At 37.5% G+C, this 108,121-nt stretch overlaps 6 protein-coding genes across 13 annotated transcripts; 3 read left to right on the top strand and 3 right to left on the bottom strand.

Annotated features, from left to right (window-relative positions):
* Positions 1-255: 255 nt before the first annotated feature.
* syn1 (synapsin I) lies at positions 256-17,944 on the bottom strand. 2 transcript variants are annotated; one of them, XM_067413549.1, is made up of 14 exons: positions 17,640-17,944; positions 16,998-17,349; positions 15,704-15,761; positions 14,893-14,984; positions 14,001-14,157; positions 13,015-13,104; positions 10,968-11,030; positions 10,624-10,766; positions 10,437-10,511; positions 8,544-8,646; positions 8,324-8,452; positions 7,035-7,107; positions 4,829-5,423; positions 256-3,158 (listed from the first exon to the last, which is right to left on the bottom strand). In XM_067413549.1, exons 2-14 carry the CDS (start codon positions 17,303-17,305, stop codon positions 3,017-3,019), a joined length of 2,028 nt encoding a protein of 675 aa, XP_067269650.1. In that variant the 5' UTR covers positions 17,306-17,349; positions 17,640-17,944; the 3' UTR covers positions 256-3,016. The 2 variants fall into 2 exon arrangements, with proteins under 2 accessions (XP_067269650.1, XP_067269651.1); XM_067413550.1 differs by having other exon boundaries at positions 256-3,120; positions 17,640-17,943.
* Positions 17,945-24,136: 6,192 nt separating this feature from the next.
* vgll4l (vestigial like 4 like) lies at positions 24,137-29,933 on the top strand. Its single transcript, XM_067413551.1, has 5 exons — positions 24,137-24,420; positions 26,506-26,629; positions 26,745-26,982; positions 28,592-28,667; positions 28,783-29,933. The coding sequence occupies exons 1-5, from the start codon at positions 24,354-24,356 to the stop codon at positions 29,070-29,072; spliced, it is 795 nt and encodes a 264-aa protein (XP_067269652.1). The 5' UTR covers positions 24,137-24,353; the 3' UTR covers positions 29,073-29,933.
* Positions 29,934-48,169: 18,236 nt separating this feature from the next.
* On the top strand, positions 48,170-57,386 carry slc20a1a (solute carrier family 20 member 1a). Of its 2 annotated transcripts, XM_067413553.1 has the most exons (12): positions 48,213-48,304; positions 49,089-49,133; positions 49,492-50,119; positions 50,479-50,619; positions 51,028-51,113; positions 51,256-51,352; positions 52,531-52,650; positions 53,693-53,908; positions 54,077-54,572; positions 56,197-56,382; positions 56,736-56,820; positions 56,919-57,386. In XM_067413553.1, exons 3-12 carry the CDS (start codon positions 49,771-49,773, stop codon positions 57,081-57,083), a joined length of 1,941 nt encoding a protein of 646 aa, XP_067269654.1. In that variant the 5' UTR covers positions 48,213-48,304; positions 49,089-49,133; positions 49,492-49,770; the 3' UTR covers positions 57,084-57,386. The 2 variants fall into 2 exon arrangements, with proteins under 2 accessions (XP_067269653.1, XP_067269654.1); XM_067413552.1 differs by lacking the exon at positions 49,089-49,133 and having other exon boundaries at positions 48,170-48,304.
* A 1,375-nt stretch (positions 57,387-58,761) lies between these two features.
* On the top strand, positions 58,762-83,109 carry snrnp200 (small nuclear ribonucleoprotein 200 (U5)). The gene is made up of 45 exons (XM_067413554.1): positions 58,762-59,075; positions 59,419-59,582; positions 59,673-59,844; positions 61,694-61,886; positions 61,971-62,026; positions 62,115-62,210; positions 62,332-62,484; positions 62,573-62,672; positions 62,816-62,952; positions 63,064-63,141; positions 64,055-64,228; positions 64,596-64,733; positions 64,913-65,068; positions 65,270-65,440; positions 65,518-65,711; positions 65,804-65,927; positions 66,012-66,161; positions 67,891-68,001; positions 68,092-68,223; positions 68,314-68,502; positions 71,913-72,110; positions 72,282-72,434; positions 72,558-72,638; positions 72,723-72,806; positions 72,905-73,011; positions 73,101-73,219; positions 73,321-73,475; positions 74,692-74,881; positions 75,100-75,270; positions 75,351-75,511; positions 75,650-75,877; positions 75,994-76,185; positions 77,564-77,742; positions 77,833-77,984; positions 78,726-78,834; positions 78,941-79,049; positions 79,161-79,350; positions 79,441-79,605; positions 79,925-80,046; positions 80,144-80,287; positions 81,789-81,965; positions 82,051-82,211; positions 82,335-82,416; positions 82,653-82,745; positions 82,845-83,109. The coding sequence occupies exons 1-45, from the start codon at positions 59,031-59,033 to the stop codon at positions 82,992-82,994; spliced, it is 6,405 nt and encodes a 2,134-aa protein (XP_067269655.1). The 5' UTR covers positions 58,762-59,030; the 3' UTR covers positions 82,995-83,109.
* A 30-nt stretch (positions 83,110-83,139) lies between these two features.
* Positions 83,140-97,439, bottom strand: odf2b (outer dense fiber of sperm tails 2b). Of its 6 annotated transcripts, none has more exons than XM_067413561.1 (19): positions 97,074-97,439; positions 96,680-96,777; positions 96,490-96,588; positions 92,746-92,916; positions 92,474-92,661; positions 92,119-92,248; positions 91,902-92,033; positions 91,732-91,806; positions 88,330-88,401; positions 88,041-88,157; positions 87,767-87,952; positions 87,463-87,572; positions 86,958-87,093; positions 86,758-86,868; positions 86,410-86,673; positions 85,394-85,494; positions 84,850-85,012; positions 84,640-84,765; positions 83,140-83,687 (listed from the first exon to the last, which is right to left on the bottom strand). In XM_067413561.1, the coding sequence occupies exons 2-19, from the start codon at positions 96,773-96,775 to the stop codon at positions 83,523-83,525; spliced, it is 2,442 nt and encodes an 813-aa protein (XP_067269662.1). In that variant the 5' UTR covers positions 96,776-96,777; positions 97,074-97,439; the 3' UTR covers positions 83,140-83,522. The 6 variants fall into 6 exon arrangements, with proteins under 6 accessions (XP_067269662.1, XP_067269660.1, XP_067269658.1 ...); XM_067413559.1 differs by having other exon boundaries at positions 96,490-96,591; XM_067413557.1 differs by having other exon boundaries at positions 96,490-96,591; positions 96,680-96,811.
* Positions 97,440-97,555: 116 nt separating this feature from the next.
* On the bottom strand, positions 97,556-103,098 carry ptgesl (prostaglandin E synthase 2-like). Its single transcript, XM_067413562.1, has 7 exons — positions 102,757-103,098; positions 102,439-102,633; positions 102,291-102,346; positions 101,595-101,747; positions 101,260-101,460; positions 101,045-101,162; positions 97,556-98,424 (listed from the first exon to the last, which is right to left on the bottom strand). The coding sequence occupies exons 1-7, from the start codon at positions 103,048-103,050 to the stop codon at positions 98,305-98,307; spliced, it is 1,137 nt and encodes a 378-aa protein (XP_067269663.1). The 5' UTR covers positions 103,051-103,098; the 3' UTR covers positions 97,556-98,304.
* Between the last annotated feature and the right edge of the window lie 5,023 nt (positions 103,099-108,121).

Here is a 108,121-nt window from a genome sequence, read left to right on the forward strand (position 1 = left end):
TGTGCAGCAGATGTGATGTCCTTGACAGGCAACGCATGGACATTACCTGGTTAAAATAGCTGATTTCTAACAATGTTCTAGTTTTTGGATATTTTAATCTATACATCTTACATATTGTGCCTTTAATGGAACTCTAACAAGTCTCTGTATAAGCTATTCTGTTATGTTACCCCGTTAAAATCAGTTTAATGCACTGCCTCCCTAATTTATTGCTTTATGATTATCATTCAAAAAAGCCATTACCAGAGAAATGGAGACATATTTATTTGATAGACTTTATTGATTATGTGCACATTTTAGCATAGTAATTTGACACCATTATTAAGCTACATTGAAGATCACATCAAAGTTGCATCTGTTTGTGTAATTCTACACCAATTTTTAACAATATTTCTCATTTTTAATAGGACTTAAGACTATAATTCTATATATTTGTGACTTTAATTTTATATCTTCCTTTCTTTATACAATTGGCAGGCATGAACAGACAATAAAATTCACTAAGATTTAAACAGTCCGAACAGGATAAACCTATTTATAAATTATGAGCCATTTGAATACATTTTCTTTAAAAGGAGATAATTCCTCTGTATATATTTATAATAAAAAAAATTACACAAATGTAAATATGTTGAAAAACTAAAACCAAAAGTACAAACCTCAGGCATGGGTTCCATACTGCAACATTCAAATAAAGTACTGAAATTCCATTTGCCTCCAAACGTGATTGCATCAGTGATACAGTTATTCATTAGACATTCAGTAAAGCCATCATTTAACATACATATCTATCCTAATTTGTAAAAACATGAACCACATAGAAGAGCACTGCGAATTTGCCTGAGCCACAATAATAACATGGTGGACTATCTAGATTACCACATATAAACCAGTCAAGCCACTTACAATCATATCAATGGACACACTGAAGATGGCTTTAACAACTGCAATTGTCACAAAATGGGTCAAATAAAGAACACACACCTGTTAGGTTTAGTTAACAGTAGAGATATTGCACAACCTAAATCACATCTGATTGAAGTAAAATCCTGTCATACACAAGACCCACAACGATCATCTTTTGAGGATCAAATCAAATACAGGATGTTTGCATCATTTGAGTTTAAGATCTGTACAACACTTCTATTTGGTTTAGACAGTTTACGGTACAACATTACATTATACATTTATATATATACACACATTAACGCACCATTTGTCACAAAAGGATCACTGTGAATACACAACAGGCTGGTGAGCGGGAAGCAGAGGCGGTTTCGGGATGGGTCGGGACTCAGGACTCCTGGAATGGCCTTGACTTAATATATTGCCTAAAACACACCAGTGTTGGGATGTTTTATCCTCACTTGTGGAAGACACTGCCGGTTCAGCTCTAAACTCCTCGGGTGAGTTTCAAGAGTAGTTGGTTTAAGTATCCACGTTGTGTAACTGGGATCACACTGGGACATACTATATATGCATTTTAGTCTTAAACCCAACATGTGACGAGTATCTCCCTAAAGGTGATCTATGTGAAGTGGTTTGCTGCTGATGGCATCCTTGGCTTTGTATTTTGGCTTTGCGTTTTCATAGGGCCCAAGTGTGATGAACAAGCAGCTCCAAACACCTACATGCTTTCTTTTACTCATCCAGGCATGCAAAATATACCTTCTCTTAATGCAACAAACCTTCCTGAGCTTTCACTCACCTAATATGTTCTCTAGTGTTTCAGTATTAGTGTGCAAACATTTTTATGTAGCAAACAAATACATTCGACGGATTCCTCCCGTTACTGGCCTTCACGATCAGTAACTCTCTACAGTAATGGGTTGGAAGACCGGATCAATGACACTAGGTCATTGCGTCTTTCTCTTCAGGACATCCCTGAGACATATGTGATTGCACAAAACCAGTCTCTTTACTTATTCCTATCTAGCTAAGGCATATTAAACATTGAAGGGTGTACCATTGTGTGTTTTTTTGTTTTTTTTTGGTCAGGAAGAGGGACATAGGGAAAGCAGCGACAGCTTGCTCACAAGAATGAAACACCGTTTTCACTACAACTACCTTATCTAGGTGCAACGACACGACACAAAGCAAGAACACCCACATTGTGCGACTACGTTCTCCTTAAGTGACATGCAGTTTCAAAGTAGCGCTAACAGCCGTGGGGGGTTAAGTTTCGACGATGGAAGCCTGTGCAAAATTTTAACAACATCACAATGGGTCATCATTGCAAAATCCAAATCTGCTCAAGCATGTAAATTACGGAACGATTAACCATTCGGTTGCATTACAATGTGGCGCACGGGTTAAAATCATAAAAATGGTCCCCCTTATTGTAACAGAACATGCTTCAGACAATTAGCAGACATGATTCAGATATCGTATATCCGAGAGAGAGAGGTGGTGGATGATTTTGCAACCAAATGTCCACCAAAACATTTCATTTTCAAAAGAATCTATTGATTATCAGTAATAAGTTAATCATAGGCGACTGGAATAAGTAGGCAAGTATTAGCACGTGTAGGTCCAGTCACTGCGTAGGTAGTGTAAAAGGGTGTGTGCAAGTGTTTCTGTGTGCGTGCGTGCTTGCGTGTGTGTGTGTGTGTGTGTGTGTGTGTGTGTGTGTGTGTGTGTGTGTGTGTGTGTGTGTGTGTGTGTGTGTGTGTGTGTGTGTGTGTGTGTGCGCGCGTGCGTTTTTATTTTCACACCTCCCTCCATCAGTTGGACTCAAAAACTGGGAATGTGTCTAAAGAATTCAGTTGTGTTAAAAGATTTAACTGCAATGATGCTGTGATATCTCACTTCATATTGCAGTCTTTAGCAGTGCAGGCAGTGTTTGATCAATGTCGCATTGCAAATTGACGTGCGCAGATCTCATGTGCACTGCAAAGTGCGATATAATTGGTCCTTTCTGTGTATATTTGACAGGAGTGTCTGTGTTTGTATGTTTTTCAGAAAGACTGTGTTACCTCTCTGTCTGTGCATGTGTGTTTTGTGTATGTGTGTGTGTTTATTCCACGGAGAAGAGGCTTGCAAAGGATTTCCGAAGGTTGCGGATGGTCTCAGCCTTGGCTTCGTCCTGACTAGGACTTTGGTGCTGGGCGGCCGGCGTTTCTGGAATGTTGAATGTATTGGTAAGAGACTGGGATTTGCTACAAAGAGAAGAAGTGGCAATAAAGGAGAGGAAGAGGCTATTAAAGTCATGCAGCAAACCCATGGAGATGGCTTTATAGAGGTATGACAGAGAAAAAATAAATAAGCTGTGAGAGAAAGAGAGAGAATGAAATTCATGTGCTTTCTTTTGTGTCATTCATTTAAGCAATCACGACTCCAGTGCAATGTTTACATCAGCCCTTGGACTTATGGGAAATGGCACCTAAGGATGTAGAGACATGCACTTTTCATTCTGCATCATTGTTTTTACTGGGCCACTATTCCTAAATAAAGAACCAGGTGCAGAGGCACATCTCAGTAATATAATATTTTGGAAGAATCTGGATTATAATGTATTAGTCACCTTAGAACTTAATTGAGGAATAGTGGGAATAAGATGATCACATTCATACTTGCTGACAACCGCTTGACAGTGAAAATAGATCAAATGCACATTTCCATTCAGAAAAATGCAATTTCCACAATCAAGTGCATGAATGGTTTGGGGGTAAGACTGAAGGAAGCCATCTTTTTTGGCATGCAAAATACCAGATCGTCTAGAGTGCATACTTCTGTATCTCCATTGTTTTAATTATGCGTCTGCCTATATGTATAAGCCACATTCATCATTATTGTCAAATGTCATTTTCATTATTATCATCACTATTATCAAACTCCAAATATTTAAAGTCATCATAGTATGCTTTGCAGAATCTGTTCAGGAGCTTTTGGACATGTGTATCCATTCATTTGATGCTCATCTGAGTTGCAGCCGTGATAGTAGCCATTCACCAATGGCCAACATGAAATATATACAACAAAATGCTTTGGCTAAATAAAGCTAATTATATATAACATTTTGGCTGTGTGAATTAGTTAAAGGAAGTGTATGTAAGATTGTGGCCAAAACTGGTACTGCAATCACTTTCAAATCACTGTAGAGCGGTATATCCCCCCCCCCCCTCCCCCCTGACTCGAGGTTGCCAGATAGGCTGCAGGATCAGCAGGAACGTTTGTAGCTGCAGCTGTGCTAACTAGAGAAAAGTTTGCAATCCGGATGCCGAAAAACTACTGACTTCGTGATTGGTCGATAGTTGGAGGGCAGAGCTTCAGGCCAAAACACAACATGTCAACATCAACATCAGTTGAGGGCTGCAAAAACAACTTTTACATGACAATATCCTGGCCGGCTACTGTTGTCAGTGATATAAGTATTTCAAATTAACAAGATTTCTTAATGTCTAGTGACATATCAGGGCCATTTTATGATTAATTGAAATACATTACTTACATACAGTTCCTTTGAGACCAATAATCTGTGACGTGTAAAGATGAATAAAAAACTTAATTTGAATACCACATGAAAATCTACAATGCTTCCAGTCCTGCAGGTGACACTGAGTTCTAACTAACTGCATAGTTTGGGGCCTGGTTTGGTTGAGACCCACTGCTTTACCTTAATTCACACAATTATTGTCAGTCATGCCATCATTACCATGAATTTGTCATGCGATTTGTGAATCACCATCTGCTGTAGTCACATTCATTGGTGATGAACATCATCAGTAAATGGAAAAACAAGTCCAGATGCTTATGAATAATCAAACCTTTCACATTTAGTCAGATTAACTTTTCAAGCACATATGACAGAGGACAAAAAACATCTTACTTAAGCTGCGGTGATCCACTCAGGGCCGGGTGATCAGGACTTGGTTTCTGCGGAGGTTGAGGCTTCTGCTGCAAAGGAGGTCGTGTGCCTCCTGGGCCTCCCTGGCCCTGTGCGGTAGGCCGTGGTTGCTGAGTGGTAGGAGGGCGAGGACCACCCTGCTGTTGCGGGGCAGGTTGTGTGGCGTCCTGGGTTGGCTGCGGACCACCCTGGGTGGGCTGCCTGGTTGGCTGGCCTTGTCTTGGCTGCTGTGGCCTCTGTTGGGGCTGGCCAGCTGGCTTGGGACCCTGGCCACCAGTTTGAGGCCTCTGCGTCTGCTGTTGGGGGCCACCTTGCTGAGGCCTCGGTGACTGAGGAGAACCACCCGAGCCTCGTTGGGCAGGACCCTGCGTGGGCCTCTGCTGACCTGCAGACCCTTGACTGGCTTGTCGCTGTGGGGGCTGATTGGGCCGGGTTTGTTGAGCAGGGGGGTTCTGAGTGTTAGGGCTGGTCACAGACTGGGTTTGGGCAGGGGGCTGGCCCTGGGGAGAGGGCCGCTGCTGCGGTGGGGCTCCTTGACGGGCAGGAGTAGTGCTAGCAGCTGCTTGTTGTGGACCTCCTAAAAACAGAACTCATTTTTACAGTGTAAACATAGTTGGAACATCCACCTTATTTTGCAATGCAGAAGTAAGCATACATTTATAATGTTACAAAAGATATCTGTTTGTGTGTAGCTACATATATGATAATGAATGAAATAAAATATGATAATATCAAATACCAGAATGAAGTTTTGCTGGTTTTGTACAGGGTCAGCGCACGGTGATCGTGACGTGAATTCCATCATCAGAAGAGTACCCGCACCGCCGGATTTTTGTAACCATGCATACTTTACATGGAGGTCGCACATGCGCGTTACATTTTTTTGCAGTATTTACATGGGTTATAACTCTAAGATTGCTCAAAACTGTGCATGCGTTGAACGTCTATGTACAAGTCAAATGAAGTATACTTTTTGCAAGGCTGCATGTTGACTATGCACGTACACTCGCGTATAAATAAAAAAGGAACAACGAATTCCTTAATAAGGAAGCTTATTAAGGAAGCATGTCATAAAAATTCAGCATGATGAACATTTTAATTATATTTTTTAATTTCCTTATATTTACGGAAATGTGTTTAATCTCTTTTCCATCGCACTATGAAGAAAATTGGCCAAGCAGTTTTGCACTTCTGGTCAGATGCGCATAGTCAATTTTGGTAAATAAAACTTTATCAAAGTATTTTGCAGACAAACATTGAATAGTAGAGATTAATATATTGAGCAGCTCTTATATTTTGGTGTTGTTTGATAAATGCCATGTAATACAATTTTTATTTTTATTTTTTATTTTGCATATAAAGAAAATTTACCTATCAAAAAAGCAATTTACTTTATTGCTGCACATTACTTGTCTTGTGGTGAAAAATTAATTCCAGTTTATCTTCATATTTAGTATAGATCTGAATTTTTGCTTCCCTTCTGGAATTGTGTACCTTCTCTGACATCCTTAAGCATTTCCCTCCAACTCTATTGTCTACTGTCATCTTATGTAAAACTGCAGCTTTTCTCAACTCAAAATGTATCCTTATATGTTTGCTCTGTGATTATACATGGCCTACCGACTCGTGGCTTAATTTCTGTTTTTCCCAATTGCTTACACTTTGTTATAATACCACTTAGAGTTCAACGTGGAATATTTAGTAATGAGGAAATTTCACACATGGATGTATTGCACAGCTGGCAACCTATCACGGTACCACACTTCAGTTCAGTCTGAAAGTGACCCTATCTTTCACAAATGTTTGTAGAAGCAGTCTGCATGTCTAGGTGCTTGATTTTATACACCTGTGACCATGGAAGTGGTCTGAATTCACTGATTTGGAGGAGTGTCCCAATATGTTTAGCAATATAGTATAAGTGATGATGCACTTATGACCATTTTTAAGTTTTGTAGTAAAAAGCACTGTCTACTTTCATCTTATGTAAAACTGCAGCTTTTCTCAACTCAAAATGTATCCTTATATGTTTAACGTAAGAAAGGAAGTCATACAGCTTTTGAACGACACAAAGGTATGTAAATGATGACTGAATTTTCATTCATTGGTAAACTGTCCCTGTAAGGTTCATTATTGCCTCATTATTATTATTCATTAAGTGCCTCATTATTGCAATATTGTAATCCCTTACCCTGTGGAGGAGGGCGCTGTTGTGCCTGTGGGACATTAGACGGAGATACGGGTTGAGGTGAAACAGCTGGGACCTTGGAAAGGAGATAAAAGTGTATATCAGATTTTACCATTCGAAACACACAGAAACAGAATGCTGGCCCCCACAAGTTCAGTGCAAGTTTTAGTATTTTTAGAAACACTTTTAGCCACTCTTATTAAAAGTGTTCTGTCTCAAGTAAGACCTTTAAACAGCTATAACGTCCAAATTTGCTGAACACCACTCTCGAAACATAAATAAATGGCTGATGCAGACAAAAACATAATCATTAATCTTCAGGCAATTAGTTTAGCAACAAATGTGGAGGGAATTAAAACAACGACAGAGCGGTGATGAGATATGTTGTCTGAGTCCCTAGCTTATGCATTAAAGGCATTTCTCACTCTTATTCTCTGCCATCTGTGTGACTATGAATCAATACAATCACATCTTTAGGAATAACGGACAAAAGCAGTCTCTGCACTGCAATCAAAAAGGATCTCAAAATCATGCTGAGACATGTTTTGCATCATATTTTTTTCTGCTGAACATCTCAATTAAAAAATAGTCTGTGGAAACTATTTGCACTGCTGTATGCTGCATAACCAAAAATTGAAGCTTTTTGTAAGCATGTTCATAGGTCAGAAATGCTATTAAGTAATATCAATATTTTGAGCCATCAACCTGATTTTGTATGGAGCAAAGCTTTTTCAAATTCTCACATGAGAACATACAAATTTTATTCCATTTCCCGCAAATGATGATTACATGGGCAGATTGATCTGTTCTTTGCACAATAATGCTATATAGTGCATTTGTAAACTAATACAATTTGATGTTTTCTGATGTTGTAAACTTGCTCAGTAGCTGACCTAGTACAGCCACGATAAAAGAGACAAAAGACTTGTTGAAGCAAGCTAAAATAGCATGGTTGCACATTTTTTTAATCTCACATTTGCTTTAAAGACTATGATTTATGTTTATGGAAGGGTATAGTGTACATTATATATTCAAATGCATTAAAGCATTAAACTTTTAGCACCACTCACCAGATATTTTATTTCCAAACTCCTGCATTATGTACAACAACCAATGTAATAACGTTGCCAGATTCACATTCATCTGTTTTGTGTAACTGAACACACTTTCAGTGCCACTCACTGGATTTTTCACTTTGAGAGTGTCACTTACCATGCATGAAGCAACGTAATATCATTTTGCAGGAATCATTTTTTTCCAATGAGCCTGGGTTTTGAAGCGAGTGTGCTAACCTGAGAACGGACTGGAGCGGGAGATGTGTGTAGCATGGTCTGGTTCATTTTAGCCACAACAAGATCAGCCATCAGAGCCCTGTCCTCATCCTGTTGGTCTCCTATGAGAGGCATTGAGCAACCCACCACCTAATAGACACATACACACACACACACACAATTGGTTGTACGTGGCACTGTGTGTGTGTTGAAAGCTGCCTGTTTTTGCAGTTGTTGTTACCTCTATGATGTAATCTCGACCATCTTTACCATGCAGTGCTTCTACAGCGCATATATCAAGACCCCCGAAAACCTCAGAGCATACGTCCACCCACATACGATACCTGCAGGTGAAAAAGTGCAAATGATGACCCCGTGCATTCCACAAAAAGCATCCACCCACACTAACAACACACTGCCCAGAGCAAACAAGGCATTCGGGATTACTGCAGTGCAAGACATTAATATTTGGCATCGACTGTTTTTATTGAAAAGCCTCTTACAGCAAACTAACACAGTTTTTTTTTTTTTTAAGTCAGTTTCAAGAAGAATGTGATACATGTTCAGTTCAAGCTTTTGAAAAAACAAACCCCTAATAATTTTGCATGTAAATAGTTGTTACTTCACTATGATGATGATTATTATCTCGCAAAGGTGCAGTGTGTTTTTTTACACACAAACAACTCATGATCTGGTGTTTTCAGTGTCTCCGAGAGGCTCGGTTTGCAGTAAATGCTGCTCTACATGAACTCATCTTTGCATTTGTATTCACTCTGGGCTTTTGTTGCTTATAACAATTGAAAATAAATGTTTGACGGTGAATCGTTTGAAAATAAAATTAAGACATTAAATATTGGTATTGTCTAGTGTTTTTATTTTACAGTGAAATAATTTAGTTTAATATTTTTATATAATAATAATAATAATAATAATAATAATAATATAGTAATATTTATACATAATCACAAGTTTTGGGAAAATTGTGCAGCCCTGCAAACAACCATGGAGCAAACAAAGAGTTTTATTATTATTAATATTATCATTATTATTATTATTATTATTATTATTATTATTATTATTATTATTATTATTATTATTATTATTATTACATTTTATTGGCCAGATTTACTAAACAGGGCAAATTAGCGTGAAAGCGCAACTTCAAAAAAGCACAAATGGGATTGGAAACTTCAGCACGTGATCTTTTGACAACATGCAAATTAAACATAGACTCAACCGGATATTTTTCATAATAACCAACGCAATCCATCAAGAGCAGCGCAAATTAGCGTCTGGTTTAAGAAATGCTTTTTTGGGGGCTGTAAATAATGATGCAAAAAAAAAGTTAATTGACGAACGCAAATCTTAATAGATCACCTTTCATGATCCAATCAAAATACTCTCCTCTCATACATTTTGCACCTGAAAGGGGAACTCCTACAAATTCATATGCAATAGGGTCAGCTGCAAAAAAATATCCCTGTCCACGCCTTTTCACTAATTTAACACTTTTTGCACATTAGTGTCTTTAGTAAATCCTGACAGTAGTTTTTAAACACCAAAAGAGGATTTGCGCTGATGCAAGCTGTTAGTAAATCTGGATTTTCCCAAATCGTACAGCCCTAATGATAAAACAATTCTGGTCCAAATCCTATTGAATTGCATTGCTGCCTACACAGACAACTGCGTTCTGCATCCTAACTAAAATGGAAAATCAGTAGTGGCTTATTTGGGACATTTTACATAGGAAGCGACTAGTGTAAAAAGCACAGGAGACACCGACGTACAATTGATTTCAATAAAGGCGACGTAATGTTCAAGACTGAATGGAATATTAATAAATTCATGAGTACATTATTATATTCTAAATTTCTATTGCTTCATCCACCATGTTGAATGAAAATGTGATGCTGCCTAAAATGACCATTACCATTTAATGTCTCATAATGCTGTCTACGGAGGCAGCTGATGAGCTATTAGCATGATATGCATAATACATAATATGTTAAATTATGCAAAATATGTCATTTTTAGACAAGCAAACATCTAATAAGGTTATCTGATGTCATATTATAGGAGCTGTATAATATGCCTTGTATCATTGCAGAAAGAACATCCTGTAAGACTTGCGTACCTGTCAGACATAGCCACCTGCTCTAACATGGCTGATCCTGTGTTGGTCTTCCAGTTGCCAGATATAGATGTCCTCCTGTCCAACCACACAACAGCAGATATGTTACAGTGTTTTAAAACCATGATATTACCAAAGCCATATATGTCATCATGTCACTGAGAACAATAATGTAGCTGTAATCTCTTACATGTAGGCCTTGTAATTGTCACCAATTTTCTGGATTCGGATGTCATACTTGGCGTCGATGAAAGGTTCAGATGTGGCATATGTCTTTGTCAAAGCCACAACACTAGCAATGTCTTGGAAATCATATTGATTGTCCACTTTGACCTGTACAGAGAATTTTAATTGCACTGATACTGCTATAACCACAACAACAACAACAACAACAAAAACAAGCCATACAATAATATAGATAGTTTTGGGTTTCTAAGTAATTTAAGTACAGATACAATTTAGTGAATACATTTTTATCATATATTTTAAAAATAGCAATTAACATGAACGTATAGGAAAGGGTTTCAGTCATACCTTTCCCATACCAGAGTGAGCATGACCCATCTTCACTACCACAGGAAAGCCAGGTGTAGTAATCTAATGATAAGAGAGATATATTAATATATATTTTTAAGAAAATAATACTTTTATTGTTCAGAGATGCATTAAATGATTGACTCATATTGTTTCTATTTTTTTTTAAACTGTTCTTTGGAGTTTTCTCTCCATCAAAGAATCCTGAAATTTTTTTATCACTATTTCAGCAAAAATGTTAAGCAGCTGTTTTCAACATTAATAATAATAATAAGTAGGGGTGTAACGATACACTCGTTACACGAAACAGTATATCACGATTCGATATACTGTATATCACAATACTGAACTCACCATACAATATGTATCACAATATTTTAAGCCAACATAATAAGGTTTTTTGTACTTATTATTATTAAAATAATAATAATAATAATAATAATAATAATAGGACTGCAAATATTCCCCTATTGCATCATTATACATTATATTCAACATTATATATAGTAATATATAATGAAACTCCCCCGTAAACTTTAATTTTTTCACCTCACGCATTACTTGCGCTTTAAATGCAGGCAGCATTCTCTCCCAGTGCGTCCTGCCTCTCCTGCTAAAGCACTATACATATAAGAATAAACCATATAAAATGCTTTGAACAATCATACTACTAAAACTAAATGTGTTCTGGTGATGTTTGCGCTTTGACTTCGACGAGTGCCACCTTAAATGATGTGTTTGCGCTTTTGAAGAGTGCCATACAGGTGTTGTGCCGAATTCCGAACCCCGCCAAAATTATTACCCCGGGGAGGGGTTAGGATTAGGGGAGGGGTTAGGATTAGGGGAGGGGTTAGGATTAGGGAAGGGGTTAGGATTAGGAAAGGGGTTAGGATTAGGGAAGGGGTTAGGATTAGGAAAGGGGTTAGGATTAGGCAATCAGGTAGTGACTTCAACGAGAGGGGTAATAATTTGGCAGGGAGTCGAAATTCACAAACACCCATAGCGTGTACACTTCATCAATGCAATCCGTCACATCTCTAATTCCAAGAAATCTCTCAAAATGACTGCTCTAAAACTGTAAATGTTTAGTGCATAAAAGAACTCTGCATTTACTCACTCTCATGTTGTTTACGCCCATCATGCAATAATATGAACGTCCGCGTTTACTAGTGTGTGCATCGTTGTAAATCTGTTCATTATAAACCATCATTCTGTTCAGAAGACTTGGATTTGAAAAATCAGCTTTGCCATCACAGGAATAAATTAAATTTGAAAAGATATTAAATTATGAAAAATGTTACTGGTTTTACTGTATTTTTGGTCAAATAAATGGTGAACATAAGAATTTATTGAATTCTATATATTGCATTACTCAACCATGTTCTTATTTCAAATGTTAATACCCAATACTGGGATGATATTTTTATTATCCGAGTGAAAAATGTAGGAGAAAATGACCCCAACAACAAGTTGGTTTACTTTGAACTATTTATTAATATGAGAACGTGTTGTATTGGCAGTCTCAGTGGTACTTGATAGGCATCTTCTCTATATTGCTGCAGCTGGAGAAATGCGAGAGCAAAATCTTCCTGCTCAGGCACAAAATGAGTCCACAAAATTACGTCTAAGTCTGCTCTGCTTTATCTTAGAAAAAAGCTGGTGAGAGAGGAAAACATTCTGGCAGAGAGCGTGTCTGGGATCATTTGTGTGTAAAGATGCCTGCAGTGCAGGAATAGGAGGAGGTGGTGGCACTGCAGCAAGCCTCTGTCTCCTTTTAAACCCTGAACTATGTCTATAAGAACCATTATGTACCCCACACATATTGTACTAGTCTGAGGTTTATGAAATGTCTAGTCTAGACAGGGATAAGTTGAGTGGAGCAATGCTGAACTGGGGCACTGAATATTCATGAGCCCTGTATATTTGTCTATTTACTGCATCCAGGCACCGCTGTCTCTGCCACAGATGGGAGATTTGGGACCGTCTACAGCCCTATAGCTCAGGGTTTACTGGTGAAAAGGAAAGGGACAGATGGTTAAACACTCACCATCTCCTTGTGGTTGGGGTAATAAACCTGGTCGATCAGTGGGAACTCCTCTGGACCCAACTGCTTGTACAATCTGGACAACTGAGCGAACTAATAGATCCATGGCGACCCGCATACAGACATACATACATACACAGAGACAAATATTATGTAGCAGAAATGAAGGACATTCAATTGTAAAATTGTATAAATGCCATTTTGATGATGTTCTATTTCTAACTGGAAACATGATGGATATTAGTGACCCTACATGGACCATGAGTCATAAGTCACTGGTATATTTGTAGTAAAGCCAACGACACATTGTATGGATCAAATTATTTTTCTTTCGTGCCAAAAATCATTAGGATATTAAGTAAAGATCATGTTCCATTATTTTGTAAATTTCCTACCATAAATATATAAAACATTTAGTAGTAATTTGATTTTCTCAATATTTAGATTTTGTTTGCACCGTAAGATTCCAGATGTTCAAATATTGTCCTGTTCTAACAAACCATACATCAATGGAAAGTTTATATTTATTGAGATTTTATATGTATAAATCTCAGTTACATAAAATAAAAAAACTTTTTTTTGACCAATTTTTTCCCCATGACCTTTATAGTTCTTAAAAAATAAACTCGATTCAGAACTAGCTTGAACCAATTAATTAATTAAATAACTGACTAAAGAAAATCTTTTATATATTTATCTATATACAAGAGCAGTATAAAGCCAGTGAACCTTTAAGAGCAGAGCATCCAGTCAAAGAAATGTATATTCACTATAGAAGTTTACAGAACTTTAAGGATTTTATTTATTTACATAGTTTTTTACAGGCCCGGAAAACACTATTTTGTATCACTGTGGGAATCCCATATACGGAAATGTTTAATTTTCTAATGAATGGTGACATGTTCAAAATACATGAATATTTTCTATTTTGGATTCATAAGAACATCCTTAATCGCATGATCAGTGTGGAAAGATGGGTGTATGCTCACCACCCATGGTTTGTCACAGAAGTTGTAGACAGAATGAAGGGAATTGACACTGGGCAGACCAGCATACTGAAGTCCAATCACAATGTTCCTGTGGTCGCCATTCTTGGCCATGCTGAAAGCGTGCTGTCGCACCAGCACAAAATCTGGCTTGAAACACCTAAATGACCACAGAAATGTTGGTATTTATTATCAGTCAAATACTGTGATCTATCTATCTATCTATCTATCTATCTATCTATCTATCTATCTATCTATCTATCTATCTATCTATCTATCTATCTATCTATCTATCTATCTATCTATCTATCTATCTATCTATCTATCTATCTATCTATCTATCTATCTATCTATCTACACTCTAAAAAATGCTGGGTTAAAAACAACCCAAGTTGGGTTGAAAATGCACCGACCCAACAATTGGGTTGTTTTAACCCAATGGTTGAGTTGTTCTTACCCAGCAATTGGGTTGTCTTAAGCAACATTTAACCCAACCACTGGGTTAAAACAACTCAACCACTGGGTTAAAACAACTCAACCATTGGGTTAAAACAACTCAATTGTTGGGTCGGTGCATTTTCAACCCAAGTTGGGTTGTTTTTAACCCAGCATTTTTTAGAGTGTATCTATCTATCTATCTATCTATCTATCTACCTATCTAGTTATGCAGTGTCTATATATACAGTAGAATGTACAGTAAATGTAGCTTATTCAACTAATCATCTCGAATGGTGCTCTAAATTCCTAACATACATTAATTAATCTCAAACATTTGTTATATTTATATAATTGTATGCAAACTAAATTAGACAACAAAGTAAAACCCACTGAATTACATTGTTTTCCTGTGCAATAAATAAAAAATAGAGGAAGAGCTTTAAAATCTGAAACCTACTTTGTGATTTTGTTGCCATTACGGATGGCCTCGATGTCCACGCTATAGCTTCCCGTTGCGTGAGCCACCAGATTAACCTCAGAAAAATCAGCCTTGAAAATCAATGAAAATCACCAGATGAAATGAATGGATCAATGCATGTGATCAATAACGTGAAGTTTTCAATACACTAAAACAGCACCTGAGGGCCTGTGATGGGTTGCGAGTGTGGTTATTTGAACTACAAAAAGGGCTTTTAAAGCATAGTAAGTGGTACTATTATGGTATAACAAAAGGTTTTTTCAACTGACATATCATTAAAAATTCAAAACACTAATGTGAAATTGTTAAAAAGGCATTTTGTATTTCTGTCTGGTGTTCCAGATTGCTGCCAAAGTCTTACATAATCACTAGATTAATTAATATTATTGCATATAAAACTCTAACCAAACATAAATGCAAGCAGTTCAATAAAAATATTTCTTCTGGTAGAAATTACTTTTGGCTTATTGTAAAGCTGTTACCAAATCTTCCTCGGCCGTGACTAATTATTTAAAGGATATTATTTGTTGACAGAACAGATTAATTTTCTTTTATCCTCCTCTAGAATTGATTAAATCTTGCATTTCATTACTAGGGACTGTTGATGTATTTTCCTGACGCATTTCAAAAACACGAAAAAATGCCACTGTCGAAATGACAAAGGCCCTGTATTGCAATTTCCTCTCAGATTGATAACAATAAGCAATGCGTTTTGGCAACATCAAATTCATTACACAAGCACATTGTTGAGTTGTACTGCTCTGGTAGAATAAAAAGAAAAACTTCCCACCTGTTCTACTTTGATGTCAAATTCTCCATGAACCTTCTTGCCTCTGAACACCTTTGCCCTAAAGGAAGAAAGATCAAAAAAGACGGAACAATTCTCACAATACTCTTGTGAGTCATAGTTAACAAAAACACTTAAACTGTGTCCAAACTGGATTATGCAACCGTGAAATGGTGTGAAAATTATGTTTCAAACAACACATAATGGGGGGTGGAGAGTTTTGTTTCAATGTCAGTAACTACGTGATTCTGTGCTATGCGTCTCAAACTGTCATACTATTCCTAAACGTATATACTATTATACTTTTTAACCACAAAACAGATTATTATCCTGTAAATTCTGTATGTTTTACACATACAATTTCACTTCAGTATAGTGGTGGTAACAAGTTTCTATTACCCTGTGTTCAAATATTCCATTCAGCATTAGTTTCAGTCACTAAATAAACAAATAAATGGATGGATGGATGGAAATGTTGTTTTCACTAAAAAGTTTCCAAAATGCATATGAAATTAAGTTTTTGATGATGTTGGTTTTAATATTCTAGTAAATGTGTCAGCAGCCCTCATAGGGAAACAGCGAGAGAAACATCACACACATTAAAATTGTAAAGATACTTGAGGCACCATGTGGGATTCCTTAGATCACCATACGAGAAGAAACCTCTCGAGAACCTTCAGGATAAAATAAGAACAGTTCTCCGAGGAACCCATAAATTCGTACAAGAACTCTAAATACTGCCAATCCATTAACCTCGTTATAAAGGAATGCATATTTCTTGAAATACATTTAGTTCCTTGAGTATAAAACAAGACATTTGATCCACCCTGGCAAGGGTTCCTATAAGTTCCCCAGAGGGTTTAATATGTGATAACTTCAAAAGTGCCACAATTACCAGGTCATTTTCAAATGCTTTGTTTCTTTACGAGCAGAACCAGTCTACTCTGAAACCCAACAAGACAACAACACAGGACCTTTTAATCTGGACTCCACAGCTAATGTAATTTACTGTACCGTGAGGTCTCGCTGCTTCTCCATTAACAGGACTCTGAAATGCGCACAAACACACGCGCGGACACACCCACTAATTCACGGGCGCGCGTGCCAGAAAGGCCCATAGATTAATGAGTCACGACATTTGGATAGTGACTCTTTTTGGCCTGTATTAGCACGAGCTACACCTCAGGTGCAAGTATGAAACGAACACCTCTGATACTCTCAAATATTCTGTTCATACACTCCAAGCCATTATGTTATATACAAAACGCTGAGATTTCCTTAGGATCACGCGTCTTACCAGTCTGTCTGCTGGTCATCAATGACCAGGAGGGTCTTGGCGTTGCTCGAGCCGATTCCTCTCTCGGTGGCCTCGTTAAAGGTGGCGGCGGCAGCGGCGGTGGTCTGTTTGACTGCGTTGGAAATGGAGGAAAAGAAACCGGCGCCCGAAGACTGGCTGGGGGGTTGACGCCTCTCCTGAGAGCCGGGCGAGAGCACTGGGGCTGGGCTCTGCTGCGGCGGATCGGGCCGCTGTAGATCGCCCATGTAGCCGTTGGGCAAGTTGGACATGAAATTACTGTCCGAGAGTCGACGTCGCAGGTAATTCATGGTGAAGATGAAAAGGGATGCGACGGTGAATTGCCCTGTAGGTTCTGCGCGTAAAAAAAAAAAAAAAAAAAAAAAAAAATATCAAGGCGAAAGGAAACCCGTCTAAATTATATATCTGATATCTGGGATGCAACCGAGCGTTTCAGCATAACACGAGACGCGAAAATAAGTCGATACGCAATTCTCCAGGGTGCACCTTTAAAGCAAAGGTCGTGCTTCACAACATGCAAAGCAGCACTGCAACAAATGAAAGAAACCAAATCAACGCTTTATTGAGATCACGATTAAATATGCATAAAGAAATACTCGTGAGTATTGTGGTTGATTGACTTACATCACTGAGAAGCTTGTTCAACAATTGGCATAACGATATTAAGCTTCTTCCATTTATGTTGATGATGTTTAGATCCTAATCCACGGGCGTGGAGAAAAACAATCCTAACGAAGAGGCACTTGTTAAAAGTGTGCTCGCTCGGTGACGCTGAAGGTAGTAATTGTCATAAATGAAACTCGGTGAGGCAAAATCTCCGGCCAGATTCTCTGTGACCCGGTTGGGGCTTCGGAGGATGCAGGGATTGCATCACTCGTGCCATCCAATCCTTGTAATCCGCCCAGTGTTTTCCCCTCGTCGTTTTGACGTCGACCCATCATCGCTTTCTCCCGTTGCGCACGTTCTTTACGCACGGGACGGGTCCGGGATGTAATTTAGATGCGTATAGATGCATGGGAAGGAAAGACGTGTTTGGCGTGTGTTTGTATTGATTTGAAGGAAGCGAGAGATTGAACATCATTGGCAGTGGGTGGTGCTGCCAGGTGATTAAACAGCTCCTAACAAAAAGGTTTCAACTCTGCAGGTGACGATCCTTGAACTGTCACCATGGTGCCCTTGAGCAACACACCTAAACCCAGGCTGTTCCCCCAGGAGTCAGGACTGCTCTTGCACATAGGGCTGCTGCAAGTGGCTTTAAAGAGAAAAGCCTCAGATACTAAATTACAATTAATTAAAGACTGCTGTCTTGAATATATTTTACAAGGATTAACTTATGCAAAATAATGTACTTAAAGGATGATGTTGGAGCAGTGTCAGAAATTAACTTTTTATTTATTTATTAAAGTGCACTTTTTGCACCATGAAATTATTATTATTATTATTATTATTATTATTATTATTATTATTATTATTATTATTATTATTATTATTATTTTCACTTTCTGCTGCATTTTTGTTCTGAACCCTTAATTTCTGACCCTTATGCCAGTTTATTATTTAATAGCTGGAGACTCAATGCAATTTTTTTTGAAAAATATACCTAGGTGTATTTTTAATATACTTTTTAATAAGCACAGCATTAAAAACATAGATTCACTGTCCGTGGTGCTGAAATCACAGACAGGAAGGAAGGGATATTTCCACAAGAGCTGTCCAGAGTACTGAAAACCCATCCTTGCTTTACAAAGATGAAAATTCCTACAATAAAATAAAAGTATACTAAACAATTATGGTATAATAATAAGAGAGACCGGGGCTAGTCGTCACACTTTTTGCTCTAGGAAATATTTCATGTTGCAAGTCAATTTCTGTATACCATGCTTTAAAAAAATTGTAAATGCATAAGTAAAATAAGTAAAGTAAATTTGATTTATATAGCACATTTAACCATAGCAAAGCTATCCAAAGTGCTGTACAGAGTAAAGAAAAAATACAGACTAAAACAATAGAATAAAAATACACAATAAAGTAAAACAACAAGAAAAACAATAAATCAATCAATCAAACAAACAGTCAGACAGAAATATAATACTATTCAAATGCTAGGCAAAAAAGATTTTGCATGTTATAGCTCTTATTGTTTACTTTTTATGACCTTGTAATGTGTCATCAAAATGTCATAACTTGATTTCTGGTGACGTCTGCCGGATTTCTCCGGTCATGGTCTGCCCCTTTCTTACAACTGACTAACAGCACGCATTCAGAACTGCCTTCAGCCAATCATTAACTGATGGGCAGATCCAAGTCCTCATCCTGTTTTTCCAATATGGGAGAAAAGATCTGTTGCTAATTATTTCATCACTACTTTAAAGTAAAAAAGTTAAATAAAAAAAACTGTATACGCCATTGTCCAGAAATAATGTATTTAACAAACTGTTTTGTAGCAACATGCACCAAAATTGAAATAAAGTGAAACTGAAACAGTTATAAAGAATTAAAAATTTAGAACAAAATAAATAAAGAAAAATAAAGAAAAAAAATATAAAATCAAAATTTGACGGACTGATAATGAAATTGCGTGCATGAACTGACATTTATGAAAACTAAATGAAACTGATATTGGATAGTATAGGATAGAATTCACAAACATATGTTACTCTGTGTTGAACTATAAGTGTTTGAAGCAATAGCACATATAGCAGGGAGGGGGGAAATCATGTGTACAAAATTTGATATTTTATTCAAAAAGTTACTAAAGTAGACTGACTTTCAAATAGAAAAACACAGGCTCCACCCATTGCAACACAATGCATTAACAACACATTTACTGCCTCTGTGTTCATGTTATTCTAAAAGGTTTGTGTGCTCCATTTTAATTGTCTACCATTTCATATTCATATTATTTGTCGCAGGTTTTTAAACATAGCCTTTGATCTTTAACCATGTCTGTTTTATAATGAAATAGGACCTTACATAGACAGTCAGACCCTCAATAAACAAAGCATTGTTTACATGTTTTACTTGAGTAGTGAATCAGTCACACCCACATTAGCACAAAATGGAGGTGTAGGCAGCAGCAGACACCTTCAGGCACACAATGCAACCTGAGATGGGACTTCACAAGCGCTATTTTACACCATCTATAATTACTATAGGTCTTTCACCCTCCCATCTGATCAAGTTATATGTCTATAAGGAAAAGCTCTATAAGGAAAAATTGTTTACTGTTTTTTTCCCACACATAGTCTAATGAAAACTATAACAAATGAATAGAGGGAAAACCTATATAAGTTGTTATAGCTCTCTCTCTCTCTCTCTCTCTCTCTCTCTCTCTCTCTCTCTCTCTCTCTCTCTCTCTCTCTCTCTCTCTCTCTCTCTCTCTATATATATATATATATATATATATATATATATATATATATATATATATATTATACTGTATATAAAACAGTAGACATGCAAGATGCAAGCATTTCTTAAATATATGCATGTATGTGTGTGTGTATTCAAATATAGACAATAATTACACACACAAACTTTAATTTTGGATGCGATCATCCTGATGAATCGATTTGACGCCACTAAAATATTATTTTGTATTTTCAGCATCATTACTCCAGTCTTCAGTGTTACACGATCCTTCAGAAATCATTCTTATATGCTGATTTGCTGCTCAAGAAACATTAATTATTATTATCAATGTTGAAAACAGATGTGTGCTGCTTAATAAGCAGCCTTTAAAGAACAGCAATTGTTTGAAATATAATGTTTTGTGGCAATGGTAAAGCCTTTGCTGTCACTTTTGATCTATTTAATGCATCCTTGCTGAACAAGAAGGGATCGAATCAATATTGTATTAGTTTCTTTGAAAAGGACAAATCTAACTGACCCCAAATTAAAGTGTACATAATTTACTGTTTTAATATCATTACCGCTCATTGAGCTAGTTGTAGAACATATGTACATTGCGTTTTGATTATTTTATTTTTTCTCAGGCTAGTTTTTAGAGCAGCTCTAAAACATACACACACACTGTGATGCTCAGTTATTTTACACCACATCCTCTTCCCCATTGTTAGTGGATTCACAAAGATTTGTTTTTAAAGGTAAAATGGTCCCTTTCCCCTTGAGTTATTATCCGGATTCTGGAACCAGTTGCTCAAGTCTCTCCATACAGTGCACATATGCATGACATGAATTGAAGTGAATTGTCACTTCTGGTGTTGACACTAATTCTGAGCAATTACATTAACAAAAGGAGATTACACCCACCTTCACAAAGCTGTTCCATTAATGAATGAGCAAAAGTATTCATAAACAACACCTGAATGGTTCAGACAGTCTGTGCCATTCAAAACAACAGATGCCATTTACACCTATACACTTATACATATGGAAAACAGCCGTCAAGCAGCAAATATTTGACTATTTGTTGAAACAATGCTTGAAAAAAATATTTTGCAAAGGCTGTGTGGGTTAGTTTTAAAAAATAACCTAAAGGTAAAAAATAAATAAAAAAAGAACTACACAAAATTAACTATAGCCTACACTGTAAACAATTAAATGTCAATAAACAACATAAAACCCATTCATAATGGAAAAAATAATAATAATCATGCTGCATGTTTATTAACTTAAAATTATGATCAAACAGAGCCATGCAAATATACAGTACATCATAAAAGAATGATAATAATTTGCCATCGTTTTATATATAAGATAAGATAGATATTTACTGTGATCAAATAAATAGGCATATCGTTGGATGTAATGCATCTTTGCAACTGCTAAGAACAATCATATTGCATTGTGTCTTCAAAATAGCCTCAAGCCTCAAAAAAACTTTTTTATCCTTTCTGTGGGCATTTCTTCTTTTCTGCACAAACAACATGTGGTGCGTGCGTGCGTGTGTGTGCGTGTGTGTGTGTGTGTGTGTGTGTGTGTGTGTGTGTGTGTGTGTGTGTGTGTGTGTGTGTGTGTGTGTGTGTGTGTGTGTGGATGGATGGATGGATGGATGGATGGATGAGACGGGATGAATTCAAGAGTTGCTTCCCTGCCGTCGTGGTGACATAAAATGATTGCTATTCTTGATTTCTACCGCGAGAGGCCACTGCTTCCCACATGATGCGCCATTAGCCACCAGAGAAATCGTGCTCTGTAAAGATTGTCAAAAAATGTAACCTTCGTCCGTAAGTATAGCCCCATGTTTAGAAATATACACAACCTTTCTCAAAACATGTCAACAATATCATGTTTAACCAAACTGGACATTTCAGCGCTTGAATAATTGTGAGAAACTTTTCTCACTGGTCTGTGGAGAATAGATGCATTGGCCTATCTGTGTGTGGCATCCTGGGAAAAAGTGGTTATAAAATAGGTGGCAATCCAATAATAATAGGGAGTAAGTAGAGTAAATATTTACAGTAGTTCGTTACAGTGTTAATTCGCAGGTACTGTGAGAGGCAATCATTCACAGTAGGCTAGTCATAGAGGATGTTACAAAATAAATTACCTATGAGTAAGAGTTTTGAGAAAGTATATTGCGCTGTTCAAATGGGGTTTTTTCGGGAAGTGTATTACCGGTATAACCTCTTTAAAAGGTTAAAAAAGGTTTAAAAAATTTAAAATGAAAAAAACAGTTATGTTTAAAGGCTATCCTTATGTAGAGCAGCAGCACAATGATGGCTCTCTTGTAATGCAAATGGGGTTAACTGTGTGTCCAGAGGGAGTGTGTTTCAGTCATGTATGTAAGCATTTGTGGCTTTAGCATGCTCAGGCAGGATTGTGCTGTACAAAGCTTTCTTCAGCACTCTGAAGTCTTTGTCTTTCTGCCAAAAAAAGAAATGTGAGAAACAGATCTGTGGAAAGAAAAGGCCCAGTGCATAAAGGTTGGGAACTCACAACATAACTGCATGTATGGGCAAGATGGTGGAATGGCTGCAGCTCAGCTCAGGTGGGCTAAACACTCTGAAAAATGCAGTCGGGTGAGATTTTAGATTAGGGCCAGGGGAGGGGCTGTCGACAGGTGCTGACTCCGAGAGAGGAAACAAAAGACAGAGCAAGACTTGTTTGTGGATTCTAAAAAGATCCAGGGAAGGAAAAGTGGGATGGTGAAGTTCCAAAAGAAATTACCCCACAGTTGGGTTCAAAAGTCTAAGAGCATCTTAAAATTCAATGGAGAAAAAAAGATCACTGTCATAAATGTGCTTTCATTTTGATTTCATTAATTACATTTAAAATGTTTCGGTTTTCCTTGTGTTAGACTTAAACCATTCAAAATATTTTCAAAATCTAAAAAAAGTGAAATTTTTGATTAAAATATGATACCAAAATAAATACTTTTGGGGTTGGTGAGTTTAGCAAGGAAGGATAAAGTCAAATCAGCATATTAGAAGGATTGGATCATGTGACACTATAAAGACTGGAGTAATTATGCTGAAAATTCCACTTTTCAGAAATAAATGTATTCATAATAATAATAATAATAATAATACATTCATATTATTATTCATATTAATTTAAAAAGATATTAAAATAAAAAACTGTTAAATTGTAGTAATATGTCACAGCTTTACTGTATTTTTATCACAAATGCAGCATTCAAAAGTTAATCATTTTCGGTACCCATATAGGAGTCTTTCTGTATGTAAATGTAGTCTAATAAAGTAACTTATTTTAGCATAGAAGCAATTTTAAGTTTATAACGGCAGGAAATGTGTTTCTCAAGAACAGTGATGTGATAGCATAACAAGGAAGCCATTCATCTGTCTGCCCGGCTGCACTGGCGTGTTGATACATGGAGCGGAGGGTAGATCCACATATGACTTGATTGTTTTATTTTGAGCGGCCTTCCTGCCAGAGTAATTCAATTAAACCACAAGTCGCTATAATACACATCTTTGTGAAATCTGAACGCCTCATGCAAGCTTATGTTTTTTTTTTCCTCACCTTTATTGTTGTGTTTCACCATAAATGGTGTTCAACTAATGTACGTTTTTAATCATTTTTCTTGCTATTTGATTTCAACCGTCAGTTTTAGCCCATGTTGAGGGTGTTATGGTGGGGTGGGGGTGATAGACAGGAGGCAATTCACAGCTTTTGGTTTGTCTCTCCTCCCATAGGGCACCTGTGGTGGTAGGTTGCCTCATGCAGACAAAGGCAGAGAGAGGTTGGCCTTCAACCAGCCAATAAGAAGGAAGAGAGGCATGTTCATGGAAAACACAGATCACTTGAGCTCAGTGACAATTCAAAGCTGAGTGAGGAACAATTCTGGCGCTCACAACTCAACTTGTTAAGGAGCATTGAAGCATTGAGCTTAGAAAACGCTGAAGATTAGGAATGGCGGTCACTAATTTCCACTACATTACCCGGATGAGCAGTGGCTTCAAAGTGTACATCTTAGAGGGTAATTATCACATTTGATCTCTTAATATGAGTTTAAACTAAGAATTGCATGATGTGTGCATGTTATCTGCATTTAAAACAGTAGTGATCAGTAGAAGAAAATGTATTGTGCAACTGGAATTTATAATTTCTTGAGCTGTCAAGTAATTTAAATGTGCACTCATAAAAATAAAGGTTACAAAAGGGGGTTTTCACTATATATATAGAAGCACCATTTCTGGTGCTTCTATATATATATATATAGAAGCACCATTTCTGGCTCCCAAGAGAACCTTTCAGAGACATTTCTAAAAAATAAACCATTCTTTCTCACTGTAAAGAACATTTGAATGATTAAAAGAACCAAGAAACATTTGTGCAATGGAAAGGTTCAATGGAGGTTAAAAGTTCTAAATGGAAACTTTTAACAAGAACCTTTCTTTTTAATTCTTTGGTGATATTTATACATGTTCATTTTATTCCTGTAGCTTAAATGTATTTAAAAATTAACATACACATGTATAAAAGGTTTCAAATAAGAGGCTGGAAACCCCCTTACTGACAAAAAGGATGATGCTCTTTTATTTTTGAAGGTTAGTTAAGATGAAGACATGCTTGATTCGTGTTTTAGGCTGCTATAAGAAAAGGGATGTGGGTCTGTTATTTTGTCTTTAATCTCCCCTAGAAAAATATCCCTCCCTGAGGCACTGAAAATCAGTCATCAGTCAAGGTTTAAGGTGTGGTTTACACCCAGTCCCCCATCCACTGTCATGTAGAGTCAACCTGCCTTGTCACAGTCCACTGCTTAGGAGATTTTTGAGTGTGTGCAAGTGCAAGAGGTATTCTGCCAACAATGCCCCCTCATCATCCAAGCCATTTGAGCATTTAGTGAACGCTATCCGCTTGAAGTCTGATAGCGCCTAACGCTACACTTCATTCATGCCGTGGTAAAATGCCTCAGATGTTAATCGACACAGGTCCCGACTGGTCTAATATGTGGTTGGTTTGATATCCACAGCCCATGATCTTGGTTTTACTACTTCCTAAAATATTTAGCAGTTTAAGCGTCTAATGATTGACGTGTAGCAAACATTCAAGTGTAAAACTTAACTAAATGTGGTAATGATTCATTAGAGTTACTTTAAGTCGTAAGTTGCAGGGAATCTCTAACCTTTCTGGAGGATGATGTGAAAGCCAATATTAATGGTCAAAAGTAGTTTCAAATTTTCCATGCAATGCTAGGCAGGTCTTAACTAGTTCAAAACAAGATCTCAAAACATACATTTTATTATGCATTATCAAAATTGTGATAATTATGCATTAAGTATTTTATTACCTAGGATTTGTGTTTTGTTTGTTTGTTTTGGAGATGCACATGCATTCATTCCATACTCTTAGAAAAGTCTTAAGTTGTTTTGCTGTTTATCAAAAAAATAAAAAATAAAATAATCCCAGCAAAGCATAATTTTGAGACTATGAATTGTTAAATTAATGGGCTCTTAATGAGCATTGAATCATTATCAGTTGTAGCATGTATCAGATTGTGTCTATAATGTCAATATCTTTGCATGACACTGTTGCAGATATTAGCATGTGAATGGTGATGTGTATTTCAGTTTGGATTAGTCTGTTACTATCGTTATGTTGGGTAAACATTCAGTGAGCCACATGCTTTAACCTACAAAGCCTGTTTTGCCCCTGAAAGCATTATGAACAACAAGTCAGTGAGATATTCATTTGTTCACTGATGTCGTTTTTTTTTTTTTTTTTTTTTGGCTCGTGTTTTCCAACATTTGAATGACATTTACCGTTAGTGGTGAATCAGCTGGGTAGTTCTACAGTAGTAATACTCACAGAGCCAGTTGATCTTGCTCTGCCACTTAACGGAGTTTACATTTAACGGTGGCCCAACAACGTTTTTTCCCACAATTAAGATACACACAGAGTGATGCAATTCCTTGGATTAAGAGTCAGTTGTTTACTTGTTTGCCACACCTTTTCACAAGTAAGGGAATCTGTGACTGGCAATGACCGTGTGAGCACCCTGCAGCGATGTCATTTATCATATCTGAAGTCACATCATGGGCCTGCGTTCATCTCTTCACAGGACAGCCCAATCTAAGGAGTGAAGACAGATTTCGTCACATGACCAGCGACAGGGTGCGGATGCGCCCTACACATCCGATAAAGCGCAAACACAGTTCAGAGAGAGGACGGACACTTGAAGAGAGGTAGGCCTAATCAACCGTGTGTGAACCTTCCAACATGGAAGCAATAACCAGTATAATAAGAGCTACTGAAGAGGAGTTAGTTTGGTCATTTCATTTTTGTAACTTTCTTTTTTAGAAGAGAGAGGGCGCTTAGCAAGAGCCTGGGCAACAATGCCCGCAGATCATCTGGGTTCAGTATTCCTGAAAGCCCCACATCCACATGGAGCCCAACGGCCAGCCCCACTCACCTGATCCCCAGCCCAGTGTACTCCACCCCGGTCATGGACGAGCCTCTAGCCCTAATCAAGAAACCACGCCCAGAACCAGAGAAGGCAGAAAGCCTAAACAAAGCCACTACACTCAGACAAATACAGGTGATTATTACTACTATTAAATGATTATGGGATGTTTTATATTAAAAATGTAATGTTTTTTTTTATTATGTTTTTTTTTTACTTACTAATTTATTTATTATTAAACAAGAACATAATTACTACTTATTACAAAATATATACATAACGATACAATTTCTAATATTTTTTAATAATATAACATTTTTAAGTAATATAAACTATAATATTAACATGATTAAATCATGCATATCAGTATCTTAATAGCATTAAAATGATTTGTGAAATAATATTGTACCATTTAAGTATAATTATTAATAAACATAATTAATAAAAATGGTAATAAAATGTGTTAATAATAAATAACAATATATGACATTAATATAAGCAACAATATTTATTAATTTTTATATATGTGTAGATCCTATATATTAACATCAACATTATCTGTGAAATAATACTGCAGCATTTAAAAATATCTATTAAGAAACATAATTGATTAAAACACACACACACACACACACACACACACACACACACACACACACACACACACACACACACACACACACACACACACACACACACACACACACACACACACACACACACACACACATATATATATATATATATATATATAATGCATATTATTTGAATAATATTGAACAAATTGAATATTTTAATTGAATTAACTATTTAATTTTGTTAATTTTATGTGTATGTATGTATTTATGTATATATATATATATATATATATATATATATATGTGTGTGTGTATAGAGAGAGAGAGAGAGAGAGAGAGAGAGAGAGAGAGAGAGAGAGAGAGAGAGAGAGAGAGAGAGAGACAGACAGAGAGTACCATTTAAATGTAATTATTAATAAACATAATTGATTTAAAAAAAAATAATAATAATAATAATAATAATACAAATTGTTAACATTCATTGAAATATAAGTAATAATACATATTATTTTTTAATAAAATAATATTGAAATATATGATATAATATGTGTAGATCCTGTATATCACTACATTATCTGTGTAATAACATTGTACCAAAGTCTTTAAATATTACCATCCCTAAGTACTGTGGATACCAGACATTAGCTAAACTGCATTCAAAGCTACTTCTTAATACATAATTAAAATGTGTGCCTGTTCCGTCCTCTCATCCCCTCCTTTAGCAGTATGTGCTGACTGAACACGTTCAGTGTATTATACCATCCACCTCTTAGAGTCTATCCTGCGGCCACCGCAGTCTGTTCATCCGCACTCACTCACTCTCTCTCTATGAGACACAACAGAATGCAGGAAGGCACTTTTGTGTTCCTGAGAGAGTGGCTCTTTAGAGTATGGACAGGCCTCTGCCTGTCTCAGATATGCAATCCAGCCGGATTCAGGGAGAAAATGTGAGCAATGGGTGGAGGAATGTTGTCAACAAGTCTCAACACACCAGTGCTGTTGTTGACCTGCTAGTGGCATTAGGGTTGAGATAGAAACAGTCCATTTTCTTCCTTTTAGTTTCCCACCTTTTCATCAATTTTATTCATTAGCTATTCCAAAAGCTGCATTATGGGTGAAAAACTGTGCGGCTACAAGGATTTGCTGACATTTGCTGTCTTTTTCAGATACGGCCATCTGTCATCACTTGCGTTTCTTCTGCAACAAGGTCAACCAAAAAAGACTGCTGTGATCAATCCACAAGTAAGTGAAAATATGCAAATAAACTTGCCATGCTTCCTTTAACATGTCAGTACAGATATTTTTCTGAATTAATCGTTTTTAACCCTCATCATCTGATTTTACCTTGTCTCTACAGTTGTTACCCAGCACAGTTATGATCACGTTGAAGAGCATTTCCAGAGGAGTCTCGGGATGAACTACCACAGAGCCGCCTCCATCAGCGTGTCTGTAGATGACCACTTTGCCAAAGCGCTAGGTGATAAATGGCTCCAGCTCAAAGCTTCGTCCTCCTCCTGCCATTCATCCTCTTCTTCGTCTTCTTCATCTCCACCCAGCAGTCCAACCTTCATCCACTCACCCAAAAGGGCCCGCAAAGATTCAGTCAGTCCTTCCACAACCACACCCAACTTATGGTCTGAAAAATGAAGAAGAGAAAGAAATAAGATGTACATATGACAAAACGGACTTTAAGCCAAAGGGAGGCTGCTTTTGTGAGATAGCCAATTGATGTGTTGCAATGGTTGTTAACACTCAATGAGCAAACTTTAAAAGGGAGATATTCAATGTCTGACCATTTTCAGATCATTTCATGGTAGCTAAGCATTGTTGGAGTTAGCTTTTTCATTGGTTTTGTGGGTGCCACTGGTTTTTATTTGTCGACTGTGATTGCACTGATTATTGCTAATAACATTTCATTGTCTGTTGGAAGCTTTCTTCTGATAATACGTGCATATTTATATTAGACGGTGTACCAAGATCTTGTAACCTAAAAGGAGCACTGAGCAAAAATACTAGGTCAGAAAGTTTCATGTTTTAGTAGAAAACAAATGCTTGAAAAAAGAGGTGGGTAACTGTTTGGCATCTCTATGGGCTATTGCTATTCATTTCAATCCCTGTGTAGATTTCAAGCTTTTATACTATTGTACATAATTGTAATAAACACATTTTTTTAAATGCATTCATTGTAGTTTTTTAATGATAAAAAAATAATAATAATTAATAATTGGGGTCAACATTTGGGATCAGCATTTTTAATAAATTAATAATTTTATTTAGCAAGAATACCTTAAATTTGACATTGATACGAAATATTTGATGTTCCTTTGAACTTTCTATTCACCAAAAAATATTGAAAAATGCATCCACTAAATATTTAGCAGCCCAGCTGTGTTCAAAATGGATGTTTCTTGATCACCAAATCTGCAAATTAGAATGATTTCTGAAGGATCATGTGATACTGAAGACTTAAATTGTAAAATTTCACAATATGACTATTTTGACTGTATTTCTGATCTAATAAATGCATGTAAGCATAAGCTAAAAACATTAAAACATCTTGCTGACCCCAAATGTAACAGTAGTGTACATTATTCCCAAGAAAAGTAGTAATCAAACTTCTAGTAATAACTTGCTCTGCCACTTTTCACTTTTAATCACTTCATGATGGTTAAACTGCTATTTCACTACCCCACAGAAAATCATGTACACTTTTTAAATATGGTAAAAGCAACCAAAAGCAGCTATACTCTTAAAAATGTAAGTTGACAATGTTATGGATAAAACTACTGAAGTAACCAACATCAGTATTTTACTTGTAATATATATTTTGTAAGCACAGAAAAAACAGGTTAATGAAGTAGACTGACTTTCAGTCATCAAAAGGTCTTCTTATAACGCTTGGACACATGCAAAAGTCATACAGTTGTTAATTTTTTACTGCAGCAGAAACCAATAGAGCAGAATGCTGTGTGTTTATGTAAATAATCGTTATAGGAGAGTATAATTAGACATTATAAAAACCTTTGTGTCATCATTTTAGAGGCCAGATTCAAGTTGTGTTTAAGCATACCTTGCCAGAAGCTAAACTGCAAATAGATTTGACCTTCTTAGATTGTTTATGATAAATAGGAAACAGTTGGAAAACAACTTGCAAGCATGCTAAAAAAATATATATACATCAACTGCCAGTTAGATCAGATGCAAAACTTGTCAATCACAAGATCAGGTTCAAGAAGCTGAGAAACAGGTTTGAATGAAGATTGTCTGGCACAAAGGTACTGTAAAAGCCATTGAACAGAGTTCAAAGAAGTCCTGCTGCCAAAAGCCCTGCCTTACACTCTTTTGCAGGCTTGACTGGCCTCATACAGGGGAGAGTCTAGTGTTTCTCAGAGAACAAAATGACTCATGTTCAGTGGCTCAGATCTCAAGGTGTTGCAGTAACATGATGTCCTTCTGGAATGTGGACACCTCAAGGCAGCTTTAAGTCACATGAAAAGTTAGTATAGATGACATCATTGTCTAACAGAGCAGGTCCGCACAATATATAACCGGCAATATTAACAATACTATTAACATTATTTTGATTGCATTGCTTGATTTGATTGCATCGCTTCATTGTGTTATTTTATGCCATCTACTTACCAACATTAGTAAAAACACTTTGCAATAAGTTGCTCTTTTGCACTTTTTATGTCAACAGTGTAAGCGTCTGACACAGGCTAGAAGAAATTGTTGAATAAAGTTGTTATTTTGTTTTGTTTTTGCACAAAAAGTATACTGGTCGCTTCATAAAATTAACAACTGGAGTCACATGGAGGACTTTTACGATGTTTTTACCTTTCTGGGCCTTGAAAGTGCACAAAATCGGAAGTTCCGAAGATGAACGAAGGTCTTATGGGTTTGGAACGACATGAGGATGAGTAATTAAATGACAGAATTTCTCATTTTTGGGTGAACTAACCCTTTAACTATTCAATTATTGTTAACTATTTAATGATAATAATGCATTGTTAGTTCCTGTTAGCTTAGGTCCATTCAATTATATTTTGTTTGTTTTAATATTTTAATAAATGTTGAAATAACATTTTTTAAGATTAATAAATGCTATTTCTCATTGCAGTTCATGTAAACTGATGTAGTTATGTTACGGATAGAACCTTGAAGAACATTTTGTTGCTCTTTCATAGTTCTGGAGACTTAATGGAGATTGTTTATGTTTCCCTTTAGTGTCTGTGTCTCAGATGTCGCTCCTTTATAATTAATTCAGAGAAATAAAAATAGAAACTTGAAAAACCTGACAGTGAGACAATTGTTATCGAGCATTGTTACAATAGCTCAGAAAATGTGGTCTTGCATTATTTTTATGGAAAAATGACAAATATTTGAGTTGATGTAGAAATCTTTGACTTCTGATTGCACAATGTGAGACTTTATTGTCATAAAACTCTATGCATGTGACATTACTGTTAGCAGTGTGAAGTATGCCATGAGTCAAGGTATGCGAATGAGATTTAATCCCATTTTTGAGCCCCACAAAATGATGAAAGTACTATTCATTCATATTTTGAATAACTTGTCAACTCTGATGGAATATTCATCTCTTAATTATTAAATAAATGTATAAAGCTATAAGTATCATCACCCTTCCCTTTCTGCAGCTGAATATCTAAACATGTATTTGTGCAGTCACTTTTTGCTCTGTTATCATGTCAGCACTGCTGTAATTGAACCCCATCCCTCAGGCTACACATACTGTGGCTTGTCGTGGAGTGTACTTATAAGTCAAAGGGAGAGGGTCTGCGTAGGAGGCTCTGAAATCAGAATATCATCCTTCAACAATAATAACGGTTTGAATGAGCATTTAAAATGGATTTGTTTTCATGAGGTTTTTAGAGGAGAAGAACATTTTTAAAAGGCCGCACCCTATTATCCATGTCAAAGCATGTGTTGAAACAGATCCCTTCTGACATCAGTCATAGCCATACACTTTATATTCATTCCAGGACTAGGGTGGTACCCTAAACAAGAGAACTAAAATAGAAAAAATATATATATAATTCACATTTTCCATTGCAATGCAAAAACTAAAGTTAGGTTGGAGGACCCTACATCACTAGTGTTTCCATAATTTTCCAAAATAGGAATAAAATAAAGAAAGATCGCATCAAATGTTAAATTTGTTTGTGAGCCATTGGATTAGAAACACCCTTGCAACAGTGTTTACTATTCTTTTTCACTATAGCAACCTAAATTTCACATTAATAAATGCAAGTTGTCTTAAAAAACTTAAAAAAGAACGTCATGGTTTTGTTGACCGAGGTAAGGGTGCATAAGAGACTCTTTGAATAAGAACGCATTAGGCCTAAATTTGAACACTTTTGTGAGCTTTACATATTTTATGGGGATATTTTTATACCCGATTTTAGCGACTTTTAAAATACCCAATTTTATATACCCGATTTTATTCTGAGATTATGTTGTTAATCATTTTGTTTTTATTGTTCTTTTTTTGTATGCATGATTTTGTAGTGTTTATTATCTTCATGTAAAATTCTGAAGAGAATAAATGGTGAGTTCAAGTCATGTTGTAAAGATCGTATTTACGAGTTGCATGCACATGAACGCCACCACAAAGTCGTAAATACCAGTGAAAAGTTCGGGATTTTCTTTAAACCCCGATCTGAGTTGGGGGCGTGTCAGTGAGAAACATGGTAGAATCAATGGATGCAACTTCTGTAACTGGGTAATATAACTGGTATTAATGCTGCCTTCACGCGCTCTCGGAGTTTCCTAGGTAAAAATTGCACATCAACGCCTTTCGCACTTCAAAAATTTAATGCGATGAGCTCATTATCACGACTTAAGAAGTGGGAATTATCACATTTCCGATAGCACGCAAATACGGCATTAGCAGCGACAATGTCATGCTTTATCTTTTACAAAGTAAGCTAGCATTGTAATATAACAATTAGCCTAACATGTAACAATGTTTACCATGGCTTCAGATGAATTAAAAACGTACAAGATTAAAACTAACCTGATGTGCATTCTTTGTTCTTCATTTTCTATAAGCAGAGTTAACAAGTCTTGCTGTGTTTTCTTGGAATCTTGCTCCAACCAAAACAAAGAGAATTATCGAACCAAGAGTCGTAAACAGGACTTCTCCCTTCGTAAATATGAACATCCCAGTAGGGCTAGAAGGATATCTTCTAGTAAGTAACCTTCTAAAAAGTAAGTAACTTAAAATTTTGAGTTTATTAAAATAAAAAATTTGAGTTGATACAATGAAGGAAAATGGTGTAATAAGAAAGTCAAAATATCATTTTATCTGAACCACATAAAAAATTTAATAAATCATGAAAATAGCAATATTTGGCATGTTTCACTGCGTCGTCACAAATAAAACACACATTCACCCAGTATACTTACAAAACCTTTTAATAATATTTTAATAAAGGTTGTCGATTCTCAAAAATGTTCATTGTATTAACTCAAATTTTTAATTTCAATGAGCTCAACATTTTAAGGTAATCAGGTAACTTTTCATTTTTATTTTTTACAGTACATATATAATCACATCTTAGTAGTATGAGTCAACATTTGAACCATTTAATTTTTTAACTGTCTATATCAGCAGGATCAATATAGCCTATTTTTGCCATTCAAAGAGGGAAACTAAAACTAAAACTGCATATATACCGTAAACAAAGCAGCGCTTGCTTACAATTCTGAGTATCAATCACACATATCACTTTCTTCATTTCAATCAGCTCATGTTATTATGAAAATATTACTGCATTCGAATACTCAGGTAAAATTACATACAATTATAACAGACTTCTCTCTGTACCGCCTTGATTTCTTTGCTCTCTTTCATCACTTTCGTTTTTCTTCTCGTGCACTTGTTCGCTAACCTGAACATCAGAGTTCTCTCTCTCACCAATTAATTCTAGGGAAGGATCCATCTGTTGTGTGCTTTATCACATGGGGAACAAAGGATGCATTTGGAGGCAGCATTTGGAGCTTTCCAATTGGGACAGCCTTCGTCACTCAGCTGTGACGCAATCGGCCTTTGAATGCGACCTTCGAAAGATTCAGCCTCTGAATTGGGAAGCAGCAACTGAATCATTAACGCAATGATTCATTTAAGCATACTGATTCATGCTCAGAGTCAACCCGATCACACATAAATGCGTATAAATAGTACGAGTGTGCAATGTCATGGAATGTATACGCCAAAACTCATTTTGGCGTGCATATGATACGCACTTTATGGCGTATATATGACACGCTCTCTTGGGTAGGTTTAGGGTAGTGGGGCGGGGGGTTCGTATAATATGCCATAAAGTGCATATCATATGGACATGAAAAACAGCGTATCATGTGGCGTATACATTCCACGACATTGCACACTCGTACGATTTATACGTATTTTTCGTGAGATCCGGCTGTCAGAGTTGTTCAATGCTTCATGTGGCTTTATTTGAAACTCTATTCAATGACAGAGCAAAATTAATTGTTAGTATTTCATCTAAAATGTACATTACACAATATACTATTTTGTTGTTTATTTTTTGTTGTTTAAAAGCAAATCTAGCATCCTGGGGGCCATGATGGCAGTTGAACAAACTCAGGGTTACAGGATTAGTTTTGAGTTGACAAAACCAATCCAATCCAATCAGGTTTTGTTGGTACCATGATCATCAACTTCCTCTGTCAACTGATACAGAGAAACTGCGATTCCCTGAATCCTGCGAGAAACTCAGCATCATTCTCTCTTCTGCCCAAAATTAAGATATTGAAGAATTATAGAAGAATTAAAATCAATTCTGAATAATAAATGCCAAAGCATAAAATTGACTTGCGGTTACTTTTTAGACTTGCATGTCCAAACTTACCTAGCAATGCAAGCATGTCCTTGGTTATTTTTATTAACTCTTTGGACAGAAGCTTCATAGTTAGAAGCTTCTGATTGATGCAGACTTGACCTTTTTTGTGTTGTGGAGCACTCCCTGCATTATTCCAGTAATTAAGTGTTCATGCTTCTGACTCACTTCCGAAGGATTACAGTTCAAAAAGAAATTCAACCAAACCTACACATTCCCACCTTTACAGGTCTGACAGACAGGTAAGTCAGCACCAACACAGTCTGTGACACATCAACTGTCTGCTCCTCTTCTCCCTGCTCCTCAGGCTTGACTACGTTTCCAGGGAGGCCAGGCAACATCTGTGAGATTTATTCACATTAGGAGGACAAACCAGTCATTTCGCTGCTCTTTGTTTTTCGCATCACCCTTCTCACTTTCTTCCCTAAAGGCAATTAAGTCAGGGCAGCACAAGCCGAGGCTTTAGTCAGGGATTTTTTTTGAGGGGGGGGGACAAACCTTTCCATACAGGCCACAGCAAGTATTTTGGGTCTCACACACACAACATATCCACACATACACATGCAGACATTCCTCACTTCTGAGAAAATTGCTTTGAGTGATCCTACCGATCCTGTTTGGCAAGGGAATGGAGGGAGGGAAGGGGTGGATGAAGGAGTGACAGATGGAGGAAAAAATGAGGAGAGAGATATACTGATAGACAACACGTTCCTTGTGAACTACTTTTAAGGGGTTTATTTGCATGTTGAATCAGGTTTAACTGTTACAGTTCAGGGTTTTTACCATGGAAATAATTATTATGATGCTGTTCGTTATTTTGACAATCTAAGGAGGAAATAGAAGTAAAAATAAACCTGGCGAAATGCACATAAGAGGTTCACTCTTTGCTTGTGTTTAGGTGCAATATGGAATCCTTCACAATTTTTTTTTTTTTTACATGAATAAGTAAGACCTAATGTAATCTTTTTATTAATGAATGGGATTTACAAAGATATTGATCAAGTTCAGAGAGCAGGATATAAACTTTGAACATAGATTAGCTATTTATCATATTTACCTATGACTAAATGACTATGGAGTTTATGTGAATATCAGTAATTGCATCTAAGGATTATGAACAATAGTAAATGAAAGTCTCTAGTTTCTCTTTCTTTCTCCTTTGTTTAATTGATTGATTGTGTATGATTGAGTATTAAAAACATAATTAAAATGGAATATAATTCAAATAGAATATTAATCTTTTTTTTTAATATATGTGCACAATAAATGGCTTGATGATGAAATGCGTTCATCTAAATCTACTGACAAATCATCAACAAACACATTTGTTTTTCCATCATGTTGGGGACTAATTATATTTCCATAATAATAAACATCACACAAACCTTTTTTAATATTTTGATATTAAAAAAAGGACACTTGCTGATCCCCACAATATAGGTAAAAGAATGAATGATGAATTTGTGTTTTACTGGCATCTAGTGGCCATTGTTTTGTGTTTCGGTACTATCACTGAAAGTTGATAACCAAATTGGTATATTGATCAGAGAGAATTAACAGTATATCAAGTTAGTGGCATAATGGTTAAAGATCTGGTGTGGTAACCAAAAGGTTGTAGGTTCTGCATCCACAAATAATGGCCTAAATCATCACCATTTTGTCAATGCAACTAAATTAACTATGAGTAGACTAATAAATGTCTGTCACAATTAGTAAACTGTTATCAAACCATCATGATTTAAAGGGTTAGTTTACCCAAAATGAAAATTCTGTCATAAATTACTCACCCTAATGTCGTTCGACACCGACCTCCGTTAATCTTCGGAACACTAATGAAGACATTTTTGTTAAAATCTGATGGCTCAGACAGGCCTTCATTCATTGACACCAATGTCATTTCTCCTCTCAAGACCCATAAAAGGCACTAAAGACGTTGGTACAAAGCCCATCTCACTACAGTGGCTCTACAATAATTTTATGAAGCAACGAGAATAGTTTTTGTGCGCAACTTTTATCATGACCGGACGGGACTCTGTCGCGGGCGCCATTTCCACATTTCCGGTCATGAGTAAGAGCCTATGAGGTAAAGCTGCTCTGTTTATCATATTAGATACATTTAAGTGTGTTGAAAATTATGTTATGATGTTACAGAGTTACATTATGAGTTCGCTTGACGGCTGCTGTGACACTTCTTCACACTGCTAAGAGTAAAGCGTTTCTACCAAATAAAACCGGAAACCGAGGGTAACGCAGATATGACGCGTTGAATTGAATTGACAGGCAACTAACTAAGCGTTACCTCAGACGATATGCTTAGACATCCCAGTTTCTTGGTTAAAATAGCAATTTTCTAACAATTTAGAAATAGTTGGAAACATTTGGGATATTGTAAGAACTCAGCTGAACAAAATATACAACATTTTGCAGAACCAAAGTCAGCGCACTGGTGGTGGCTGATGACAGCCAGTCCCTCCTTCACAGTGCCTTAAAGGAATAGTTCACCCAAAAATTAAAACTCTGTCATAATTTACTCACCCTCAAGTTGTTTCAAACTTCTATACTTTTTTTCTGCTATGTAGAACATAAAATAAGCAAGGTTGAATCAAACCAAGCAGTTATGGGGCACCATTGACCTCCATAGTATTTTCCCCGTAATATTTTAGAAATTTTGACTGTTCAGTGACCGACATTCTTTAAAATGTCTTCTTTTGTGTTTAGCAGAAGAAGAAAAAATCATACTGGTTTGGAACACCCTGAGTGTGACTAAACAATGACAGAATGTTCAATTTTGGGTGAACTCCCTGAGTGAGAGTGAGGTGACCTGAAGGCCATGGCAACCCATATTCAGAATTTGTCATTTAACCCATTTAACCTATCCAAGTGCATAAACATAGGAGCATTGAGTAGTAAAGTAGTTATGGGTATTCTCTAGCAGTTGCGAGTATGACTGCAAGCGCACACTTCCATATATTATAGGCAAAAAAACGGTATGTGACAAAAGTATAAATTCATAGTACTCTTAAAAGAGTAGACAAAACCCGGATGACCTACTTTATCCCAGTGGTTCCCAAACCTGTCCTAGCACTGCACATTTTGCATGTTTTCCTCTTTAGACACACCTGATCCAACTCATCAGCTCATTATTAAAGATGGCAAGACCTGGGAGACATACAAAATGTCCAGTGCTGGGGGTCCTCCGGGACAGGTTTGGAAACCTCTGCCTTATGAGGCCAAGAGAGGATATGTGAAAATGCCGGTGATGCGACGCAAATGACGCTGGTTGGTCAAGCGTTAAGGGCAACATGGCGAATGTACATCCAGATGACATTGTATAACTCATTCAAAATAAGTAAAAGACGATTTCAGATGGAGCTATCATTTGTACACTCGTTATTGCGGTGCATTATGGGATTGAATGAGTTCACTTGATAAGGTCCACTATCTTGACAAAAAATGTATGTAGATAACATCAAAATATGTATTTCTGCAAAAGTCAAGAACTCTGTAAAGTCTCTTCCAGTACATCCCAAAGACGTTCAATGAATTTAAGGTCTGAATTTAAGAGGTGCCAATTCATGTGTGAAAATGATTCTTCATGCCCCCTTCCAACCAATCTTTTACAATTTGAACCTGCAGTGAATCTTGACATTGTCGTCATGGAATGTCCTAGAAACATAATAATCACTGCAATAATGGTCCAATCGTAGATTTGAAGCATTTGTCCATGTAAATCCAAACAGGAACTGTTTTTTTTTTTTTTTTTGACTGGGCAGTGTATGAACATGAAACTGAGCCGATACAGTATTTTAAATAAATAAATAAAAACGTGTTTTATTATGCCAGTCCTTCTGATGTGTTAATATCGCAGCCTTCAATGGCTCGACTGCTTTGAGTGTCCATGTTAGAAAAGGTTTCTGAATAGATTTGTTGTATAAGAGGTGTTGGCAGCAGAGACTCGAGGGAACTGGGTTGCTTTGCCTCAGGCAAGCACTGACATGTTCTTGGATTATGATTGCAAACTTGTGTAAACTATTGTTAAAATAGACTTGTTTATGTGCGGGAAAAATCTGCCCACTGTTCTTTTCACTGTTATTGTCTTATCTTAATGAAAAGATGTCTAGGCAATTCTGGCTGTTTCTGTCTTTCTTAATTGAGCGTCTCCAGATTCATGTTAACAAGATGTCAAGGTAAAAGAACACATGAAAAAACAACTAACAGTTGTCCTTGTGAAATGAAAAAGACTGAGCAATTAAACTAAACAGCACCAAGTACATAAATAAACAAAACCTTGCACTGTTCTGGGTAAATTGTCATTGTACTCTATAATAGAGATTAATTTAGAAAGACGCCAATGAGTTCTTCTCTTTGTGTTTACAGTTCAGGTCTCCCACAGCTTTTCACATGTCATTATCTGTTATTTCAAAAGTGATGTTTTCAGCAGAAGCGAAAAGTATTTCAAATAATCTCTTATTTACCCTTTCACGTGCTATTTAACATTTCTCATTCGTTTTTTAGCTACCCATTGTGCATTTTATCTATATAATTACAGTAGCAGGCTTTGTTAAATTGCATGTAATTGGTGGTTATTTTGGGTGTGGTGATTTGTTCAGTCAGTGTATCAATGTCATTTCGGGCCGTTGTATTGTGTCAATAATAATAAGGCTTCGTGAGTCACATTTAAACCTACAACAGCCTTATCACTTTACATGTGTATTTTCTTACCACATAATAAAAAATGTAAGGGATGTCATATAAGGACTTAAGCATATTTACTTAAGAAGGCCTCAGCCTAGGACAAAGAGTGATCTAATGATTATTGATGATTTAATAGATTGTTAAAGTCTACTAGAAAAATAGATATTGATTTTTATATATATATATATATATATATATATATATATATATATATATATATATATATATATATATATTTATAATCAACATCTCTTTGACCTACAGTAGCTTGCCTGTTTGATCGGACCACACAAGCCAGACTTCAATTCCCTTGTGCATCAATGAACCTTGGACACCCCTGGCAACAGGGTCATAGGTGGCCAAGGCTCATTGGTGCACATGGGGAGTGAAGTCTGGCTTAGTCTAGCTCAGATTGCTCAAGAAGTTAATGGTGGTTATGACAGAAAGGTGTCAGAATACACAGTACATCACAGTTTGTTGCTATGGGGCTGCATAGCATAGCATCCCCATGCTGACCCCTGTCCATTGCCCAAAGCACCAACAGTGGGCACGTGAGCATCAGAACTGGACCATGGAGCAATGAAAGAAGGCAGCCTGGTCCTATGAATTCACTTTTTTTTTTTTGTTGCGTTGCTTAACTGAGGAACACATGGCACCAGGATGCACTATGGGAAGAAGGCGAGCCAGCAGAGTAACTGTGATGCTTTGGGCAATTTTCCCCAGATCTCAAACTAATCGGGCATCTGTGGGATGTGCTGAACAAACAAGTCCCGTCCATGGAGGCTCTACTAGACCCCTGAAGGTGTGCTGTGGTATCTCTGGCTCCAAGATGTTAGCAGAAGATCCTTTAAGTCCTGTAAGTTGTAAGGTGGGGGCTCCATGGATCAGACTTGCTTGTTCAGCACATCCTACAGATGTTCGTTTGGATTGAGATCTGGGAAATTTGGAGGCCAAGTCAACACCTCAAATTTGTTGTTGTGCTCTTCAAACCATTCCTGGACCATTTTTGCCACAGCCACCAGGGAATACAGTTTCCCTTAAAGGGTGTACAAGATCTGCAACAATGTTTAGTGTCATGAAAGTGCTACATGAATGACAGGACCCAAGGTTTCCCAGCAGAACATTGCCCAAAGCGTCAAACAGCCTCTGCCGGCTTGCCTTCTTCCCATAGTGCATCCTGGTGCCGTGTGTTTCCCAGGTAAGCAACGCACAAACACCCTGCCATCCACATGATGTAAAGAAAATATACAGGTCCTTCTCAAAAAGTTTGCATATTGTGATAAAAGTTCATTATTTTCCATAAATTAATGATAAAAATTAAACTTTCATATATAGATTCATTGCACACCAACTAATATACATTTCAGGTCTTTTATTGTTTTAATACTGATGATTTTGGCTGATTTTGGATTCTCAGCTCATGAAAACCCAAAATTCCTATCTCAAAATTAGCATATTCCATCCGACCAATAATAGAAAAGTGTTTTTAATACAAAAAAGTCAACCTTCTAATAATAACAATATTCAGTTATGCACTCAATACTTGGTCGGGAATGCTTTTGCAGAAATTACTGCTTCAATGCGGCGTGGCATGGAGGCAATCAGCCTGTGGCACTGCTGAGGTGTTATGGAGGCCCAGGATGCTTCAGGCATTTTGGCATTTCCTTCTCCCCAGTACTCCTCCAGATTCTGGCACCTTGATTTCCGAATGCCCTGCTAAATTTGCTTTCATCCGAAAAGAGTACTTTGGACCAGTGAGCAACAGTCCAGTGCTGCTTCTCTGTAGCCCAAAAGTGTCTTGACCTGGGGAATGCGGCACCTGTAGCCCCTTTCCTGAACACACCTGTGCACGGTGGCTCTGGATGTTTCTACTCCAGACTCAGTCCACTGCTTCTGCAGGTCCCCCAAGGTCTGGAATCGGTCCTTCTCCACAATCTTCCTCAGGGTCCGGTCACCTCTTCTCGTTGTGTAGCGTTTTTTCGCCACACTTTTGCTACAGCACTCTCGGAACAGCCTATTTGTTCAGAAATTTCTTTCAGAAGGGTTCTCGCTTGAGGGTGTCAATGATGGCCTTCTGGAGAGGGTCGGGTCGGCAGTCTTACCCATGATTGCGGTTTTGAGTACTGAACCAGGCTGGGAGTTTTTAAAAGCCTCAGGAATCTTTTGCAGGTGTTTAGAGTTAATTAGTTGATTCAGATGATTAGGTTAATAGCTCGTTTAGAGAACCTTTTCATGATATGCTAATTTTTTGAGATAGGAATTTTGGGTTTTCATGAGCTGTATGCCAAAATCATCAGTATTAAAACAATAAAAGACCTGAAATATTTCAGTTGGTGTGCAATGAATCTAAAATATATGAAAGTTTCATTTTTATCACTACATTATGGAAAATAATGAACTTTTATCACAATATGCTAATTTTTTTAGAAGGACCTGTAATTCATCAGACCAGGCCACCTTCTTCCAGTTCTCCGTGGTCCAGTTCTGATGCTCAACTGCATGGACACCCTGACTGGTCTGTGGCTATGCAGCCCCATATGCAGCAAACTGATATGCACTGGGTATTCTGACACCTTTCTATCAGAACCAGCATTAACTTCTTTAGCAATCTGAGCTACAGGATCATCTGTTTGATCTAGCTACAGGATCATCTGTTTGATCTAGCTACAGGATCATCTGTTTGATCTAGCTACAGGATCATCTGTTTGATCTAGCTACAGGATCATCTGTCAGCCTTCACCCCCCACATGCATCAATGCATGGCCGCCTATGACCCTGTCGCCTGTTAACCACTATTGCTTCCTTGGATCACTTTTGATAGTTACTGACCACAGCATACAGGGAACACCCCACAAGAGCTGCAGTTTTGGAGATGCTCTGACCAGGTCATCTAGCCGTGACAGTTTTGACCTTGTCAAACTCTTTTCACTTTACTTTTTACCTCAGAAATACACAAGATCATAGCTTTTTTTAAAAGGCATATTTCAGTAAATGTTTAAACAGTGTCTTAGACACTGAGCTGCAAACATGTATCATGGTATTTACAGAGAGAGGATCTAAAATTCCATGTGTAAAAAAAAATAAGAATTGTTTTAAAGAAATATTGACAAGTTACATTACAATATATATTTTGCACATTGATGTATTGAGGATCATAATTTTTATGTTAGGGTTTTAATATGCCAATTAAACAGTTTTTCTCTTAGGTGTGCATAGGTTTTCATTCTTTACATTTTTATTGTGTAGCTCTTCCTATTCTGTTTGTTTGTGTTATTTATATTTAGATATGGTATTGCATATTTCTCCTTTTATTTTACATTAGTCTTCTGTTAGAGTTTGAATAAAGTTTTGCTAAACTGAAATTCAATTTTCCTGCCAAGTTTTTGGTATAGCATGCAGCTCATCATCATTACTCCTCTTCACTGAGCTGTACGTTTATTTCAAATCAAATTGGTTTACATATGTAGTGGCACATTTTTGTGTTTTTATACAGTGACCTATATATCTGTTTTATCAGTGAAAAAAAAATCCCTATCTTGGGATTTATGTTGATCTATGTCACAGTTCAGAGCGTTCAACAGACCAGGAAGAAAACAGCTTATTTTAGCATCTTCTGCTGTGCGTCAGTGTGCTAACCTATTAGTGGAACGACTGAGCAGCCTGCAGACACATGTGGGCGAGACGCAGAGCAAAAACCCAACTATTTAGTCTGAAGATTCTTTTCCTGTTTTCCTACGCGTCGAGTTTAAATACAGGTTTAAGCAAGCGGTTTTGGGGGAAAACAGAGCTGCCACTGTGCGCCTGATTTTTTTTTATTTTACTGTATTTTCCCAGAGAGAGTTAAAATGAGCAGGTTATCTGTTTCGTAAGACGACAGGCAAATATTATGATTGAAAACTGCTTCGTATGAGTAGGCTAAGTTCAAAATTTCAAGACTGATTTCACAAGACTAAACGCAGGTTAGATGTTTGCAACATCTGCCAGTCTCTGAATTACAAAGAAGAGTGAAAGACCTGTCATTTCAGACAAATACAACAACAGGCTTATTTAATTTTGGTCTGGCCTTGAGCCAGAACCTTCTTCTGTATTTCACAAGGAGCTGCCTGTGGTCTCGACTGAGGTCAGGGTTTGTGTGGAAGCAAAAAAATCCTGTAGGGGAAATTCCTTACTCCCCTGTGACTGAACCAACATGCACATGAAAACATGATTATAGCCTATATCCATATTCATATGATATTATATCCATAATGTTTGGGACTTTTACTCAGAAAGGTTGCATTTAATTGATCAAAAGTGACAGTAAAGACTGTTTTATTGAGTGTTATTTTGACATTCTGTTTCAAAATAATTGTAGTGTGTGCGCTTGCACGTGTGTGTGTGTGTGTGTGTGTGTGTGTGTGTGTGTGTGTGTGTGTGTGTGTGTGTGTGTGTGTGTGTGTGTGTGTGTGTGTGTGTGTGTGTGTGTGTGTGTGTGTGTGTGTGTGTGTTCTGGTGGTGACATCAACCTGAATGCACCTTGGGGACCTAAATTTGTTTGTAGTTTTGTGTGATGAGTAGGGTTAGAAGTAGGCTTTGTATAAGGGCATAGAATATACAGTTTGTACAGTATAAAAACCATTACGTCTATGAAGAGTCCCCACAATGATAGTAAACCGTGTGTGTAAATATTTTTATTTCAACAAAACTATTAGACTGCACAACTGTTTTCAACATTGGTGATAATGTTTCTTTAAAAAAAATTAATAATAATTATAAGAAGAAGAAGAAATATTATGGTTTTCATCATAATAGAATGATTTATGTAATAATGCTGAAAATTCATCTTTGCAATCACAGAAATAAATTACATTTTAAAATATATTAAAATAAAAATCAGTTGTTTTAAATTGTAATGATATTACATTATTACTGTTTTTACTGTTTTTTGATCAAATAAATGCAGCCGTGATGAGCATAAGAAACGTCCACAAAAAAAAAATCTTACAAACCCCAAACTTTTGAACAGTTCATAATAGATTAAGCACTAGATACTTATATAAAAAAATGTAACTGTTGAAACAAGAGAACACACGTCACCTTAGTCATCTTAAATCATAGCAGCAGAAAATATGTCCTCAGGTTCAGCATTATCATATCTGCACTCAGATATCTATTGTAAGTCATATTTTGAAGATGCATCACCGTGATCTCTTTTACCAATTTTTGTCACATTGAAATTCTGTTTTAAATGAGACCATTGCCAATATTAAATACTGTAATGAAGATAAATAACTCTTTAAGAAGTACTTTGTAGATTGTGGGTCACTGACATGGAAATAATCTCCATGACATTACGTGTTGACAGACCCTCAGGGCAGGCCCCTCAGGCCTTCCCAAATAGGGTTCAAAGTTTGATCCAAAAATATCTGCCTCTTTTCTTGTTTTAGCTGAGAATGCATTTTCCATATCAAACATACCATCCATCACTTTAAAACGGTAAATAATTACACGAAGGAAGTTGTCAGCAGTCTAGTGTCCATCGTAGCATTTTGGTCCTGGCAGAGTTGCTGACGGTCAAAGATGTGTCTATGATCCATGGAAAAAACGGATGTTCATTAGTCACTGATAATGGAAAAAGACATGTTCATAAGTATGGTGCACTAATAAATGATTAGAGATTGGTAATTGTATAAAGATGTATCCTGTTCTGAGTTTAAAGCTGTTTTCCATTATCTAAGTAATTATGGACTGTAGACCAGAATACGTTAGGTAAGAAAAGTTGGAAACAAAATGTTTTAAAGTTAATAAATGTAACGTTTTATTTTGTATACATACATTTTAACTGCTCTGAACTTGAAATATTTGAGTAAGCTAATTCATACATTTAACTTAAAATTATCATGTAATCGCAACTTAAATATTTTTAGTAGTGGAAACTTGCCTAATTTTTACCAGCTAATTCAATAAATGCTAACTTGTTAATTGGTAACACAATAGCTGTGTCCCAAATGACACACTATACACTATGCACTTATACACTATGTTCTTATGTACTCAACCGTGTAGTGTATGAACTTTACATGGTTATATTGTCATTCAGTGTCAGAATCTGGTAGTGACTCCCCCTCCAGTAATTAAAGCTGTGACAGTTGAGTGCATGAAGTGTTCAATATTCCACCCTTGTTTTTTTTCCATTAATTTAGTGCATCATGCAGCTATTTAAAGTGCACTTATTCTTTTTGGAATTTTCAGTGTGAATACTTACACTATTTATCCTTAAAAACATTATAGAATAGCGCACAAGTACGCATTTTGGGACACAGCTAATGCTTTGATAGCATTAGCATAGCACTTGCTAAATGAGTACATTAAACTACTAAACTAAATCTCCCACTTAAAATTAATCTTGCACACACAAAAAACAGCATTTTAGCATTTACTCTCCCTTGAGTGTCATGGCAAAACATGTTGGGAAATATAATTTTTTGTCTAATAAAAAAAAAAAACAAGTTCATAAAACTCAAAACAAAGAAGATAAACTCAAAAGAAAAAGAAAGTTATAAATACTAATAAAAGTTAATTTTATTGAACTAATTTGTTGAATTTGAGTTGGCTTTTCAAGTTTTTTGTTAAGTTGTTTTTATGGCCCCCTCAAACTTTTATAAAATCTGGTAACACTTTTTTTCAATGGTCCACTTTAAACATTCTACTAACTATAAGTAACTTTGCAACTGCACATCAACTAGTCATGAGAGTATTGGTAAATTAACACTTTATTCCGATGGTCCCCCAACAGACATTCCTTTAACTTTGCAACTAGTCTATAACATAACACCTAACTAGGGCTGTGCGATATTGGAAAAAAATGCGATATGCAATATCTTGTTAAATAATGCGATATCCGATATGCGATACGATATCGCTATTAGTGTGTAAAATCTATTTAAATTATATTAAAACAATTATTTAAAAACTGAGAATGAAACCATTGATGGGTAAAGAAACAATAAAACATTCTTTCTGGGTAAAGAAAGCATCGCTACAATTTCTGAAAGTGACCTGAAGTGTTTTAGCAAAAATTGATGTCATAAATCAGACAATATAATTTTAACATCAACGTAAACAAACAAAAAAGGTAATGCCAATATTTAAATACCAAAAACTCTTTGCTTGACTTGATAATATATAGTTATATCAACCTAAAACTGAACATCCAGATAAACAAAGAAACCTGATCTAGGGGTGGACGATTATTTTTGTTATTTTAATTTATCTTTGTTATTAAAAATGACAACTAAAAACAGAAGTCTTTACATTAATTAAATATACATTTAATAAATCCACAAAGGTTATTCAGCCAAGAGCACTGAGTGATTTTTTCTTTTTCTCGTTGTTTACTCTATTAGCAGGCTCTCACTTTAAGAGCTAATGCACGGATCTCATTGACACGCAATCGGTTTCTTTCCCCAACTGATATCCTTCACTTGAAGCATAACCGACTGGGTTTACATGAATACTCATCAAGACAGCCATTTTGACATAACTGCGTGTATATACACAATGTTAAAGTAGCCTATTAAAATCATTCAGATATTGCGTGCCGTTGCAATATGCATATTGCGATATGCACATTTGCGATATTTCAATACTTTCGTTATATTGCACATCCCTACACCTAACCCTGACCTATAACAGTCTACTACAGTCTACTAATACTCTAATGACTGCTAGTTGACAGTTACAAAGCTAGTTATAATGTCTAAAATTGAACATTTTTGTAACAATTGTCTTTCCAGACTTGGCATAAAGTCTGAATATGAGTTATTGTAAAAACAAATTGATGTAATATTTTTTTCACATCCCATTAATATTATACACAATTATGTGCATTCATATAGAGAAAACACATGCACATGTTAAGCCACCTTTATTTTATATCATTTTTTACAATGCTGAGCAGCTTCACAGTGTTAACAGGAAAGTAATGCAATAGAGTTCAATTATCATATAGTGTCATATGTCTTCATGAAGGCACACATGACGAAATATTACGTGTAATTGGTTATTTGGTGCAAACCTCTGGCTAAACATTAAAAGTCTTTGGCTTTAACAGAACTCAAAGTCTCATGATCCTCTGGAGGTGTGGTTCTCTTCACTCTCCCCTCCTTCTCTGGTAATTATATATAACAGGCCAGACTGAGCTACAGTTAGTTGAGTCGTGGAGTTTAAAAGCTTCAGGGTCATATTTACCTTGTGTTTTACCGTCAGTCAGTTCTTTGATAACACAGCCGATCAAGCAGAAGTCATACAACGCATTTGGTGAGTACTTTGTTTAGTTACTTTTATGTTACATCTGAGAGTTTTTGTCAAGGGTTGCAAAATTCAGCACTATTTATTCAACAGTGTGTTTGAACTCCATGAACTATTGAACTACATTTTCATTCATGCCCGTGACAGAATCTCACAATAGAACTGCACAATGTTGGTCATGAGACTCTTACATCAACTGTCAACTGTGTTTTCACAACCATCTGTATTTAATATCACCAAGACTTGACACTTTCATAAGTGGTTAACAAATTATGATGATTCTTGTGCATCTTGTCTGGTCATTCGTCAATATTGTCTGGTACGCAGTCAAACTAAACACCTGTTCTTGTAGAATAATAAGTCATTTAACAAATCATTCATCTACTTCACTTAAGAAGCATGTGTTCAAAAGTCTCTCTAAATCCTGTCTGAAGTCACTTATGTAATAGTCTGTGTGTTACATCAAAACTTGCTATCAAAAAGCTACATGTTGCCATCAAATTAGCAAAAGTATTTTCAGGCTCCTAATCAAATAACACGCTTAATGAAGCATTATTAAGCCTCTTTTCAAATGAATATGGCACTTTGTTTTGGAAATTCCTTACTTGGCTACTTACACTGGCCCACAGTAGATCTTAATGTTCCTTTGGGGTTGTTTTGGGGAAAAAGCAGCATAATTTTTATGGTGGATAAATAATATGCTGTACTAACAGATTCAAAAAAAGAGTTTACTAATACTAATAAATACTAATAAATAATTAAAAGCATTAAAATCCCCATCCCTTTGTCACAGCCACGTGGGTCTTTGCTGGTTAACCACCCCAGTCACGTGATTAAGGTAGAATTACTACATAAAATAGCAAGATATTGCTGCATGTTAGTGGTAGCGTGCTTTGCACTGCTTTTAAACAGAATTATTACAGTCTGAGCTGAAACATGGCATTATTTTATACTGTATGGTCAAAGTTGCATTCTCAAAACATTTGTAGGCATTGTCTGTTTTGCTTTTATAGTTACGTAGACTAGGTTAGGCTGTTTTGCACCCAAAAATCAGACTTTGTAGCAAAGTAAAATATCTAAATCAAGGCATATAAAAGCAGTGTGTGGTTTACTTTAATTGTGTGTTTCTGTTTTGTGCTTTTTAATAGTGAGATCTTAAAGTCTCTAATTTATCCAAATGGCTCTTTCTTTTACAGAATGTACCGTCGATCACTACTAAGATCTAGTCCACAATGGATGTCTCTGTCTGTGTAGCCACTCAAAGCCAATGCAAAGCTCTGACTGATTTTAGTATATGTAGCTAACAGTTGCTTTTTACTTCCTTTTCATTTGTGGAGACAGACAGGGTGTAGACTGATTTTTAACTTGTCTCCTTTACTACTTTGGATATTTATTTATTTAATAAGAAAAAAATACCTCAATAATCAGATCCAGTTTGATTCACAGTAGGCCAACAGTGCAGTTACTCTCCAGCAATGGAATCCACTACACTAGCATCCCTTGCAACCTTTACCACGCTAACGTCGGCCACACAGACAGACATGTCTAGTGTTCTCTGGCTGTTGATTCTGGGCTTCGTCATCGCTTTCATCCTGGCATTCTCTGTGGGTGCCAACGATGTGGCCAACTCCTTTGGTACAGCAGTGGGTTCTGGGGTCGTGACCTTGCGCCAGGCCTGCATCCTGGCCACCATCTTTGAGACAGTGGGTGCCATCCTTTTAGGGGCCAAGGTCAGTGAGACCATCCGATCGGGTATCATCGATGTTCACATGTACAATGGCTCGGAGGCTGTGCTGATGGCTGGTTCCACCAGCGCCATGTTTGGTGAGTGCATACTTGACACCAAGAAAGAAAATTCATTTTCTCATCCACATGTCATTCTGAACCTGTATGACTTTAGTTCTGCTGTTGTATGCAAAAGAAGATATTTGTGAATCAAATTAAAGTCAGCGGGGTCCAATGTTGTTTTGGACTCCATTGACTTCCATTGCTCTCTCTTTCACGCAAAGCCAATACATATTTTAACACCCTCAAAGTGTCCATCATAGTGTGTTACACAGTAGAATGTGATTCAGCTAAATCCAGTAAATTGCGAGCATGTCACCTAGGTGGAACTTTCTCATATTGTCATGACTTGTGATGGTCACGTCTCAAGCGTATGTTTGTTTTTTGCACTATTACAGGATCCGCTGTTTGGCAGCTCGTAGCTTCGTTCTTGAAACTCCCCATCTCTGGGACACACTGCATTGTGGGTGCTACAATCGGCTTTTCCATGGTTGCTAGGGGTTATCAGGGGGTCAAATGGCTGGAACTGCTGCGCATCGGTATGTGAAATTAAGTATTTTTGAGATTTTGCGTAAACATGCTTGGTCAGATTCAATAAAAAATTTTCCCTGAATAATGAGTAGGATAATGAAAAGAGAATATTTTCTCATGTGAACCCAGAAATAGTAAGCAGTAACACCACTCCAACATGATTTAATGCAGATCTCTTATTATTCTTTTCACATGACCCAAATGAGAACTATTTATGGAACAGAACATTTTGGACTATACAGACAGGAAACATGGTCACATGCTTACCCCTGGTGACTTACTGGGTGTTTGTTGATACTCGACGGGCAGCTCTGAGAAATCTTGGGCCATACCATTTTTAAATAACAGAGATTAGCATTGCTGTTTGGATGTTACATTATGCATGTTTGTGCAACTCATTGATATATGTGTTTCAGTTGCCTCTTGGTTTCTCTCACCTCTTCTCTCCGGCACAATGTCTGCCATTCTCTTCTACTTTGTTCGCAAGTTCATCTTGAATAAGGTAAAAAGCAAATCTAAGCTCACCTGTTTCACAATGTGCCCATGTCTGTTTTGGTACTTCGTAATCTCTTGTTGTTGTCAATAAAGAAAGAACATACTTTTTTTTGCCATGTGCTAAACAGCAATATATCAATGTGCTCTAGGAGGATCCAGTGCCCAATGGTTTAAGAGCATTACCAGTTTTCTATGCTGTTACCATGGGAATCAATCTGTTCTCCATCATGTTTACCGGAGCACCAAGTAAGTTTTTTCTACTCTAAATAAATAATTTTGCCTTTATTATTTGATTAAAAGACATATACTATATATATATATATATATATATATATATATATATATATATATATATATATATATATATACAATATTGCTTTATTTTTTATTTATTAATTGATTTTCCTATGTTTCAGTGCCACTAAAAGGGGGTTATGTCAGATTTAGCCTATTGAGGAACATTTTGTTCCTAAATTGTCACTAAGAATGTTCTTTGATACATTTTAATACACAAATACATTGACAACATGCTGAGGTCATGATCATATGTATGCATCCACTACCCCTCCCTTGTCTAATTAACTTCAATTTACATTCATAGTATGTAGTACTGTGTAGTAGTAGTACATTCATCATACAGAGGCCGGTTGGTTAAAAACAGTATTCTATATTGCTAATGAATATATGTGCTATGTAACAGTGTATAGCTGTTTGTTCGGATGATGGAATACCGAAATTATGAAGTATAATTTTGGCCCAAGTTCAACAATCTGTATTTTTAAGCAGACTTTAGGAGGATCATGATGTACTCAAGATAAAAAAGGCAGCTGTAAGCCAACTGTTGTCCTAGAGTCTGTATACTAATCAGCGGACCACAGGGCCGCCCTCTTCCTGGTTATCTACCGAGCCATGCTACACATGACCCTGTTTGATACTGGTTCTTCTCATTCAGAGGAACTGAAAAATAAATTAGCCATAAGTTATAATGATAAAAAAGACTCTTTCACTGGAAAGTTTCTTATTTCAACCTGACTTGAAACTGAAATTGTATAACCGTTTGCTTATCTCACTGTTTTGTAAGCAAACACAACAGGGTTAAAGTAATTCTGAAGGAAAAACGTAAGCTATCGTTGTTTACAAAAAAGATGTCCAGGATTCTTTCCCTTGTTAACAATTTGTCTTATATTATTCTTATTTTGTTGTATTTCAGGTTGACTTATCCACACAGTTTTGATATTAATAAGAATTTGAAGTTATGCTAATGCTAATTTGCTAATTTAGATAAACCCGGGACCTTTTTTAAGGAGGAATGGAAGTCTTGAAGTGTACTTGTTGATGTTCAAAATAAAAATTGTTGAATATGTAGCACTGTTTAACACTTACACGTGTTAGGTTTTCATCTCTTACTTCTCTTTATTCTACAGTGTTGGGATTCGATAAGGTACCATGGTGGGGCACTCTGCTGATCTCACTGGGCTGTGCCATGCTTACGGCTTTGGTGGTCTGGTTCATCGTGTGTCCACAGTTAAAGAAAAAGATCAAACGTAAATATTTATATTATCATGTCTGCAATTTTGTGACCATTCTCAGTATTCATTTTAAAATACTCAAAGTACAAAACTCTTAGAAAAAAAATGGAATGTTGTTTTTGCAGCATTATTGAATTCTTGAAGTCTTTTTTTATTCAGCAAAAAAGCATTAAAATGATCAAAAGTGACAGTAAAAAATATTATATAACTTTCCATTTATCAAAAAATACTGAAAAAGTATCAAGCAGCACAACAGTTTTAAAGGAACTGTATGTAAGAAATATATTTCAATGAATCATAAAATGACCCTGATATGTCACTAGACATTAAGAAATCTTGTTAATTTCAAATACTTATATCACTGACAACAGTAGTCCGGCCAGGATATTGTCATTTAAAAGTTGTTGTTGCAGCCCTCAACTGATGTTGATGTTGATGTTTTGGCCTGAAGCTCCACCCTCCACCTATCAACCAATCACGAAGTCAGTAGTATTTCAGCATCCGGGTTGCCAGCTCTGCTCTAGTAACCACAGCTACAGCTACAACGTGCCACTCTACAGTCATTTGAAAGTGATTGCAGTACCAGTTTTGACCACAATCTTACATACACTTCCTTTAACATTGACAAAAATAACAAATGTTTAATAAATATAAATAAAAGGCTGCTGAAAATTCACCTTTGTCACAGACATAAATTGCATTTGAAAATATATTTAAATAGAAAATATTATTATAATTTATTTCACAATATTACTGTTTTTACAGGGTTTTTTTCTGCAGATAAATGAAGCTTTGGGCATAAAGATACATTCTTTCAAAAAGATAAAAAAATCATACCACGCTCAAAATTGTGACTGGTATATCACCATTGCAACTTTATTTCTAGCAATTGTGACTATGTCTCACAGTGTGTCTTAATTTATTATTTTAAAGTCTATTTTCCAATTACTTTACCAGAAGCCTATTGTATTTCTAATAAACTGCCTCATTGACTTTGCATGCATTTGGATCCCTTCTTTTAATATAATTATTTCCCTAATTGTTTCCACCTTTTCAGGTCAGCATATTGCTGATACTAGTGGGACACAACTGATTGAGAAGAAGCCATCCCCAAATGGCCTCCTGGACCATCCCACCCAACCTCGAAGCTACTCTCCTGTTCCACAGACACCCCCTGCTGACAGCAACAAAGTGGCCTTTGACATCGGAGGCTCAGCGGAAACCGACCTGGACAACAAAGATTTTGACACCAAAGATTTGGATTGCACTCATGGTCAGCCTCTTGAAATGATACACACTCTGAATTGATTGCATTTAAGATTATGTTTTGATTAACTGATTAAGCTTTAACTTCTCTCTTTTGACTTTATTACTCTTTTGTTATTCTTTATTTATTCTTTATTTTTAATTTCTTTATTCAATTTTCGGTCATCCATTCTAGCTTTAAATGGCAATGCTGGAATTCCTGTACCAGACTTGAACGGAAGCCAGTTTCACACCGTACACAAAGATTCTGGAATCTACAAGGATCTACTGCACAAACTTCACCTGGCCAAGGTGGGCGAATGCATGGGAGAGACCGGAGAAAAACCTATCCGGCGTAACAACAGTTATACTTCTTACACCATGGCCATCTATGGAATACACGGGTCACTGAAGGAGGGCGAGGGAAGCCGGACCGGACTGGATGGAGAGAAAAGGCGCTCGCGGTACGACAGCTATAACAGTTACTGTACCGCAGTGGCTGATGGAGAAGGCGCTGAAGGAGATGGAGCTCTGGCAGTGGAGATGGTAGATGAGACCGTCAGAATAGACTCGTTGGAAGAGGAAGTAGATGAGCTTGAGATTGATAAGCCGGAGGTGTCCACGCTCTTCCAGTTCCTGCAGATCCTCACCGCCTGCTTTGGGTCATTTGCACATGGCGGAAATGACGTTAGGTATGAGAAGCATAATAAATGTGAATTCAGCATAATCTGAATTCAGGAATCACAACCTCAAAGTATACTATGAAAAATTGCTATTCATTTTGGGATTTGTTGGGGGGAGTTGTGGCCTAATGGTTAGAGTGTCAGACTTGTTACCTGAAGGTTGTTGGTTCGATTCTCAGTCCTGGCAGGCGGAGTGAATGAACAGCGCTCTCTTTCACTCTCATTACCCACAACGGATGTGCACTTGATATAACTACCATTTCCCCCATGGTTCAGCGAAAATGGATGTGTTTGTTCAATACTCACTGCTGTGTGTGTGCACTTGGATGGGTGAAATGTAGAGCACAAAAATATGCAATCTTTAACTGGAAGTGATGTGTGGCCAAATATGGTGTCCCATACTTTCACCTTCAGTTAAAGATTACATTAAACTATTACTGTTTTTAAAAACTAACTTTAAGTGGCCATTAGATGGGTTATTCTATTGCTGGCTAAAGTCTTCTATAGCTGAAAATCATGATTCCTTGTCCAAATTAGGCAATATATCTATCCATCAAAATGTTTTATTTATAACAGTCCTAAATACTTTAAATTCTTTCAAAATAACTTGTATCTTATGTGTCCATAAATTGTGCATCAATTCTTTTACCATACTATACTTTACATTTAAATTTGTGGAATTAATCCCACAACTATGTAAGATGCAGGTCACTTTCCCTCATTGATAAGATCTGAAGCACTGAAAGGTATATGTGCTCTCTCTGAGAAAAGATTTGAATCTAAAAAGAACAAGAGTTATTTTGTTAAACGTCAAGTGTTACCACAATATCAAAAGGAAAACAGATTTTATCACTGATAACACTGTGGGATGTTTAAAATACTTTTAATCATGAGTTCATTGGTGCCATATGCTCTTAGCATTATGCTAGCAAGTGGAGTTTTGGCTAAAACGTTTAAAATGGTCAAACTCTGTTACCATTACCTAATTTGTCTGTAAAAGAGTTGACAAAAAATACTATATAAAAAATTCTGTTAAAAGTAAAAAAGACAAGCATTGATTTAATAAAACTGAATATGTTTTCAATAAGATACTGCAACTGATTTCTGTTAGTGAACAGTTTTTTCCCCCTGCAAAATGTATCTCCAATTATAGAATTACTGTTCCAAAGTTTGAGTTCAGTAATATGGGGATTCATTCAATGATTGCATTTAAATTGATACAAAAAAGCGACTGCCAAGACATAGGCTAATGCTTCAAAAACATTTTTTTTTCTTCAAAATTAATGCTGTTCATTGAACTTCATATTCATCTAAGAATGAGACAAGGAAATTATTTTCAGCATTGATAATAATAAGAAACATTTCATCAAATCAGCATGATTTCTGAAAGATCATAAAAATTCAGCTTTGCATCACAGGAACCTTTTTAAAAATATATATATTTAAATAGAAAACATAAAAAACAGCTATTTTTAACAATAATATAACATTTGTTGTGCATAAGAGACTTTCAAAACATTTTAAAAATGTAAACGACCCCAAATTTTTAATGCATTTCTATTATTTTTCTCACATTGTTTTATAATGACCACAGTGTTAATGGGTTATATAACACATCATTCTTCTCTTACAGTAATGCGATTGGCCCCCTCGTTGCTCTCTGGCTGATTTATGACAGCGCTTCTGTAGCATCCAGTGCTCCTACACCAGTTTGGTTGCTCCTGTATGGTGGAGTGGGTATCTGTACAGGACTCTGGATTTGGGGTCGGAGGGTCATACAAACCATGGGCAAAGACCTGACTCCCATCACTCCCTCCAGGTAACAAGCTGCGTATGCCTTCATACATTCACTGAGCAAAAACTGATGATAAGAGCGATTATTTGTGGGATCAGACTTTATAGTTCAGTTTATCGCCGTGGTTCTCATGGGGCTTAAGGGCTGGTTCCCACTTTCTTATCTCTGTTGACTTTGCAGTGTAAACAAACAGTTTAACAACACTCATTGTCTCATGGAAATACCCTGAAGCACCAAAGCAGTAAAGAAAATTTGTCTTGTCTTTAGTGTTATGACATTTTGACAATGCCGCAGTACTTTTTCCCCGTTCAAACAGTCCTTTGCTGTGTGTAAAGATGCTTATAGTGCTTATTATAATCATCATGTCTGTCTTGCAGTGGGTTTAGCATTGAGCTCGCCTCTGCTGTAACTGTGGTTGTCGCTTCCAACATTGGACTCCCAGTCAGCACTACTCATTGCAAGGTGAGTCGCTTAATTGTAGATTAAATCCCTAACAGTTGTAATTTATAATATTAAACGTCCAATTTTATTATCTTCTTTGTTTGTGTGTGCATGGACAGGTTGGATCAGTGGTGTCAGTTGGCTGGCTCCGCTCCAGAAAGGCTGTTGATTGGCATCTGTTCCGGAATATCTTTATCGCTTGGTTTGTGACCGTGCCAATTTCTGGTCTCATCAGTGCTGCTATAATGGCACTCTTCTATTACGTTATACTGCCTATGACCTAATGTGTTACATTAAAACATTCACTCCTTGTAAATATCCTCAGTTATGGAATGCCCCTTAAACTTGTCCCATCATATGTACTGTACATAGCAAATCAAGGACTGTGTATGTTTGCACATCACACCCTTACTCTGTGATTTTTATTTTATTTTTTTAGCTGTAAAATGTGTGAGATATGTAGTATGAAAATGTTTAGGTTTACTTTGGGCCTCACTTTTTTATTATAAAAAAAGTAGTCTATTTCAACTTTTGGCAATTTCAGTAAAATTTAAATGTATTATCTGAGCTGTACGACAACATATATATATATATATATATATATATATATATATATATATATATATATATATATACTTGCATGAAATTTTAAATAAATCATGTTCCTGCTGACATGTGCATGCTTATTTCCACCTGTAAATAAACTTCAGTTTTTACAAAACATAAATTATGCTTTCTTGTCATTTTAAACTTTGAGAGACCTGTTTTTAATAAATAGTAAATCCATATTTATTAGAGTATGTTTATATAAGAAAAGTGTATTACATGGAGATTATTCTATAAATCTTTCAAAAATCCATGAATGTTTTCTTTGAAATCCAAACAAAACAAGGTAATCAGTGGACATGCACTTCTATCTTTCCCTGTTAATTTTTTAAATAAATTAAGACTGGAAGCCCATAATGGCTGTAATACTGTAGATTATAACTATTTTGTTGGTGATTGACCAAACTTTTAAATGGCTCATGCGCAATGCATTTCAATAAATGAGAAATGTATAACTCTATAGTAATCCCTTTGATAGGCTATGCTTATTGCTGAACACATTACAATTTAATGAAATATATTCTACACAAATGAAAACTTGTTTTTCATTTAGGCCTACGTCTTCTTATTTTCTTTACTTTATCCCTCATCCTCTCCTCGCATTCTGTAACAAATCCTTACCTTGCTTAATGCATTTTTTTATTTACCTTTAAATTACTAGAGTTTATCAATAAATAATATATTCGTCATATTTTTACATTCTTCACATTCTTTCAAATTAAATTCAAAATAACTCTTCAAAACATGCTTAAACCAACTCAAATTAGCTGAAATAGCTCACATTGGGTCAATTTTTGTGTCTTTGCTGACCTCTTGTGGAAAAAAACACAATTCAGTCCCCACAATTCACAAAAACCTAACGCGCGCGTGTGTGTGTGTGTGTGTGTGTGTGTGTGTGTGTGTGTGTGTGTGTGTGTGTGTGTGTGTGTGTGTGTGTGTGTGTGTGTGTGTGTGTGTGTGGACCATAGGTGTGGACATTTAGACATTAACCGGTGGCAATGCACACGGACGTAGGCCTACTCATTGAGTCTCGTGTCACTGGATATGAATTGAGGTCCCATGGCACAAAAGCTTACACCATACAGAATTATTTAAATGTAAAAGGACGTTTTGTGTGATGGCCGATGAACCCTCAATAAAAAAGGGAAGATGGATGTAAATTAATTCCAATTAATTTAATTGCTCTTCTAATTGGGAGGAATCGTTCAGTGCACATTATTATTTTCTGATATATTACCGAGGCTTATGTTGCCTTTTCAACAAAAGTGTGTGCCTTAAAAAAGTACCATTCCTATCCAGAAGAGGCAGAAAATTTCACGCACTACATCCAGAAGCGAGCAGACCCGGAAGAGGAAATTACACCAAACGGCGTTTTGAAACCGTCGTGCGTGTTTCAGACGTATGGTGCAGTTACGAATGTAAAGAAAAGAGACTTAACTTTAAAGTGTGTTGTTATTGTCGTGTGTATACTAAGCTTTTTATTGTTATTTTTTTATTTTTGCATAACTAGGGACATACATGAATGCCTTGTAGTTAATTTAGTCGCCTGTCTCTACGCTAGCACCAGGTGTGCTGGTTGATAAAGAATATTTTCATTTTGAGCGCATTTACAGTAATAAGAAGTCATGGCGGATGTTACTGCGCGTAGTTTGCAGTATGAATACAAAGCGGTAAGTATAATAAGATATTTTATATCACCTTTAAACGACTTTGATATGTTTCGTAGCTAAATTTAGTCATTTAGCGCTAATGCTGTTTGTTTTGGTTTGCGCAAGTTTTAACACACTGGCTGAGTTTTAAACCTAGTGAGCTAACTTCTATAACGTTACATAGATTTCATTTTTGGTATGCATAGTAGTAGTAGTAATGTTTATTTTAATTTTGACTTAAATGGTCTTTCAGTAGAACAATCGCATATAGCATGTGTGTGCTTCTAATGTTTACAAGTGCATCTCACTAGGATTTGATACACAGTCGTTGATCCGATCCTGATTGTTTGTTTCTCCTCTGCAGAACTCTAACTTGGTGTTGCAAGCGGACAGATCTCTGATCGACCGTACGCGCAGAGATGAGCCCACCGGAGAGGTGCTGTCTCTGGTCGGAAAACTAGAGGGGACCAAAATGGGAGACAGGAGCCAGAGGACCAAACCTCAAATGCAGGAGGAGAAGAGAACAAAGTCAGTCTGATCAGAAACTTTTAGTGTTTGCATTATTGCATTGAATTCTCGTGAAAGTCTTAAACAAATGTTGTTCATTGTATGACTCAGGAGGAGAAAGAGAGACGAGGACAGACATGACATCAACAAGATGAAGGGCTTCACATTGCTGTCTGAGGGGATTGATGAGATGGTGGGCATTGTGTACAAGCCCAAGACCAAAGAGACCAGAGAAACATATGAAATCCTTCTGAGCTTCATTCAGGCAGCCCTTGGAGATCAGGTAAGATCACAGACTCAAATGTATTGTTTATCTGCTCTATTACAGGCTACACTGGCCGTAGCCATTTTAAATTAGAGGCAACACCTGCGTTTTAATCACGATCCAAGCAAAGATGTTACTAAGGTTGCAAGATTTGGGGAATTTGTTTTTGGATGTGGGAAATAACAGGACTTAATGGGAATAAACTAGAAATGTGCAAAATTGCAATCTAGCCTATAACAGGGAACTTAAATGTAGTGGGGGGGGGGGGGGCATCTTGGTTAAAACAACCAGTTTTAATGCAAATTCAGTAGAATAAATTAAAGTCCTACTCACAAATAAGTCAAGAATGTCTTTTTTTTTTAAAGAGCTTCCCTGGTTGTGACTATACAAAATGTTTATATTTATGATTGTATATGATACAGTTTGGATTAATTACTCTCAATTTCTGATTAATTCCCATAAATTCTTACATTTCTAACTTGGAATATTTCCAAAGTTTCCTAGCTTTAATTTCTGTGGAAAGCATGGGCTGTTATTTAAAATTGATTGTATCATTTCAATATTAAAAGCATAAATAGAATGGTTTGACTTTAGATTTGTGAAATTATGCTACATAAAACATACCTGCTCAAAACAAAAACAGCATACAAACTGAATAAAAATGTAAATTCACTCTGACAGTAGGTTACGATCATGGTACAGCAGCGGTTTCTTTGGGTACCACTGTACACAAATCAGTGCTGTGCCTTATAAACACTATTTTAAAAGCATTGTACAGAGTTAAGAGAAAAATAATAGGTCATCAAAAAACAGAATAATTCCCTTAAGAGATGCATTCTTATAAATCCCCACCTCTAATTCAATATTTAGATTTTTCTTTCAGTATTTTGAGTATTGCGAACAGTGGTGTGCCTGGTACCGTATTTTTAGAATTTATTTTAAATAAATGTTTTTTTTCTATTCATTAAAGAATCAACAAAAAAGCTTTCATAAATATATTAAAAGGTTAGTTCACCCAAAAATGATATTGATGTCATTATTAACTCACCCTAATGTTGTTCCACACCTGTAAGACCTCCGTTCATCTTCGGAACACAGTTTAAGATATTTTATATTTAGTCCGAGAGCGTATCTAAGTGTATGCACAGTATACTGTCCATGTCCAGAAAGGGAATAAAAACATCATCAAAGTAGTCCATATGTGACATCAGTTAATTAGAATCTCTTGAAGCACCGAAAATACATTTTGGTCCAAAAATAGCAAAAATTACGACTTTATTCAGCATTGTCTTCCCTTCCGCGTTTGTTTTCAAACCTCAAATAAAGACTTCAACGGTCATGAATCAGCTTATTGATTCATGATTTGGATCGCGTGTCAAACTGCAAAACTGCTGAAATCACGTGACTTTGACGAGGTTTGAAAACAAACGCGGAAGAGAAGACAATGCTGAATAAAGTCTTTGTTTTTGCTATTTTTGGACCAAAATGCGTTTTCGATGCTTTAAGAAATTCTAATCAACTAACTGATGTCACATATGGACTACTTTCTGGACATGGACAGTATAGTGTGCATACACTTAGATACGCTCTCGGACTTTAAATAAAATATCTTAAACTGTGTTCTGAAGATGAACGGAGGTCTTACGTGTGTGGAACGACATTAGGGTGAGTCATTAATGACATCAATTTCATTTTTGGGTGAACTAACCCTTTAGCAGAACAACAGTCCATTTCTTGAGCACCAAATCAGTATATTAGATCATGTGAGGCTTAAGACATTTAAAAGGTAAAATTTAACCATCTTAATATTATTGAATGTAAACAGTGAATATTGTTTCATAAATTGCTGCTCTTTTTATCCACTAAGCCAAGAGATATCCTGTGTGGAGCTGCAGACGAGGTGTTGGCCGTACTGAAGAATGACAAGATGAGAGACAAAGAGAGGAGGAGGGAGGTGGAGCAGTTGCTGGGGCCTACAGATGACACGCGCTACCACGTCCTGGTCAATCTGGGCAAGAAGATCTCTGACTATGGTGGAGACAAAGAGCTCCAGAATATGGGTAAATATTTTGGGTCCAACCCGGGTCCAAATTCCTCATCAAGATGTTAAGCCAGGTCACATTTCAGCTTTTCTCTTTTTGTAGATGACAACATTGATGAAACCTATGGAGTCAATGTGCAATTTGAGTCAGATGAGGAGGTGAGCTTCTACATGCTGGTTGTTTGTGGGTAGATTGTGTTTTGGGGCTCGTGAGGTGGTATTAAATGTGCATTTTGTTCAACTGTAGGAGGGCGATGAGGATCAGTACGGAGAGGTTCGGGATGAAGGCTCTGATGACAGCGAGGGAGAGGAGGCAGATGAAAGCAGCACCCTGACTGCCAATGTAAGTGTCTCATGTGTTTCTGTACATGTTGTCATATAGCAAGGGTTCTCAACCAGAGGACCCACTAGGGAGTAAAAAATTAATATAGAGTTAAACAACCAGCATGCTCTCTTCTCCATAGCTGGGCAACACGGGTGACGTAATGATGACCAAAAAGAAAGATCTTCATCCGCGAGACATCGATGCCTTCTGGCTTCAGCGACAGCTCAGCCGCTTCTACAATGATGCCATAGTTTCTCAGAAGAAAGCAGATGAAGTCTTGGAGATCCTTAAAGTAAGAAATACTTTGGAATGATCATGTCCTTGCAGACTTTGTTTGTATGTCTTCCTGTGTGACTGATTTTTTTCTTCCCTGTGATTAGACTGCCAGTGATGATAGAGAGTGTGAGAACCAGTTGGTGTTGCTTTTGGGCTTCAACACATTCGACTTCATCAAGGTGCTCCGGCAGCACAGACGCATGAGTAAGTAGATCACAAAGGTCAAGTTTAAAATGATTGTGATTTTTGAGAATATTCCAGCAATATGACTTATTGTGAATGGTTTAAAGGTTTGCAAGATTTTTAGAAACATTGTTTCATGTTGCTTTTTTTCTTGCCTTATCTAGTCCTCTACTGCACTATGTTGGCCAGCGCTCAAAGTGAGGCTGAGAAGGAAAAGATCATGAATAAAATGGAAGCTGATCAGGATCTTTCCAAAGTTCTTTACCAGCTGCAGGAGACTGAGAAAGAGGACATCATCAGGGTCAGAACTTCCCCTCCTTTTTAGTTGGTTTAGCTGAGTGTCAGATTGTTGTGCTTTTAAAAGAAAGAAGAATATCCATCAGTAAGCTAATAATCTTTTGTTTCCTTGCAGGAGGAGCGATCTCGCCGTGAGAGAGTGAGGAAGTCTCGTGTGGATGATCTGGAGTCTATGGACATTGATCATGGAGAGGTAAACCATCTATTGTTTCAAACCAGAGTTTACAATGTTCCTGATATTTTAATTAGGGCCGGGACTTTAACGCGTTAATTAAGATTAATTAACTACGGGACTTTAACGCGTTAATTAATTACGCAAAAAAAAAAAAAAAAACGTTTTTCAATGAATGAGTTTCGACGGACCGATTATACTGGAACACCAACTAGCGCTCACGACGAGTCACGACAACAACAAACCAGTGTGAACATGAACGAAGAAGCTGATGAGACTGCATTGCTTGGCCCCGTGGATGGGAAATTTTGTTTTAAAGAACGAAAGGATGGAAGCGTCGACAAGAGCATGGCTGTGTGCAGGCTAACGTTATACAACAGGGGTGTCCAAAGTCGGTCCTGGAGGGCCACTGTCCTGCAGAGTTTAGCTCCATCTTGCCTCAACACACTGCTAAAGTTTCTAGTATGCCTAATAAGACCTTAATTAGCTGGTACAGGTGTGTTTAATTGGGGTTAGAGCTAAACTCCGCAGGACAGTGGCCCTCCAGGAGCAGGATTGGACACCCCTGCTATACAGCAAGGAATTAGCGTATCACCACAGCATAAATATCACAAATATGCTTTTGCTAAACTTAATGGCAAACATTGCACTGGTCTGCTGGACTGAAATAAATAAACAATATTTTGTTGATTAAGCTTATGTATACAGTCATTATTCAATAGTATACTAAAAATCCATGTGAAAAATTACTTCTCATTGTTCCAGGTCAAATATTTATATGCAATTAAAATGCGATTAATTTTGATTAATTAATTACAAAGCCTCTAATTTATTAGATTAATTTTTTTAATCGAGTCCCGGCCCTAATTTTAATTTGACCCTCACTCCTAATGTTCATTTTATGATTTTATTTTTTTGTTATCTTTTTCTCTAGCCTGTGGCCTCGAAGCAACTCCTAGATCTGGAAGATCTGGCCTTCTCCCAGGGCAGTCACTTCATGGCCAACAAGCGTTGCCAACTGCCCGACGGCTCCTTCCGCAAACAGAGGAAGGGCTACGAGGAGGTTCATGTGCCTGCTCTCAAACCCAAACCTTTTGGTGATGATGAGGTATTTTTTTATTTATTATTATTTTTAAGTGGATCGAAATTGTTTGTTCAGGAAATTATGTATGATTGTTTAGTTATTGCATTAAATTGCCACACAAAAATTCACTACTGTTTAATGTTTTGCAGTTAAAAGAAAAGAAAAAAATGATCTTATGCTAGCCAATGTTGTATTTACTTAATTTAAATACAGTAACAACATGAATATGGTGAAATCCTTGCTCAATAAAATGTATATATTTTTGAAATCTTACTGACACATTATTTTTTTTATTTTTTTATTTTAAGTAGTATAGCTTTTTTTTTAATTATTGGTTAATGCTATATATTTTCACTTCTTTCTCAGAAGTTTCACCTCTTTTCTCTCACAGACATTGTTGGCTATTGAGAAGCTGCCTAAATATGCTCAAGCTGGATTTGAAGGATTCAAAACCCTGAATCGCATTCAGAGTAAACTCTTTAAAACTACCATGGAGACAGATGAGAACCTACTGGTTTGCGCTCCAACGGTTAGTCTACTGAAAAAGCTTCAACAGTCCAGGCACTGACCTAAAATATAAATTACAGTTGAGAATATAATAATAAATATGATGCAATAAAGAACTTAAATATAAAAAAAGTTTTATAATTAATTGAAAATTTGACCTTAAGGACATTCAGAGATTTGTTTTTCATCTCTTATCTGTAGGGTGCTGGAAAAACTAATGTTGCTCTCATGGCAATGCTCAGAGAAATTGGAAAGCATATTAACATGGATGGCACCATCAATGTTGATGATTTTAAAATCATCTACATCGCTCCCATGCGCTCACTGGTACAGGAGATGGTGGGCAGCTTTGGCAAGGTAGGAGTACTCCGTTTGAGAGAGAGAAATAACCCTTTTCCCCATAATGTCCTGTATTTCTTCTTAATCTTATCTTTTGAAAGGCAATGGAGGGAAAATGAAATGTGTTAATCACATTTTTGTGCCTTTTAAATTAGTAGCTCTAAATAGAATTATATAAAGTACTAAATGTCCCTACAACATTTATTGCTTTGTTTGTAGCGCTTGGCTAGTTATGGCATCACTGTTTCTGAGCTGACCGGAGACCATCAGCTGTGTAAGGAGGAAATAAACGCCACCCAGATTATAGTGTGCACCCCAGAGAAATGGGACATCATCACAAGGAAAGGAGGGGAGCGCACATATACGCAGCTTGTGCGCCTTATGATTATTGTAAGTAATCTAGTAGTCCCAGATTCCCTTTTCAAAGATTGTTCATATTTTTCAAGTTAACATGTTCTGTCATACAGGATGAGATCCACTTGCTGCATGACGACCGTGGACCCGTCCTGGAGTCCCTGATAGCTCGAACCATTCGCAATGTGGAGCTGACACAGGAAGATGTGAGGCTCATCGGCCTCAGTGCCACGCTACCCAACTACGAGGATGTGGCGAACTGCCTTCGTGTCGATACATCCAAGGGACTTTTCTATTTCGACAACAGGTGAGAATGAGAGACTGCTTCAGAGGAGAAATGGGAAATGGTCTTCGTTTTTGTGTAATAAAGTGCACATGTTGGGTGTTTTACTTTTGTAGTTTCCGACCTGTGCCTCTGGAACAAACCTATGTAGGAATTACAGAGAAGAAGGCCATCAAGCGCTTTCAGATTATGAATGAGATTGTCTATGAGAAGATCATGGAACATGCTGGAAAGAATCAGGTGAAGCTGAGCACAATAACTAGTTCTTTCTCCTCAAATGTATTCTACTGTTTGTTCAGTTACTAACATGCTCCTGTTTCTTAGGTGTTGGTGTTTGTGCACTCAAGAAAGGAGACCGGAAAGACGGCCCGTGCGATCAGGGACATGTGTTTGGAGAAGGACACCCTGGGGTTGTTCCTGAGAGAGGGTTCGGCCTCCACTGAGGTTTTGAGGACTGAAGCCGAACAGTGCAAGGTCAGCTCATAACTACCATGAAAGTGCTGCACATAAGATACCTCAAATAAATCTCAAACTAATTTACACTTGAAACAAGACCCACACAGAATCTGAACATGTCATTCAAAGCTAAATCTTAGCATATTCATTTTATTAAACATTTTTTATTCATTTATTAGTGGTACCAAACTGAATATGTCAAAAAATGATTATAGTTTAATTATAACAAATTACATATATAAAAAATATTATATAAATATATATACCGTATTTTCCAGACTATAAGTCGCACTTTTTTTCATAGTTTGGCTGGTCCTGCGACTTATAGTCAGGTGCGACTTGTATATCAAATTTAATTCATACTGACTGACAAGAATAAACATATAGCCGCGAGAATGCGCTCTATGCTGCTCCTGTAGCCTAATATTTACTTATACACAACAACTTAGAAAGACTGAACACAAACAAAATGCTCCCATAAAGAAAATCTTATTCTGCAAAATACAAACGGCATGTAGTAAAACATGCAGCGGAGAACGATTCTCACAGCGTTCGTCTCGCGCGGCAGAGCCTCTCCCGGCAGAGAGTTCAAGCCTCTGTGGACTCGTTCCTTCAGCTCTGGCCATCTTGCTTACAGTCCGCAAGTAGATTTCTTTTTCTTCTTCATCACAATTAAAGTAACCTCTGCTTTTCGCCAGTCCCTTACAAGTTTCTCACTCACTTCAAACTTTCTTTCTTCTGCTCGGGTTATGCAGTGAAGCGGGCACGAGCGAGTGCACGCGAGCAGGTGGTCGCATGCACGCGCGGGTGCTCGCGTGCTTGCATTCGCGCGGCTCCAGCTCTGCCCTAATGCGACTTATAGTCCAGTGCGACTTATATATGTTTTTTTCCGCGTCATGACGCATTTTTTGACTGATGCGACTTATACTCCGGAGCGACTTATAGTCCGGAAAATACGGTATATTTATTTTATTCCTCCCATGTGGCTCAGATTGGAAATGACCCATGAATGTGTCAGCAGGAAGAAAAAAATCAGGGAAAATCAGATATGAATTGGATGCCTGCATTTGCCTCAGCCATGTAAATGGACAAACTTGAAATTCCCATCAATGCGAGTCATAAATTATTGACAATGTATGAAAATTTGCGAATTTTGCAAGTGACGTCAATTCCGGTGGACACCAAAAGTGATTTAAGTGACTCTTCAATGGTGCCATAGAGGACAGCCTCAATCCATTGTTTTGCTGACTTTTAAAGCAGTGTTTGACAGTGACCATTTCACTTGCATGTATGACTAAAAATAGATGCGTACAAACTGTAAAAATAATTTTTGAGCACGAGCAAATACAAAATCCCTGCAGATCAGTTTTCTTAAATGTAATATCAATATCATATCAAGGTCTTCAATACCTTGAATTGTATAACAAGCATCTTAATGATCATTTTAAGGCATCTTTGGGGATGGAAAAAAATATATTGCGATACTGGCAAATATATATATATATATATATATATATATATATATATATATATATATATATATATATATATATATATATATATATGTGATTAATGATATATCATTATGGGTCACTTTTAAAAGATATAAACTGGTCGTCAAAAAAGTGGATATTGTCAACAAATCAGAATAAGGCATCAAGACCTACTGTGTAAATGCAGCCTAACCGAACACGCATTTATTGTATGCTGATTTTAGTTTTTGTTTGTTTTGTTTTGTTTTTGACAGAACCTGGAGCTGAAGGATCTTTTGCCATATGGTTTTGCTATTCACCATGCTGGAATGACCAGAGTGGACAGAACGCTGGTAGAGGATCTGTTTGCTGACCGCCACATCCAGGTTTGTGTGTAACATTCAGTAATGTCAAGAACATTTTGGATTATTTCATATTCTAAAATACAGAAGACTGAACATGAATGTGTTTCGTAGGTATTGGTGTCCACAGCCACTCTGGCCTGGGGTGTAAACTTGCCAGCACACACTGTCATAATCAAAGGCACACAGGTGTACAGCCCAGAGAAAGGCAGATGGACGGAGCTGGGAGCCCTGGACATCCTACAGGTCAGTAGTTTGTCCACATCTACTTTGTGTTTCAATAAGTTAAATAAATCACAAGTAACAGCTTGATTTCCACTCAACTTTGTGATGCAGATGCTGGGTCGTGCTGGAAGGCCGCAGTATGACTCTAAAGGAGAGGGTATTCTGATCACTTCTCATGGAGAGCTGCAGTATTACCTGTCCCTGCTCAATCAGCAGCTGCCCATCGAGAGCCAGATGGTGGCCAAACTGCCGGACATGCTTAATGCAGAGATAGTGTTGGGCAACGTGCAGAGTGTCAAGGTGAGTCTGAATGTAGTGTTTAAATTTCATAATTCAGACAAATTTTAGTGTTTTTGTTTAAACATTTTATGTATGGTCAATTTAAGAAGGTTTAACTTATGAACTTACTATATTGTGTAAAATGAAAATTAAATGTGATGATATAAAGACCACAACATTACAATAAATTATACAAAATTATCTTGTCATTTCATTGAAGCATATTCAAATATTTTTTTCTTAAGTTGATTTGTTTACTTTATTGCACATCCTAATATAAAAAATTAAAAAGGCATTTATATTGATAAAATATTTAGGTTTTATTATGCTGAAAATAATTAGTATTTTTTTCCAAAAAGTAAAGCATTTTACTCAAGACTTTGTTTTAAGTTTAAATTGTTACATTGAAATTACATAGTTTTGCATATGCCTTATTAGGGCCCAAGCCCTGAAAGGGCGCAGAGCCCTATTGTTCTTCTAAGGACAATTTAGCTTTTTCGACTATTCGGGCACTTTCGGGGCCCTTATCATGCTCGAAAACTCTTGAAACTTTGCACACACATCGGAATCTGCGGCCATCAGGGTCGGACCAAAGCTGGTACCTGGGCGTGGCAGGGGGGCTCGACAGCGCCCCCTAAAGTGGGGTCTGAAAACATGGTCTATAAATCAAACACACTTGCACGTACATATATGAAACTCGGTACACATATAGAGCTCATGGGGTTAAACAACTTTCGTGCTCTAAGTTATGCGTCAGCCCAACAGGAAGTGAGCTATTATGGGTTGTTCGGAAAACGCATGCTCTGGAATTTGCGATACTCCTCCTAGACGATTCACCCGATCAGCACCAAACTCGGTCAGCATGAAGTCAAGACACTGAGGATGCTAAATTGCGAGCAACTTTTTGATATCTCAAACGGTTAGGCTGTGGCGAGGAGACGAATTTATGGCGAGAAAAGGGAAACAGGAAGTGTGTTATAACTTTTGCATTCATTAATTCATTTTGATTAAACTTCAGCTGTGTGTTCGTTGTAAGAGGCCGATCACATGGATATGACTTTTGTGAGTCAAAGTTATAGCGCCACCAACTGGCAGCAGGAAGTGTGTCACTTTCAAAATGCTTTGAAATCACCATCTTATTTTTACCCGATTTACTTCAAACTTCATCAGTATAATGTCAAAACATAGCAGATATAAAGCTGGTAAGCACTTCCTGATATTGTATATACTGTTGCCACAGCAACACATCAAACTATAACATTCTTTTTCGCTGCTTTTGAGACTCTTAAAATGCTTCAAATTACATGAAACTCAACACACACATCAGACATGCTGTCCAGTAGATAAGGGCAAAGACTTAAAAACGGGCATGGTGGAGGAGCTCAGTAGCGCCATCTTTTGACAAAAGTAATGCAATCTTTTGTCAAAAGTGGGGGGGTTAGTTTTATCTTCAGTCACCAAACTCTGTATATATATTGTTCTCTTTGAGCCGAACAACTTTCTAATTTACAGTCATTAGCTCCGACGAACAGGAACTCAGATATTTAGGGCTTAAGGTGTGAGGACCTTATTGTAATTGCTCAAACCATCATTTTTCTACATTACATTTTTGAGGGCCTAAACACGCATGAAAACTCATGAAACTTTGCACACGCATCAGAAGTGGTGAAAACATACATCTGATATGGGTTTCAGAATTAGGTGTGGCAAAATGGCTCGATAGCGCCACCTACAAAATTTAAATTAAGCGTCATTCGTGCTACGTTTCATGTATGAGTATGAAAATTCGTTAGACGCATTCAACAGCCCAATACCTACAAAAAAGACCCAAGGCGCCAAATCTGAAAAACCAACAGGAACTGAGATATTTTGAATTTTCTTTGGTAAATTGGTGCAGTTTTTGCCATTGCCAGACGTTGTACTTTAACAAACTCCTCCTAGAGATTGAATCATAACAACATCGTATTTGAATAGTCCAATCTAAAGGCCTTTGTGGTGTTAAATTGGGAAGATCTTGAGTTTTCCCTGAAGGGTGTGTCCGTGGCGGCCTCACAAATGTTGATGTTTCGCCATGACACAGGAATTTGTTGTACCTCAAGCATACAATGTCCGATCTGCCTCAAACTTCACATGTTTGACAAGAGTCCTGGCCTGAAGACATCTACATTCCAATATTCAGTCAAAGTTATAGCGCCACCAACTGGCAGCAGGATGTGTCACTTTTTGAAAAAAATTTGAATCACTGTCTTACTTTTACTCGATTTACTTCAAACTTCATCAGTATAATGTGAAAACATGACAGATATAGACATACAAATGGATTCCTGATATTTTATATACTGTTGCTATGGCAAAGTGTCAGTTTAATTATCTTTTTGGGTGTTTTTGAGACTTAGCATGCTTGAAATTACTAACAGACTACTAAACTCGCCAATAGCGTGCCAGGTGAATAAGTTAGTCTGTGATTTGTTCCCGCAAAAGTGTAACAGAAGCAGTAGAAATTAATGTACGGGTTTTCAGACTGTGTTGCAGGGCGAAGTCAAATCGCTGGCAGATCAGGCTGGGTTTACCCAGTCAGTCTAAGTAAATTTTATAATAAAGTTTATAATAAACTTCCATAAAATTTAGATGCGCATCTTACTCTTACCTGACACTAATATTAAAATCATTGCTGCAGTTTCTGTGATTTGGCTCCAATTGGTAATTTTGTAATTAAAATGTTTTATTGGATGCTACAAATAATGAAATGAAAGCATGCTTAATTGCATAAGATTGTAAATAGCTAAGGTAGGTCAAAAACACATGAAGAGAAGTGTTAGGATAATACAATATGACCATTCGGACGGTATTCTGCGCTCATTTGAAATTGATGTGATATCATCTGACATGAAATTGATTAATTAAATTTAATTGATCTCATAGATGTGACTGTTGTGGTTCGTAGTCATAGCAGCACCAACTGCTGCAGTTAATGTGGTGAATCCAACTTCATTTGTAGGGCACTAACAATATAGTTTTATATAATTAGTTTAATAATTGTGTTAATAAAATAAAAAGACCATGAATTAAATACTGGCCTTCTGGACTTACAAAATTTTGAGCTGCAAAAGATAACTTTGCACATATTTGAAAATTACCTATTATATCATATTACATTAGAATTCATCTATATTTAAATTACATCATGGGTGTGGCTTGTGGTCATAGCGGCACCAGCTGCTACGGTAAATGTGGCATATTTGAGCAATTTTAAAATATTCTCCTGTTTAAATGCATATTACCTGTCTTGCACAATTTGCCTGAAGCCACCGGGGTGGTGGTGCCACCGGCTTGGGCCCGTCATCGCTGCTCGCAGCTTTAATATTAGTATTATTAGTATAAGCTCAGCATCTGTTGCAGGGTTTGATCATCAGTTTTGTCATCGTTTTCAGGATGCTGTAAATTGGTTAGGTTACACTTACTTGTATGTACGGATGTTGCGGAACCCCACTCTATATGGCGTCTCCCATGACGACCGCAGCATTGACCCACTCCTGGAGCGACGCAGGATGGACTTGGTGCACACAGCAGCCACTGTCCTGGAGAAGAACAACCTTGTCAAATACGACAAGAGATCTGGCAACTTTCAGGTAGACATTTTGTCTCATTAACCCCCCCCTTTCTGAACATCTCTAGGCATTTCCAGATGATTTATATGGTCAATGCTGAGATTGTACCAGCTTGAAATCCCCAACCCAGGATAATGAACGCATCAATTACACTTTAAAATGACAGCAACAGATGTCTGTGTTGTGTTTTAGGTGACAGACTTGGGCCGCATCGCAAGTCATTTTTACATCACCCACGAGTCCATAATGACATACAACCAGCTGCTGAAGCCCACATTGAGTGAGATTGAGCTCTTCAGGGTGTTCTCGCTGTCCTCTGAGTTCAGAAACATTAATGTCAGAGAGGTATGTGTCTTGTCTAATTAAACCAGCTGAAACATATGAACAGACTTCTACCTCTTGAATCCTAAAGACAGGATTAAGTGGAGAATGACAGCACTAACATGGTTGTTACATTCTGATTTACAGGAAGAAAAACTTGAGCTTCAGAAACTGCTCGAGAGAGTCCCTATTCCAGTGAAGGAAAGCATTGAAGAGCCCAGTGCAAAGGTAAATGAATGTAGAAGAATTTATATATTATAGAATATACAATCATATGATTGTCTCCTAAATTTAATGTTATGTCTTTCTCAGATAAATGTGCTGCTGCAGGCATACATATCTCAGCTTAAACTGGAGGGCTTCGCTCTCATGGCTGACATGGTCTATGTGACGCAGGTGAGTGTTTAGTAAAAATGTTTTGTAACACAAAGGTGTGTTTCATAAAGGACATTTTTATTTCAAAATCAGATTTAACATTCCGTTTGAATCTACAGAGTGCTGGCAGGCTGATGAGGGCCATCTTTGAGATTGTTTTGAGCAGAGGCTGGGCCCAACTTACTGACAAGACTTTGAACCTTTGCAAGATGATCGACAAAAGGATGTGAGTTGTCATGATGCTGATTTCACCAAGCATAAATGTATTGTTTATCTTCCAGTGTGATGTTATGCTATTGGCTTTTTTCCATCAAGGTGGCAGTCAATGTCTCCCTTGCGTCAGTTCCGCAAGCTTCCAGAGGAGGTCATCAAAAAGATTGAAAAGAAAAACTTCCCCTTTGAGCGCCTCTATGACCTGAACCACAATGAAATTGGTGAATAGTGTTTAATACACTAATACTCAAGGATTGTCAATATATATCCAAATGCCATTTTATAAAATTTTCTCATGAACTGAGCTTTTTATCCATTTCAGGTGAGTTGATTCGCATGCCAAAGATGGGGAAAACCATTCATAAGTATGTCCATCAGTTCCCTAAACTGGACCTGGCAGTTCATCTGCAGCCTATCACACGCTCCACTCTGAAAGTGGAACTCACAATCACACCAGATTTCCAGTGGGATGACAAGGTCAGTCCAAAAAAAGATCAGCATATAGATTAATATTGATACAAATAATAGTAGTGTGTGTGTGTATATATATATATATATATATATAATGTTATATATAATAAAATAATAGTAGTGTGTGTATGTGTGTGTATATATATATATATATATATATTAGGGCCGGGACTCGATTAAAAAAATTAATCTAATTAATTAGAGGCTTTGTAATTAATTAATCGAAATTAATCGCATTTTAATCGCATATAAATATTTGACCTGAGAACAATGAGAAGTAATTTTTCACATGTATTTTTAGCATACCATTGAATAATGACTGAATACATAAGCTTAATCAACAAAATATTGTTTATTTATTTCAGTCCAGACCAGTGCAATGTTTGCCATTAAGTGTAGCAAAAGCATATTTGTGATATTTGAGGCTCGATGTGCTGCGGTGATACACAAATTCCTTGTTGTATAGCTTGCACACAACCCTGCTCTTGACGACGCTTCCATTCTTTCGTTTTTTTAAAACAAAATTTCCCATCCACGGGGCCAAGCAAAGCAGTCTCATCAGCTTCTCCGCTCATGTTCACTCATGCCCTGCGTCTCAATCAGCCGTCTAGTTCCCTAGTCAGGGCACTGATCAAGACATAAGTCAATGGGCCGACTCCCTGATCAGTGCCCTGACTACTGAACTAGGGAGCTGAGTGAGACGCACCCAAGGTTTGTTGTTGTCTTGACTCCGGAGCGCTAGTTGGTGTTCCAGTATAATCGGTCTGTCGAAACTGATTCATTGAAAAACGTTCCGCGGTGCAAAAATAAATGCGGTTAAATTTTTTTATTTTTTTGCGTAATTAATCTTAATTAACGCGTTAAAGTCCCGGCCCTAATATATATATAATATAGTGCTGGGAGGGGTGTGGAGCATGGAGTGGACCACGGTGTACTGTGGAGCTTACAGAGACTTCCACCATCAGCTCTTTTTTTCTGTTCAGAAAAGCTTTTAACTGTTAGGTGTTGGTTGATTGTTTGTATTAATCTACATTTGTACTTTTTTTTTTTTCTTACTTTTTTTTCCATTGTTGCACTTTGAGATTCTCAGGAATGAAAAATGCGTTATAAATTAAATCTAGTGTGTATGTGTGTATGTATGTATGTATATATATATATATATATATATATGCACATATATCCTGCATGCACACTAAACACACTAAATGTTGGCTTCTTCCAGATACATGGCTCATCTGAGGCCTTCTGGATCTTAGTGGAGGATGTGGACAGTGAGGTCGTCCTTCACCATGAGTACTTCCTCCTGAAGGCCAAGTACGCTCAGGATGAACATCTTGTGACTTTCTTTGTGCCCGTGTTTGAGCCACTGCCTCCGCAGTACTTCATTCGCATAGCTTCAGACCGCTGGCTATGTATGTTTTTTTTTATTTATACTTGCTACTGAATTTACTTTTGACAACAAACTAACTTTTTAATACTGCAGAAAATATTGCTAAACCTTATATTTAAAATGATAATTCACTCTGGCATTGATGTAGTGACTAAAATCCATAAATGTAAAATGGAGTGGTTGAGGTATTGCAGTAGTAGAATGTTTCTCCCAAAGTCTGATTTCTCGCTCTCTCTCAAGCATGTGAGACGCAGCTGCCGGTTTCATTTCGTCACCTAATCCTGCCTGAGAAATATCCTCCTCCCACTGAGCTGCTGGACCTGCAGCCTTTGCCTGTGTCCGCTCTAAGAAACGGGGCCTTCGAGAGCCTCTACCAGAAGTTTCCCTTTTTCAACCCAATCCAGACCCAAGGTGCCTGCCCGTGTAAACCCTCCAATATGCTGTCAAACTTGATAGAAATCTTCCTTCTAAATGAAACTTCTTGTTTTCAGTGTTCAATGCGGTGTACAACAGCGACGACAACGTCTTTGTTGGAGCCCCCACGGGCAGCGGAAAGACCATATGTGCAGAGTTTGCCATTCTTAGGATGCTCCTACACAACTCAGAGGGCCGCTGTGTCTACATTACACCCATGGAGGCTCTGGCTGAACAGGTACAGCCACACTTGTCTGCCTTTATGGAAATAAATGTAATAATGTAAAAGTGTCTGTAGTTCGACTTAAGATAAATCTAAGAAATTGTTGAAACAAGGATGTGAATGTCATGATTCAGACATAATTTTTTTGGGCAGGTCTTTATTGACTGGCACCAGAAGTTCCAGGATACTTTGAATAAGAAGGTTGTCTTACTCACCGGTGAGACAAGCACTGACTTAAAGCTGCTGGGTAAAGGTGACATCATCGTCAGCACCCCAGACAAGTGGGACATTCTTTCCCGTCGCTGGAAACAGAGGAAGAACGTGCAGAACGTTAGCCTCTTCATTATTGACGAGGTTCATCTCATTGGAGGTGACAACGGAGTAAGTGTTGTTTTTATTCTAATTCCTAAGGATCAAGAATGAGCTGTTAGTTCCTTAGAGATCATTGTTTTGGTTGTTTGAATCCTTTATTTCTTATTTCTGGGTATCTCTTGTAGCCTGTGTTGGAGGTGATTTGTTCCAGAATGAGGTACATCTCCTCTCAGATCGAGCGGCCCATCCGTATCGTGGCCCTCAGCTCTTCTCTGTCCAATGCTAAAGATGTGGCCCACTGGCTCGGCTGCAGCACCACAGCCACCTTCAACTTCCATCCCAATGTCAGGCCAGTTCCTCTGGAGCTTCACATCCAGGTCAGTCTGAAGCTCTCTGTAACTTAATTTCATCTACATTAGAGCTGCAACTAACGATTCTTTTTTCTGTCGACTAATCTAACAATTATTATTTTTCCAGATAATTCGACTAATCTAACGAATCATTTTTTTACCCTTTGAAATTTTTCAAAATTCTGTGGCACCCCCTCGCATAAGTTACGCTAGAGGTGTAACTGTACAGATTGCTCACGGTTTGCTTTGTATCACGGTTTTAGGTACACGTTTCAGTACAGTTCGGTATTTACTATGTTCAGGGGAAAAAGGACTACTGTCAAATGAAAATAACTTAAATAGAAGCAGCAGCACAAATAAATACTATTGAGCAAAGATGACAATAAAATAAACAATGCTTTTCAGGTAGGTCTAACATTAGTTTTTAGGTAGAGAAATGGAATAAAGTAATCAAATGTAAAATAACGGCATATTTAACTGTTTAAATTAAAAAATGTATCCTTATTAAACTTACAAAAGCTATTCAATCAAGAGCAGTGAGTGATGTCTTTATCTTTTGTTTGACATTAAACAGACAGCAGTAAAGGCTACTGCCCCTCTAAGACCCAAGGATAGTCGTCGTATTTTCTGTATAAAGTTGACTTAAGGCATATACAGAGTAGGCTATGACATTTTGACATACTTTTTATGTGAGTTTGTCCATTTAAGCACAGGATTTGAAAGAGAACTCAATATTTGAACGCTTTGGGACGAGTGCACAGAGAGAACTTCTCATTCGCGTCTGGCTACACGCGGGGTGATGACGGTGAAAATGACTGCTCATATTCAGACATACGGCAGCCCTCGCTTGCGTTTTAAAAGCTATGTAAATAAAAGTATGCAATAAAACTTGTTTAAGATTTATGGCCGAATGCAACGCACCGAGTGTGTGTGTGTGTGAGTGAGTAAGAGACGCGCAAAAGGGCGGAGAGAGAACTTAAGGAAATGCAGCTGAACGAATATGCGTGCGTCTTTTAAATAGTGTAAAAATTAATGAATGATAAATCAATATGTGGTGGCCGGTGTTGATTATGTGGCGGTCCGCCACAAATTAGTCTGTGTGGGAAACACTGTTTGGCCTCTGTTTAAAGTATTCCCATACTTTTTATATTCGTGGTCTAGGTTTTTGTGACAGAATGGAGAACTTTCTCCATTCCCAGGAGCAGAAGCCAACATTACGCGAGATGAATGTGTGACGCGACGCGCCGACGCATTTCACGAACGTCGGCGTATTTCCGTAGTCGACGTCATCGATGACATCGACGCGTCGTTGCAGCACTAATCTACATGCACAATCCTTACCCTGTTCTTCTGTTTACATTAGAAGTTTTTGTTTAATCCTCTTGACTACATTCCTCTTCCTCAGGGCTTCAACGTGAGTCACACACAGACTCGTCTGCTGTCCATGGCAAAACCTGTGTATCACGCCATAATGAAACACTCCCCATCCAAGCCGGTGCTGGTGTTTGTGCCATCAAGACGCCAGACTCGTCTCACCGCTATTGATATCCTCACCTTCTGTGCTGCTGACGTGGTGCCACAAAGGTGCTGGAAGATCTATATCACATCCATACACTAAATACACTAGCACACACATCTGGAATCTTATCTTCAACCTTGTTTTTGTCACTGCAGGTTCCTACACTCAACCGAGAAGGATCTGGCTCCATTCATGGAGAATCTCTCTGATCCTACACTGAAGGAGACCCTCTCTAACGGGGTAGGGTACCTTCACGAGGGCCTTTCACCTACAGAACGCAGGATTGTGGAGCATCTCTTCATTTCTGGTAAGACACATTAAACCTAATGTTTTAGTTTAACAGTCAATGTATTCGGGCCCGTTTTAATTAATGAAAACATGCCAAAATCATTTTGATGCTTTGTTAGAAAATTAATATTTAGGTTTTTGAGCTGTTTTAGAGCAGTCATGAGCTATAAAGGAATTGAATGAAATCCATTAAAGAGTTAATACTGCAAGTTCTCAGATTATATATATTCTTTTAGATTTCACGTGATGTATGAATATTGAAATAACATTTCTCATTGATGAATTATCTTTTCTTACATCAATGGTTTTGCTGTAGTTCATGTATAATTTGAAATTTCAAAGAATTTCTGATTTTTTTAATATTAAAAAGGATAAATGTAGTAATCAAATTGTAATAACAAAATGACATTGTGTAAACATTTTTCATTCTTATTAATGAGAAGTTAATAATCAAATAAAATATTATTTTAGTTAAAATATAAAGTGAAGACACTTTTACAAGCTCACATTTAATGACTGGCAGTATACTGGATTATCTGGTATAACGGTTTCAATTCCGTGTACAATATGTATTTTTCAAATACTACCATAACAGTACATAACTGAAAGAGTTGGCCACAGTGGTCACAATGGTAGTGTTTTTTGAGCTGTTATATAGACATGTATCAACTTTATACCCTTCCTATGAATGGTTATAACTTTTATGACAACAGTAAATAACCCACATAACTACATTTTCCCCTCTGTCCTTTCATGCTAGGTGCCATTCAGGTGATGGTGGCATCTCGTTCTCTCTGCTGGGGCACTAACATTTCTGCCCATCTGGTGATTGTCATGGACACGCAGTACTACAATGGCAAAATCCATGCGTAAGTATTTTCTCATCCTTAGTGGCCTTAAACGATTGATGTCATCACAATATTTTTACACTGTGCATGTGGATTGCTCATGAATGTCTTTGATGTCTCGGGTTAGATACGTGGACTACCCAATCTATGATGTGCTCCAGATGGTAGGAAAGGCAAACCGCCCTCTCCAGGATGATGAGGGTCGATGTGTCATTATGTGTCAAGGGTCCAAAAAGGTAGAACTTAACACTAAAGACATTTTCTTGAATTAAGATTATGGTTAGTCTCTTGTCTGCTTTGCCGTTGTTGGTTGCCTCTTAATCATTGTGAACATTCTTGTTCTCTAGGACTTCTTCAAGAAGTTCCTTTATGAGCCTCTGCCTGTCGAGTCTCACCTGGATCACTGTCTTCACGACCATTTCAATGCTGAGATCGTCACCAAGACCGTGGAGAACAAACAGGATGCTGTGGACTACTTGACATGGACGTTTCTGTACCGCCGCATGACCCAAAACCCCAACTATTATAACCTGCAGGGTAAGGACCTTTAAATGCCTACAGATCTTCACTACAGCAGGATGAACTTCAGTGTATACCAGTGTAAACTAAAATCTCTTCATGTTCCAGGTATGTCTCATCGTCACCTGTCAGATCATCTGTCTGAGCTGGTGGAAAACACCTTGCAGGATCTGGAACAGTCCAAGTGCATCAGCATCGAGGATGAGATGGATGTGGCCCCTCTGAATCTGGGCATGATTGCAGCCTACTATTACATCAACTACACAACCATCGGTGAGAACTCTCTGTTTAATACTTCTTTTAAAGTTTGCGATAAAACTGAAGTAGCAACAGATACTTACTTCTGTATAAATGTCAATAATGGTTCATTAAAGTCAGGGTCGAGAAATCAATATTGTCATCCCAGCTAGTGTTCGCACAGCCAACATCCTGTTTTAGCTTATTCACCTTGTGTGCATGAAATAGACACGGGCACAGTCAAAACATGCCATAAAAGAAATGCTAATTAAATGTACAATTATTTTCTGTAGCTAAAATGTACAGCGTGGTTGTCTTGCCTGATACATCTCTCATCTTTTTGTCCTCTCTTCAGAGCTGTTCAGTATGTCCCTAAATGCCAAGACAAAGGTCCGTGGCCTCATCGAGATCATCTCCAATGCTGCAGAGTATAAAAACATTCCCATCAGGCACCACGAAGACACCCTGCTGCGGCAGGTAAATAAAACTTTCCATTATTGACTGAGTGTAATGTGAACTCTTAGAACAACCAGACTGCATCAGAGCTCTGTTAACCGCTCTTTGACTTTTGCAGCTGGCTCAGAAAGTGCCTCATAAACTGAACAACCCCAAGTTCAACGACCCTCATGTGAAGACCAACCTACTGCTCCAGGCTCATCTGTCCCGCATGCAACTGAGTGCAGAGCTCCAGTCAGATACTGAAGACATCCTCAGCAAGGTGAGGAGAAACTCTCTGAGCACATAGTGAAAAGGACAACACAATTAATTAAACAAACTTAATTCTTTGATATAATAAAAATAGCATTTGTTTAAAATAGAAATATTTTGCAACATTATGAATGTATTTACTGTCACTTTTAATCAATCTAATGCATCTTTGCTGAAGTAGTTTCTTTTTTTCTTATGGTAGTGACAACAAACAGCAAAAACGAAGAAATGTTGAAATGTTTCTTAAAGTGTAAAAAATTAAAATTGTCATAATTTACTCCCCTTCATAATGTTCCAGACCTGTGTGAGTTTCTTTCTTCTGTTGAACACAAAAATATATATTTTGAAAAATGTTTGTAACCATTTGACAGCACCCAATTCCTACAATGGAAGTCAGTGGCTACTGTCAACGGTTTGATCACCAAAACTCTTCAAGTTATCATTTGTGTTCAACGGAAGAAAGAAAGTGATACAGGTTTGAATGTTTTGAACAGAGTGATGCTACACCTAATGCCAATTTTTAAAAAAAATCTCTTAATATCGGTTTGTCAGTGATGCGTAACATTATCAATGCATTGTAATAACTGTTACAACACTATTTTCTTTACATTAACAGACACCGTAATAAACCATCTACATAATTACGCTTGGTGTTACCATGTCCACAGTTTGTAATAACACAATAACCATAACGAGTTGTTCAATATAAACGTGGGATTATGAATTATATTGAGAACATCATACATAGAAAGCATGCCCTAATTTAATTTACCCTGTAAACTTAGCTGCAGTTCATCGTGAAGCGTTCAAGCGTTTCAAACTACACTCACTTCTGGAGATGCAGCAGGCACTGGTACAGATCTTTATCCTTTATTCAGGAGCAGCTTCTTAGCAAAACCTGCTTTATACTAACCCTCGGTTATAAAGCAGTCTGGTGAGAAATGCTTTGCAGTTCGCGCAGACATTAAAGCATCGACGAAAACAAAACTCAGCCAGAATGACTGTTGTGTTCATTATTACACCCAAGAACAGAACACCACAATCGCTTAAACGCCATTCTGCTCCAGCGTCTCTACTTATGCAACCCTGGACTGTGCTGATGACAGAGCTCGCTCAGGGCGGATCTGAGGTGAAACGCTGCTGTCAATCAACATTCGTGGGAGGGGCGTCAGACAGTGTGATGTCACACGGTCGAACGGCTAGATTTGAGACGGGGGAAAACATAAGATTTAAAAAAAAACTTGATGTATTTTTATCATAAGATGGTTGTGTACAGGCACTGCCAACACACATTTCTATACAATCAGCTTGTAAAAGTGCATGTACCATTATATGACCCCTTTAAACTTTTGACTGGTGGTTTAGGCTTATATATCTACATTTTTCCTCAAATGAATACATAATATTATTCAAATTGAACATATTTTACATAACATTTTGCTGTTTGATTGTTCATGTACAAATTAAATATTTCATAATTCCTACTGCTCTTTTCTTGCCTGTATTTTTAGGCTGTGCGGCTGATCCAGGCGTGTGTGGACGTGCTCTCCAGTAACGGCTGGTTGAGTCCAGCGCTGGCTGCCATGGAGCTGGCTCAGATGGTCACACAAGCAATGTGGTCTAAAGACTCTTACCTCAAACAACTACCCCACTTCACTTCTGAACACATTAAGCGCTGCACAGACAAGGTGAGATTTGGGTCTGAGCAAGGGGGATCATCTACATGGTGAACATTGTCTTGTCTGTCTAAACTCCTTTTGTTGACTCATTTAGGGTGTGGAGAGCATCTTTGACATCATGGAGATGGAAGATGAGGACCGCTCTGGTCTTCTGCAGCTTTCAGATATACAAATGGCTGACGTGGCACGCTTTTGTAACCGATATCCCAATATTGAGCTCTCATATGAAGTGGCTGACAAGGATGACATCAAGAGGTATGAGCTGAAATCAAAATCCAAAGGGCTTCAAATGAAAACTTTCAGTCTTGAATGGGTGTAGAAAATCAGGCATTTTTACCGTTTATCCCTGCTGAAGATATTATTTTCTTGTGCTCACAGTGGAAGTCCAGTGGTTGTCCAAGTGCAGTTGGAACGAGAAGAGGAAGTTACAGGGCCTGTCATTGCTCCTCTGTTCCCACAGGTGAGTGTCTCACATACATATACATACATACACCTACAAAGCTGGGATGCATTATTATTTTTAATCAAAAGAACAGCATTTATTTGAAAAGCAAATATTTAGAAATATTAATTAAAATAAAATTTTACAATCCCCAGACTTATAAATTCTTTAACATCACTTTAAAATAGTTGATATTACTTTGAATTTATTTTAGGGACTTGCAGCAATACTTAATGACTTATTTGTTTGTGCAGAAACGTGAAGAAGGCTGGTGGGTTGTTATTGGAGATCCCAAATCGAACAGCCTCATCTCAATCAAGAGACTAACTCTTCAACAGAAGGCCAAGGTAAGGCCTGCTATGTCCAAGGCAGTAGTAGATTATTCCAGTCTTTTTATGAAAAATGGAGTGGAAGTTAATGATGGTGAGGGTTTTTTCTTCCCACAGGTAAAACTTGACTTTGTGGCACCTGTTGTTGGTGTTCACAACTACACGCTGTACTTCATGAGCGATGCCTACATGGGCTGTGACCAGGAATACAAGTTCAGCACGGACGTTAAGGAGGCTGACAGTGAGGGAGACAGTGACAGTGATTAATCTTAGATTAGTCATAACGGGCCGATAAAGCAGCTTGTGTTTTTATAGATATTTTTGAGCAATATTGTGACTGTTTAATGCATTGTGATTTAATTAAAGAAACATGTACATTGGATATTTTTTGTACTGTTTTATTAAAAGGTCATCCGATGAAACTATGTAATGTACCCATTACATGACAATGGTGTATGACAGAAAATGACAGGCAACAACATAGTCAAAACAATCCCCGTCCACATAGATCTGTGAAAACTAATAAAAAAACACTTTATTATGCTGCCAAGCTAGTAGATAGCATTAAAGACATGACATCGTTTTCACAAATGTATGTTTCTGTAGTTGATACAGAAACCATAACTGTATCCTTTTCAAGAACTAGCACTTTAAATCCAGATTTCAAAAGTTCTTGTTTTCAGGCCCCCAAAACAAGTTTTTAGTTGAAAACAGTGTTGTGTAAACACTCAATTGATTGAGGTATATAAGAAAAACTGCATTAAATAAAGAAATGGCTTTATTCATAGTCAGTGTTCATATATGGGGATTCAGTGAGCTTGTTAGAGCAGAATCTCCAAACACATTGGTGTATGAAGCCTTAAGGTAATGGACGTAGTTTTGCAGGCTGCGGTTGGTGCTGTTCACCTGCTCCAACTGGTTTTTCATGTCTTGAAGTTTACACTGAAATCGTTTCTCCATCTGAAAAATTAAAACAAACTGTTTCTAAAAAGTGCATCTATAAAAGTGTAACATTTAAAGAAAATTCCCAATTGAAGTTAAACCTCTTTAATGCAAAACAATGAGGTTTTTTTTCCAATCCTCAGTTGTTTTTTTTAATTAACTCCATTATCTTTCCAGTGGTTCATAATTACTGGAAAATTTAATTTTGTAGAGATTGATAGGGTCTGTGTCTGTATATTACGTACCAAGATTTGGAGTTTGTTGTACATATTTTTTAACTCTGATGGTTTATTTGAATAGTGAAAATGATGTTATCATGGTTGCTTTTGCAAAGTTTCACTCTACAAAGAGTGATATTCAGCTGCTTCATTCTTTTAGAGAAAAAAAATGTTTCTCAGCCAGAGATTTGAAGAAAAACTTCAAATTTTCCAGAGGGAAATCAGAAATTTCCAGGAGTAAACCCAGGTTTAAAATAACTAAATAAATCTAGAAGCAGCTGTAAAAAAAGATTGCCACTTGCCCCATAGACTTCCATTGTAATTGTTTCTACAACCCCTCTAAAGTGACATGAAGATGGAAATGAACTACATATGAGGAAATTGTATATTTTGCTCACAAAAGCATTGACGTTTTTTCTTCCTCCCACTTTATATTTCCATCACCACTTTTGAGTTTGATTGCAACGCTGCTTCTCGGAGGAACAAAACCTTTGCTAGATAACAGAAAAGTGTTGCAAGCAAATCCAAAGTTTCTTGGGGAAAGCAAATGTTTTAATATACTTTTTCCTCCCATCTCATTTTTTTCAAACATCATGTCCCTTGAGGTCTGTTTTCTTGACAACTTTTTTGCCTGTGGTCTGTTGTAAAACTATTCACTGAGAATTTCACAATATAATCCTGTGATGATTTTAACTGTAATCTTGTGAAAGTTCAGTATTGTGCAATGGAAAGTTTCATCTGAGAACACTTACATCATCTTTGCTGCGGCGCATCTGACCCAGCTCATTTTTAGCCAGGCTCAGCTGGGTCTCTAAATCCAGCTTTTTGGACTGAGCTGAGCGTTCTTTGGACAGGACCCGCTCTAAGCTTTGCTCCACCTGTGAACAAAGCCCCAACATGAAAAGCATGTATACGCTAACCTCACAGGTGTAACAAAATAAGATTCCTGTGAACTGTGTGACCTGTCTGTGCGCCTCCTCCCTGGCCTGCTCCACCTGTCTAGAGAGGGAGTCGCACTCTCGGCTCTTCTCATCCAGGCGCAGCTGTGTGGTGTGGATGGTCTCTTCACGTTTAGCAATAACCTGAAGCAGATCCCTGTTCTGAGTGCTCACATCCTCCATCTTCCTGTGCGCCACCACAAAGAAAGATGGTAAAGAAATATGATGAGACTCAAATGCTGTCTGAGAAATTTAACTAGAAAAGGTTTTGGGCTTCAGCTTTCTTTGTGTTTGGTTTTATGTTAAATTACATTAATATTTTATTTTTTATATATAATTATTTTCTTTTCGGTGATGAAATTTCCTGTTGAGAATGTCATCAATATATTTTGATTTAATTAATAGATAAGGAATAAAGAATATGCATAAATTAAATTTTCATAAGGAAAACAATTAAAGCAGAAGATAAATGTCATCAATATATGTTTGGTTTATCTATAGAAGAAAAGAACATTTAAATGATTTCATAAGTTCTTTTAAATATATTGTTATGTTATGTGCAGCAGACCTGTCAATGTTTTCCATAGAACGTTTCAGCTGCATATTTTCTTCAAGTAGAAATAAGTTCTTCTCCTGGAGGTTCTCTATTTTACAACTCTGCTGCTCCATCTACATGCAAACAGGAAAATAAGTCATGAAAATCTGATTTTATCTTAATATCTGTGGTGTAAATATACACTATATTGCCAAATGTTTTGGGATGTCTGCCTTTACATGCACATAAACTTTAATGACATCCCATCCTTAATCCGTAGGGTTTCATTTGGAGTTGTCCCACCCATTGCAGCTATAACAGCTTCAACCCTTCTGGGAAGGCTTTCCACAAGGTTTAGGAGTGTGTTTAAAGGAAATTTTGACCATTCTTCTAGAAGCACATTTCTGAGGTCAGGCACTGATGTTGCCACAAACTCTATCATCCATGTCTTTATGGACCTTGCTTTATGCAGTCTGTTGCAGTTATGTTGGAACGGGCAGGGGCCATTCCCAAACTGTTACCACAAAATTGGGAGCAGAAAACTGTCCAAAATGTCTTGGTATGCCGAAGCATTAAGAGTTCCTTTCACTGGAAGTAAGGGGCCAAGCCCAACCACTGAAAAACCACCCCACACCATAACCACCTAATGAATGAACTGGGCTTAGTGGGCTAAGTGCTATCAAAGTGTCCCTGCGCGTCAGAGCGATTAAGTGCACGCACTGAGACGAGAGAGGTATGTATGAAATCGTCTTAGTTACGGGAATGACAGTTTAATATGAAAAAACGGTGGAGTATCCCTTTAAGCATGTATTGAATCTGCTCTGTGTTTTTTTTCTGGCCTATGATTTCATGGCTGAGTTGCTGTTGTTCCTAATTGCTTCCACTTTAAAACCCATTCTTTCACAAATGTTTGTAGAAGCAATCTGCATGCCTAGTGCTTGATATTATACACATTTGGCCATGAAAGTGATTGGAAAACCTGAATTCAATGATTTGGAGGGGTGTCCGAAAACTTTTGGTAATGTAGTGTATATGTCCATAAACATCACCTTGCTTCTGAGCTCAGACAGAGTGCTGTTCTGCTCTGCATTTCTTCTGTCCTGGATGTGCATGTTCTCTCTAGCCTCCCTGAGCTCATCGTCCAGGCGCTTCAGAGCTTCCCGCAGCATCTCCATTTCCTTCAGCCGGGCCTGGAGCTGTTTGCGGCCTTGTTCCACTTCTCTTTCCACCTCTGCACGGTCACTTTGTGCTTCCTTCTCTGCCAGCTCAAGCCTCAAAGAGTATTCCTCGGATTCCACACGTGTCTTTTTCAACTGCAAGAAATTTGAAGGGTTAATGTACTATGATTAAATGAAGATTGATTGCAATTAGCCGTAAGGAAGGTATGTTGAAAGCACCTGACTCTTGTAACCCTCTACCAGACTCTCAAAGTCTTTGAGAGAGATCTTCAGCTGCTGGACCTCTGACTGAGAAAAAGACAGCCTGTCTTCTGTGGCTGACAATGTGCTCTAATAGAGAAACAAAAATCACAATGAAAATCAGAGCTTAGATGGGTTTGTATGAAAGAGAAGAGTCTGTACTGAGTCTGAATTGTTGCCTTGAGTCTCTGGTTCTCCATTTTGGTAGCCGTGTTCTCTGAGGTGAGGGAGTGCAGACGGCTGAGAAGCCCCTCTCTCTCAGCACAGGACTTCTGCTCACAACTGCGCAGCTGTTCGCTCAACTCAGTGAGATGACTACACAGAGAAATTTGTTTTTTATATAATAAAACTAAAACTAGGTGGTAAAACATAACTATCTTGTAAACAATGTCACATTGCAAATCTTATCTTAAATGTAAACTTCATTTTCTTTACGCAAAAATAGATTTCGAAATAAAATTACATTTTATTGACAGGCGTTGTGAGATTCACCCAACAACAACAGACCTGTTTTTTAACAAAGGAATTGATGAACTAGTAATTTCAGAAACTCAAAGCTCACCTATGTATAGCAAGCATCATAAATTACTCGTAATCCACATTAAAAAAATAATAAATTATTGACATGAATACTATACTGAGCTTCAGTGAACACTAAAAGCAAGTGAACAAAGAGTCACTGACTTATTTAAAGTGGTGATCTCCAACTCCAGCTGGCTTTTCTCTCTGTTCTGTTTGGCGTAACGTTGCTGAAGTGCCTCTGCATTGGACAGAGCCTCTGCTAACTGAGCCTCCTAAAAGAGACGACAGAAACACATCAGTCAAAGTCTGCACTGCATGGGTCACACTGGCCTACTGCAGAAAATCTAACAATAAGGACATTTGAAGAATTATATCAGCACTTTGTAAACCATTAAGGACAATAGAAACTTTATATGAAGTTTACGAAATCCTGAAGCGCATTTAACAGTTCTTCTGTACACAGTACCTTGTCCAAGAGTTGTGCAGAGAGCTGTGCAGCTGTATTCACACTTTGCTCAGCCCGCTTCCTCTGGTCCTCGAGGACCAGTTTGTGGACGTCTCTGTCTCCTTCACAGTGCTGCTTCAGCTCTCTCATCTGTTCCAGAAGGCCATGAACCTCCTCCTGCTGATGCTGCAGTGTCCCTTCCAGCCTCTGTGCCAAAGTACAGTACAATCTCTGAGTTATATGACTGTAATCAGGTCAATGAAAACCCTGAATACTGAGTACAAATTTAGCTTACCTGGATCTGAGCCCCCAGACGGTTATTTTCAGCTTCTTTCTTGTGCAGCTGGTTCTGCAAGCGACTGCGAGTGGATTCAAGAACCTTGGACAGCTCTCCTGTGGTCCTCAGATGCTCCTGTAACGACAATCACAAAACATCTTCTTAAAAACACTTCCTGTTTTTAAACTCACCAACTTTGATACAAATTTCCTCTATGCAACTATTTTTGATGCAAAAGAGCTATTAAAACGAAAAATAGGAGAAACAGGGATTGGATAGTATTAATATACAATATATTAATAATTACCTTTTCAGTTTCCAAATTCTCAGCTATCTGATTGGCCTCTCTTTCCCGGTTGTTGAGTTTAGTCTCAAGTTTCTAAAAGAGAAAGTAACAATAACTAGTAATCTCTGAAGGCCACACAAAGTTTGGAGGTCTGTAGCTATTGACTCTGCAGAAAGTTGGTGACTTCTGCACATTGTGTGCCTAAGCATGCGCTGACCCCACTCTGTGATTTTATGTGGCCTACGACTTGGCTGAGTTTCAAATTTCTTCCACTGTTATAATACCACTAACAGTTGACCGTAAAATATTTAGTAGTGATGATATATTTAGCACAAATGGACTTACTGCACTGTTGGCAACCTATCATGGTACCACGCTTGAATTCACCGAGCTCCTGACACCCATAACCAAATTATTTAAGGAAAAGAAAACCTCTCTACATTACATTACAGTATTAACTACTGATCAACAGAATATTGTATAATAATATTACAATTCAAAATAATGGTTTTCTATTTTAAAGATGCCCTAGAATAAAAAAAAATTATTGACCTTGCCATAGTGAAATAAGAGTTCAGTACAGGACATCACATACTGTGAGTCTCAAACACCATTGCCTCCTACTTTTTATGTAAATCTCGTGCATGAAAAACACCATGGAAAAATAAGTGATTGTCAACATAACACCAACCGTGACGCAATCGCTGGGATCATTAATATGTTCACCCCCAACATTTGCATATGTCCGAACATGTTCATTGTCAGGCAGAACTGACGGAGCGAATCATCGGGACTGCAGGTAAACAAGCGACACTCGAGGAGAGCAAAAACGGCAGCTCTCATGGACACGTCATGTTCCAGGCTGTGCAGGGGACGTGAGGACTTTTTTACCCTTCCCACAGATAAAAAATGTCAACAGTCATGGTTGATGTCTATTATAAACGGATACCGCAACAATTAAATTAAAAATTGTTTGTTTGTTCAGTCCATTTCAAGCAAGCTTCGCTCAGCGTCTTAAACTAAAGAAAGGGGCAACTATATTCCTGCAAGCGGTAAGTAGTTATTTATCCACTTATTGACTGTTTAAACTATTTCTGATTAAATTGAAAGTGTCTTAGAGAGACAGCATTGTCTAGATAACGCAAGATGCTAGTACAGTACAATATTATTTTGTATTACAGTTCGTCCACTCGATCCTTCTAGCAAACGTCACTTTTTTCACCATATAAGTGAAAACTATAGTCATTTGACAAGGCTATTCATTTTATAAAAATTTATATATTTATATTTTTGATAACTGAAGTAGGCCTATGATGTTTTTGCATGCTTGTATGCATTTCAGAGTACATCACAATCACTGCGTAGCCTACATTGTGACTACCGGTAATTAATGAATATTAATAAATAATTAATAAATAAATACACAATAAATATCGTTGACGAAAAAAGAAAAAAATATATAGTCTAAAATATAGTTTAAAAAATATAAACTTGAACAAAAACCACTGATTTTGGTTTTGTCGGAGGGAAAGAAGAGCGTTTGTGCTTGTGGTTGCCAGATTTCAATCCATGTCATTTAAATCCTCCAATCAGAGCTTTTCTCTGAAAAGAACACTTATACTATCCAATCGACCTTCCGCGATCTCTCTTGAAGCCAATATGGAAGTAATGTGAACTGCAATTCCTCAACTAGCCACTAGAGAATCTCATTGAGCCCAATGTTAAAAGTCCCAACTTTACAGCAGAAAAAAACATGTTTACAGTCTGGTACAAAATGTGTTTTTGGCCTATATGGCTAATTTTGACATTCATGACAACTGTGAGGAGGTGAATTTTTTTATAACTCATTCGTTTACAACTTTACGTTATATAAAGCCTTAAAGTTCTGCATAATTAAGGGCGTGGTTACTTTGAGTGATAGGTGGATAGCCATTTATCCACTGTCTATAGTCATTGCGTCACCTAAACTCCACCCACATCCCGCCTTTTTGCCCATTTTCTGTTATCCGGGAGTGACACACGATGGCGCGCTAGCAAGATGGCAATGCCCAGCTCGCCCCCTAGTTTAAGCTTCAGAACGGCTTATCAGAATCCTATGGGTAACGTCACGGACACTACGTCCTTTTTTTTTTACAGTCTATGATACTATCCGGTGTTTTACCTAAACATGTACAATTTGGCAACCATATGCACACGAGCTCTCTCTCTCTCGCACACGGAGGATCTGAAAACACCAATAAACAAGTAAGCAGAATTTTATCAATCTCCATTTGAGATGTTCTGCTTAAAGTGTCATTCAGTCGGTCTGTGTTCTGTCAGGACTCACGAGCTGCTTCGCTGAACAACTGAACTGCTGTGTGCTGTGAGCTGCTGAAATAAGCCAATCAGGGCAGAGCTCAATATTAATATCCATGACTCTTCCAAATAAGGGGAAAAACAGAGCATTACATCCTAGGGACAATTTGTAAATGGACCTGTAAAACTGTATCTGGCCATTTTTGCACTTAAATAAGCCACATACCCTTTATGTAGATATCAGAGAACAATTTAACATATTGTTTCAAATCATTCTAGGGCACCTTTAATATATTTTAAAATAATTTATTTCTGTGATTTTTAGCAGCCATTACTCCAGTCTTCAGTGTCATAAGATCCTTCAAAAATCAATCTAATATCCTAATTTGGTGCTCAAGAAACATTTCTTATTATTATCAATGTTAAAAACTGTGTGAAAACAATGTGGAAACCCTGATATATTTTTTCCAGGTTTTTTGTTGAATAAAGAGTTCAGAAGAACAGCATTTATTTAAAATTGACTATTGCCATCACTTTAGATCAATTTACAGCTACACTGTGTGATATTTTCCCCCATCTAGCGGTGAAAAGGTATATGACCATCCAGTGAATAATAGTTTCTATTCCTCTCAATTCTGATTTTGTTTTAACTCCTACGGTGGCCAGTTTAGTCCAAGATTAACATGGCAATCCCCCTCTTCACATTCAACACGGTGCCATCGAGTGTTAAAACGCGAAAGGCAAGCTTGAATTTACGGGTATGTCCCTCTTTGGCTAATGTACTTTCAAGATGGAGGGGCAACGACCCTATCAACCAGGATTCAAACCCCTCACCTTTATGTATTTTCAATGACATATTATAAACTTACTAGAATACTTTATTACTTGAAAAAAGTAAATATACATTAATGAGCACATATATTTTTGAAAGAACTAAGTGTTTTTAGCTAAGAGTAAACTAAAAAAGTTACAAAGTGTAGCTTTAATGCATAATAAAAAATAAACAAAAAAAACATAAATTTATTAAGCTCACAATGATGTTAAAATTATAAATTATATCAATAATACTCTAAAATAATATACAAAAGTATATTCATTCACAGCAACAACAAAAAAAGTTTTACAAACCCTTTTCTCAGCCTCAGAATCAGCTAGTTTTCTCATTAGCATCTCCCTCTCGTCAGACATCCTCAGAGCATCTGTCTGTGGTGAATAATTTTTTTTGTAAACTATAATACTGCAGACCCAACAGACAACCCAAAAATTAGACAAATTTAATTTACAGGGAGTTTTCATACCTCCCGCCCATGCTGCTCCCTCAAAAGTCGTCTGAGAGTTCGATTTGTGTCCAAAAATGTGTCCAACTTCTGCTCTAGTAGCTCATGTTGACGGCCCAAATGATCAGAGTGTGTCTTTGGCTGTTTTTTGTCCTGAATACACAAAGTGCATGCTTTTCATTAATGTGAACAGATTTCAGAGGTAATTGCAGAGTTTGGAGGTCGTCCACCTTCTTACCTTTTTAAGTTTGCCTATGGTTTCTCTCAAAACTGCAACTTGTTTAGCTGCAGCCTGACCATCTATCTCAGCCTCCACTAGTTTCCTCAGTAGAGTTTCCATCTCAGGGTGAGGAGGTCTGGTTTCTGATCTGTCCACATAAATCACACATTTTAAAGTCAGCATGATGTGACGTACAGTGGTGGCCAAAATTATTAGAACACTTGGCATCTGGGAGTCACCTTATTGGGCCTCATTTATTTTCCAAGTGGACAATGACCCAAACCATTCTTCTAACTATTGCCAAAACTAGTGACTTCAACGATTCAGGCCACAACCTAAAAGCTAACTTGAAATAAATCTGGAAGAATCGTACCTCATTTGTCCAGGCTCAGCCTGCGTCCCATCTACAGTGCTACGCAAATCTGTATTTTCGCACTTTGACCTCCTTAAGTCCTTACAGGCTTCTTCAATTCGTTCCTCGTGCTGGTCAATCAAACGACGACAGGCGCTCAACTGCTCTGATTGATGCTTCAGGTGGTCCTCCGTCTGCCGTAACTTTGCCTGTGGAGATTTAAACATTCAAATCCACAACATCGTTCAATCAATTGAAATTATGAAATTGTCATGATTATTCACAATCCATACCTCACTTTTTATACGGTCAACCTCTGACATTAGGCTTTCAATTTTTCTCTCATATTTGCCAATTACTTCTCTTGCATCGTCCTCCTCACTAGACAGGTCGGTGAGCCGCAGAGGAGGTGAGGAAGGATCAGTGGCTTGTGCTGGGGTGATCTCTAAGCAGCGTGTAGCCCCCTGATAAGAAATTTTGTAGTCAACATGAAATCAAATTTGAGCATTTTATTAAATGCTGCAGTATTATTATAAATTATTTATCTGTGCATTATTATCATTATTTTAGCTTCCTTTTCGGTCAAAAAGACCAAAACATTTTACGTTTTGAAATTTTAAATGTTTTTGGTTCAGCGGAATGGGATGACACTTGGTGACTTTTGTTGCATTAGCTATATGAACACACACAAAAATCATGGAGATGTTTCGGTTATGTTAAAGGGTCGTAAAAAAAAAAAAGTCACACTTGTCTCCTTTGCAGACAAAAATGACCACCATAGGAAATGAATGGGAAACACGCAAAAACACAAAAACTCAGGAAATCTTTTGGTGATACAAACCACAAATCAGCCATGAACCAGAAAAAGTGCAATGTATAGCAATGTAGGGGTGACACTCTAAAATATCAAGAGTGCAAAATAGACACAACCAGCTGTTTAACTTGCATATACGTCACAATAGATAGAAAAGACTGTTGCAACTTATATTTCATTCTAAATTGAAAGGGGTCCTATAAGGTCCTGTTTTTGCAAGATGTAAAATAAGTCTCTGAGGCCCCCGGTGTGTATGTATGAGTGTGTATGTGAAGTTTTAGCTCAAAATAACCCACAGCAATTTTTTATAACATGTTTAATTTGTCTGTTTTTGTGTGTCCCTTTAAATGCAAATGAGCTGCTGCTCCCGGCCCCCTTTCAAGAAGAGGGCAGAGCTTGAAGCGCTCGCATGAGCAGCTCAGATAGCAGGCATGCACTGAAAAGGCCAGAAACTGTTTAGCATTTTATGTTCAAACCGCACCAATTATTTCTGAGTCAGACAATAATAGAGAGACTCAAGAAGAAGTGAAAACGTAGAATGCAACAAGATGTTTCTGATTGGTTCGTTGATAAATTTAATTTATGTAGCTGATGTGGAGTTAACTATCTTAAAGTCATTGATTAGCATATAATATCTAATCTATAAATCGCTTGTGTGGAACATGCTATTGCATTTGTGTTATGTACTGTATTGCAATAAATGTGAAAAGACAGATTCAGTCTTCAGTCGGATTCACGGATTCATGCTTCAGTTGTGTCGCAAAAGTGGATCTCCATGCCCCGGTTACCGTGGAGATCCACTTTTGCGACATGACTGAAGCGCGATGTTGTAACTCTGACCGTGGAGATCCACTTTTGCGACACGATTGAAGCGTGATGTTGTGACGCTTCTCGTCATTTCTGCGTTCAAATCAGTTCAAATGCAGGACTGCCTTCCCGGAATGCTGTGCGGGCGCGTTTAAGTCGCTTGACGTCACCCATAGGAATAAAGTGGAGCGCGGCGCGACAGAAGTGTTGCACGGACGAGTGGATCTGCACCTTTACCCTCATTTGTGCATTGATGGGCATGCTTTTGAGCCAGCGGGGAATGAAAAACAAACGACCTGCGTCGCATTCAACGGATTAATTTGCATAAAGATGGGAATCGGTCAGATTTTCAAATGCAGCACTGCCTTCCCGGAATATGCGGGCACGTTAAAGTCGCTTGACGTCACCCATAGAAATAAAGTGCATTTGAACCGATTTGAACACACAAATGAGGGAAAGTGTCACAACATCACGCTTCAGTCGTGTTGCAAAAGTGGAACTCCACGGTCACTCTAATCTAAAGTAGCCCAACATGGCCTCACCCCCTTTATTGCATGTTCCTGTGGGCAGGGGTTATGTACGCAGAGCCGGCCCAGCCACTAAGCGACCCTTGCAATTGCAAAGGGCCCCGTGGCCTGCAGAGGGCCCCCTAGAGAGCGCACGCACCTCGCCTCATCTGTTTGGGGAGGTGTTTATTATACTCGAAGCGCAGACTGGGTGCAGGCGTGATGAGACGTCATGCTCGGCCAGATTCGCCTCGAGCTTCTTCGGTTGCGGAGCCGCACGCAAAGTTACAAAATTTGACGTGCACACCGCCAAGCGAAATTGGGTCTCGCGCACTCCTTGCTGAAGCAATTTTTGCCGCGCTCGTGCGGACGCGTCAAGTATAAACAAGGCTTAAAGCTACACTGAAGTTGGCCGTTTGATAAATGCAAGTTAATTCTTCAGTTCAATATTTGTGTCTAAAAAAGGCACATAAGTTCCTGTAGAGATAGCAATAAACATTCTCCTTTTTTTGCCAAATAAATGAAAGCATGTCATCAATGTCTTTCTCTTGCTGTATCAAAATCTCACCTAGCTTTCCTCAGAGATGGTCAAGTTCAGTTTGTGCATGATTACATGATATAACAATTGTGTTAATACTGTATCCTGAATTGTGGATAAGTAAGCTATATATCATATTATGCTGAAGTAAATTTCTGGAGTGTTAACAAGTAAAAGCAAAAACAACAACAACAACCGTACAGAACTTAAAAACCGTGACCCTAAAGCCGTGATACGAACCGAACCGTGGCTTTTGTGAACCGTGCCACCCCTAATGTGTACCTAAAGCAGTTTTCATCAATTTTATTTATTGCTTTTGGTATTTATTCAAGTGTATTTTTTGTTAACAGACTGAGAGTCCATTGCTTTTCTTGTTTTTTGGTTGTTTTGTTAATTTATTGTGGATATTTAAAATGTTTTCCATATCAGAGTCTTTAGAGATAAAAGTTTATTGAGCTTTAAAAAAGGTGTACCTGCATTATTATGCCATTATCATTATTTTAGATGAAAATGGGTTTAGAACGAAAAATCTTATCATTTATCGCAATAATTTCTTGACCAATTTATTGTCCAGCAAAATTTGTTATCGTGTGCTGTTTTTGCCTTTTAATCTCTGGTGTCAATTAAAAATGTTTCTTTGATGGTCAGTGAAAATCACTTTATCAGTCTTTTTATTCAGCAAGTTCATCCGTGTGTGTTCATTGCACTGCACTGCCATTCAGCTCAGTGGTATCATCATTTTCCTGTTAGACATCAAACATGGAACTCAACTCAAGAACTCAAGGTCTTTTATTGACCTTCTGTACATGTTGCCACATAAGAACGAAATACGAACTCAGGACCAGCAGCGTAAAAAAAAGATAATTATCATACAGTAGGCTACATAGAATAATTAAAACATAATTTAATAGACTACAAAATTTTAAAGTAACATAGTAGATATATGAACAGTATAGTTATAAGGTAGTCATTGCTTTTCTTTAGGCCTTACTTAAAACGGTCAAGGGCCTCCAACCAAATTTTGCTTAGGGCCCCCAAAGGTCTAGGGCCGGCTCTGTATGTACGTTTTAGGGTTAGTGATGTCACTTTCCTGGGAAGAAGCTTATTGTACAGTAGTCCCTACCTGCCATTTGTTGTAAGCCTTAAAAAGTGATTACTGTAAAAGAAATATCTCATTTTGCTTTGAACTGAGCCTCGTAACTTTTGCAGATGTCGTTTATGCTCAAACAGCAACATTAAACACAAAATAAAGTTAAAAAAGTTTAATCATAATCAACCACACCAGTCCATTCAAAGTCATATTTAATTTTAAAAAAAGACTAATTATAATTATTTTATACTATAAAATAAAGTGGAATGAGATTAAACACACCTCCCATTTGTATTCTCTTCGTCTTGAGGACTTTCCAGGAGGAACCCAGGGAGCTCGGACCTTTACACTGGCAGTGGATCTTAAATTGCTCACTTTACCCTGCTGAAGATAGAGCTGAGAGTTATTTCACTGTCTCGGTAAACCAGTAAGGCTGATTTAAATTGGAATAGCAAAAATAATTCAGTCTGACCTGGATCTTCTGTGGACTCTTCTTAAGGTGGACATGCACAGATGTTGAGTCTGGGACATGAACATGGACGGGCGGAGAGGATGACCGTGTTTTCATCCCTTCAATTCAGCGGATTTAATTTGAGTCTTTGGTCTTAAGAGTATGTAAAAGTTAACCAGAAGTGTATCATAATAAACTTGTAAGAAAAGTCAAATAGAAGTGTTATGAATCATACATGTGTATCTGTTAAACAAGACTATTTGTCCTCAGTCAAGTAACGTTGTGTGTTCCTAATCCTCTACTTCTGTTCATGCACTGCATATGTATACTGTTAAATCCCCCTGATCAAACATACGTTGAAACTGTATTTATGTACTTTAAACAATGAAAGCGATACGAATAAACACGCACTAACCTCAATACAACGTTGCGTCCCGTGTGTAATGTTGTTTGCAATACTCGTATGGACAACAAAAGACGCCAATCAGAGACGCGCCTGACGATCTGAGTCCCGCCTTTGACGTTCTGTGTTGCATCTGATTGGCTGGTTCGAAACTTCAGCGACAAAGATTCGAGTTGCGTTTAACGCCCAATGAACGGAAGTTTGTTAGGTTTCTTTGGCAACGCCAACCATAGACATCACGCCAACCGATGTCTATGACGCCAACGACGCGTTGCTATCGCTATACGCAGGGCAGCACACGCAGGCAAGGCACCTACTTATCTGGCATTTGTCTGTAAAACTGCTTCATAAACATATCGGAATAAATAGTGGTCATATATTTGAATGATTAGTTCGTGTAACGTTATGTCAAGTTTTATAAGTTTCTGACCTGACATGCTTTCGTATTGTTTCGTTTATAAAAACATGGCATGAGAACCAGGCTGACAACCATATGCTTGAGATTTTTTATTTTGTCATTGACAAATATTATCACTTTTGACGAATCAAAATATGATGTATCTTGACAAATGTTGTGTAAATGGACACTCCAAATGTCAACAACATAACATAACCATTAATCAGTAAGATCGCCTTTTAAGTTAAACCCCTTGAGAACCCAATGTTGAAAAACATGAAGTATACCGCAGATTTCAAGGTCACTGCAACTTCAGATTGTATGTTTGTGAACCAGGGAAAAGTAATCCAAACTGAGGTAGATGTAAGCATCTACAGTAGTCAATCAGGGCTGAGCTCATCTGTTTAGAAGGTAACGTTAACCTAAATGTAACATGACGAGAACAGCAGTACTTCAACAGACCAACATTTGCATAAACAAAAATAACAATTACTTGTTGAAAAATGGACCAAATCAACCGATTACACGTTTGTTTGTTGATGACCTATCAAGCTCCAAACTACTTCACAGAGATGGAGAAAACTGAATTCTCTGAATTTTCAGAACTATCCCTCGAAAGCCCATTCGTCTGTAGATCATGAGGATGTTTTACTTAAACTGCATTTGGTTCAGGTTGCACTTTGTGAAAGAAGTGCAAAAAAGAAGAATGGAAGCCAGTTTAATGGCTGGGGAAAAAATTGTCTTTTAAGATTTGCATATAACACATTATGCTACCAACAGATGGCATCAAGTTGTGTAGTGGTATCAAGTGCAAAAGTTGTTGCAGCAGTGACAGAAGCTTTGATTTTACGACACTTGTTGTGTGACCTTCTGCATACGCCGGTACCAGTTCTTCACCTTGGTATGTTCCATCATATCTTCAAATGCCTGAAGGCCTTCCATAACCCTCAGAATACCAAACACAGCCTGTGTTGGAAAAACAAGGTACAAGAAGGTAATTACAGCACACAAGAGATAATTGAAAATGCAAATGATAATTAAAAAAAAAAAAAGTCTAATTCTTATTCCTAGTGTATTAAAAAATATATAAAATATGTATATTTAAAATATTTACTTAATTAACTTTACTTAATATTTTACTGTATTTTTGAATCAAACACATCCTTGGTGAGCATAAGAGACTTTTCACAATAAAATTAAAAATCTTACCAACCCCAACATTTAGAATAGTAATGTATTTTATATTCTTTTAAGGGGGGTATTTCATGCATTCTGACTTATTTACACTGTTAAAAAGTTGGATTCTCATGCTAAAAATGGCCAAAAAGTCTTCATAAAGGGTGGAATTGCTTGTATGGGCACATGGATGAGCTTGTGAATGTGTACACATCAACCAGAGCGATAGCAAGAGCACACAAGCTTCGTTTGGTTGGAAGCCGTCAGCAGCGCTGTCATTTTGTTTTTAGACCACGAAATCAACACTTTTACTAAAAAAGTCTGTTTTTTTCAGTTTCCCAAATAACCCAGCATTAAGGAAACAGTGGATGCAGTTTGTTTTTCCGGAGCAGCAACGGAGTTCTGCAAGTGTGTTGGTTTGTTCCCGGTCACAAGTCGAAACTGCAGGCGGTGAGTGAAACTGCATCAAATGAACTGCGTTTTGTTGGCAATTGGAGCGCAAGTGCATATAATGTAAACAACACAAACGTATTACACTTAATGCCATGATGTATTGTATTGTGTGTACATGTTTTTCTAGCCTGGTTGGGACTTTAACCTGAATGCGCACAGACTCATGGAGACTCGTGTCACTGTGAGTCTAAATTGTGACTCTTTAGCTCCTCCCAATTAGGGGTGTGCGATATATATTGTCTGAGATAATATCGTAATTGTTGTTTTAACGATGTGCGATCTGACATTATCGAGTATATCCCTCTCACACACCCAGAGTGTGTGCGCATACACTACGTGATGTAGTCTTGAAGATTAGACTAGTGCGGGCGCACACTTTTACTGCGTGAGTCTATATTTATATCATAAATGTGATATTTATTTTATACAAGTTTACTAAACAAGAATTCAATATTAAGGGACTTACATTTAAGACACCATATTGCCCATGTTTACTCTATTTCACCAACGAGAATAGTTAAAAACCAAGTCACAGTACTGTAATCGCGTCTCTGAGCAACACGCAGTGTTTCTTTACTATATGAATCAGCTTTCTGAACGAATCAGTTGAATCAATGATTCAGTAACTAACGCCCGTTTCACACATACTCCGTCTGCAGTGCGTGTGCGGTGTGTATTTTTTTCAGTACCCATGTTAACGGATGACAGCTTTCACACTGCACGTGGATGTGGTCCGTCAGTCCGTTCCAGGTGCGTTGCGTCTGCAGCAGTGAGGCGATCGTTTTCGTACCGAGTCTATTTTTTGCTGCGCTGCTGCATTAAAGCGACAGAACATTGTTCACATTAAAATAAACAAGCACTGACGCAAAAATCTAGTAATTTCACCACAGATGCATATAATTTAAAATATACTCTTGTTCCAAAGTCAACACATGGCTTTTTTTCTCAAGTTAAGCAAGGAAACGACACCTTACCTGGCATTTAGGTTAAAAAAAAAGGTGCCATAATGGATAGCACTCGTACTTTCTTGGAGGTGGAAAGCAAAGTTCTTTATGACCTGCAGGATTTCTTTTTAATAGGGTTTAAAAACGAAAGAAAAGACTAGAGTCTGCTGTTTTTGAATAGCCTATTGTAAGTTTCTAATTTAAAATGTTTGTGATTTAGGCTATAACCTATGATTAAATGTTTGGCCACTTGTGTGAGTTAAATCTAAAGTATATAAATATGAATAAATGAATTGAATAAAATGTTGTTTAAATGTAGTAGCCTACGTAACCTGACTTCTATTTAAAAGTAAACAAAGAGAATTGGAATTCTGACGAGGCATGTTCAGTAAAAACTTTTGGATTTTAAATAAAAAATAATGAATCAATGCTGTGTTTGTGGTGTGCAACAGCGGATCAGTTGCGGACTGCAAACGCAGCATATGTGAAAGCACAACAGGGTGTGGGGCTCCTGCAACGCACACGCAATGCAACACGCACTGCAGACGGAGTATGTGTGAAACGGGCGTAAGATAGATTAAGATAGTCAAATGATTAATTCCTGAATGATTCAGTTGTTTGAATGAATTGGTTGATTCTCAATAACTACTGACGGTACTGGCGGTTTTAAAGTATCTTTTCATGTTTTAAATCATTTCAAATATTAGTATTCAATGTTATGTGTTTAAAACATCAAAACAATTATTAATGCATAACTGACATTTGGCTATTTGGCACCTTTAAACTCATTAAATAGTCTGTGTAAATGCCACTTCTGTGTTAGAAAATGCTCATAAAAGGAAAAAATACATTTAAATGTTTTGGAAAAGATGATTTCTGTTACTTCTGTGAACTGACCACCACACAGAATATGAAGAATATTAAAAACTTCAGGAGTCAGCTGATCACCAGCACCAATATATCAGCACACGCTCAGCAAAATATTGTCTAATTATAGTAGTATGCATGCATACCAGATCTGCAAGGTTGGGTTGATCACCTCCCATGAATTTCTTATTTTTTCCAATGGCTGCCACCCAATCATTGACAGCCTTGTAGAGATCCTGCCTCACATCATCTTGCAGATGGTGTCTGTGTAGTATGATGAGGTTTAACTTTAATATCAAAACATTTCTGACAAATATACTAAATGTACTATATACTAAAAAAGTTGCACCACAAAACATACCTATTTTTCAATCTCTTTGCAATGACCCACATGGCAGCAGCTCCGATATATTTAGCAAAAAAGCCCTCAAAGGTGCCAAATTTGCCTTCTCGTACTATGTAGTCAAAGGATGCGAGGGCTTCAGTCGGTGTACGGTAAACATTTGGGGAAATTATGTGTACCAGCCAATCATCTGCCCACATCCGCCATTTAATCTCCTCTCTGTGCAAAAAGTGTTAGTTAGACAACAAACAAAATCATCTTTGAAAGTGAATACAATTTTTTAAAAAGCAGTAATGAAATAAAGCAAATCACTAATAAAGCAATCACTAACAGATACAACTTATTATCTTTACTTTCTGGTGTCTTTTCCAGGATATAGATGATCAGCATCCGCGTCACGCACCATGACCCAGTACTTATTGCCAAACTCTCTCACGTCTTTCCCACTGTCATTCTTTGCCTTCATCTCAGGATAAAAAGTGAGAATCTCAGATATTGTTTTCTCCCTAAAAGAGGCAGTGAATAGGCAATAAACATTTGCATTTATATTTACATTTATTTGCCAAACAAATGTATCAGCAAAGCAACTAGCACAAAAGTGCTGAAAGGTTCAGTCTCAATCAATGGCAAGCCCCTACAATTTTAAGATAAAAATCAAATGTCAAATCAATATCGTAAGGGAAAACGTATGTTTATTGTCACAATTTGATAGCCCCTTTTCTAAATTAATATGTTACCCTGGACCACAAAACCAGTCATAAGTCGCACGGGTATATTTGTGGTAATAGCCAACAATACATTGTATTGGGTGAAAATTATAGATTTTTCTTTTTATGCAAAAAAATAATTAGGATATTAAATAAAGATCATGTGTCTCGGCCAAATATTGTACTATCCTAACAAACCATTTGGAGAGTTTATTTATTCAGCTTTTATATGATGTTATCAAATTGACCGTTATGAGTGGTCCAGGATCACATATATAATACAGAAATATCAAATTTTAATATTAAACAAAGTCAAGGTAACGTAAAGCAGAAGATACTCACTTGCTGACCAGGTATGTCTTCAAAGCACTAATAATTACAGAGGAGTCATTGAGTTGCTGTGGAAGAAATAAAGAGAGGGACTTCTGAAGCATCTTATACTATCCATCATCATAATAAGGAAAGACAACATCCGAATAGCTATACATACCACCGTTTCGTTCACCATCAGGATGGGAACTTTTCTGTAAGTGGACCACTTGATCTCCTGGCGCATAACGGGATTGACCTCCACAATTTCATATGGCAGACCATGATAATCCAGAAAAGCTCGCACCTTGCTGCAAAACGGACAGGTCTTATACTGATACAGAGTCAATTTAAGATCTGTTTCCAGCTCAGGTGCCTAATCAAAACAAGTTAACAAAACCAAGGTGAGCAAAATAACCCAAAAATGACATTTTCTTTCTATAGTTGCATGTCAAAAGGGAAGGACATCCAGGAATAAAGCACATAACTGAATATTTACTTTTGCTTTTTCCTCTGCAAGGTGACGCTGAAGCGTGAGTTTGATGGTCTGGTACAAGCCGAAACCACCACCGAGCAAGAAGGCGCATCCCAGGACTCTGCCACGCACCGGCGCAGCGAGCAAAAGTCTGGATTTTACGTTAAATCCCGCACCGCCGGTACCGTAAGCTCTTCCTTGGCATTTCACAGTCATTCTCGGCACGAATGCTGCGGTGTTTGTTACACGGCATTTTGGCGTGTCTAAAACCAACCGACCGACCTTACTAAATGCTCTCCCACAGGCCGCCGCCATCATGATTTTACATAAACTCACACAAGTCTACGGCAAGCGCGATGACAGCTGAACATTATGGGGAAATGCTACAAGCTAATGTAGCTAAAGTCTACTTCCTCCAGGGGGCGCTCGGGTATCAAAAACAGAGTTCTCCATTGCGCTGCATTCAAATTTCAGAACATGTTTAGTAGTGATGGGAAGTTCGGTTCTTTTCCGCGAACCGGTTCTTTCGGACAGTTCGTTTCAATGATCCGGTTAAAAAAACCGGATCACCGGTTCTTTTACGTCTTTACGTAATGACGTCATTTCTATCATCCCGGCGGATGAATATACATTCAAACACATCCATATAAAGTATTTGTAATCAAAACTTAGTATAGTAATAATTATAATTGACATCATCATCATCTTGGAAACATTTTTTCATTTATGTTTAGCAACAGCACTAAATACAGTTCACCTAATCGAACTGAATCGATTGTTACAACATCTACTTCAAGATATTAGTTTTATTTCTAGAGAGACTGTCACTGTCACTGTCGTGCACACACTGATGTTTTACACGGATTAAATAAACTTACATTGACATTACACAAATCCTCAGTTCACCCGGGCTCATGTATTATCAGCATCAGCTGTCCCAGTCCGAGAGAAACAGTTCGGTTACGACGCTCTCACGCATGCTCAGTATCTCAGCTCACCGGTTCTCAGAATCGAACATGTCCGAAAGATCGAACGTGTCCTATAGAAACGGTTCTCGATTCTGTACCGGTGATCCGTTGCAACCGGTCGATCTGACTCGAGAACCGCTGTATCAGTGTGTGTGTGTGTGTGTGTGTGTGTGTTGTGTGTGTGTGTGTGTGCTGAGGACAGGGTGCTGAGCTGCGAACTGCTGCTGAATAGTCTATATCATAGGCTACTGTTTTGATTACATCTATTTTAAAATCTTTATCGACTTAGAAATTAAATAAGATAAAAGCTGTTCCTGAAAATATCATGCATTATTGATAAAACAAATAAATGTTTAATTTGACCGTTTTACAATCTATTGTTTCCAAAACTTTAAAATAATACAGTGACAGCTTTATAATGTTTCCAAACGTGATTAGTTTTAAATACACTTAACCTGCATTTCGTTCCTCTGAACAAATAACACGCATGCGCAGCTCATCGGCTCATCGGTTCTCAGTATCGAACGTGTCCGATAGAAACGGTTTTGATTCTGTACTGCTGATCCGAGGGTCCGACAACCGAACCGGTACGTTCGGTTACACGCGCATGCTCAGTATCAGCTGCTCGTGAGTTCATCAGATCTCTCAGCAAAACATGTCTCACTTCAGCTAACGATTGGAGTTACAGCATCTACTTCAAGATATTAGTTTTATTTCTAGTTTGAGAGACGGTCACTGATGGCAGAAAGTTAATATCTACAGTATTTGTGGGATCAGCCCTGATTTGAGACGCGAACCGTTTAGAACGATTCAGTTCGATTTGGTGAACTGGTTCGACCGGTTCACTATAAAGATCCGGTTAAAAAGAACGATTCGTTCGCGAACCGGACATCACTAATGTTTAGTCTTAGACCTATTTAAATTATAATATACGAGTTTAAATGAATTCCATTGAACAAAATATAAATCTTCGCTTTCACTTTATTTTGATGATAGCACATTCTGTTGACTATAAATTGCACCTAAACCATTAGACTAGTATTAGTAGAGTATCAATACTGGTGGGGTGTCTGTTGGAGGAGGACTATCACAATAAAGAGTTAGCAGATATTAAGCAGACAGTCTACTAATATTCTAATGAGAGTTAGTTGACATGTAGAGTTGCAAAGTTACTTATAACTTATCTGTTTTTCAACAGAAAAAGGACCATCAACTAGAGTGTTACCTAGTCTACTTCAATAATCTCAGAGGTCATGGGTCATGCACTCTGGTTACGCAGCCTCATACGCAGCAGAGTGTGATTTGTATTGACATTCCTCCCATAACCATTATTAAAAATTCATGTGCCACAGTCCTCCTGTTTTGGCTTGGACTAGATGGGATAGCCCAACCCTGCCGCCAGTTCCGGCTTGTCCCTCTCAGACCACTTGGTAAATTCTCACCACTGCTGACCAGGAGCAACCCACAAGTTTTGCCCCAGTCACCCTGTCATAACAATTTGTCCCTTGTAAAAGTCGCTCAGGTCTTTCTGCATTGCTCCTGCATCAAACACATTGATTACAAGAATTGATTGTTTGCTTACTTATCTAATCTACTCAGACCTTAATATGTGGCCTTATTAGGGGATGATTAACGATATTTACTTCATCTGTGACTGTCATGTTTTGGCTCATCCTCAGTCTATACATATTTTTGAAGTTGCTTGGGGCCATCCGATGTACACGATTTGAAATCATGTCCTATTTGTTTATAGCGACTCATATTTGATTTCCAGTCCCACTGAATTCACTAGCAACTATTCTGCAATGTGAAAACAGACATATAAATGACCCTATTAACCAGAATTGGACACTGGTAAAACATCTACTACAATATAACTAAAGATAGCAATATATATTTGCTTTCAAAAATATTTCACCAGGATACACAGATATTATTGAATAGCTGTCAGATGCAGTTACAGCATCTACCAGCAGGGACTAACTAGGTCATGCTAACCAGCCAAGACCTTGATTTGTGGGCATAGTAACAATTTTAGCAGTTCTTTTTCAGGATTAATTCCTGAACAAATTGTTGATTTCGAAGAATACGTCACATGTCAGCACTTTACTCATTCTTTTTTTTATTTCTCTTTTATCACTCTGTCCACATTATCTCTCTGTGTGTGTGTGTGTGTGTGTGTGTGTGTGTGTGTGTGTGTGTGTGTGTGTGTGTGTGTGTGTGTGTGTGTGTGTGTGTGTGTGTGTGTGTGTGTGTGTGTGTGTGTGTGTGTGTGTGTGTGTGTGTGTGTGTGTGTGTGTGTGTGTGTGTGTGTGTGTGTGTGTGTGTGTGTGTGTGTGTGTGTGTGTGTGTGTGTGTGTGTGTGTGTGTGTGTTATGGAAAGAGGCAAAAGGAAAATGTAATGTCAGAGAAAGGGGGACACAGCATTGTTTAACTGATGTTATAAACAAAGAAAAGGCTTTTAAGAACGTGCAGACAGTTGTTTTCAGCATGTTATAATCAACGAGTCATTACACAATAAAGAGGATGCAGAATTCTTGGTGCATCCTCTTTGGCAATAGGATATGTCCTTTTCCCATTTCTCACTTGTCTTACGGTAATAGACAATGACGTATGTTGCTGTAGAGCCATGACAGATTTATCTTGCAAGACCTGTGGCTGTAAAGTTAAAGATGTCTAAAAAATTGTACATTTGAATAGAACCATTCTTAACAGCAGAGGAGCTGTATTCATGCTGCTAGAACAGGCTGCTTAAACATGTGGTTGTTAAGGTACTGCCCTTGGAAAATGTATCTTGACAGAGAAGTTTCCCATCTATGTGTAACGTTTCTCCATGATTCCATTGCCAGTGTCCTGAGACCGAGTGGAACATTAAAGTAAACAGCTCCAACAGTTCCTCTCCAACACCACCCTGTCCTGCCTTTGTGTGGAGTTGGATCTCTGAGCGTGTTCAAACAGAAGCTGTGCTTCCTTTGGGTTACCTCTCATTCTACCCAAAACACAGTTCTTTTAGTTAGAGAGTGTTTTTTTTTTTTGTTTTTTTTTAAAGCAGAGGTCCTTCAAAGGGGATCTGCAACTGTACTGCAGTGGGTCCAGAAATTGTTTAGTGATCTTACTAACATTTGTGAGAAAAATACAATATTAAGTTAACATCAGCTAAGCTAAAGTTCAGCTAAATGTTTCAGCGTCTCTTATGTTAAAATGTAATTCTGTGGATGATTCAGTAGCCTAATGCTTATTTTAAATGATTTGTTATGTAGCTCCATTAAACATCATATAAATTAGAGATGCAGAATTTATTGGCACCATAGTGATTATTGGCTTGTAGATTTTTTTAATTCACCCATATTGAACAGTATTGTACACTATTATTGTTGTCTAGCTATGACCAGGCCAAGCTAGATTTAAAGTTGAACATTGATCTTGGGAGTTTGCTCTTTATTTTCTGCTGCACAATATGCGTGATAAACGAGCATTATTCGAATGACTCTGTATGCAATTGGATAGTCCTTCAACCAATCAGATCACAAGAGGCGTGATAAACGAGCATTATTCGAATGACTCTGTATACAATTGGATAGTCCTTCAACCAATCAGATCACAAGAGGCGTGATAAACGAGCATTATTCGAATGAATCTGTATGCAATTGGATAGTCCGTCAAACAATTAGACCACAAGAGGCATGATCAACAGGCAATGACCCATTGCTTCTCTATCTGTCATCGTGTTAAACCCGCTAATAGCATGCCAGGTGGATAAGCTAGTCTGCGATTGGTCTCCATAAAAGTGTAACAGAAGCAGTAGAAATGAATGTACAGGTTTCCAGCCTGAGTTCCCGGGTGAAATCAAATCGCCAGTAGATCAGGCTGGGTTTATCCAGTCTACTATTGTTCAGAAGTTTGTGTTAAAATGTTTTTGAAAGAAGTCTCTTGTGCTCACCAGGGCTGCATTTATTTGATTAAATATATAGGTTATCTATATTAACTTTTTTCTATTTTAATATTTTTGAAATGTATTTATTCCTGTGATGGCAAAGCTGAATTTTCAGCATCATTACTCCAGTCTTCAGTGTCCTTCAGAAATCATTCTAATGCTGATTTGGTGGTGGGATCCGGATTCTTTGGTGAATATTGAGTTCTGAAGAGCAGATCAAGTCACGATTGAAAAATCTGTCTATTTCCAGTAAGTCTTTGAACCGTTGAAGTCACCAGAAAGGAGAAGTTGTTTTCCAACATTCAAGTTGTTCTCAAGAACTTGCACATGTCTGGACGTGTATGGAATGAGGCAAATGTAGGCTAGACATGTTATTGCATATTCTGACTGAATTTTAAATGTCACGCAGACTACAGAATGCAACTGAAGTGGGGGGGAAATGTATAAACCGGAGACATATTTTAAATAGAAACTGCTTTTTCGCACA

The sequence above is a fragment of the Pseudorasbora parva genome, chromosome 13 (genome assembly GCF_024679245.1).
Source record: "Pseudorasbora parva isolate DD20220531a chromosome 13, ASM2467924v1, whole genome shotgun sequence".
Lineage (NCBI taxonomy): Eukaryota > Metazoa > Chordata > Actinopteri > Cypriniformes > Gobionidae > Pseudorasbora > Pseudorasbora parva.

What these genes read in the sequence shown, in the direction of transcription:
- syn1 (XM_067413549.1), bottom strand. Translation starts at nt 17,305, where the DNA reads ATGAATTACCTGCGACGTCGACTCTCGGACAGTAATTTCATGTCCAAC. An exon ending in TCTGTGACAAACCATGGGTG is followed by an intron (nt 13,105 to 14,000) that starts GTGAGCATACAC and finishes TGGATCTATTAG; the next exon opens with TTCGCTCAGTTGTCCAGATT. An exon ending in CCGCTCCAGTCCGTTCTCAG is followed by an intron (nt 7,108 to 8,323) that starts GTTAGCACACTC and finishes CTCCTTTCCAAG; the next exon opens with GTCCCAGCTGTTTCACCTCA.
- vgll4l (XM_067413551.1), top strand. Translation starts at nt 24,354, where the DNA reads ATGGCGGTCACTAATTTCCACTACATTACCCGGATGAGCAGTGGCTTC. An exon ending in CAAAGTGTACATCTTAGAGG is followed by an intron (nt 24,421 to 26,505) that starts GTAATTATCACA and finishes ATCTCTTCACAG; the next exon opens with GACAGCCCAATCTAAGGAGT. An exon ending in GGACGGACACTTGAAGAGAG is followed by an intron (nt 26,630 to 26,744) that starts GTAGGCCTAATC and finishes TTTCTTTTTTAG; the next exon opens with AAGAGAGAGGGCGCTTAGCA.
- slc20a1a (XM_067413552.1), top strand. Translation starts at nt 49,771, where the DNA reads ATGGAATCCACTACACTAGCATCCCTTGCAACCTTTACCACGCTAACG. An exon ending in TTCCACCAGCGCCATGTTTG is followed by an intron (nt 50,120 to 50,478) that starts GTGAGTGCATAC and finishes GCACTATTACAG; the next exon opens with GATCCGCTGTTTGGCAGCTC. An exon ending in AGATTTGGATTGCACTCATG is followed by an intron (nt 53,909 to 54,076) that starts GTCAGCCTCTTG and finishes CATCCATTCTAG; the next exon opens with CTTTAAATGGCAATGCTGGA.
- snrnp200 (XM_067413554.1), top strand. Translation starts at nt 59,031, where the DNA reads ATGGCGGATGTTACTGCGCGTAGTTTGCAGTATGAATACAAAGCG. An exon ending in GCAGCACCCTGACTGCCAAT is followed by an intron (nt 62,211 to 62,331) that starts GTAAGTGTCTCA and finishes TCTTCTCCATAG; the next exon opens with CTGGGCAACACGGGTGACGT. An exon ending in CTGAAGACATCCTCAGCAAG is followed by an intron (nt 80,288 to 81,788) that starts GTGAGGAGAAAC and finishes CTGTATTTTTAG; the next exon opens with GCTGTGCGGCTGATCCAGGC.
- odf2b (XM_067413559.1), bottom strand. Translation starts at nt 96,775, where the DNA reads ATGAAAACACGGTCATCCTCTCCGCCCGTCCATGTTCATGTCCCAGAC. An exon ending in GAAGAGAATACAAATGGGAG is followed by an intron (nt 92,917 to 96,489) that starts GTGTGTTTAATC and finishes ATTTCTTATCAG; the next exon opens with GGGGCTACACGCTGCTTAGA. An exon ending in GGGAGCAGCATGGGCGGGAG is followed by an intron (nt 91,807 to 91,901) that starts GTATGAAAACTC and finishes TATTCACCACAG; the next exon opens with ACAGATGCTCTGAGGATGTC.
- ptgesl (XM_067413562.1), bottom strand. Translation starts at nt 103,050, where the DNA reads ATGATGGCGGCGGCCTGTGGGAGAGCATTTAGTAAGGTCGGTCGGTTG. An exon ending in TGATGGTGAACGAAACGGTG is followed by an intron (nt 102,347 to 102,438) that starts GTATGTATAGCT and finishes TTTCTTCCACAG; the next exon opens with CAACTCAATGACTCCTCTGT. An exon ending in AACCCAACCTTGCAGATCTG is followed by an intron (nt 98,425 to 101,044) that starts GTATGCATGCAT and finishes TTTCCAACACAG; the next exon opens with GCTGTGTTTGGTATTCTGAG.